At 41.9% G+C, this 144,179-nt stretch overlaps 5 protein-coding genes and 1 pseudogene across 5 annotated transcripts; 5 read left to right on the top strand and 1 right to left on the bottom strand.

Annotated features, from left to right (window-relative positions):
- The first annotated feature begins 17,891 nt into the window (after window positions 1-17,891).
- Window positions 17,892-18,821, top strand: LOC127197989 (olfactory receptor 151). The gene has a single exon (XM_051155794.1). The coding sequence runs from the start codon at window positions 17,892-17,894 to the stop codon at window positions 18,819-18,821; it is 930 nt and encodes a 309-aa protein (XP_051011751.1).
- Window positions 18,822-32,563: 13,742 nt separating this feature from the next.
- On the top strand, window positions 32,564-33,216 carry LOC127198779 (60S ribosomal protein L15-like; annotated as a pseudogene).
- Window positions 33,217-55,020: 21,804 nt separating this feature from the next.
- Window positions 55,021-62,149, top strand: Panx3 (pannexin 3). The gene is made up of 4 exons (XM_051155793.1): window positions 55,021-55,275; window positions 56,828-56,970; window positions 59,378-59,592; window positions 61,510-62,149. The coding sequence occupies exons 1-4, from the start codon at window positions 55,095-55,097 to the stop codon at window positions 62,147-62,149; spliced, it is 1,179 nt and encodes a 392-aa protein (XP_051011750.1). The 5' UTR covers window positions 55,021-55,094.
- A 4,780-nt stretch (window positions 62,150-66,929) lies between these two features.
- Window positions 66,930-74,728, top strand: Tbrg1 (transforming growth factor beta regulator 1). The gene is made up of 9 exons (XM_051156199.1): window positions 66,930-67,206; window positions 68,969-69,039; window positions 69,671-69,891; window positions 70,712-70,848; window positions 71,111-71,257; window positions 72,407-72,504; window positions 72,760-72,870; window positions 73,655-73,797; window positions 74,355-74,728. Exons 1-9 carry the CDS (start codon window positions 67,060-67,062, stop codon window positions 74,498-74,500), a joined length of 1,221 nt encoding a protein of 406 aa, XP_051012156.1. The 5' UTR covers window positions 66,930-67,059; the 3' UTR covers window positions 74,501-74,728.
- A 3,238-nt stretch (window positions 74,729-77,966) lies between these two features.
- Siae (sialic acid acetylesterase) lies at window positions 77,967-110,165 on the bottom strand. The gene is made up of 10 exons (XM_051156198.1): window positions 110,068-110,165; window positions 105,733-105,894; window positions 100,377-100,552; window positions 95,644-95,782; window positions 91,845-92,031; window positions 90,355-90,461; window positions 89,692-89,825; window positions 81,781-81,938; window positions 79,809-80,004; window positions 77,967-78,427 (listed from the first exon to the last, which is right to left on the bottom strand). Exons 1-10 carry the CDS (start codon window positions 110,129-110,131, stop codon window positions 78,131-78,133), a joined length of 1,620 nt encoding a protein of 539 aa, XP_051012155.1. The 5' UTR covers window positions 110,132-110,165; the 3' UTR covers window positions 77,967-78,130.
- An 89-nt stretch (window positions 110,166-110,254) lies between these two features.
- Spa17 (sperm autoantigenic protein 17) lies at window positions 110,255-125,150 on the top strand. The gene is made up of 5 exons (XM_051156197.1): window positions 110,255-110,409; window positions 111,898-112,078; window positions 116,735-116,805; window positions 119,626-119,703; window positions 124,691-125,150. Exons 2-5 carry the CDS (start codon window positions 111,925-111,927, stop codon window positions 124,835-124,837), a joined length of 450 nt encoding a protein of 149 aa, XP_051012154.1. The 5' UTR covers window positions 110,255-110,409; window positions 111,898-111,924; the 3' UTR covers window positions 124,838-125,150.
- Window positions 125,151-144,179: the final 19,029 nt, after the last annotated feature.

Here is a 144,179-nt window from a genome sequence, read left to right as displayed (position 1 = left end):
CTGTAGGTGAGAGGGTTCCACAAAGTGCAGAGCACAGGTGGGTCCGACCTCGGGCCACCCAGGGAGCCATTCCTGCAGGCTCTGGTGGAGCCTGATCAGCTGCGGTTGAAAGAACCAGCTTGCCCGGCCCCCCCCCCCCCCCCCCGCCTCCTTTCCTCGAGAACCTCCATGAAGGTCTCTGTAATTGTCCATTGCTGCAGGCTATTTCAACTCCCACTCCACACCAGTAACAAGAATGTTAAAAACAATTCCAAGAAAAACCACAGGCCCCCAGGGCCAAAAGCCCCAGGGCAAGTCCAGGGGCTTAGAGATTTAGAAACGCTCTGTTTAGACTAGCCAGTAGATTTAGAAGTCAGTTTAACCTATCCATAACAGCTTGTTGACTTATTGCTGCTTAACTTTACCTATTTGTAAAAGTATAAAAACTGTGCAACTTTGCTGTTTGCGGTCGCCTCACTCTGATGTGAAAGTGGTCCCCAGCCTGCTGGAACAATAAACCTCCTGCTTTTGCATGGATCCGGTCTCTGTCTCTCATTTGGCAGTTTCCTGGAATAGACTCTCCCGACTAGAGGCTTGCATTTGGTGCATTGGCCAGGAAGTGAAGCCCCTGTGAGCGGGGAAAGACCATGGTTGGAGGGAAGGCTGGAGCTCATCAGTCAGGTACCGCGATTGTCTGTTTGTGTTTCACTGTCTTTGTGTGTCTGTGTTGGCCAACGTCACCTGTCTGACTTTCGGTTTGTTTGCAAGCAATGGAGCAGCTCGGATTAGGGTCCAGAGCAATGGAGCTGCTCAGGTTGGAGTCCTGAGCATCGCCTGCGTTAGAGCCTCCGAGCGTACAGTTGTCTGTGGGACATGGCATCTGTCAGGGACCTGGAATATGCTCCAGAGGGTGCAGGAGAATGTGGAGCGATTTCTCTTCTCCCAGTTAAGTGGTGGACTGACTCACGTGATCCTTGCAGGCTGTCTGCCTGTTGATTGCAGACAGTCACCACTCTGGTGTTTTCACCACCAGCAGTGGTGATCTTTTTTCCTTTGGTCTCTTAATTGCGTGTAGACTCGGTTTGTGCCTTGTTTTCAGACAGAGCCAGGTTACGGGATAGGGTGCTTTGAGTTTGGCTTCTGGCAGATCGTGCCGTTCTGAATTTTGGTTCTTTTCTCTTGCCATACTGCTCTGATCTTTCCTCCACCAGCAGAGGAGGGCTATCTGTCAGTCTGGGATTGTTTCTGGAGAGAGTGCAGTGGACTCTACTCTTTCTGGTAAGGAAGCAGCAAGCACCTGGCAGTGTTGCCGTCCTTCTGGTTTTGAAATACATTGCCCATGGCAGCAGCAGGCTGTCTGATTGATTGATTGTTGTCTGTTGCCTGTGTCATGAGCAGCAGGAAGACTGGCCACTGATGCCTCAAATGCAGAAATCTGAAGGAAGCCTCAGATCTCTTGGACCGAGTCGGGACAACTCTACTCCTCTCCATAAGTGGGCACTGGGCAGCTGAATATAATCTGAGCCTCTGTCCACTGGTCTAGTTCTTCTCGCCATCCCTAACCCCACCAGCGACAGTAGCGGCTCTGTATCAGTCTGTTTGCTTTCCTGTTTGCCTGTGAACTGGGACTAACAATCCTTTTGTACATGGGACAGACAGAGTCTACCCCTTTAACTGTCATTATGGACCATTGGACTGATGTCAGAACTAGGACTCATAATATGTCACTCATTTTAAGAAAGGAAAAATGATCACATTTTGCTTCTCTGAATGACCTTCCTTCGGAGTCAGCTGGCCAGCCACAGGGACATTTGACCTAAGAACCACTGTGGCCATTGAGCAGGTTATTTTTGTCATTGGGTCCCCAGGACACCCAGACCAGGTGCCTTATATTGTCATCTGGAAGGAACTCATTACTGACCCACCCACATGGGTCAAACCCTTTCTCCCTAATCCCCACCCCCAGATCCTAACTTTACAGGAGCAGAAACCAGAAATGCAGAAATCAGATGAAGCTACTGCTACAGAGAAGGGACTGAACCAGCCTGAAGGGATCAAGCAGAGAAGCCCAGACACCTCCCACAGGCCAGTGGGCAGTATCTGCTCTCTTAAGCAGGACTGAACCTAGGCCCCACAGCCTGGACAAATTAGGCAGATTCCTAGCCAACCCCCACAAGCCAGCAGGGGTTCTGGCTCTCTAGGGTGGAATGAGCCTAGGCCCCCAAAACCTCAGTGTCTGATAGCAGGGTTTTCAATGACCAGCCAAAGAAAGAATAACCGGGTTTATATATACTACCTCAAACTGATCCTTGGGCTGTAGTACACCAGCACCGGCCTCTGCTGACCCAGTGGGGAGGCCAGGGTGTGGAGTAAAGTCCCCTGGAGCTGAAACCAGGTCACCTGCCCAATCCAGGGAAGGACACAAAAAACTACCTCCCAATGTCAGAGACCGCAAGATGACTAAAGACCAGTGTAATACCACAAACAACAAAAACCAAATCTCAAGCTGTTTCAAAGAAATCAACCCTGAGAACTCAAACACAATTGAAACACAAGAAAATGACCTCAAAGCCTTCATAATGAAGATGATAACTTCTGTAAGGCCAGGTTTGTGGATAGATACTCTTTGAATTTCTTTTTATCATGGAATATTTTGTTTTCTCTGTCAATTGTCATTGATAGTTTCACTGGGTGTAGTAGTCTGGCCTGGAATCTGTGGTCTCTTAGGGTTTGCAGGACCCCTGTCCAGTCCCTTTTGGCTTTTATGTTCTCTGCTGAGAAGTTGGGTTTGATTCTATTAGATTTGCCATTAAATGTCACTTGACCCTTTTCTCTTGGAGCTTTTAATATTTTTCTTTGTTCTGTATATTTTATGTTTTGATTATTATGTGGCGCGAAGTTTTTCTTTTCTGGTCTATTCTATTTGGTGTTCTGTAGGCCTCTCCTGTGTTTATAAGCATCTAGCTCTTTAAATTGGGGAATTTTTCTTCTATGATTTTGTTAACCATAGCAGGGCCTTGGAGTCTGGCATCTTCTTTCCTCGATGCCTCTTATTCTCAGGTTTCTTCTTTTCATGGTGTCCTTAATTTCTTGCATGTCTTGTGTCAGGAATTTTTCAGATTTAGCATTTTCGTTAATGGTTGCTTCAAGATCTATGATTGTATCTTCTAGACCTGAGATTTGTTCCTCCATCTATTGGATTCTGTTAGAAAAGCTCACCTCTGTGTTGCTCTCCTTTGTCTCTATGCTCTCTCATTCCCATTTTTCTTCTGACTGTGTCTTTATAATTGTATCCATTTTCATCTTCAGATCTTGAACTGTTCTATTGATTTCTTTCGTCTGATTGTTTGTATAGTCCTGAGTTTCCGCCATTGCCTCTTTATAGGCCTTCAGAGCTTAAACTGTTTTATTGATTTCCTTCATCTGGTTGTTTGTATTTTCCTGAATTTGTTCCAGTGCCTCTCTATAGGCCTCTTTTATGTCTTCCACCTGTCTGGCTATGTCTTCCTGCATTTGGTTATGTATTTTGTTTGTTTCCTCCATTATCATCCTCATTACTAAGGACTTAAGGTCATTTTCTTGTATTTCAGTTGTGTTTGAGTTCTCCTAGTTGCTTTCTTTGGGATAGCTGGCATCTGGAGATGCCATATTGTTTGAGGTTTCTTTGTTTGTTTGTTTGTTTGTTTATGATTTTAAGCTGGCCTTCAGTCATCTTGCCATCTCTGATTTTGGGAGATAGCTTCTGGTGTCCGGTAGAGGGAATCTGAGGACAGATTCACCCATTTTCTCAAGATTTCTCTAAGCCAGGAGCTCTGGTGCTACACTGATCTGTGGTTCCTGGTAGTGTCTCAGGTCTCAGACCATGTACTGAGTCTGGCCAAAGTTGCTACAGCCTTCTGGGCCCCCGTGTAGCACCGGGGCTTTCTGTGGACTGGTGTGGGGCTGATGGAGGGGGTCTGAGGACAGATCCACCCATTTTCCCTAGATTTCCCTAGGCCAGGAGCTCTGATGTTTCATTGCCAGCATGATTATAGTACCATTTACTGAATTTGAACTGCCGAGCACGGCCACACTTCCCAGCACAGGCCCCCGTCCAGGTTGTGGAGGCTGGTCTGCCCTCCGCAGTGTGGTGCTGGATGGCAGGAGGCCAGACCCGCAGTGCAGGTCTCTCCCAGCCAGTGATCCACAGCTCCCCTAGTCCATGGGTCACGCTTCTGGATCTCAGATTGTGCTGAGTCCAGCCAAAGTGTTCACAGCCTTCTGGGTCCCCGTGTGGCACCATGGCTCTCCGGGGACTGGTGCAGGGCAGGTGGAGAGGTCTGAGGCCAGCCCCACTCTCTGTCTCCCCGAGATTTCCCTAGGCCAGGAGCTCTGATGCTCCACTGGTCTGTGGTTCATGGTAGGGTCTCAGGACCCAGACCACATGCTGAGACTGGTCACAGCATTGACAGACCTCTGGGCCCCTGAGTTGCACCGGGGCTTTCTGCAGACTGGAGCGGGGCTGGTGGAGGGGGTCTGAAGACAGTTGCCCCCACTTCCCCGAGACCTCCCTAGGCCAGGAGCTCTGATGTTTGACCTGTCTGTGTTTCCCGACACTGTCTCAGGTCTCAGACCATGCTCTGAGTCCTGTCAAAGCATCTGCAGCCCTCTGGGTCCCTGTGTAACACTAGGGCCTTCCATGGACTGGCACAGGGTGTGGGGGGGGGCGGGCGCTGAGGACAGGTCCACCCATTTCCCAGCAATTTCCCCAGGCCAGGAGCTCTGACGGTTCACTGCCTGGACGATTCCAGTCTCAATCACTGAATTCACACTGCAGAGAATGGTCACAGTTCCCAGCTCGCAGGCCAGTCCATCCAGGCTATGGAGACTAGTCTGCCCTCCTCAGCTTGCCACGGGATGGAAGGAGGTCAGACCTGCCCATGGGCCCATCGTCCGCGCTGTGCAGGCCACTCTCGCCCAGTGATCTCCAGCTCCTGCAGTAAACCACAGCCTCCAATAGCCCTTGCTACCTCTTCCCTGCAGATCAGGCACAGCTCGTCCTTGTCGCTGCCATCTTGGAATACAGGAATCCTTGTTTTTTTTTTTTTTTTTTTTTTTTTTTTTTTGAGCCAGTTGTTTTCTTGACCCTAAACATTTTGACTGGAATAGAAATTCCAAAGCAGCTTTAATTTGCATTTCCATGGCTGCTAAAGAAGTTAACATCGTTTTTAAAGTTTTAATTACATTTCTGTTCTTGATGTCTAGCTTAATAGTGGGATGAAAATAGACATATGATTTCTAAGTTTGAAAATTTGTATTGCTGTTGTAATAATGCTCAACCTGACAGGATGTACAGACACCTGGAAAGAGACCTTTGGCCATGGCTATGAGGCATGGTCTTAGCTACATTAATTGAGATGAGAAGACCTAACCAACTGTGGGTGGCATCATCATCTGGCTAGGATTCTGGGCTACATCAGTGAAAAAGTTCCTGAAAAGCAGTAAGCATTTCTCAGTTTCTTCTTTCCAATTATGAATTCAGTGTGACCATTAGCTTCAAGCTCCTGCTGCCTTCCTTCCATGATACACCACACTGTTCAAATGTGAAACTGAATATACCCTTTCTCCATTAAGTGACACTTGATAGAATGTTTTAATCACAGGAATAAATAATTAATTGAGACCAAAATTGGTGCTTAAATGTGACACTGTTGCTGGGACAAAACTGATCATCTCAGGTCATAGAAACGATTCTGTGGTATAAACATAAAAGTATTTACAACATAGGGTTGGAAAGGCATTTGAGTGCTGGAAGCCAAGGTGAGTAGGCCATTCTGTTGGGAACTTGGAAGAATGCTGAGAGGGGAAAAAAGCAATAGGATCCTGGCTCATGGGGTTTCAGAATAAAACAAGAATTCTATCACGAAGTGGGTGGGGGGGTTGTTTGTGTAATGTTTTGGCCAAGAACATTGTTTCATTTTGTCTATATCACAAGAACCTGAGGAAATTTCAAAACAGGGGAGCATTCAGATTGTTATTGAGAAAGCAGTTGTAATTGTTATAGACACTGCTAAAGAGAAACCTTTTTCTTGCATTGCTCTGAGATGATTGTTTTTAAAAAGAAAAGTGTCCTGAGGCCAAAACTCCACTGTGCAGAGGCTCCATTTTGGAAATCAAAATTCATCTAAAGTAAGAAATCCTACACTGAATGGGTTCATTGTTCCTCAAAAACAGCTGCCTGTGAAAGTATTTCTCTTGGGTAAGCACACAGGATGAGAAAAGTGTATTCCAAATATGCCACTCCAAGTGGCACTTCATGTTTTCAGAAAAAGTAGCAATAGCATCCACATGAGAGTGGTTTTGAAGGCATGAAAGACACACGATTGGAGGCATCCTGGAAAGCAACTAAAGCGTGGCACAGTTGGAGTCCCTACAAGGATGGCCTGAGAGGCCACCACTTGAAACAGTCAAGGTAAAGCCAGATGTGAAGTAAAAAATAATCTAGGATATTACAGGTACAAGGGCCAAGGAACATTCTTCAAATGGTGACGGTTGGGGAGTGGAGTGCTGCTGCAAATGTGTCTAACAGCTGCCTAACTGAGAGGTTTTGCTGGCTGCAGGGGGAGGATTGGGGCCTTTTGCAGCTCATGATTTCACCACAAGGTCTAAATGCTAGAGATGGGCTGGTGTTTTCCCTGCAGGGTTTTGGTTTAGTTTTGATCAGATCATCTCTTTGCTGTACACTGATTCTTTCATTTTGGAATAGGAATGTTTAGTCTGTACAATTATATTTTGGCATGTAAATTACTTTTTGTTTTACTAGAGTTTGACCTCTAAATCATTGTAACTTTTAGTGGCTATAGGAACCTTTTATACTGGACTGAATATATTACATTATAAAGTTGTCGTGAACTTATGACACTAAGGGGTAGAAAGTTATGGTGTGTTTGGGTGTCAGGTTGATGGGGGAAGTTTTGAAGTTTAATATTAATTACTAACTTGCTGAAATCTAACATCACCTGTGAGAAGGCTGCTGAGCATACCTATAAGGAAATAGCTTGGTTAAGTTAATTGATACGGGAAGGTGTCACCATTGTGGATGACTCCACCATCTACATCACATCATGGACAATATAAATAGAGAAGGGTTAGAGCTGCATTCATCCAGCCTGGTTTTCAGTTGTGACCATCTGCTTCAAATTCTGTCTACCTTGGCTTCCCTGAGGTGATAGACTTTAATCATGAACTAGGATATACCTTTTTGCCCTCGATCACAGCAACAGGAAAAAAATATGTTATGTCATTGAGAATTTGGTCTCTCATTTGTTATGTTGAGAAAATCCAATAAATTGTTTACAGGAAAAAAAACACACACAGCACTTATAGAACAAAAATGGGTAGATACAAAAGAAGGCATAAACATAAGCTCAAAGACAAATATAATAGTATTACTTTAAATGAGCCAAATACATTACACAAAACAAAATAATGTATAAAACAGCAAGAAACTGAGATTTTGAAAAACTCAAAAATTACATAGAACTCATAAAACTATTACAAATACAGGAAAATTTTAAATCAGGTTAAAACAAGAAGCAATGGGAAAAAAATAAAGACACCATTGGGGTAAATACAAGCTGAAAAGAAGAAAATATTGAAATGAAGATATACGAATAAATAACTTAAATGTTAGGATTTAAAAAAGCTCTAATTGACATGGAGTAGAAATCTCAAAAAACAAATATAAATTAAGGCATACATCAAACAATAGTACTTTTCTTGGTATATAAATTGAAATGAAATATACAGAAGAAGCATCATACTCACACACAATGTCCCAGAATGAACAACGAAACATAGCCTGGTGATGCTAGTGAGCATTTTTTTATTTCAAAAGAGAAAATTAAATAAGGAAGCAAAAAGGGAATGAAAAAGGAGGGGAGAAAGTGAAGGACAGAGGGAAGGACAGAGGGAAGGAGAGAAGGAGGGAAGGAGAGAAGGAGGGAAAGAGAGAGGGAGGGCAGGACAGAGAAAAAGATGAAGAAAGTTAGGGAGGAAGGAAGACATCATTTTAGAACAATGTGATTCCTAGTTACTCCCTCTGCTGGAAGAGACTTAGGTCCATAATGAATCCAGAGACAATGGTCCTCAAGCGCCAAGCATCTGTTTCTGAAATATCGGTTCATCATTGAAAGAAAAGACGGCAAGTTTCTTAGAGAAATTGTTGATTTCAGGTGCAAAGAATAAAATATATAATAAAAATTGCTGTCTTGTCACATCTGACAACAAGGAAGGCTATTTCTGGGTCAGAAAGTATGTAGGAAAAAACTGAAGAGGGATCCAAATGCAAAGATTAAAAAACATATTAATAAAATAAAATAATATCAATAGATTAAACTATATAAAATATGTTTAAACTGATGAGTTTATAATGAGACTAGAGAGAAATAACAGATCTGATATAATGATAACAGAAAATCAAATTATTATTCTAAGACTTAATAAATGAAGATTATATAAGTGGGAGGGCTTTGTTTGTCTCTATGCCTAATTAACTTAAGTATTACTTGGTACTTTAGTTAGGGTTTCTATTGCTCCATTGAAATACCATGATCCAAAAGCAAGTTGGGGAGAAAAGAGTTTATTTGGCTCTCACCTCCCCAGCATTGTTCATCACCAAGAAGTCAGGACAGGTACTCAAACAGGGCGGGACCTGGTGGTAGAAGCTGAGGTAGAGGCCATGAAGGGATACTGTTTACTGGCTTGCTTCACATGGCTTGTTCAGCTCAGGGATGGCAACAGCCACAATAGGCTGGTCTTACCACCATCGATCACTAATTAAGAAAATACCTTACACGTGGATCTGATGGAGGCTTTTTCTCAGTTGAGGTTCCTTCATCTCTAATGACTCTAGCTATAGTTTAATATAAAACTAGCCAGAACACCAGATTCCTTTGGGCAGTTAAATAATTACTCAGTTTTGGTTGAGCCTGTGCGCCATCCCTCCTCACCCCCATCCCTCCTCGCCCCATGTCCATTCAAACCTTTTTCCCAGTATTACCCCTTCTCTTCATAACATAATGCTATTTGCCTTCTGCTAACTTGAAGCCTCTTTCCCCCTCTCATGTCTGTCTTTCTGGTTGACCTGGCCTTTATATACTCTCACTACCACCAAAATGCACATACATAAACCTTAGAAATGAGGATCAGTGTGTGGGAGAGAACATGCACTGTGTGTCTTCCTAAGCCTGGGTCACCTTACTTAATGCAATATTGTTCAATTTTTTTCTGTAACTATTCATTATTTTACTTTATTTGCAGATCAATAAAATTCAGCTTCTTTCCAATTTTATGATTTCATTTTTTAATACAAATAGCTAATAAAATTCATATATATATATGTATATATATATATAGGTATACACATACACACACACAGTACTGGTAGATCCAAACACTTGATCCAGTTAGTTAAATTACACAGAACAAAGCAAAAACACATAAAAAAAAATAAAGTTAAACCAGGAGACAATAATGAAGTCAATAAACTATTTTACTGTTCATATCATGGATTTGAGAATGTGATATCACTTTGCAAGATGGTAAATTCAGTAAAACAACCAATAAGATGCAGCCTGGATCTCCTTGTATTGCTTAGCGTAGCTAGGGATAATCTGCAGTTATCACCAAATAAAAATTTCAATTTAAAACTCTGCAATATAAATAATTTCACAGTTCTTATTACACTGAATATATTTTTATTTTTTCATTAGTGTGTGTTTTTGTGTGTGTGTGTGTCTATGTGTGTACATAAGTTCATGCATTCATGAAGTCCAATAGAAGAAACCAGGTACAGGTGCTTGGGAGCCACGCAACACAGGTTCTAGACCCAAAATCAGGCTCTCTGGAAGCTCTCCGAACACTTGAGCCATCTCTCCAGCCTCCAGTATATTCTGGAGGTACAAATTTTCTTAGGAACACATCTCCCACTTAATAAGCATCTACAAATGCACACTGTTACAGTCCACATTCAAATACTTTCCAGTCTCATCTCCTCTACAACCAATCTACAGGTAGAGCAGCAAGCAAGGATGGATTAACCATCTTTACAAGTTTAGCATTCCTATACTAAAAATAGTCAGTTTGTTTTAGTAAAATCTTTGAGATTGTTTCAAAACACTACAAAGTAACTATTTTAAAGCTAGTTGATGTTGCTCCCTGCATGATCACTTAGTAGTGATGTGCAACGAATCTCATGGCAGTAACCATGGGTACTGTTGCTGGTAGTGACTAAAGTAGTGATGCGTGCCTTAGTATTGCTGATGGTAATAATGGTGGCGATAATCACATAGTGAAATAACTCTTGGTACTAAATTATTCCAATACTCAAGTTACATTCTAAGTTTCCATCAACATAACTCTACCTCAGAGAGGGAAACTAACACAGATGGGAGTGGGGAGCACAGAGCAGGTACAAGCCAAGACTAATCACTCCTTTAGAGAGCACACAATCCCCATGTGACTCCTCCCAGGAGATGTTCTGTATATACCTATGTAAACAGGACTCGTGCGTCACAATCATGATGGTTTCTTTGTCCTAATGGTGCTAGGCCCCTTGAGGAAATTTAGCACTAGATATAACTACATATACACCCTGCTTTTAGCATTTGCTAATTGTTGAGACTGAAGGCACCCACTAAAGTGTCCAGGGGGCTGGTTGTCACTTCCCTTCCACAAAGGTATTTAATTTCACACTTGAATAACTTTTTAAGAAAAATCTTTCTTCAATTATCTCTTCTCTTTTGTACAGTACGTTTCCAATCATATGTGTGTTTTTCTTCTTCCCCAAGTGCCTTGGCGACTGTGTGCTGTGTTCTCATCGACAACAACACTGAACCTCCACAGGCTTGGTAAGTGTAGAGGTCATAGTACTGATAACATACAGGAAACACATGGCATGTGGCTGTATTTTTATATAACTAAAAGTCTACAGAAATGAGATTTTTAATCAAGGTTCTGTAGGCTCCCATACTCAAAGGTTCTCTCATTGTCACAGCACTCGGTGAATGGTGTCCACTGTGTCCTTCATCGATCAAAGCAACCTAACCCAGGAGAATGGTTGTTGATGGCAGAGTTACCATACTTCATGTTGCTTCCAGAAGCTGAGGTTAATTCAAAGGAGCTTAGTAGGATTTCCTTAATCGTTTGTATCTAGAAGATAATTGATCTTTAATAATAAAGGAAATATTTAAAAGATAGTATATGTGCCAAATACTTATTACTATAAACCTAAATTCACTACCAATAAGAATTTAACATATAAAACTTAATTAGCAATGTAATTTTCCTGTCTTCAGAACACAACCTAAGGAGTTAAAGACCTGTTCTTACACCTGAGAATGTCAGCTTAAAGGAATCAAATGATATAACAGTTTTTAAATCCTATACAAAGGTTTACATATTGTTTTGTTTCAGACATGGGTTACATAGATTTAATACGTTAACAATAAACTTGACATCACTAATAATACACAATATCCAAATAAGAAAAGAAAGAAATCAAAGCACTTCATTCCCCTTGGTGTCATTTAGCCAAAAGGGTGCCCAGACTCAAATTCTCTACCTTGCTCTCTGTGTCTTTTGCCATTTCTGTCTGTTGTGTGAGTCTGAATCAATGCCTGCCTGAAGGCTGTCTTATGAAACTGTCTTTGTGTGTCTAGATTTCCATCACTAACGGAGGGCTTTGTCTCTCTTTTATTGAGCAGCACAGAAAGCATCACATGGGGAAGGAATGAGGTGTACTTTACAGGAAACTTTAACAGGGTCTTAGAAGGGATTACATCACTGACTGCAACTTACCCCAGTGGACACAGGTAACAAACGTCATTGTGCATCAAGTAACATCCAAGTGTCATATCCAACGTTTGTGGTAGATACTCATCTTAAAAGACTACTTTCTGCCTATTTCCTGATTCCAGCAATAATACATCTACAAACACACACTCATTGCTCTTGAATCAGGGTGATGGAGCAGTGATAACTTAAGATCCTACCTGACACCAAATGGGCATCATGTGTTTGTGGGGTTGGTTGGGGGAAGAGAGGCTTTTTTGTTTCATTTTGTTTGAGCATTTTTTGTCTTATTTGAGTTTGTTTGTTTTGATTTTAAGGTTTTGGTAGTTTTAGTTTGTTTTTGAGAGCAAGAACATGAATTTGGGCAGGTACAATGGCAGTAAATATCTGTGAGGAGTTGGGGGAGGAGAAAAACATGGTCATAATATGTTGTATGAAATACAATTGGTAAAGAAAAGAAAAGAAAAGGCTACAAGTATATGTTAGCTTAAGGTGTAAACATTGACTATATGGAGGCAAGTAAGGTGGATTGCTACATTGTTCTCTTATGCAGGATAAACAAACAGGTGAAGTACACACCAAAGGGCAGTCTCAAGTGACCTTAAGGTGTGTTATTAACTCTGGCTGTGGGGTCATTCAAAAAACCAATATTTTGTAATGTAAGAAATGTCTTATCGTAATTTTAAATAAGAATCTTTTTATATTCACATATTTTGTGGATTTTTTATTTTTGATATTTTTCTTTGTTGGTTTGTTGTTACTCATCTGAATCTGTAATAAGTATAATACATATATGGGACCTTTGAATTTTTATTTTAACTTATTGTCTCATCTGGATAGCCTGCTTTCTCTTCCCCTTTGTGCTGCCAGGCCTCTCCACCAAAGAGAAGTAGTCAAATAGGGGGCACCAGAGTTCATGTCAGACCTCCCCACAACCTTGAAGAATGAGCTATCCATTGGCAATATCTGAACAGAGGGTCTAGGCTTTCTGCATGCCGTGGTCGTGGTTGGTGCAACAGTTTGTGCAAGTCCCCTTGAGTCCAGATCTACCAGCATTTATAGTCGCCTTGTGGACTCTCTGAACACTCTGGGTCCACCCATGCCCTTCAATTCTTTCATACCACTCTCAGTGTTCCATCAGTGTCCAGCAGCAAGTCCCAGTATCCGTCCTGATCTCCTGCTGGGTGGACCTTAGAGGACGTCTATGTTGGGCTAATATCCACTTAAAAGTGAGTATACACCATGCGGGTTTTTTTTTTTTTTTTCTGGGTCTGGATTACTTCACTCAGGATTACCTTTTCTAGTTCCATCCCTTTACCTGGGACTTTCTTGTTTGTAATAGCTAAGTAGTATTTCCATTGTGTAAATGTACCACAGTTTCTTGATCCATTCTTTGGTCAGAGACATCTAGATTGGTTCCATATTCTGGCTGTTATGAACATAGTTGAGCAAATGTCCTTGTTGTATGGTGGAGCATCATTAGGGTATATGCCCAGGAGTGCTATGACTGGGTCTGGAGGTAGCACTAGTCCCAACTTTCTGAGAAAGGGCCAGATTGATTTCCATGGTGGTTGAGGAAGTTTACACTCCCACCAGCAATGGAGGGGTCTTTCTCTTTCTCCACATCCTTTCCAGCATGTGCTATCATTTGTAGTTTTGCTCTTAGCCATTCTGGACTTTGTAAGATGGAATCTCAGACTCCTTTTGATTTGCATTCCCTTGATAACTAAGGACATTGAGCATTTCTTTGGGTGTTTCTCGGCCATTTAATGTTCCCCTGTTGAGAATTCTCCTTCTAGTTCTATATCCCATTTTTTAATTGGATTATTTGGTCTGGTGGCATTTACTTTCCTGAGTTCGTTATATGTTTTGGATATTAGCCCTTTGTCAGATATAGGGTTGGAGAGGATCTTCTCTCAGTCAGTAGGCTGTCCTTTTGTTCTGTTGACTGTTTCCTTCCCTTTATAGAAGCTTTTCAGTTTCATGAGGTCCCAATTGTTAATTGTTGATCTTAGAACCTGAGCTATTGGTGTTCTGTTCAGGAAGTTGTCTCCTGTGCCAATGAGGTCAAGGCTCTTCCTCACTCTTTCTTCTAACAGACTTAGTGTGTCTGGTTTTTTGTTGAGGTCTTTAATCCACTTTGACTTTAGTTTTGTGCAGGGGGATGAATATAGATCTATATGTATTTTTCTACTAGTAGACATTCAGTTAGACCAGCACCATTTCTTGAAGATGCTATCTTTTTTTTTTTTTTCCAATGTAAGGATTTGGCTTCATATAAAATCAAGTATCCCTAGGTGAACGGGTTTGTTTCTGGGTCATTGATTTTACTCCATTCATCAACCAGAGTATTTCTATGCCAGTACCATGACATTTTTATTACTGTTTCTCTATAGTACAGCTTGAGATCGTGGATAGAGATTGCTCTGGAAGATCTTTTATTGTACAGGATTGTTTTTAGCTATCCTGAGTTTTTTGTTTTTCTATATGAAGTTGAGACTTGATCTTTCAAGGTCTATAAAGAATTGGATAGATATTTATATAGGGATTGCATTGAATCTGTAGATTGCTTTTGGTAATATGGCCATTCTTACTATGTTGATCTCCCAAACCACGAGCATGGGAGATCTTTCTGTGTTCTAATATCTTCTCCAATTTCTTTCTTTGGAGACTTGGAGGTTTTTTTTTTTTTTCTTCCAAGTTTTTCACTTGCTTGGTTAGAGTTATATCAAGACACTTTATAACATTTATGGCTAGAGCGAAGGGTATAGTTTCCCTAATTTTTTTCTCTGCCCATTTGCATTTATATACAGGAGGGCTACTGACTTTCTGAGTTGATTTTGTATCCAACCACTTTGCTGAAGGTGTTTGTTAGCAGTAAGAGCTCTCTGGTGGAATTTTGAGGTCACTTATGCACAGTATCATACCATCTGCAAATAAGGATGCTTTGACTTCCTCCTTTCCTATGTAGATCCCCTTTGATCTCCTTTTGTCATCTTATTGCTCTAACTAGAAATTTAAGTACTATATTGAAGAGATATGGAAAGAGTGGGAAGCCTTGTCTACTCCCTGATTTTAGTGGAATTTCTTTGAGTTTCTCTCCTTTTAATTTGAGGTTGGCTATCAGCTTGCTGTATATAGCCTTTGTTATATTTAGGTGTGTGCCTTGAATCCCTGATCTCTCCAAGACTTTAAACAAGAATGGGTGCTGGATTTTGTGAAATGCTTTTTCGACATCTAAGGAGATGATCACCTGGTTTTTTCTTTTAGTTTGTTTATATGGTGGATTACATTGATGGATTTCCATATATTGAACCATCCCTGATTGACTGGGATGAAGCCTACTTTGTCATGGTGAACCGTATCTTTGATGTGTTCTTGAATTTGGTTTGTGTGTATTTTACTGAGTATTTTTGCAACAATGTTCATAAGAGAAATGGGTCTGAAATGCAACTTTCAATTTTTAAACCACAGTGAATTTGTAAATATACTTCATATATAGATCCAAATTTTAATAAATTAATTGTAGTAAGTTAAATATGATTAGCAAAGAGGAGCTAAAGCAACACAATAGAGTTTAATAAATGCAGAACAGAACAGGAGTCAGTCGTCCTTTAACTGACTCCTAATTGTGTCTATTAAGATATGAGTAATATTGGTAGTGTACAACTTTGGGTGTTTCAATTTTCTAAGAAATGACAAACTGTTACGCAGCATTCCTCTTTTTCTATGCACCTAAGTTGTGGAGGACATACCTGCCCAAATCACACATTTCTTAGAAGGCAGGTGTGTACTCCAGGACTTCACATGAGTGTCAAAGAAAGAAATCAGAAAAAGAAAAGTGAATTTGATCAAGTCTCCCTGGCACATCAGTTTCCTCAGAAATACTTCTTCATACATATTTAACACAGAGCTTTTTAGATGTATGACACTGCTCTCTAGTAGAAATGTTCAACCTATCTAACATATTTAAGAAAGAAGTACATCCTCCAACACAAGAGGTTATTCATGGAATAATGTATCCAGCAACAATAACAGGTGCCTACTGTTTGCCATTAGAAGCATGACGGTGTCGGGTTTTGATATTAACATCTGAAACTACTAATAACCATTTGCCAAATGGTGGAACATTTGCCAAAGATAATATTATGTTTTCTGAACATATCCAATATGTTCCAATCATCAATGCCTTCTAAATGCTCCCAGGTGGTCACAGAATGCAGGTGACACTGGCAACCAAAATGCCTGGGACCATACAGCCTTAGGGCCTCAAGGCTTTGAATCACTGAGACTGCAAGACACCAATTCCTATTACCATAGAAAGATAGCATTTAAGGGAGATTTTAATGTTTATTTGTCTTATGAAATAGAATCTTACTCTACAATCCAGGATGTACAAAATCTTGACAATCCTCCTGCCTCCATTTCTTGGATGCACCACCATGACTAGACTTACTCAGCTTTCTTTTTCTTTTTTTTTTTTTTTTCTATTGCTTTTAAACATTCTGTACTCTTTAAGTACAGAATATCACAGCAATATGAGGAATTTTAAGTGTCGATAAGCAGTGCTCTGTGTTTGGAGTTGTCACAATGTTTCAACAGCTTAATTGTATTAAATAATAGTCATTGTACATTGTTGACCAAGGGGATTGTCTTCATTTCTTTTCTTGTTTATGATAAAATACTGTGACAGAAGCAACTTAAGGACATGTTTATTTAATTCGCAATTCCATGGTAGAGTCATCCTGACTTAAAATCAAGGAAGGAAGGACTTGAAGTAGATGGATATATCATTCGGCACTTAGGAAATGAAGAACGGTGAATGTCTGATCCCTTTCTCTACTTACATAATCCTAGACCCCAAGCAGAAATGGCAATATAAGGTAAATCTGTAGGCATACTAAGTTGGCCATCTCCTAGGTGACTATAGATGCTCTCAAGTTGACATTAACCATCACAGGAATAAAATAATCCAGTTCAGAAAGTTGATGTGAATTAAATCAGCATTAAAATATGTATATTTTAAATTTAGCCAGTGGAAAACTGAGAAGCCTACAGTATTTTGTTTTTTAACTAATCAATATCTAAGTACTGTGTACTGACAAACAAACACCTTAGCCAGGAGTGGTGGTGCACTCATTTAAGCCCATTACTTTTTTAATTTCTTTTTTTTTTCACATATACATTTATATTACTACACTTACATATAAACTGTATAAACTACATACAGGAAGAAGAACCACAGAACAATCAAGAATTATATTCATGTTACATTTATAGTGATTTCGCTGTTTGTATTTGAAAGCCTTGAAGAAAACATTTTTCTATCTCTGTGAGTCCAAAATGCTGAACGTAACTCAATATCTGTCATATCTCATCTCTATCAAGTTAAAACGTCTATCTTGACCCTAATACATCTTAACCTCTAAACAACCAAGCTTAATTGTGAAACTAAACTAATTAGTCTTCAACCTCATCAGAGGTGTGAGAAGGAATAAAATTAATTACCTGAGTAAACAGGAGGTGCAGGTTAGCAGCTTCCAAAATAAAATTTAAAAAGACAGAGACAGTTTGCTGCCTGGAGAGTCACCCATAACTCTCTAAAACATTAGAACATCATCTTCAGCCTTCTGGTCCAGTATATCTGACCAACATATATGTGAGGCTTTCTACAACACTGTTCTGGAAGATGAGATAACAGTTATGAACTACGAAAATACTAAATAGTTACCGAGTGGAAAAACACTAGCATCTGTAGAGAGACTTTTGAAAGAGATTCCTGACCTCAAACATAAGCTTTCTGATTTAGTGGCTATGAAATAAAACCTGATAGTTTATGTAAGAAAGAAACTGCTGGTCCAGAAAAACAGCTCTATGACCAAAGCTTTCAGCATCAAGATCGCTGAACATCTGGGTCTGGTTCTGACAGCAAAGTGCAGCAGTGTGGAGAATACGCACCTGCCATTACCAGGCTAGCTCTGCAAGTGTCAAATGCAGAAATCCAGCTGCTCCAAGCAGGACAAGGTCAGCCATTCTCAAGCTCTTTCTCTCCCTCCCCACAGGATTCCCACCCACACACAATGGCTGCAGAAAACCACTCCACAGTGACAGACTTCATCCTCGGGGGGCTAACTAACAGGCCAGACCTCCAGATGCCCCTCTTCCTCCTCTTCCTGGGCATCTATCTGGTCACCATGGTGGGGAACCTGGGCATGATCACCTTGATTGGACTCAGCACACAGCTTCACACCCCCATGTACTTCTTCCTCAGCAACCTGTCACTTGTGGACCTCTGCTACTCCTCTGTCATTACCCCCAAAATGCTTGTCAACTTTGTGTCACAAAGAAACCTCATCTCCTATGTGGGGTGCATGTTCCAGCTCTACTTCTTCCTCGTTTTCGTCATTGCCGAGTGCTACATGCTCACTGTGATGGCCTATGACCGCTATGTGGCCATCTGCCACCCCTTGCTTTACAACATTATCATGTCTCCTGCCCTCTGCTCCCTGCTCGTGGCTTTTGTCTATGCCATGGGACTCATTGGCTCAACCATAGAGACTGGCCTCATGCTGAAATTACACTATTGTGAGGACCTCATCAGGCACTATTTCTGTGAGATCCTCCCCCTCATGAAGCTCTCCTGCTCTAGTCCCTATGATGTGGAGATGGTTGTCTTCTTTTTAGCTGGCTTCAACATTGTAGTCACCAGCTTAACAGTACTCGTTTCCTATGCGTTCATCCTCTCCAGCATCCTCCGCATCAGCTCCACTGAGGGCAGGTCCAAAGCCTTCAGCACCTGCAGCTCCCACTTGGCAGCTGTGGGCATGTTCTATGGATCCACCGCATTCATGTACTTAAAGCCTTCCACAGCTAGCTCCCTGGCCCAGGAGAATGTAGCTTCTGTGTTCTACACCACAGTGATCCCCATGCTCAACCCCCTGATCTACAGCCTGAGAAACAAGGAGGTGAAGGCTGCACTGGACAGAACACTGAAGAGAAAATTCTTTTGATGTAAGTTGACATTTCTCTATGTAAGGGTAAGTGCTTATACACAGCTGTATAATAGCCTCGGTACACCTACCCAACTATGAACAGGAAACAGTCACTTCCTTCTGTGGTCGAATTTGTTTCTTCTACTTATTTCTTCCTTTTCTCTGCATCTACCTCTCATTTCCATTTGTTGATTTTAAGGTCATTTTTCTTTCATTCAAGATTCACTACTTCCTTTCTGAATCCTTTGTTTTAACAGTTACTGTTTTCCTGTAACTTAAACTAAACATCACATTACACATTGAGAGTCATTCGTGGTCTTATTACTATCAATGTGAAAATATTAATTCAGTTCTGACATTTTTTCAGATAAGATTACATACATCTGAGTGATCAGTTTTAAAAATAATGAAGAAGCTATGCATAGTCCCTTTCTCATCAGAATGCTTCCTCTTTCATCTTCTCTTAAATTATTTTTCCCCATGAATATCAGCATGACATTTTGTGTTATGTCCTTAGCAACTGTTATGGTTGCTATGTGCTGAGAACAGTTGTTGGGGCTTTGAAGACATGATCAGGGCTCTGCCTTCATGAACAAACTAATCGTGATAGATGCTCATGACAGAAAGATGCATCAGGATGCCTACTAAATCTGAAAAACCCAAATTTCCTAACAAGTATCCCATGCCAAAATCAGCAGGCTGAGTGTAGGCGAGCAGCTACCGCTGAAAGAAGGGCCACATGCTCTAATAGTGAAAGAACAGGAAGAATTTAGACTTTCCTAATAGAAAAGTGCAGGAGTTGTGGTAAGAACTGCAAGGACCACAGCAGTGCTAGCATTGTGAAGTCTCCATAAATAAAACCCAATCAGCACAACAGCAACAGTGGGGGAAATGGGCAGAAGGACACAAAGCCAGGAGAGCCCAGGTGCTGAGATGTCATGAACATTTCACAGACATTAGACAAGCACTTCTATAGGTAGGGTTTAAAATAGTAGTTTCATATAGAACTTAACAACGACAAAAAAAATCATCAAGATGAAATTCCATTTAAAACACTTATAGGAAAGCAGAATGTTCTTCGTACAAGACACATAAAGAAGACACAAGAATGCATACAAATGACTCTCATAACATTATTTTTAAATGATCTATAATATATTATGAAACCAATACAACTCAGGAAGGGGCCAGGAAACCTTGAATTAGAAAATTACAAGGCAAACAATAGAATTCAGGAAATGCTTAAAGACTACAAGAAAATTTATTTTAGCCACAAAGATTAAACAAGAAGTTAACAGAAAATAAACAAAGCATGTGTGTTAGGAGAAGTAGAAAGTGGGAAGTAGAAAAACAAAAAACTAAAAATGAAATGAATAGATTTTTGTGGTAAGACAGTATATTCAGAAACTGTGCAAAGGAGAATGAATTAAAGTAAGAGCCTCGGTAAAGATATCCAAACAAACAAAACAGAACACACGATGAAAGATAAAACCAGCAAGCATGTATATGTATGTATGTATGTATATATATATATATATATATGTATATATATACACACACACACAAATATACTTATATCTATACATATATGTATACCTCCTGTATGTATTTATATAGATATTTGCATGCATACTGTAGGAACATGGTCAAAAGAATGAATGACCCATGGAAAACAACGCTTGGGGCATTGTGAGAGAGATGTCAGGAAAAAAGGCAGAGGGCCTGGTATCTCTAATGTGTTTTGTTCTTGAATTGTTCTTGGACATGATTCTGTGCCTCCTGTGTGAAGCATTTACATTAAATTTATAAGACCTTTTTACTTTTGTTGAATGTCAGGCCACAGCTCTAGAACTCAATCTGGTCAGTGCACCCTGAATTTGGAGGCCTTCTCTCTGGCGTTTGTGCCTTCCCAGATATAGTCTATAGTACATGACAGGCATTTGTGTTAAAAATTGATCTGTCCTGAGAAAGTTCTGGGAAAGGGCAGTGCTGTTAATATTTAGTATGTGCTTCCTGGTGTTTATTTACATGTTTTTCTGGCCATGTTTTTCTGAACTCAAACAACCTCCCTTATATCATTGCTTTCTTTGTTACATCCATGTATAAAAGTACACTGAAACTAAAGTAAGATTGTGTACAGTGTTAGACTGTAGCCTGCCTCATTCTTTCAGGTCTGCACAGGTTGGCTGAAAAGCATACATATACATACATGCTCTAATAGTAGTGACAGAAGGAAAAAGAAGATAACAAACAAAAACAAAAACAAGAAAAAAATCATACATCACATCTAAGAAAATTACCCCTAAAAATTAATAACAAAATATATTGGGCATTTTAGGGGAGGAAAACAGTGATGATTTGAGAACTCTGTAGTCCTAAATTTCCCAATTCTGTCTGAAAAGAATGATGACTCCAGAGGCACTCATACAGTCTAGAAACTACTTTGTGGTTTTGAACAATAATTTTCTTGCTAAAGAAAGCAAATTTCTAAAGAAGACTGTAGATCTGTAGTGAAAAGCATAAGATATGAATCAGAACATCCTTCATATCAGACAATGAAAAAGTATTAGAAACTGATAGCACTGGGTCAAAGAGAGCCCCAAGGGGCTGCAGAGAAGGTCCAACGGTTATGAGTGTATACTGTTCTTGCAAAGGACCTGAATTCCTTACTCAGCCCCCATTTTGGGTGGCTCAAAACAGCCTACCCCTCCAGTTCCATGGCATCTAACGCCCTCTGCTCTACTCTACAGACGCTGCACTCATATATGCACATTCCCACACAATCAACATCTGCAGTTAAGAAGCCAAAGATGAATGCTGAGCTGGCTGCCTTGTTTTCCTCTTTTTATTTAGCCTCAAACTCCAGTTCAATCTCAGGGATCACAATGGGATCAAAAATAGGTTTTTACGCTTCACAATCTCATGGATCACATTGAGATCAAATATCCTGCAACAATTCCCCCTTTTTGTCTAAATAAAAGATATTTTCTCTAACATCAATAAAAGATATACCAACTGGTAAAATAATGCATTCATACATTCTAGTTTATAGGATTTGCCAACCTTGAAGAAAGTATTCCTTGAAGAAAGAGATATCCCTAAGTCCAACCTTGTTTTCTCTCTAAATAAGACAAATAACTTATAACTAATTCCCATTGAAAATAACCCTCCATAGCCCAAGAAAGCAACCAAAACCCTACCCACTCCCTTAAATGAAATGGAGTGTCGTTCTCTTAAGGTTTCTTTCCATTGACTTGGGACAAATAATACCTTTGTAGGGGCCCAAATAAAATTGGGGAAATGATTAAACAAGCAGGGAATTGCATTTGTAGTCCAGTTTCTAAATGAAGAAAAATTTGAGGCTGAATTAGAGTCCTTTGTGGGACAGTCAGAAATGCTGGACCAACTGGGATTGGAAGCTTTCTTCGAAGGTGTCCTGGGAGCTGTCTTTTTCTGCTGAGAAACAACAACTGAAGCACTTGGTGCTGGAACATGAAGGATGCAGCATGTCATTGTCCAGCATGCTGAGAGGAGTGAATCCTGTCAGATCTGATCCAGTGTCACTGTCCAGTTCTTTTGTTCTGAAAACGTATTTCTCACAAGCATTATACAGTCCTAAAATTATAAATGTATGAGGTGTGCAGGATGCACCGAACAATTAAGGCTGGTTCTCTGCTCTTTGTATGATCAGAAAAAAAAGACATCTGTAAATCTTCACTCATGCCATACTAAGAATGGCATCTAATAATAATTCATAGGGGTTCTGTAGCCAACAAGAAGCATTGTCTATGCCCAGACATTAATGTCTCAGCCAGTCTCAGAGATATTCCCATATAGTGGGATTAGCAATATTAAGTTACCTACTTGTTCTGCAGTTTAAATTCTTCACATCCCAATTGTATCCCCTTCCTCATCCCCTCCAAATCCCCCTTCCTCCTGTATCCCCTCTCCTTCCCTCCCTTAGTCCTCAGAAAGGGGAGCCCTTCTCCCCTAACATCTGACCACAGGCTATAAAGTAACATCTGTACTACCTGTAACCTCTTCCTCTGTAGCCTGGCAAGGCCACACTGCCAGAGGGAAGTGATCAAAATTTGGTGGCCCGAGTGCATGTCCGAAGTAGTCCCTACTCTCCACATTGTGGGACCCACAAGGAGACTGTGCTACTGTATCTGAACAGAGGGTCTAGCTCCACATTAAAATGGTCCTTGGTTGATATTTCAGTCTCTGTGTTGTAGTGTAGTTATCCTGTATGGTGTGGCTAATATCCACTTATGAGTGAGTATATACCATGTGTGTCTTTCTGGGTCTGGGTCTCCTCACTCAGCATGATCTTTTCTAGTTCCATCCATTTGCCTGCAGTTTCAAGATTTACTTGTTTTTAATAGTTGAATAGTATTCTGTTATGTAAATGTACCACAGTTTTGTTATTCGTTCTCCTGTTGTTCCATTCCAGGTTGTTTCCAGATTCTGGCTATTACGAATAAAGCTGCTTTGAACATAGTTGAGCAAATGTCCTTATTGTATGGTGCAGCATGTTTCAAGTATTTTATCAGGACTGGTGGTATGCCTGGGTCTTGAGGGAGAATTATTCCCAATTTCCTGAGAAAGCTCCGGATTGGTTTCCAAAGTGGTTATACAAATTTGCACTCTCACCAGCAAAGGAAGGGTGTTCCCATTTCTCCACATCCTTGCCAGCTGTCACCTGAGTTTTTTATCTTAGCCATTTGAATAGGTGTAAGATTGAATCTCAGAGGTGTTTTGAGTTGCATTTCCCTAGTAACTAGGGATGTTGAGCGTTTCTTTAAGTGTTTCTGAGGCAGTCGATATTCCTCTGTTGAGAACTCTCTGTTTAGATCTGCACCCCATTTTTAATTGGATTATTTGGTTTTGTGGTGTTTAATTTCTTGAATTTTTTATATATTTTGGATATTAGCCCTTTGTCTGATGTAGGATTAATGAAGATCTCTTCCTAATCTGTGTGCTGTCGTTTTCTTCTGTCGGCAATGTCCTCTAAATCATTTTTATATAAAAGCTTGCAATACCAATCAAAAAACATCTTCAGACCTAAAATATCTTCTTAAATTCTAAACATCAAATATCCTTCAAGAAAGCCCTCAGATAATTTACCAATGGCTATAATCCTAAAATTGGGAAGCTCTTGATGTTTCTAGGAAGACTTCTCCTCATGCTTCTGAGACCAAAATAAGTAATAGAATCATAGGATATGTGTCACCTGGAAACTTGTTACATATGAAATTTTCAGAATAATTCCAAATCTACTGAATGACTAAGCAAGGCCCAGTAACCTTTTTCAAGCACTGGGTAGCAGTGATTACCTTTGTACTCTCCTTCTACATGTCACACCGATGTCTTTAATTAAGGGAAAACAAGTATTTCTGCAATTAAGTGCAAGATAATCTGTGAAGTGTAGTTTCTAGTTTTCTAATATGCCTATAAAGATGTAACAGATGTTAAGACAGTCATTTTGTCTTGGCATTTCTACTTGTTTCTTCTTCTTCTTCTTCTTCTTCTTCTTCTTCTTCTTCTTCTTCTTCTTCTTCTTCTTCTTCTTCTTCTTCTTCTTCTTCTCTTCTCCTTCTTCTTCTTCTTCCTCTTCTTCTTCTTCTTCTCTTTCCTCCAAGAAATGAAACTTCTACCACTGTAATTTGACTGTAATTAGAATAAACTTTAAAGGAAAATGTTCATCTTGAGGTGAGAAACCATGAAAAGAAAATAATAAATAATTTTAATTATTAAAAAAATTTACAGCATTCATTCAGCAAAAGACACCAACAGAAGATTTGATAGTATTGTAATCCAATCTGAGGAAAACAAACAATAATGGGATAACATTTTAATATCTAAACCCACCTGTGCAATAAACAACAGAAATAACAATCATAATCAGAATAAATAAGCAATGCCCAGAACATGCAGTTTACAGAGAGAGCCTGAAGTGCCACCCAGCACATGAAGATGTTCTCAGATCACTAAACACAGAAATGCAAACTGAAACAGTGCTATATCTTCTTACACTGTGGCACTCTGCCGGATAAGGTCGAAGTCTGACTTCTCCAAATAGCCATTTCCTGCTTGGTCCATGAAGGCAGACTCTCATTTCTTAGCTGGGGTTCTCACTCCACCTTACTTGGTAACCTCAGATTTCTTTTTTTTTTTTTTTTTTTTTTTTTAATTTTATTAATTTATTCTTATAACATCTCAATGGTTATCTCATCCCTTGTATCCTCCCATTCCTCCCTCCCTCTCATTTTCCCCTTACTCCCCTCCGGGGTGTCACATAAAAGAAAAACACCGGCCCAACCCTTTCCTGATAAAGAACTTTAACAGGCATAGGGAATTCCTGGAAGTACCCTACCCCATGTTGAGATCTCAGCCTCCAGCAAATGACCCTTAACCTAGGAGACATCCCTTCACACATACGATAATTAAGTACTGTTTTCTCCTTCTTGGAATAGGGCCCCATGTTACTAATTGCAAATAAGGCTCTGTACCGCTGTATGTAGATTAAATATCCTGGCACCTTTAGCCCTAGCGAATCAGACACATTCACCCTCAAAACCCCGCCCTACTGCCCAAGGTTTATAAATAAAAGCTGGTTGGCTTACATGAGTGCTCATGTATGCTCCTGTCGGACTCATGCTCTCTTGCTGGTCATTACTCCACCATGACCATCCGAGACTCCATTTATTCCAGGGAAAACCACCACTAAGTGCCGGGCTTTGCAGCCATGAGGACCTGCTCAACCACTGCTGATAGCTCGGCGATGACCCCCCAGTGAAGCACTGACATGCCTGTTTCTCACCCTGTCTGTCAATGGATTTCGGACATTTGCCTACTTCAGCTACTGTGCTTGGTACAGTGCCTCAAACAAGGAGCTGTAACACTTGTGGAGCTCCTGGGTCTCCCTTGCCTTTTGAGACTTGTAGTCTCATTCAAAAAAGAGCTAACTGTAACAGCCCATGTGGAAATTCATTTTTCACCTCCCCTGGAGAGACTGGGAACGTTGCTTAGTGCCCAGGCCATGAGCCTCACCTCTGAGCACTCTAATCTGCCCCTGAGCAAGAGACGGGACCTTGAGACCTTTGATCTTGAGGTCTGTCCATTTTTGTCTGGGGGCAAGCAGCATCTGAATTGACCACCCGACATGGCGCCCAGGCCTGCCACTGGACAAGAAAAGGCGTTACACCTGTGAGACTGGCAAAAGCTTAGAAGCTAGAGAGCGGTGCATGTAAGTGAGGAAGAATACTCATTCACTGTGGCTGGTCTGGAAAACAGGAAGACTTTACTTAGGAAACATGTGACTAAGTAAGACTTATCTAGGAAACACAAGGCTAAGTATCCACAGGACCCATCAATTCTGGCTTAGGTGTATATGACTCAGATGTATTGTCTCCCATGTGCACAGACAGTACAAAAACACTCTATGCTATTATTTTTGGTGTTATGTAGATGAATATTAATAACTAATATTTATTGATATACTAGTAAAGCCTTAGTTACTCTTCAACCAGAAATTTTCCCAAATAACTGCACATTGAAACTATGATTTACTCAAAACTAAACACCGAGCTGAACATATCTAGTTCACTATCCCACTATCTATTTATCTTCCTCCCAGCCAAAGTCCCCAATACTTGCATTATTGTCATATGTTGTAGAAAATAATTATTAATATCTACTATTAATTCATGTGATTATTACAGTGGTATTATTTGACCCGCTATCAATCAGTAAAAGACAATATGCCTTTAACTGTGGGCTTGGGCAGAAAGTTCGCCCGTGAGCTATCTTTGACCTCCCAGCCTCAAATCTCATGCCAATTACTCTAATAATTTCTATCTGGGCTACTCCCCACCCATCATTCCATAAATACTTGCTCATTCTTTCATCTGGGCCACTTCTCTCCAACACCAATCCTCAGAGTTAACTCCTCCTAGCCCACTTGGATCTTCTTCAAGCTAACCTTTCTCCTCCTCCTGGCCTGTCCCCCTTGTGGTCTCTCTCTCTCTCCCCCCTTTTACCTTGATCATCTGTCCTCCAAGCCCTCAGACCTCAGCTCCACCTACTTCTCTTCTGCCCAACACAGGTGTAGGCCTTTATTTAGCCAATCAGTGATAATTTGGAGGGCAAGGTTACACTAACATCATTTTGGTTGGAGGGGAGCAATTAACATCTGAATACACAGTGGCTCTAGATCAACCTCGTAGTGATGGGAAGTGGCCAAATAGTCCACCTTTGAGGAAGTTAGCAGATCATTTGTTGTGAAGACTTTGCAATAGTTAGGAATAGTCACAGACAATATAGCTTAGAGTTATGCTACACAGTGAGAAAATAAAAATGATGAAAAATAAAACACAGGTTGTTTATGCATATTAAAATTATATGGAGAAAAAAAGGCATGCAATGTGGAAGTATGTAAAATACACATAATCAGTTACACAGGAGATAGAGGGATGGATCACTTGAGCCCAGGAGTTTAATACCAGCCTCAGTTACCTGATGATATCTCTCTAAACTAATAAAAATGATGCCTTGATTAATGGAGACAAGAAACAGAAGCCAGGGAGAATATTTGTGAATAATGTATCTGATTTTTAAAAAAGATATGCAAACAGCTCTTCCAAATCAGCAACCAAATCACAGTTAAATAAATGGGTGTCCAATGAGATATTCAGCATTAGGGAAAATGAGCTGCCAACCATGAAAATCACACAAAGGGCTCACATGTACATTACTAACTGAAAGAAGCCAACTTGAAAAGACTACAGAGCACAACTCCAATGATGCAACATTCTGAAAAGGGCACATCTATGGACACAGGAAAACGATCAATGGTGTACATGTATGCATGTGAACCAACTACGCTCTGAAATACAAAAGAATGTTTTTAAGACACTATATGAGTTGATATTACAACACAGATGGGGGAAATCACTCAAGACTCCATCCCTATATAAAGAGCTGTAGACAATTTTTTACTTCTGAGATAATCAGTCTTCCCCACAGACAAGCCCCCTAACTTATTTTGCAATACTGTCTTAGTTAAGGTTTCTATTGATGAAAAAAAAAAAAAAGACCAATAAGCAACTTGGAGGAGAAAGGGTTTACTTAGTTTATACTTCTGTATTGCTGGTCATCATTGAAGGAAGTGGGGACAGGAACTCAAGTAGGGCAGGAACCTAGAGGCAGGCGCAGATGCAGAAGCCATGGCAAAGTGCTGCTTATTGGTTTGTTCATCCTGCTTTCTTATAGAACCCAGAACTACCAGCCCAGGGCATCACCACCCACAGTAGCCTGGACCCTCCAATTCCTTATACTTGGATCTTATGGGAGCGTCTTCTCAACTGAGGGTCCCTCCTTTCAGATAACTCTAGTTTGTATGTCAAGTTGACTTAAGACTAACCAACATGTCAATCTACTGTGGTCAGTGACCATGTTGATATCTGTGGCCTGTGTTACCTCTGAAGACCATGCAGGTGTGCCTGAAGCCATTGAAGTCCATGAGCCATGCTGCCTGGGACCATGCTAATGTCTGTGGTCTGTGCTGCTGCAGATATCCATGTCTGGATCTGTGGTCCTACTGCACCTGAGGTCCATGTTGATGTCCATGGCCCATGTTACCACTAAAGGTCATGCGAATGTCCACAGTCTGTTGAATCCATGTTGATGTTCTTGGCATGTGCTGCTTCCAAGAACTATGATGGTGTCTGTGGTCCATGCAGTAGAGGATGGCCATGCTGATGTCCATGGTCCATACTGCCAGTGGAGACCATGCCAAGGTCCTTGGAATGTGCTGACACTGGAGACCATGTGGTTGTCTGTGGTTCTTGCTGTCATAAGAAACCATGTGGAAGTTCATGATCTGTGCTCCTGCTGACAGTAAAAGACAAGGAAGCTATATTGGGAATGGTATCAATGACTTCAAACTCAGAGTTGAGAAAGACAGACATAGAAGGTGTCTGTGACAGCCCCTACACACACACACACACACACACACACACACACACACACACACACACACACACACGTAACAGCTCCAGTGAGTATACGGACAACACAAATTGGTCTTCTTCTTCTTCTTCTTCTTCTTCTTCTTCTTCTTCTTCTTCTTCTTCTTCTTCTTTTTCTTTTTCTTCTTCTTCTTCTTGAGATTCCTCTTCCTCCTTCTCCTCCTCCTCCTTCTTCTTTTGTGACGAGCTGACAAAGGTGTTAGGAGGCAGACCTGGAAGGTCTGGGAAGTGATGTGATTGGGAGCATCATATGCAGTTCACAAGTAATCAATAAAAGATATTATGTTGGGGGAAAAAAGACTAACCAGCACAAATGTAAGTAAGTGGTCAGCCCTAAAAAAGCACATGTACACTAAATGGATTCATCAGGTTTCATTTATATATGTAAGTATATGTATAACCATAATAATTAAAAAGAAAACAAGAGAGACAATACATGAGGGTAGAAGGAAGGCTTGGAGACAGGAAGACAAATAGTGGGAGAGGGTCAGGATATGATTACAGGACCCTGAAAGTGACACATGTATGAAATGCCATAATGAGACTCACTATTGAACAATTAATAAATGCTAATATAATATGTTAAGAAAAACATAAATAAAGCTTCCTCCTCCTAGACTAATACATCAGTACATGTATGTCTCATGTCCTTGCTCTGTCTATTCCCATTCCTGAAATCAGCTCTTGTTATGACAAACATTCATTTGGTCTAGGCATGTGGTTTGCTTTCAAAACCTAACTTCTTTATAAATGTGTGAGCATTTAGGCACAGAACTCTAGTGTCCCTCGTAGTATAAAAAAAGGAGGCATAGTTTCTGATTGAGCACCTCAATTTGGGTTCTGAGAGAGGTGCACAGGCAGAGGAGGACTGAGGACATGGGTACCTCTCAACAATTTTAAGGTTCTATAGAGAAAGATGAGCTCTATCTGATTGTCCTGCTTAAAACTGCTTCTCCTGTTCCCAGCAGACAGGCAGATTCCACACATGAAATAGCATCCATAGCTTTGCCTCTCACATCAGTTTACAAACCCAGGGTCAGCTAATGCTCACCTTCCTGAGAGATCATCTTCATTCATTTTACAAAGAGAAAAAGAAAGGGCTGAGTAACAAAGACCACCAAATGAGAGCAAGCAGAGGCTTATTTAGAGCATGCAAGGAAGGCGACTGCCATCTTTTGTTTTGGTAAAGACTTAAGCAGAAGAGTGTGAAACATTAAGGTGAATAAAAGACAGGCTTTGGAGCTGTCTTGATTGGAGGTTGTTAGTGTGAACTAGCTAGAAGCAGGACATATGATATGACTGATTCAAGGTGCGCATTTGGCTTTTGCTGGTTGGCCCAAATTGAAAACAAAAGTAAAATTAATGGATGATGACAGTCATTGACCAAACCTTGACCATTGTGGCCTATTTCCTATGTAGTTGTTTGGCCTTCTGGGATCGTTCCTATAAAAATTGGAGGTGAGAGATCTGATATATATATATATATAATTTTTCCATTAACTCATTTAGTGGGCATTGACTTTATGGCAGGCACCGTTCAGGAGCTAGGGGTACAAGAGATGAAGCTCTCCTTCTTTGTGGAGATCCTGGTTTGAGGGTTAACAAAATGCAACACCAGGTGATGGCAATGATTTTCCCACGTCTGTCGGATTTGCTTGATTCATGGTGCTAGCAGATGACCAGCGGTCTCATCTCTATCTTTATGCTTGAAAGGCAGATCTGCCAGAGTCCCAGCAGTGCACATAGCCCTGCACAGCTGCATAGGAACATGGATGGTAGGGAACAGCCTTAAGACTCTTGGAAACTGGTTCTTAAATACTTCAGTCTGCATTGTTTGCTGATTTAATACCGTGTGTGTGTGTGTGTGTGTGTGTGTGTGTGTGTGTGTGTGTGTGTGTTTGTGTGTGTGTGTGTGTGTGTGCGCGCGCGCGCGCGCGTGCGCGCCCTCCTTGAAATAAGCTTCAGCCACCATTATATGCCAAACACTATTGGTGGTTTTTTTGTTTTTTTGTTTTTTTGTTTTTCTCCAATAAACTGCTTACACTCTTATCCTTGCAGTAGTAGGCTTGACATTTGGGAGACACAGATGAAATTGGCTACTCTTAGAATATGGTCTGCGCTGTCTTAAGTCACAGAGTGGGATACCACTGCTACTACTCACCGGTTTTAGATTGCTTTCTCTAACATATATACCTTCTACTTCGGCAGCCTGCCATTAATTTCACCAATCTTAAGTTGTCAAAAAAAAAAAAAAAGTCAGAAAGGTCCAAAGCAGAGCTACAAGAAGGATGGCCATGACCATCAAAGGCGGAGGTTTTAGAATGGGAACCAGAGTTCAGAACTAAAGCTTTCCCTATAAGAAAGAAGGAAACTGGGTATAACAAGCCCAGGCACAGGCACGGGGTCTCCATCCTCATTCTAAGCAAGAAAACAAGAGGCCAGGTACATTTAAATAAATGCCATGAAAATTCCGTGTTAATTACATGTGCTCTCCTCCCTTTCCTTATGTGCCATTTGTGAGAGCTGAGCACAGTGTTTCTCCAGGACATTCAGGAGAAGCAGCTCGGAGCCAGTCACACTGGAAATTGTGCCCTCCTCCAGAAGATCCTACAAGGACAAATCTTCCTCTAATCATCAACAGCCTGGCTAATTATTAAGAAAGCTTTCTGGTGGGCCCTCTACCATGCAGCCTGTCCACTTCTCTGAGGTAGGACTCAGAAAAGCTTGTCTTTTTTTTTTTTTTTTTTTTTTTTTTTTTTTAACTTTAGCCCATTTTGGAGTACTGGCCAGAGGTTAAGTAAGCATGCTTTCCATGGAACTCTGGACTTTCTCGCTATTACTCTGAAGCTCTTCTATCCTTTCACCGTGTTGCTGCTTCTCAGCCTTCGCAAACAGCATAGCTCTCTCTCTCTCTCTCTCTCTCTCTCTCTCTCTCTCTCTCTCTCTCTCTCTCTCACACACACACACACACACACACACACACACACACACACACACTCACTCACATCTCCCTCCTCTAGACAGCTGCCAAGGTTTATAGCTCACCTGCCCTGCTTCTCAAGGAAGCAGGGGAGTCTGCAGGACCCTTTACTTCTCTTCCTCTGGGATCTATAGTAAGACAGCTGCAGTATGAATCAGACATTGGCCAAGCTTTACTGCTTAGGGCCAATGATGCAACAGACAAAGCTCTTCAATTTCCCACCAAAAAGAGCTAGACATAAAGTGCTGTAGCTTCAACAGATGTGTAATTATTATGTCATTCTAAATATTAATTTTTTATTTTTATTTAATTTAACATGGCTGAAGAATATTGAGCACTATATTCCGGACCCACAACTGCAACATAATCAAGACAAGTGCTCAACTGGTAGGGAGATCAGCAGTTTCTTTATTTATTACATTTTACTTATGCGGGGAGGGCGCACATAGATGTGCTAAGGTCAGAGGGAATCTTCTAAGAATTGGTTCTCTCCTTCCACCGTGTGGGTTCCAGGAATCAAACTCTGAGTGTCAACCTTGATGCCAAGCACCTTTAGCCAAGGAGCCAACTCCATAACAGAGATAAATGACTTTCAAACTTTAGCCAGAATCAGAATAAAGCTCACGAAGACAAAGAACTGGGATATTCCACAGCTGTTCATTTACTAAACCAAAAGGTTGAAGATTAAGAGCTTGTATTATGCCTCCCCCAGCCCCACCCCTCTGGCGGCAGCCATTAGGTGAGCCAAGATGGGTCCACACAAATACGTCCAGGAGCTATGGAGGAAGAAGCAGTCCGACGTGATGCTCTTTCTTCTGAGGATCCGCTGCTGGCAATACCAACGCTCTCCAAGCTCACAGGGCTCCCCGCCCCACTGGCCTGATAAGGCACAAAGGCTGGGATACAAGGCCAAGCAAGGTTATGTCATTTACAGGATTCGTGCCAGCAGCGGTGGCCGCAAACGCCCAGTTCCCAAGGGTGCAACTTACAGCAAGCCTGTCCACCATGGTGTTAACCAGTTAAAATTTGCTCTAAGCTTCAGTCTGTTGCTGAAGAGACAGCCGGATGCCATTGTGGGGTTATAAGAGTCCTGAATTCTTACTGGACTGGTGAAGATTCCACATGATGTTATCCTCATTGATCCACTCCATAAAGCTATCAGAAGAAATCCTGACACCCAGTGGATCACCAAACCAGTCCCCAAACACAGAGAGATGCGTGGGCTGACATCCGCTGGCCGCAAGAGCTGTGGCCTTGGAAAGGGCCACAAGTTCCACCACACTACTGGTGGCTCTCACTGTGCAGCCTGGAGAAGGCGCAATACTCTCCATTACCGCTAATACATGTAATGTTTGTAAAATTCATGCCCATTAAACAATTTAGGACAATCACGCCTGCTTAAAGGTGTTATTTGTTGAAACTAGTCTGCAGATTGCTATGAGTGCTTTGTGGAAGTTTACAGGTTAAAGTGCAATAATTGTTTGGAGACTACAAGTGGTGGTGTGTCTTGTTTCTGATAAACTTTCTGTCTTTACACTGTCTGCTTAGGGAATTAAGTATGTACTATTTACATTCCGTGGTGTCCTGTGTGTAAAGTCCTATAAAAGGACTATTTTCATTGTTGCAACAGAATACTGAACTCTGGATATGTTTAAAGAAAAGAACTATACATTGCATGCAGTTTTGGAAGCTGGAAGTTTAAGATGAGGTGACTCCATTTATTTTGACTCCAGTAAGGGATTATGGCAGACATTCACAATAGGAGAAATACATGTGGAAGAATTCACATAGCAATACATGAAGTCAGAGAGATTCAGGGACAACTCACTCACAAGAACCAACCACTCCCCCAAGGCAGCCACTAACCTTTCTAAGAGTGATGCCCTAGGACATGATTACTCTTCAAGTTTAAATACTCCACCACCATCTCAATAGCTCCAGACTGAAGGGAACAGCAGGTCTCTATCATATGAACCTCCAGGGAACACCCTCAAATAATAGGCAAATAGTAGGCAGCATTGCCCAACTGTAGGATAATTTAAGTGTTCTGGACAAGCTTCAGGTGGGCTGAGCTAAGCTACTGTGTTTAGTAGGTTAGATGTATTAACGTGTTTAACTAGTTATGTTTTCAGTTTATAGTGTTTATTGTGGTACAGACACATCATAAGTTAAAGTGGCATTTGTACTATGATTCCTAAATTGTAAGGAGAATCCTCAATGACCAAGAGAAGAAGAATAGGAGCTTTCCACGCAGAGAAAATAGCATAGTTTTCAATGGAGCCACAGAAAACAGCATTACATTTAGAAAAGGATGAGTAACGTAATGGCTAAAGCACTGCACATCTAAAAGAGTAAGATGGTATAATCCTCCAAAGGCCCACGTATGGCAGACATCAGAAAAGAGTGGGTAAAATAATGGCTAAACCATTGCACATCTGAAAGAGTGATATGGTAGAAGTCCTCCAAAGGCCCACGTATGGCAGGCAGGCTTGGTCAGTGGGAAGGTGCCTTCGTGAAACGGACAAAGCTCTATGTGGTTGGCACTAGCTGAAGGCCTTGGAGTCACTGAGGAATTGTGAGACTTTGAACTCTTTCTTGTTCTGCCTTCTCCCCCTGGCTGTGAGCTGAGCACTTTTGCTCCACTATTCCCTCACCACATATTCAAACCAGCAAAGCCAAAGGCTGTGACCTGAAAACTGTGGCCAGGACAAACCTTTCTCTTCATAAATATGTTGTTTATGTATTCACTCACTTTATATCTGACTGTAGCCTCTCCCTCCTCTCCTCCCTGTCCATCCCTCCTTCCCTCTTCTCCCATCCCTCCTCCACTACTCCTCTGAAAAGGGGAGCCCACCCTTCCCCTATCAAACCCACTCCAGCACATCAAGTAGCCTCAGGACAGAACACGTCCTCTTCCCCTGTGGTCTGGAGAAGCAACCCCCGCCAGATCTCATTTGGGAAGCTGCTAAGCTGCGCTCCCGGCATACTCAGGTAATTATTTTTATCCCTTCTCAAGTCTCTGATGGGGCTGAAGACCAGGCAGCTTAGTTTTACAATTACGCTTATTTGTTTAGGGATTAAGATGTTTTTAGGTCTAGATAGATGTTTTAAGTTGATAATAACAAGATATGAAAGATATTGATCTACATTCAGAATTTTAGACGCACCAAAATAGGAAAGATGTTTCCTTTAAGGCTGCCAAATACAAATAGGCAAAACACTAAGAATGTAACATTTATATAGTTCCTGATTGTGTCATGGTTCTTCTTGTCGTGGGTAGTTTATTGTATATATGTGTAATAACATAAATATATATGTAAAAATTTAAGTATATTTAATTTTTAAAAAGAAGAAAGAAAAACGGGCAATAAAGTCCATGTCAGAGACAGCACCTACTCCCCTAACTAGGGAGACCACATGAAGACTCTCTTTATAAATATTTAACACAGCTATTTGTTCCAGTGATAGAAAGCAAATAGTCACCCTCGCTGTCTCTCTACCTCAGTAGTCAGAATCATGGCTCTCTCTAGGAGATTCCACGATTCATTAGCGGAGCAGTCAACTGCCTGTTTGCTTCTTGCCCCGCCCGATACTTGTTCAGTAAATAGAATTCAGAACTGTGTTTCACCTGTCGTACATAATTTCTGTAATTACCCCAGGAAGTAATTATGAAGCTTAACACATCTTTTTAAAAACTAATTTCGCCTTTAACTCCGACATTCCTACTGATCTGTCGCTGGGCTGTCACGGGCAGTTTGCGTGTAAACACACAGAGTCCTATTTCGAGAATAGCCAGAGAACTAACAGCTGAAGTTGGTTTTATTGATAAATATGCAAGGGACTATGCAGAAATCCAGAGCTTTTTGACTCTCCCGGAGTTCCTACAGAAGGTAGGAAGCAGGAAACAGCCCTATCGTACTCTACTCCGTGCTCAGTTTTACTTCCACACAGAAACCAATGGGTGAAAAGACCCCCTAGTTCCTTTCCCGTTGCGAACTGGGGCCCGCAGATTGATGGCAGCTGATAATCCTCATGGGGACCGTGGGTAACTCCCTTGTGCACGAGGAGATTGGGAAAGGCTTCCTCATTCTCCACAAGGCAAAGCCATTGTTCCAAGCACCATATTCAGCTCAGTTCTGTAGAACGATTCACACCTACTGAGGGGTATTCACCCTGCCTCTGAGAGCCCTGCTCTGCCTGTTGCAGCTGGGAGGAAAGACACCAACCATAACCATGGTGATAATCTTTCTCCACAGAGACACACTCTGGAGAGCGTGCTCCACTATTTTCAGGGAGACACATGAACCATTCTTGCTCACTTAGTGAACCCTCTCACACTCAGCAATTCTATGCAGAATGAGAAATAAAGACCAAATAACATTGTCATTTTCATTTTTCTCTGTGTTTTTTTTTTAAGTTTTCCCTCTAAAATGTATTTTTCATTAAATTGTATTTTAGTGCTTGCAATGATTTACTTTTTAAAATAAATATGTATTTATGTATGAATATATGTACACTCTATGCGTTAAAAACAAGGGATTAAGACAGCACAGGCCGGAACACCGTTGTCTGTCCTGTAGGATGACCCCTTCTGCTACTGCCACCTGGTGGCGACATACCTAACCCTCAAGGACAAGAATGAAATTCACTCAGAAGCTCCTTTTAGTCCAAGAAAAACTAAAAATAGCAACTTCTAAAATGCATAGAAAAGCCAGAGTTTTAATATAAGCTTATATTCAAGAGATTCATACTGGGACATGGACTAGGAAGGTAAATAAGCAAGAAATGGGATGGATTATTTAAAAGTTAGCATCATCCCCTGAGTATAGACAAGAGAAGCTTAACAAAAACAAAGGACGTTTGCAAAAGCCACATAGAAACCTACTACTTTATAATATATATATATATATATATATATATATATATATATATATATATATATATATATATATATATATATATATATATATATATAAAGATCTTGCAATAAAGGTAGCCTATGTGGGTGCTGAGAAGTTATAGGCTTTTAGTAAAAATCCCAGTGCCAGGTTCAGGATGATTCCCTATGTGTTGTTGGCCAGATAGGTTCCATAAGCTCCCAAGAAATGCCATTGCTCTTTGTTGCCACATATTTAAATGAAAATAAGGTCCTAAAGCTGAAGACGCTGTACACATTGGCTTCAGGACACACAGAAATCAAGCTAGAGCTGATCTCAAAGGGGAGAAGATTCTCAACATCATGCAGAGCAAAAGATCCCTACATACTTTAAAAAACACACATAAGCTCCCAATTTTGTTTTCCAGACATCGGCCAGCAAATTCTATCAATTCCTTCCAATTGTTTTACATACATAATAAACTGTTAATCACCTACTAAACAGTACAAAATCATGAAGCTGGAGAGATGGCTCAGTGGTCAAGAGCATTGTCTGATCTTCCAGAGGCCCTGGGTTCAATTCCCAGCATCTACATGACAGCTCACAACCATCTGTAACTCCAGTTTCATATTTTAACACACTCTCCTGAACTACTAGGGCACCAGACAAGCATGTGGTTCACATACATACATGCAGGCAAAACACTAATACACATAAAATAAAAATAGATTATTTTTTAAAAAGAAAGACAAAATGTATGTTGCTTGCAGGAAAATGGACAGAATGGAAGATCATCATATTGAGCAAAATAAGGCAGACTCATTATTTTCTCACACATGCAAAATCTAGGAGAAGGATTGCCAGAAATGGTGGATGAAGATGATCAAAGCACATCATGCATGTGTGTGAAAATGTCACATGATACAGGCTAATAAAAAAGTAAATATAGCAAATTCCATTCATTACACAGTTAGGTTCCAGGAGCAATAACATCCATCCCTTCAAGACACATCACTTCTCCTTTTGTACTAGGAATATATTTTAGTAATATATTTATGATAAAAAATAACAAAACTCTTATATAGTGTCATGCAATTTTGGGAGGCTGAGGCAGGAGAATTTCTATTAGTTCAAAGTCAGCCTGAGACTACTAAGCAAGGACCACGCAGGTCTACTGAATCATCTGTCTCAATAAACCAGTGAGAAACTGACATTTCAGTCAAATCGATTACTCTCTCCTTGAAGAAATTCAAAATCCAGTCAGCTAATGTTCAAGAACAGTCAACAGCTGTCTCCTCTTGGAGAAGATATGGGAGTCACGACACAAAAGCCGAGGTCCACATTCCTTCCTAAGAGGCGTGTTTCTATTCGAGAGTGCATGGACTCATTTGATCAGCCATGTTTCTTTAGCTGTGCTTCATATTCCGGCAAAGACTCTGTGGTAACTGTCTTGTTTTCATGGTTTGTTTGTTTGCTTGTTTGGTGTGTGTGTGTGTGTGTGTGTGTGTGTGTGTGTGTGTGTGTGTGTGTGTGTCAGTGGAAACCAGAAGAGGGTGTTGAATCCTCTAGAACCACAGTGATAGCCTGCTATGAGCCACCGTGTGGGTGCTGGGAAACCAACCTTGATCCTCTGCAAGAATAGCTAGGGCTCTTAACCTCTGAGCCATCTCTCCAGTCCCATCACTTGAAGGTTGTTTTACTTAGGATGCAGCTGAGGGGTTTTTTTTCAGTCATTAATAAATCCTAATGCCTGTTCTCCACCCTGCTCATTGCACAAAAGTTACACATAGAGAAAAACAATTCATTATAGCAAAGTTCAAATAAGCCCCAAAAGGCTGGCTCTCCTCAGGACTCAAGAGAATATCCTCTGGGATTCATTAAAAGTTGACTTTTCTCTAACAACCTTGGAGGATTCTTGGCTGAATGATGCAACGCCACAGAAAGCTGAGTTGATGTCACCACAGAGACTGTTGCCATGGAGACTTCATTTCAAATGTGTTTCAAAGCTATTAAAATATAGGTTCATCTTGTTTTTCAGTTGTTTTATTCTTATTGAGATTAAAGTCTCACCTAAGATTCTGATTGAGGTAAAAGTATAACCTAAAATTCACCATTTTAAGCATTTTAGAGTTTCCATCCTTAGGCTTTTAGTATATCCATAATGCAGTACAATGGTAAACATTGTTTACTTCCAAAACATTCTACCATGTCCACCCCCAATATAACTGTGCCTATAACACAGCCATCTCTTGCTCCACCCCATGGAAACCAGTGGCCTGAACCTATTATGGATGTTTCATCTAAATAAACATAAAGCCTCTATGGCCTTCATGCTGGCTTCTCTCAATTAGCATAATGCTTTCAAGGTTATCCATATCAGAGCATGAATCATATCTTCATTTTTTTTTAAAGCAGTGTGTCATGTAGACCAGGCTGATCTAGAGCTCATCCTGTAACAAAGTTGGCCTTGAACTCCTGATCCTCTTAACTCCACTTGCCAAGTGCTGAGAGCACAGGCAAAAATCACCAGGCTTTCTTTTGTTGCTTTTTATGGCTGAATAACATCTCCCTGTGTGGAGATACTACATTTTATTTGTCCATTTATTAATTTATGATCACATGAGTTGTTTCCATTTTTAAACAGTTATATAAATAATGCTATCTGAAGGTAAGGCAAAGATGAGGGCTAAGGACCTACTCAGGCCTCTTGTGAGAAGTCTTGAATCTAAGTGTGCCTGAGACCTTCTAGGCAGGCAACATAACTAAGATGGTAAAAGTATCTTCCAGGCAAGCCTGAAGACCAGGGTTCAATTCCCCAGGCCCACTTAAAAGGTGGAAGAAGACTCCACAGAAGTATCCTCTAACTGCCATATTCTCATATACATGTGCACATGTGCAGGCACGCGCGCACACACACACACACACACACCATACAATAATGACAAATAAAATAACAATGGTATGTAGCCATCTAGTTTCTCATGATCACATGAAGCTTTGTGAAGATACTTACCTGAGTATCTCATTCTCCACTCTCTCCTCCCATGCTTTCTAATCAATGTATCATTTATCCCAATTTCTGTACCTTAATTCAAGCTGTAACTAATATAATCACCTTTAATGACTGTCAAGTCCCACCCACACCCCGACTCCCTTTCTACAAGGTCATCTCAGCTCTGGGATAATTTCAGGCAAGCTCTTTGAGTTCCTCCCACACATACACAATGGAATACTACTCACCTTTGAACATGAACCCAGAACACACTATGCTAAGTAAACTAAGCCATGGACAAAAACACAAAGATTCTCATGACCTCTCTTATATGTGAAATCTAAGTAGAAAATAATTGTGTAGAAATAGATCAGAATGGAACAGAGTAATGGTCACTGCAGATAGGAGAAGTGGGCAACAGGGACACATGGGTGAAAGGGTACAAACTTGCAGTGTTATAAAATGAACAAATACAAATAAATAATGTGCAGCATAAAGAGCACAGTTTAAATTTTTAAAAAAGGCTGGGAGATGTTGGTGCATGCCTTTGATCTCACACTCAGGAGGCAGATGAATCTCTGAGTTCCAGGCCAGCCTGATCTACGGAGTGAGTTCCAGGACACTGAGCAGAGAAACCCTGCCTCAACAAACTGAGAGGGGGAGGAGAGAAAGAGAGAGAGAGAGAGAGAGAGAGAGAGAGAGAGAGAGAGAGAGAGAGAGAGAGAGAGAGAGAGAGCGCACAATGAAGCAGAGTCTACATCATTTGATGATTCATATGTCAGGCTGTCAGGCTAGCTGTCCAGGGAATCTTCTGGAGATTCTCCAGTCTCTACTTGCCGTCTCATAGTGGAAGTACTGAGATTATAGACAGGAACAACCATGACAGCATAGAAAGGAACAAAAGTTATGTGCGTGGCAGTCAGTTGGATAAGGAAACGTAAACATTCCAAAATAAAGCCATCTCCTTGAATGGAAGAAAACATGCTGTTCACCTTGAATGTCTATAATTAAAAGACTTGAACCTTCTTTAAGAGGTCTGTTGTGCCCTATGCTAGATACTCGTGTCAGGAATGTAGGCTGCTGTCTCCGAAGCTGCTGCCAATGAGGTGGAACTGAAGAGACATCCAGGAGAAGCTAAAAGCCATGACACTGTCCTGCTGAGACCCTGGTTGCTGCAGGGTCTGTTAATACTCAAGGGTCTACAAAGTTGGTTCTGAAAGAGTTTGTCAGTTTCTTTGTTGCTGTGTTGGTAGAGGGAGGCCTTTAGAGCCCACGCCCCATCCTCCTGCTGCCCTGTTTGCCAACGTTTCTTAGAACCACCCATTTTTCCTCCTTGTTCTCAGGTGTATGCCATCAGGATGCCAAGTAGAATGGTCTGACCCAGTGCTCGGCATAGACTTGGGAGTGAGAACGATGTCAGTGCCAACCTTGGCTCTGCCACTGCCAAGGCAACTGGTAGTGATTACTCTGTATAACCTTCTCTGGATGTCAAGTCTTTCATCTAACATGAAGATAAGTTACATCCCAAAGGCCATACATAACACCCTCTCCGATGCCCTGATTTAAGGTATAAAAGCTCATGTTGCAATGTAGACTTCCCATCTTCACCACTGTAAATAGAAGCCTACAGAGGCTTTCCTAGGATGTAAAGGCTATAAGTGACATGAAACAAAATAATGTCTTCTATTTCATGTGCATGTGTGTGTGCATGTGTGTGTGCGTGTGTGTGTGTGTGTGTGTTTGTGTTTGTGTGTGTGTGTGCACGTGCATGTGTAAGCTCATGCCCTTGTGTCTTGAGGCCAGAAGTTGACATCTGGTATCTTCCTCAATTACTCTCCATCTTCTGATTTGAGACAGGAAATCTCAATGAACCTGTAGCTCTCCACTTAGCCAACCAGTGAACCCTGGGAATCCTATTTTACCTCCCCAATTCTGGGATTACAGGTGTGCATTTCCACACCAGGCTTTCTACATAGAGTTAGGAGATCGACACTTGAATGCTCACACTTCCACAGCAAGCACTTTACTGACTGAACTATCTCTCTAGCCCAAAATTATGTTCTGTAAAATGTGATACTGAACATGTAAATTATAAACAGGAGATATAATATCACTTTCAGAAAATAGGTGTGTAAACACAGAGGGCGATCTTCAGAATGGTAGTATAAAGTAGTTAAGGATGTTAATCGTGGGCTGGAGAGATGGCTCAGAGGTTAAGAGCACTGTCTGTTCTTCCAAAGGTGGGAGTTCAACTCCCAGCAACCACATAGTGGCTCTCAACATAATGAAATCTGGCGCCTTTTTGTGGCGGGCAGGCGCACAAGGAGGCAGAATACTGTATAAAAAAAAATAAACCTTTATAAAAAAAAAGAACATTAAACATTTGGTTAGAAGGAATGTGATGGTTTTGATTTCTAATGGTTTTGGGGGTGTTTGCTTGTTTGTTTGTTTGTTTTAGTTTTTCAAGACAGGGTTTCTTTGTGTGCAGCCCTGGCTATCCTGGAATCACTCTATAGACCAGGCTAGCCTCGAACTCAGAGATCCTACTGCCTCTCTGCTTTCTGAGTGCTGGGATTAAAGGTGTGCACCACCCAGCTTGATTTTAAATGTTTTATAGGTACCAATCATTTACATGCAAAACAAATGCTTTTGTTATTTTAAATTCTTTTTAAAATACAGTAAAACCTTCATTGTTGTGTTGCATCTTAGGTTAGACGATACAGTGTCATTGTTTTCAACTCGCCAAGTAACTACCATGTCTGAGTATAACTTATTTGATTTTAAATTTGTTGATTATGCTTTTAATGTCAGATCTGAAGACGCCACTACCACACACAAGGTCATCCCAAACTTTTCCACAGTGGCTGCAGCATTTTACATGCCCATTAGCAACCTATGACAGTTCTCCCTTCGCACAATGTTGACAGCAGCATATATTATCATAGTCATTGCAAAAACAGTACAGACGTTGCTCACAATTAAATTCAGTGAGCAACTTAAAATGGTGCTACACTGTTAGGTATATACATCCAAAGGAAAGTAAACCAGTATACTGAAGACACATCTGCACTTCCAGGACTATTCACAGCAGCTAAGGCATGCAGTCACCCTACATGTCCATCAGTGGACAGAGGGATGGATAAAAAAAAAATGCGATATTTCCACAGTGAAATGATATTAAGCATAAAGAGAACAAAATCTTGGCATTTTCAAAAGCATTGATGATTGGAAGACACTTTTAAAAGGTCAAGCATATAAACACAAACACGGCATGATCTCATTCATATATGTGGGACCTAGAAACTGATTTCACTAAAGGGGATAGTAGAATTTTAGTTACCGCAAGTTTGTATCGTTATGGCAGCGGGTGGTAAGATGTCAGTCAAGGAGTGTGTGGTTATACCTGTAAAGGAGTAAAATATGTAAAATGGGGTGTGGAAAGATAGATAGATAGACAGATAGATATATAGAGATAGATAGATATAGACATAAGCATAAGCACAGACATGTATGTATGAATAACTAAGAGGGAGGAGCACAGTGACAGACAGAGTAAATGAGAAATTTCCTGGGACCACAAAGTGGAAGAAAATGGCTCAGTACACAGTCAGAGAAACGATGGGGAACAAATGCTAACAGCTATGGATTTGCTGTCTTGGGTAATAAAATACTCTAAAATGAATTGTGAAGGCTGCACAACAGTGTGAACATACTAAAAGCCACAGGATTGTCCTCTTCAAACAAGTGAACTGTATGACAAATGAATTACATTCCAATACAACAACATTTAAAATACAAGAATGTGAGCTGATGAAATGCCTCAGTGGGTAAAGGTATTTGCCACCAAGCCTGATGACCTGAGTCTGATACTTGGGACCCATGTAGTAGAAACAGAGAAGCAACTTCTACAAGCTGTCCTCTGACATTTATGCAAATAGTGTGACACAAGTGTGCAATCACAAGCACACACTTGCAAGCACAAATGTAAGCTCAAATAAAATTAGGAAATGTAGTTTTCTCACTTCTGCATGAGAATTCCAGTTTCTTTTTTTTATTTTATTAATTTATTCAGATTACAACTCAATTGCCATCCCGTCACTTGTATTCTCCCATTCCTCCCTCCTTCCTGCTTTCACCCTATTCCCCTCCCCTAGGTCTATGACAGAGGGGGACCTCCTCCCCCACTATATGGTCATAGGCTATCAACTCTCATCTTGGTAGCCTGCTTATTCTTTCTTTGAGAGCCATCAGGCCTCCCCACCAAGGGGAGGTGGTCAAATATGGAGCACAAGGGTTCATGTCAAAGTCAGTCCCCACTCTCCACATAACTGTGGAGAATGTCCTGTCCATTGGCTAGATCAGAGTAGGGGTTGGATGTTTACTATTGTATTGTCCTTGGTTAGTGCAATAGTTTGAGAAGACCCCCCCCCAGGCCCGAATCCATCCACCATGATGTTCTTCTTGTAGGTTTCTAGGATACTTTGGGTCCTTCTATTTCCCCATCTCCTATATTTCTCTTACCCAGAGTCTCAGTAGGATGTCCTCACATCTATCACAATCTCCTGGTATGTGAAAACTTTCATGGGACATGCTTTTTGGGCTAGTGCCCAATCCAGAAGATGCTCCACCACACGACAAGAACATATGCTCGACCATGTTCATAGCAGCCTTATTCATAATGGCCAGAAACTGGAAACAGCCTAAATGCCCCTCAGTTGAAGAAAATAGAGAAACTATGGTACACTTACACTATGGAATACTACTCAGCTATTAAAAACAAGGAAATGCCTAAATTTGTGGACAAACGGATGGGACTAGAGATGGTCATACTGAGTGAGCTAACCCAGAAACAGAAAGACTCACATGGTATATACTCACTTATAACTAGGCACTAACCCAAAAGGCATGCCCCATGAAAGTCTTCACATACCAGGAGAATTCCAGTTTCTTTATAGTCTCACTGACATTTGTTATTGCCCATCTTATTTTTTTTTCAGTTTTTTGAATACATGTGTGTCTATGGGTGGGAGTGGTTATGTGTGTACCATTGCCCATAAAGGATAGAAAAGGGCATCAGATTCCCTGGAGCTATAGCTACAGGCAGTTGTGAGCTGCCCCCACATGAGTGCTGGGAACCTAACCAAGGTCCTCATAAAGAGCAATATATGGAGACTATTAGCTGCTGCACCATTTCTCCAGCCCTGCCCCTCTTTTCTGTATACAATTCTTACTGGATGTGAAATGGTATTGAAATGTTAGTTTGCTTTATGATTTCCTAATAGCTAATGGTATTTAGCATCTTTTCTTATGCTTTTTTGAAATATAAATCCTTTCCACGGGGAAATGTCTAAATTTATCAGTTTTCAGATCTACTATTTTTAGTGTCAAGTTAAGAATTCACTGCCAAATCCTAGGTCATAAAAATATCTTCTGAGTGTCATAGTTTCAAAATGATTTCTTTTAAAGAAAACCTCAGCCTGTCATTTTGTTTTAAGTGGCTCAAGGTTTCTTGATAATCCTCTTGGCTTCAACATATAAATTACCATCAACAGTCAGCCGTGAGAGGTTGAAAAGAGTGGTAAACCAATATAGTACATTGAGGATCAAACCAATATAGTACATTGAAGATAGAAAAGCAACGGAGCAGTGAGAGTGTTTGACATTTTTCAGGAGAAAAAAAGAGATCTGATCAGGAAGTGAAGGACAGCCAGACTTCTTGAAACCACAATGCAAAAGACCCAGAAAGGAGGGGGACCCAGTTCCCTAAATGCCAGTTTTCTTTTGGTCTGAGAATGTCACATTCTGTATCTAGTTACACATTTCAATCCTGCCCTCATCTGAACTTTCCTGAGCTCCTCTGAACACAGAAATAATACTCTAGATCTCTCCTTTTCTTAGCTCCCTTATCTTATGAAGACAAACTACATTCCAAGAGGAATTTGCTCAATTTTTTTAAAGATGAAATTCATGATTAATAATATCTGGTTTTCTCCAGCAGAACACTGTGCCCAGCCTAGTCAGAGAAGCTGGCACTTCGACAATCCTGGGGTTTGAGCCCAACTCTCAATGTGTCGGATCCAATTTCATATGCAAAGTAAACTCAGCTATTGGCATAGGCATGCAAAGTGCTGAATCTCACTTCTCTTCATATTTTCTTCCATTTTCAATGTATATGTACCCACAAACATAAATGCAGTTTTCATAAATACACAATTGGGAAAACACACACATGTTGTGGGTGTGTACAATTGTGCTCCTTATTCTTTCCTTCTTCGGTAACATGTGGCCAGATGAGGGAGGTGCCTACAACAGTTTCTTTATGGCCTTTTACTGTTTACATCTGCGTGGCAGAAATTACACTAGCCAAGTTCCATTAATATTTCTATGCACAGCCTATCTGGGTGAACACTGTTCTTTCTCTCTCTCTCTCTCTCTCTCTCTCTCTCTCTCTCTCTCTCTCTCTCTCTCTCTCTCTGTGTGTGTGTGTGTGTGTGTGTGTGTGTGTGTGTGTGTGTGTGTGTTTATTCAAGTATAACAAGGATCAAGCCCAATTATCATCACATATTGGTCACTCAGGACATCGTCTCTGCCACTATCCCTAAAATATTGATAAGCTTTGTGTTGAAGAACAGAGTTTTTTGCTAAGAATAGCAGAATAGCATATTGCATTGTACACTTCTTTCCTGCACTTGCTGCACCGAAGGTTACATGCTGACTGATAACCAATGCTATCACGAATTGTAAAGTCAGCTTTCTCATTGTAATACTTGTTTCTCTTTCTTATTTTATTTGTTTACTTTTGTGTGTATGGTTGTTTTACCTGCATTTGTATCTGTGTACCATATGTGTGCCTGGTACCCTTCAAGTCCAGAAGAGAACACTGGATTGCCTGAAACTGGAGTTACAGGTGTTGGGAACTGCCACATGGCTCCTGGGAGTTGAACTTGGGTCCTCTGGAAAGGTAGCCAGTGTTCTTAACCACTGAGCCATTTCTCCAGCCCAAGTTATAGTATTTATAATGGGGATGATTGGATCAACAGTAGACATTTCACTTTGTACTAAGACTACCCTACTTTTGGTTAATCATCACTGGTTCCTCCTTTTACACACTAGCCTATATGATATTGCCATATTCTTTGGGGGTGAGTTTCAACACAGTAATCACTATCAATAGCCCGTATTTCGTCTTCATTACCTCTCCAACATCCTCATCAGACTCACAGAGAGCAAATCCAGAGTCCTCAGCAACAGCACTGGCCTTTTTCTATGAATCTGATACATCTGTGCTTCTCCGACTGCTCACTACAGAAAAGGTCAGGAACCATGTAGTCAGTCCTGTGGAAAGGGCTCAGCCACAGAGGCCTTCTGCCAAGAGGCAGGTGTGCAAAGACCTGTTATCAACCTAGCTGAGTGCTTCTACACTCCTGACCTATGGAAAGTGAAAATGCTGTGTTCATTATTTAAAGTTATTAAGTAATTTATTTCACATAAATGGTTACTACATATATAAAGAGATAGTTAAATTCATTAATTATGGAAAAAAATGCAAATTAAAATAATGAACTATTACTGTAAGGCAGTAACCTTATGAGACATAGAAATTATAGAGACTTAGTATCCTAACTAAATTCTTTTGTAAAACCATAAGGGGAAGTGTATGTATCACCAGAAATCTTTAGTCTGGGTGAAGTGTCTGTTTCTGGGCAGCAATTCACCATTGGCTTTGGTCCAAGTAGAAGGCCTCTGTCAGAGAGAAAATGAGCCATCAAAGCCACACATTGTTGTTACCTGGGTGGAGTGACACATGGAAACTTGAGGAGCTTCAAACACATGGCCGGTTTTCCCCCACAGGACATTTGCTGAGTGCTGACATCGCCACAGAATCCTATGCAGGATGAAAGCTCCTCTCACTCTGTGATGACTGGGACGCAAAACAGTCCTGAAGGGAAGGGCCAGCTCAAAGGCCACTCCTGAAAACTCGCCATCCTTCAAAGCCACAGAATTGCCCGGCGTGGTGGCACATTCCTTTAATCCTAGCTGTATTTTGAAGCTACCTTAACTGGAGGTTAAGGAGCAAAATGAAAATACTCTTAAGGTAGTTTTAAAAAAAAAAAAAGTTCTCAGTCTTTCAGAGTTGAAAGACTTTAGTCAAAAGCCTGGAGAGGTCATTCTTCAGAATGTGGAAGTAATGCAGCATGCATCTTAGTGCCTCTTCAACACAGGCCTGACTGTGCCTTTTCCTGATTGGCTAATGATCAGCTTTCTCCCCCTGTGTCCCTAACAGAAGAAACAAGGCCCATCTCTGGCGACAGACTAACCAGACTATCTGTAATTCTGTGGCGTTGGTTTGTTTGTGTGTTTGTTTTGTGGTTTTGTTTTGGTTTGGTTTTGGTTGTTTGTTTGATTGGTTGGTTGTTTTTTGGGGGTTTTTTTTTTGTTTGTTTGTTTGTTTTTGTTTTTTGGGGGGTTTTGTTTATTTTTTGGTTTGTTTTGTTTTGTTTTTTGGGTTTGTTTGGGTTTTTTTTGTTTGTTTGTTTTGTTTTGTTTTTTTGGTTTTTCAAGACAAGGTTTCTCTGTGATAGCTTTGGCTGTCCTAGACTCACTTTTTAGACCAGGCTAGCCTCAAATTCACAGCGATCCACCTGCCTCTGCCTCCCAAGTGCTGGAATTTAAGGTGTGTGCCACCACGCCCGGCCTTGTTTTTTGTTTTTGTTTGGGTTTTTTGTTTTGTTTTGTTTTGTTTTTTGGCTTTTTGAGACAGGGTCTGTGTACCCCTGGCTGTCCTGGACTCACTCTGTAGACCAGGCTGGCCTCAACCTCACAGAGATCCATGTGCCTCTGCCTCCCAAGTGCTAGGATTAAAGGAATGTGCCACCACACCCGGCAATTCTGGGGGTTTTAATACACGGCGTTCAGTATATATTACAAATTAAAATACAGAAAAAATACAGACATGCAAAGAGTTAAGGTCATCTGACAATCTTTCTCATCTATTTCTTTAACAGACACCAGATATGATCAACTTATACAGAAAAGAGGTTACTTTGGCTCACATATTATGGGCATTTCAGTGCATGATTGAATGACCTCATTACTTTCAGTTTTTGAGACACATTATGGCTGGAACCTGTGGAAGAGAAAAACTTTGTCTCGTGGTCATGAAGTGGTGTGGATGGAACAGAACAAGAAAACGAGACCAGAATCCTACAATCCCCTTCAAGGGAAAGACCTGATGACACAAAACATCCAGGCCCACTTCTTAAGTATCTACCTCCCCAATAATGCCATACCAAGCATCAAGCTTTGTACACATGGACCTATGGCAGACACTCCAGATGAAACTGTAGCATCAATCAATAATGAAGACAAAAAATAGGCAATAGAAGCAGGTCCTTAGATTGCCTGGATTCCAGAGTCACTGGTAAGAACTACACAATACTTCTAATTAGTAGGGTCAATAAAATAAAAATCAAATAAATTCCATGTAAGGAGAGTTTCACTCGAAAACCATGATCTCTAAAATAGAATTAAGATGTTTTTTTTTCTAGTCTTGATGATATGCTAACATTAATGGAAAGTAGATTGCAGAAGTATGTGACTGCATGAAATTCCATGCTTACATGTAAACGTTGTACATCCAACTGTATTTAAATTTTACATCTAAAAAATAAACTGTAAATAAACATCAAAGTAAGTTAATAATATATATGCTGAAGTAGTTTTTTTTTTAAAGAATGTTTACAGTTTGTTTTGAAATAAATATTTTTAAATGGCTTGCTGGGTACAGAATGGACAGATGGATAACAAAGCATGCAAGTAATAAAGTTAAAGATCGCAGGTGTTTACTATAAAAGTTTTTCAACTTCACTATGTATTTCAAATCATATAACAAAATGTTGGTATGGGGATGTTATTAGTAGTATGGCAATGTTTGAGATAAAAATGGATAATTTCCTCTATTTTTTACTTACCCAACATGGTTTTTTGTTTGTTTGTTTGTTTGTTTGGTTTGGTTTGGTTTTTCGAGACAAGGTCTCTCTGTGTAGCGTTAGCTGTCCTGGACTCCCTTTGTAGGCCAGCCTGGCCTTGAACTCACAGAGATCCACCTGCCTCTGCCTTTGCCTCCCAAGTTCTGGGATTACAGGCATGCGCCACCATGCCCGGCCTCCAACATGGTTTTAAATAGTACATAAATTCTTTGACACGCTTTAAAAATGTGAAGCCTAATTCCTCTTGGATACAGGCTGGGTGTAGGGGTCTCCTTCTAGTAAATAAAAGAGAAACAGAACCATGAGCTAGTGGCGGCAACTGCAGGGGTCTGCTGATGAAAGGCATTGCAACGGTCTGTCTGCTCCCTTACATTACCTGCTCCAGGAAAACAGCTGTCACGTCACCCTCTGAAGAGACACAGTCCAGGTCAGTAAGCACTAAGCACATTTGACACAAGAGGTCAACTAACCAGAAGCCAGAGCAGCCCAGCCAAACTGTTCTCCAACCTCTTACCTACAGAATCTTCATAATGATAAGTGCATTTCTTTGTTGTTTTAAGCCCTAAGTTTTTGTGAAACGTGTATGCAACAATAGAAAACTAGTAACATATAAGCCACACAAGGGAAACCACATAGTCTAGTCTCATATTCACTAAGGAAATTATATCCATCAATAAAGCTTCCACACAAAGAAACTCTAAGCCTTCATGTTTTCACCTGTAAAATTTCCCAATATTTACTGAAAAGAAAAGAAAACCATGGTACTAATATTGTATACTCTTACCCTATAAGCATACACAGGGGGAAGAGATCCCCCTCAGTCACAGTCATAGGGGAGGGGAGTAAGGGGAAAATGGGAGGGAGGGAGGAATGGGAGGATACAAGGGATGGGATAACCATTGAGACGTAATATGGTTGTATTGATAGAAAATGAATCTACCAACAAATTACATAATCAATAGGTAAACATAAGACTGCTGAATGAGAGGCCTGGTGACACTCAGAGGAAGGATAGCAGGCTACCAAGAAGAGACTTGATAATATAGGATTGGTACAAAAAAAATAGGCAAGTGGAGTTCAATCATCCACTTGACAATGACAATACATTACCATAGAAAATGGGTGGGCTTTTCATTAAACTGGGTGAATCAATTGGATATACATGTGAAAAATAATATACCTTGAGCTCCTTCATTCCTATATTTGAAATTTTTTTCTAGATGAACTCCAGGCACAAAGGGAAATATAAAACAAAAGTATATTTTTCTAAAAATCTATGAAATTTTTTATATTTTTGATATTGGAATAGCCAATGGTTTCCTATATAGAACTCATACAGCACTTCCGGTTAACAAAAAAAAAGGAGAGGGAGAAAATGTTTTTTAAAAAAAAAACAATATTGATTGTAGTTAAATGAGAATTTCAGAACATTAGAAAACACCATCAAGAAAATGAAATAGCAATCAATGGACAGGAAGAGGATATTAAATAAGATATATTTCTCAAAATAGCCTAAGAATATTAAGCAAAGTGGAAACAAACCAACAAGCAAGCAAAAGATCTTTTTTCTTTTTCTTTCTTTTTTGGGGTTTTTTTTTGTTGTTGTTGTTGTTGTTGTTTTGGTTTGGTTTGGTTTTTTGAGACAGGGTTTCTCTGTGTAGCCTTGGCTGCCCAGCATTCACTTTGTAGACCAGGCTGGCCTCGAACTTACAAAGATCTGCCTGTCTCTGCCTCCTGAGTGCTGGGATTAAAGGCATGTGCCGCCACCACCCAGCACAATCAAAAATCTTAAAGATGCACTTCATAAAAGACTGGCATCCAAGCACCCAAAACAACCAATTAGACATTAGAGACAGTTCAAGTTGAAACCATGATGAATTACCTTTCTACATGTTCCAATATTTCTTAAAACTTTTAATTGGAAAAATAACATTGGCAAAGATGTGTAGCTCTTAAGACTCTCAGAAGCTACTGGTAAAAGTATAAACAATATAAAGATGAGCTTATGTGTGACATTGTGATAGCAATCTTCTGAGTATATATCCAACATAAGTGCACACGTATGCCCACCAAAAGATGCATATTACAAGGCTCACAGAAACATTATTTTAGTGTCCAGAACCTAGAAATCCAAATGTCTATCAATATGTGAAAGCATAAATATGTATATGTTTCTACAATAAAATGGGATGGATATTTCATTCATATAACAGTGCAGATGAATCTTAAAGTTGCTTTGGACATGAATCCAAATCCCAGGAATAATAATATAATTTTGTGTGTATAGAATATAAAAACAAGCAACAAACTGGATAATTTTCATAAACATGAGAGTCAAGTTTGACAGCAAATGTCTTTTCCCACTAAGCCATCTCACTAGTCCAAAATAAAAACTGTTTTTTCTTTTTGTTAGAAAAGGGAATGGATGTTCCAAGGATTGGTTGAACCCAGAGCCTCACAAATGCTAGCAACTGCTTTACCACTGAGATATATCCCTGGCCCTCCATCTTTGTAAGGTGTTAAAACTGCAAAATTAAGCTATGCTACTAGAAGTTAGAATGGCAACCACCTTTAGGGAAGTCATTGCGATTAGAAGGAAGATGTTGCAGACTGAGGAGTCACATGATCAGATGAAGCGTTACTCAACTACACACATAGGCATGGTATACTATGTCTGTATTGTATACTTCAAAAATATAAATAGTTTTAAGAAACAGAAGACTATATGTGCATAGAAACTGACCGTAAACATTGACAAAAATACATGTAATTAAAAGATACAGAAATGAGAGTCCAGAAAGGGTAATGGAGGACAGAAAGAAAGCATTCCTTTTGTGGTCTGAATGCAGACAGCATACACGAGGCAGCTATAAATTAAGGTGGGCCTCTAGCCAGTAAGATGAGGGAAAGGCAGGCCCAGCCTAAACATTTGTGGCCACAGGACAAAAGTGTTCATAGAGACCTATATAATACCACATACATCTAAAAAGAAAATGGAAAACTATCAGCCAAGCTAACAAATGGTTGCATATGTTCCACCTGCCAAGCTTCACATAGCTCCTAAGTAGCTGTTCTTTAGGTCTTGAGTGTACACCTGCACAATCATGCCTTTAGGGGGTGTCCCTGAGCCTGCGTAAAGAGCCCAGGATGGCCCTGGGATCAGGCCAAGGCCCTTGGGTAAGGAGCTGCAGAGACAAAGGTACTGTTAGAGAGGACTGAATAGCACACAGGGTCTGCCCAGCACAGGACATCACAGCCAAGGAGAGCCAAGAGGAGGCTGGTTAAGAACCTTCATTTCGAGCTGGGCAGTGGTGGCGCACGCCTTTAATCCCAGCACTTAAGAGGCAGAAGCAGGCAGATTGCTGTGAGTTCAAGACCAGCCTGGTCTACAGAGCAAATCCAGGACAGCCAAAGCTACACAGAGAAACCTTGTCTTGAAAAAACAAAAAAAACCAAAAAGAAATCCTTCATTTCCCCTAACCAAGAAGCTTTTTGCAATGAATGTCTGCCTAGAAAGAGGAATCTTTTTGTTTGTTTGTTTTGGTTTGGTTTTGGTTTTTGGTTTTTAGTTTTTGACCCACCTACCTGCCTCTGCCTCCCGAGCGCTGGAATCAAAGGCGTGCGCCACCACGCCCAGCTACAAAGAGGAATCTTACAAAGAGTTTTCTCTCCGATTGTCACTGGGAACCCCAACTACACTCCAGGATGGGGCCCTGTTTTGTTTTTGTTTTGTTTTTTTTAAAGAACTTTTGTTCCATTTTGTTTGGCTTTTTTTGTCTTGCTTGTCTTTTGCTTGTTTGTTTTGATTTTGTTTTTATGGGACTGGGTTTTTGTTTTGTTTTTTGTTTGTTTGTTTTGTGAAAGGGACAGTAGGGGAGACATGGAGGGAGGAATAGAAAGAAGACATAAAGTTGGGTGGGCAGGAAGAAGGTGAGGAGGTTCTGCGAATAGTTGAGGGAGCATGGAAAACATCATAAAATATATGGTATAAAATTTTAAAATAAAAGGTTCTAATTTCTTTTTTTTTTTTTTTAAGCTTCATTTCCAAGTGTAAGGGAAATTTTACTAGAGACAAGACTGTCTTGCTCTCCAACCCAACCACGTGGAATCAGCTTGACCTGCCGTGCAAAGTCCACTTTCTGTTACTGTAACAAAATACCAGGCAAAACCATCTTAAAGGGAAGAAAGGTTGGGCTGGGGGTAGAGATCATCATACTTGAGGCCTCTGCATTACAAGAGGGAAAACACAAAAGAGGGAAATGTTTATTTAGCCCATGCTTCCAGAGTCTGTAGTCACTTGCTTTGTAGTATCGGGCCTGTGGTGGTACAGTGACTCACGGCAGAAACACAGGAAAAAAAGCTGCTCATTTCTTAGTGGCCAGGAAGCAAGAGTGAGTGAGACAAAGGGCATGAGGGTTCCATCAAGGGCATGCCCCAGTGACCAAGGCCCAATCTCTTAAATGCTTGACCTCCTCCCCAGAGTGTCACAGGCTGGCAGCCAAGCGTTTAACACCTGGGCCCTGTGGACACCTACTAATATGCAGGGCATGCTGCCCTGTGTTTTACAATCCAGCAAACATGTTCTCCTGTACACCCAACCCCCATGGTTTCTAACAGACTGAACCTTGAGAGAAGAGAAAACTGAGACAGAGCGACTTTCCTGAAACCTGCAGTGGAAATAGAAGCACTGCTGGGTAACCAACTTTTCCTCCCCAAGTTCAGAGACCAAACTCTTCCACCACTCCGCACTGTCGTGCCTCCCCTGGCTTCTTAGAGAAAGGGCAGGCTAAACAGAACTGAAAACTGTAAAGACACTGTTGAGAGACTAGAATCGGGGAAGTAAAATTAACATCAAATACTGGGCAGTTTCTGGGAAGAAGTCTTGGACCCTTAAGCAAAGCACATCACTGAAACAAAGCTTGCTTTTATAGGGGTAACCATCCTGGCTGAATCCTGGGGCCTCCATTCCCACCCCCAAACCACAAAATGAGAGCCTTCCACATATTTAAGCAATCTCCACCCAAATTCCACACCAATTACATGGGGTGTTGAGCCCACGGTTCTCCTTCTCTCGACCAGTCTGCTGAAAATACTGTATTTATCAGAGGGCAGCAAAAAGCCACAGTGCTTCTCTAGGGGACAATCCAGGCGAGCAGCCTGGCGCTCCAGCCACACGTGAAGCTGACCCTCCTCCAGTGAGGACCCACCGAGGCTACGCCTTCCTCTAATTGCCAGTGGGTCTGGCTCCGAGCCTGGGCAGTTATGTGGAGAACCGTTGCCTGGTCCTAACACAGATGTGTGAGGCTGGGACTACGGCACTGTCTGCTACAAACTAGCTGCCTGCCGCTGTCGACCGCTTCGCCCGACTGTCCCTGGATTGCTAAGGATTCCTCTGCGCCCCTCGGAGGAGCTCGGCAGCATCATGTCGCTGGCACACACAGCTGCAGAGTATATGCTCTCTGATGCCCTGCTGCCTGACCGCAGGGGCTCTCGCCTCAAAGGACTACGTCTGGAACTGCCTCTGGACAACATGGTCAAGTTCGTTACTGTGGGCTTCCCCTTGCTCCTGATGTCTCTGGCTTTCGCCCAGGAGTTCTCATCAGGTAAGTAGCTGAGAAACGGTAAGAGTCCTGACTTCATTTCACCCGACGCCAGCCATAAAGCGAGCCAGCTCCCGTCTCAAGAAGGTTTCATGGCTTTGGGCGGGACTCAATTCCCAAGGGCAGGTCATGCATGAGTCTAGAGCACCACCAAAGCAGAAGCCTCAAAAAAATTACAAAAAGCAACTTGGAAATCGTTTGATTAAAAAAAAATAATTAATTGCGGAAAGGGAGTTGATGGAGCAAGGGGAGGGTGGGGAAGGATGAAGGAGAGAATATGCTCAACATAAAATATAGACCAGAAACTAAAAAAATAATGAATGTTTAAAATAACACAATTAGTTGTCACGTTAGTAGACATACATTTTATGTCAAACCAGTGACTAAAAAAAAAAAACTATTGTTCTGGCTTCAATAGATAGAGGTTGGGATTTTGTAATCTCTTCAGAACTTGAAATCCCTTCCCTTAGCCCACTGTGAAAAGCATTTTTCCCTGAGCTCTCTTCCCAGCGCCCCCCCCCCACACACACACACACTTGCAGAGTTAATACAGCCTTGCTGAGAACAAACCCCTGCTTCTTCTCCATGACCCCAGACGTAAACAGACATAACACATGCGTTTTTGCGATGCTGTAAGCACTGGGTTAACTCAGAAAGCCTGCTCCCTCCACAGCAGGCTCTGGTCCTCTAGTTTTCTGTCAGTGCCCATCAGCTGACTGTTTTTCCTGATGAGGTATTCCGCCTCTCTCCGCTTCTTCAACTGCAAGGACAGGAACAGGACTGGTGCCCAGCTCAGCTTCTTTCTGATTAAAAAAAAAGAAGAAGAACAGGAAAGCTAGAGCCTCTCCTTCAATCCTGTTATCTTTCCCATGTAGAAATGCAGGCATCAACCCTCTGTGGTTTACAATATTGAAAAGCCGTCTTTCAATCTGGGTGTGGTGCTCACATCCGTAATTCCAGCATTCTGGAGTCTGATGCAGGATGACAAGTTTGAAGTCAGCCCAGGCCACACAGTGATACTCTGTCTCAAAACAAAACAAGGCTGACAAGATGCTTCATGGTAGAACTGTGAAACCATGGTGGAAGGACAGAAGCAATTTCATCTTCTGGCCTCCGTGAGTGTGCCATGACCCATGCACACACGATAAACAATATAACCATTTCAAAGATATTTTTAAAGGATGTCATCTCTCTTGAGAGGAAACATTGCCATCAAACTCCAAGCCTTTTTGGTGGCGAACTACCAAGTTCAAGGAGTCTCTGAGATCTCCCTGTGTAGCAGTCTGGGGGAACCTTGAGGGAAAAGACTCATCAGACCAAAAGACCAAGTCAGTGCATTGGTAGTGAAACTGTGTGCCCTATTCCATCATGGCCTGTCCTCCCACGACACAGCAATACAGGGCCCAGAAAGCTGAGGCTCAGGAAGAAGGCAAGGCCTGTCAGCCACAGGAAGTTACCAAGCCATAAAGATGTCTCCTCACCCAGAAAACTCCTGAATGATTTCCAGCCCCTATGCTGCAGCTAAGGCTGCCTCAAAGCTATGCTCCTTTTGCAGGGTCTCCGATCAGCTGTTTCTCGCCCAGCAACTTCAGTGGCAGGCAGGCTGCGTATGTGGACAGCTCCTGCTGGGACTCACTGGCTCACTATAAGCAGGACGAAGCTGGCCAGTACACGGTGAAATCTCTCTGGCCTCACAAGGTAAAGCAAACAGGGGCCCCATCAGGACAGCGTCCTGGCTTGGGAGTATGGGGTAGACTGAACCCTGCACTCACTCCCACTGCACCCCCACCCTTGCCCACTCCGCGCCCTTCCACCTCACTCGGCCCTTGCCCATTCATTTTGGCAGCTGACTTTCATAGTCCAGGGGCTCTTCAAATGCCTGATGGTCTCTGCTGTGCACATCGGTCTGCAATTGAAAGTTGCCCACCTTCCTCTGATTGGAAGTTTAGTGCCTGTGGGTGGGACTTGTTGACAAGCAGTTTTAGGTGAAGGGGATCCCTCTGGTATACCTCTTTGTAAAGAAACTCAAGTATCAGTATCTGGTCCGGCCCCAGGATTGTCTCTCGTCTCTGAGAAAAAGGCATTCAGTCCTTGATTAAAGGAAAGGGCTAGAATACAGCTGGTATGGAGCCTGACTGCTAGCCCTCTGGGAACTCAGCCATGGGTTCCACTCACTCATCTGGCTCCATTCCTCACCTCCTCCGGATAGTTCTGCCTGCAGTGGACTTGAGCATGGAGTTTAGTATGTTTAGTTTCTTCACAGACAAAACTTCAAGCCTTGCATCAGGAACAGGACAGGGTGGTTGATTGAACACTGTACTTTATAGAAAAGTCTGCAGGTCAGCTTCTCATTCAGGCTTCTCAGTGCTCTGTTTCAGATCGACTTAGACTCTTGCTTTTTGGTTTCACCCACAGCTCTAATCCCTGGGTCTCTCTGGTTCTGAGTTGCATACTTTGTTCTTGCCTGAGTGCCCCACCTTTCCCCACACCGGTGTTGGTTACCAGGCAGCTGAGCTCCAGCTTTCAACATTGCTGCTCTTGTGCCCTCCTCCCCTGCGTACTTTGTCCTTAAAGTCTTTGTTCTTTCTTATCCTCCTAGAAGGCAAAAGAAGACACTTGGTGGAGAAAGCCTCTGTCACTGGCAGGTCAGCAGGCCAAGACAGTGACAAAGTCCGCACTTTTTGCAGGAAACTCATGTTGGGAAAGGTCAAACACCTGACCAGCAGTGTCACCAGGAAGCGCTCAGGACCCAGATTCTTTGGCTCCTCCTCGCTCCCAGGAACACACTCTGTAGAAGGGAAGGGCTTGTTTTCAGGGATGTTATTTCTTGAACAGGAGTAAAATGGTAATAATTTCATAGAGGCCCCAGTTTACCTATTCCTGCTGCTGCTGCTGTTGTTGCTGCTGCTGCTGTTGTTGTTGTTGAGAAAACACAGAGACAGGCAGGTGCATGCATGTGTATACAAACACACACACACACACACACACACACACACACACACACACACACACACACGGCAGTTTGGGAAACGCTGTGGGTCGAGGAGTCAATCACACAAAAAGCTTCTAACCCTCCTGCCCTGGCTCCAGAACTTGACTCTTCCCTGAGTGTGTGATGCTGTGCAAGATGCTTGGCCTGGCCCTGCTGCCGCTTCCTTCACTGTGAAAAAGACACCGGAATGGTGTCCCACCAACAGCATCCTTGTGAAAACCAATAGGGTGAAATAATGCACCCTAAGTGCCTAGCAACAAATGTAGATTTGAAAATCCTTCACAAGTAGAGACTGCACTATGAATACAAAGATGGGCTCCCCTCTGTTGTATTCCTAAGTATAATAAAGAAACCTAGGGGAAAGCCCCATATACTCTGCCAGGGCCACTGTATCAAAAAGCACCCTAAACAGCAGAAATGTAAGGTGTCAGCATCTTGGTTCCTCTGAGGATCTTCTCTCTCTTCTGTTTGGCTCATGGGCACATCATCCTGTGTGTTCATTGTGTATGCATGCCTATCTTCACATAAGGGAGAGGCAGAGACACCAATGTAGCTGAAAAGACAGGATCTACGCATTCCTAAAGGCCCATCCCATTATCTGCACACCTGAAATCAGCCCCCAAAGAATTCTGAGAGTATCTGGTGGCATCATTCAACATTGCTGATGATCCAGAGACTACAAAGACCAGCATAGGATAGGTTACATAGAAGAAATTAAGTTTTCTCGGGCCTAGGATGTCAGGTCCACTATTGGTCATAATCTCAGGCTGGATACTCAGTCTGCACTACTGAAGCAGTGGAGGAAGAGATCTTCCCTACCAGACACTTTTCATCCTCTAGCCCTCTTTTGCTTCATTCTTTCTTTTTTCTCCTTGGAGACCCAGACAGATCATAGGTCAGAAAACCCATTGGCCATGTATCTGGGTAACATGGAGATATGATGTCCCTTTTCTACCAGCCTTACTATATTGTTCCATGTGGACAGAGAGCTTTGGGTAGTCAACTATATACACTCTCTTCCCTTCTAAAGTGGGAATAGGAGAGCAGTGAAGCCCCCACTTAGCTGTCAGGGCCCAGCACCCTGGGCTCTCCTCAGCCTTCTCTTCCTTGCAGGCCCTCCCCTATGCTCTATTGGCCCTGGCTGTGGCCATGTATCTGCCAGTGCTGCTGTGGCAATATGCAGCTGTGCCAGCACTCAGCTCAGACCTGCTGTTCATCATCAGTGAGCTGGACAAGTCCTACAACCGCTCCATCCGCCTGGTGCAACACATGCTGAAGATCCGGCAGAAGAGCTCTGACCCCCATGTCTTCTGGGATGAGCTAGAGAAGTGAGTTATCCCTCCTACCTCTTTCTAAAGGACTTGGTGGAGTGTTGTGTTGATACCTGTACATAATCATCTTTATATTTTCTCTATGCCATCCATCTCAAGAGAGCAAAGGACGCAGTTCACCCTGCATTCTTGGGCAGTGGTGGGGGATGGGGGGCATAAACCTTCCTATTCCTGTAGAAAGGATCTGCCTCTACTTTGCAGATAAGCACACTGAACCACAGGGATTCATAGCTCTACAACACTACTTTGTACACTATTGCCTTGCTCAGAAACCTCACTTAACTCCCCTCATGCTTAGCAAAAATGTTGAGATTCTCAAATGTCTACCTCAAGCACAATGTCAACTACTTTTCACATTTTTAGTCACAGTCTGAGTAGTCCTAATCTCCAAATCGCCCAGTGCTCCAAAATCCAATTTTTTAAAAATTATCTTTGGTAAATTCTTTCAAGTATTCCAAAAACAAACAAACAAACCACCAAAATCTGAAACGCTACAGACCCGCAAGGATTTGGGGTATTGACTTAGCCTAGTCTGGATGACAGGGAGCGTCAACTTGCCTAAGTAGTCTCCTCCTTATCCCTGAGCAAGTCATTGATGGCATTAGTCATCTATCTACTACCAGGCACTTCGATGAGTACATCAGACACACCCCTCTTGTGTGTGTGTGTGTGTGTGTGTGTGTGTGTGTGTGTGTGTGTGTGTGCGTGTGTGTGTGTGTGTGTGTGTGTGTGTGTGTGTGTGTGTGTGTGTTTTCAGGACGGAGGACAAAGGCCACAAGGCTATATCTACCAGCATGGGGCTATGATTCCATTGAAAGAAAGCAAAAAACAAGCAAGCAAAATACACACATAAAATGTTTCAGTACATGACAAACAGTATAAAGAAGTAAAAGGAACCAAGAGGAAAAGAGGTAGAAAGCTAAGAGACAAGAATGGTATGGTTTTTAAATGGGTCTAGCATGGGCAGCAGGTGCCAGTGAGAGGTGAGTTGATCTAATATTTGTGATCATCTTCTGTGATGCTATGTCCTCTCAAAAATTTCTTCTCTACCATTTTGGAGCCCAAGTTTTAGGCAATATTCTCTACCGTGATTTCTGAACCCTCTAACTAACATTGTTACTCCATCTCCTAAAATTCACAACTACTATAGTTTGTGTGCATTTAGCAACTAGTATTAATTTTATTGAATATGGCATATCTTATCTGCCCTTTCTCTCAAAGCAGAGTCAGGACACCTGTAACTCACCAACAGGTTACTTGTTAACATATTACTTGTTAACATATTAACCTGTATAAAATGAATGAATTGGCCTCAAAATCATACTCAGAAAATAGAATTCCATTATTCGTAGTATTAATCATAAGCTTATTACTTTGTGAGTCCTACCTCAGCTTTGAGCTTCATTTAACCTGGCTGAGCAGATACTCATTGGGATTGTGGCCATTCGTAATTTATTGATCATCCCTGGGTTAAGGCTACTGCATTCAGTGTTTGGAGAACATGCACATCTCCTCTGAGGGAAGAACTGTGGTTATGATTAGGGAAATAATACATATTTTCATAGACACTAAGAATGTTTGGGGCTGGAGATGCATCAGCAGGTTAGTCATTCAGTAATCAACTGGTTACTCTTGCAGAGCACTAGATGAGACTCTTAGCATGCACATGGCTGCCCACAACATCTGCAACTCCAGTCCCAGGGGCTCCAACACCCTCTTCTGGTTTCAGCAGGTACTGTATGCATGTAGTGCAGGAACATACATGCAGACTAACCACCCATACACACAAAATAAAAAGGTTTAAAAAAATTAATGTCATGTTAGATACAAAGACCTGGAGGCCTCCCACATGACTTTTGGTGTGTGGCTCTATATAATCCTACCTAACAGTGCCTCCTTTCTTCCCTTGCTCAGGGCCCGGAAAGAACGGTACTTTGAATTCCCCTTGCTGGAGCGGTACCTGGCATGCAAGCAGCGCTCGCATTCGCTAGTGGCCACCTACCTCCTGAGGAACTCGCTCTTACTCATCTTCACCTCAGCTACTTACCTGTACCTTGGCCACTTCCATTTAGGTGTCTTCTTCCAAGAAGAATTCAGCTGCTCCATCAAGACAGGGTTGTTACATAATGAGACCCATGTGCCAGAGCTGATCACATGCAGGCTGACCTCCCTGTCTGTTTTCCAGATTGTTAGTCTCTCCAGTGCAGCAATATACACCATACTTGTTCCAGTGATAATATACAACCTCACACGGCTATGTCGGTGGGACAAACGCCTCCTCTCCATCTATGAGATGCTCCCAGCTTTTGATCTCCTCAGCAGAAAGATGCTAGGGTGCCCTATCAATGACCTCAATGTGATCCTTCTTTTCCTCCGAGCTAACATCTCTGAGCTCATCTCTTTTAGCTGGCTGAGTGTCTTATGTGTGTTGAAGGATACAACCACCCAGAAACACAACATTGACACAGTGGTTGATTTTATGACCTTATTGGCTGGCTTAGAACCCTCAAAACCTAAACATCTCACCCAACATATGTGTGATGAACACCCATAGTTTTAAAATTAAAAAAAAAAAACCCATGGAGAGATACGTTTTGTAGAGAGGACTCTCCTTCTTCTCAAGCTACACAAAATAAAAGGCGATGACAATGATGATGACAGTGACGATGACGATGACGATGACGATGATGATGATACCCACTTAAAATTGTTAAGGCTGGATTCGGCTGAAATATTCTGTATATATAAGAAGATAAAAATCAATCAATGAAAATGTGTGAAGCCTGGAAGTGAGGAGTCAAAGAACTGAAAAATTAGGCCTAGAGCACTGAGGACAGTAACACTGAATGAACGTGTGGATGTGTAGACACTGAACACAGAACTCTAAAGGCCACAATATGCACTCACTCGACAAATCATGCTTGCCTCACCCCAATGACCAGGCAGAGCAATTTAGTAAGAGATTAATGAGGATAGGAACCCCTGAAACACTTTGATTTGGCCTGCCCATCTTGCTTTATGTATATCTTCATGGCCTGCAGAGTGAGACAATAAATAATGACGGCTTTCACTTGTATTCTGCTCTTGGCATGCAAGGACAGAGGCAAAGGGCCATGAGTGCAGTCTTTAAGAGTTAGATAAACTTACTATTATATAAACTGAAGGGTTTTTTCCACAAGGGCTCAGATTATGGAATATGAACACTTTCACGCATCTTAAAGAGTCTAGGTGTGTTCTTAATGATTCAAGGGATACACTTACCACACCTTCACTGACAGCCAACACTGAAGGCCAGTAGGTTAAGAAACTTGCTGTCCATCCTAATGACCTGAATTCAATGCCTGGGACCCAGATGGTGGAAGGAGAGAACCAACTCTCGAGATTAGTGCCTGATCTCCACATTAAAAAAAAAAAAAAAGGTAAATAAATAAAGGTTAAATAAGATGAGCATAGAATTTAAATTGATCCATTTTTGTTCGTTCTCCAGTTGTTACTCCATCCTTGCACCTGTCAAAGCTTCACTCTGATTCCAAAGACTGTGCTCTACCCACAGTGCCCTGGTGTCTCTTAATAAATATTTTTAAGCAGCAAATAATGTATTTCTTGAGAGAACTTTTACACGAGACATTTAGACTCCTCTTTATATAGGTAAGTAGAAAAGTCATGCTGTTTGTGACAAATTCATGTAAATTTCCATAAAGCCAAGAGTTTATAGATGCTCACTGGTGACATTAATTAAAAAAAAGAAAAAAAAAAAATCTCGCTGTTCACTAAGTACAGAAGCCCTGTCCTGGTCTATACACTGCCCAGTGCTTCAGTCTCTCCTCTTGCTTCTGCATCAGGGAAAAGATGGACATGAGTAGTGGAGCTGGGAGAAAGGAGTCCTAGAAGATAGCCCAGGCCCTGCTCTTACTTGTACAACTTAAGAAACTGCTTTAAAACTCTGTGCCCAGCTTTCGACTTTAAAGTTAACAGAATGGCTGTGTCATAGAATGACATCAGCTTCTTAACTGACAGTCATGGGATGAGTCATGGCACTTTGAAAAGCCTCAAAAAGAAATTAGATATGTAGGAACCAAAACAAACCAACAAACCACAGCTGTATCTTGGTAACTGTGTCTCCTGCCTACCGGGATGTGCCTTGGCCATTAGACATCCTTGAAGCTACAGATAAGTGGTTATTGTTTTTAAAATTACAAGTATTATCTGTAGGCCCAGCTAGTAATCAATAAGACACAGACACTTGTTATATTTTAAGATAGTCTTAGTTAACCTGGGGGAGGGCAGATATCAATCTTCTAAATTGTTTTTCATAGTGGGGCAGGCATGGGATCCCTGTTTCAATCCCATGCCATCTACTTTTAATAACTTTTATCAAGCTACCTCTCATCTATAATCTCAAATACTTGTTTATGTTTTTTATCTGGGCTGGATTCTCCATCCACGCCACAGGCACGTGCTTCTCCTCCAGCTAACCCATGGTGGCCATCCTCCCCCAACAAGTGGTTTCTGCCATATCCAAAACCAGACAGCAGGGCACTTGGCCCTACATGTACATGAGCAAAGGATCTCTGTCCTCAAAAGATCTCAGCTTCATTATAATAACATTTACATTGTGGTTCCGATAACACCACTTCCTCTTCCTCCTTCACTTATACCTTCTGTCACCAGTCCTCCAGCACTGTCATGGGAAGAATATCAAAAAATAAAAAATAAAAAAGGAAATCTGACCCACCATGACTCTGGAGAAAAACAAGTCACTTTCCTCCACGAAGATGCTCGTCACTTTTAATTTTTTTTAAATCCCCAACATAGAACCCTCTGGGTTACAGCTCACACACACACTCCTGGCAGCCCACATCAATCTCTCTTTATAGTGTTTGCTTTGCATTGCTAACTAAACTCCCGCTTAAACTCTGTCTGGTCTGCTGATGGAGAGCAAAAGTTTAACATGAGGCGAGGCAGAGTAGACTTTAATCCCGGCACACTAGGAGGCAGAGGCGGGCGGATCTCTGTGAGGTTGAGGTCAGCCTGGTCTACAGATAGAGTCCAGGACCGCCAGGGATCTGTTACACAGAGAAACCCTGTCTTGGAAATCCAAACAAACAAAAGTTTAACATGAACAGGCTCAACCTCAGAATAATGGGTTTGTTTTCTTTCAAAGATTTGTTATGTATTTATCTAGGTGAGAGATGTGCACATGTGAGTGCAAGTCCCCATGTCAGAGCCCGTAGAGCTGGAATTACAGATCGTTGTGAGCCACAGGATGTGGTTTCTGGGAACTGTTCGTGAGTTCTCTGATGATTGTTCGTTCATTCATTCATTCATTCATTTTAAAGTGCTAGAAATCAAACCCAAGGCCTTTCACCTACTAGACGAGTGTTCTACGACTGAGGTAGACCCTAGTCAATGGTTTAAAAAAAAAAAAATCTCCAAGCTGGGCATGGTTGCCTATGCCTGTAGTCCCAGTACTTGGGAGGTAGAAACAAAAGGATCCGGACTTCAGGGTCATCTTCCCCTAAATAGTTTGAAGTCAGTAAAGGCCCAGTCTTTCAAAGCCAAAAGAATAAACTAATGCCTTCTTAATTCAAAAAAATTGCAAGAAAAATGCCTTAATTGTGAAAGAGAAAGTCGCTAATGAAGAAGAAACAATAGACATGAATATTCCACTGATGTCTATTGGCCAAAACAGAGGCGGGGATTTTTCCTCCTCAGTAGACATGACACATGAGGAAGATACAATAATACAAATACAAATAAAATCAGATAGATCTCAAAGTCTATGAGAACAAAATACAGTTAGACAGCAAATCAGGCAATTAAAAAGCATTTTTTAAATTAAGAATATAGTCAAGCCAAGCACAGAGGCACACACTTCTAATCCCAGCATTCTGAGAGGCAGAGGCAGGTGGATCTTTGTGAGTTCAAGGCCAGCCTGTCAATAAAGTGAGTCCAGGACAGTCAGGGCTGTTGCACAGAAAGACCCTGTCTTGACAAAACACACACACACACACACACACACACACACACACACACACACACACACAAAAGACGAACAGCAACAAAAAAGAATAAAGTCAATTTTGATTACTACGAATGTTTTCAGGTTCCAAGGTAAGATTCTAGTACATATTTTCAAAGACAATGTATTTTATAAGCTGTCAAAACTAAATCTACAGGACTGCCTTAGGCACATTTGTGAAGGCAAATGGCACCTTGGAGGTGCATCGTTAAGACCCAAGCAAGTCAACAAAGGCAGCTTGTTACATGGAAAGTCATGGAAGAGTTATCTACAAGATTTTTCTCAGTGTTCCACTTTGTCAAGATTGCTACTGTTTTTAGTTTTCCAAGATGAAAGAGCTGGGTCGCTACTGAATTCTAAGTTATCTTTATTAGTATTAGATTTTCTTTTCTCTAGCAATTCGGTGAAAGTATTAATTATATGACATTCTTAACTTTCATGTACAACCTTAAACGCCTAGATTTTGAGAATTTAACAATAATTATCTTTTGTATCAGTACACTAGTTTGGAAATCCCACCCATCTCATTACATATATTGTTTTGAGAGAGAGAAAAAAAAAGAACTATGAACAAAGCCAGGTGTGGTAGCGCATGCCTTTAGTCCCAGCACTCGGGAGGCAGAGGCGGGCAGATCCCTCTGAGTTCCAGGCCCGCCTGGTCTAAAAAGTGAGTCCAGGACAACCAGGGCTACACAGAGAAACCCTGTCTCGGAAAACCAAAAATAAATAAATGAACAGATAAATAAATAAATAAATGGTGTGTCTCTCGAAAAACCAAAAAATAAATAAATGGTATGTTTCGGATAAATACATAAACAAATAAATAAATGGTAAGTGTGCTTGAAACACTCTTGGATTCATGCCAAAACCACTAACCGCCGGCCGGCCTTGTTCCTACATTTTATTTAAACTATTTGCTAATTAGATGCCAAGTTTTCGAACAATCGAGGTTTTGTTTTCCAATCGCCGAAGTTCACTGCCCACCCAAGATCTGCGGGAGCAGCAAAAACGGAAAGCTGAGTTCCCGCACTAGTATTCAAGTCTCCCAACGCCCAGGAAGGCCGGCTCAGGCAACTAGGGAAAACAGATACGGAACCGCAGCCGCCTCAGGGCAGAGAAACCCACGGCGCCTGTGTAAGGAATTTTTTTTTTCCCCTCCCGCTGTTTTGAACTCTTAAAACCAGCTAGGACCGGTCCTTTCCGGCCTCAGCACCTCCTCGCTGGCCTGAGCCACACCCCTCCTCCGAGTCCACCGCTCGCCCAAGGTTCGTCCAGCGCTCGCCCACCGCTCCTCCGCCCGGAAGTTACACGTGGCCGTGTTCTTGCGCAACTTCCGGTGGGGCTTCCTTTGGGAATCTACACGGAAGTGCGGGGGAACGCCAGGTGATTCGGCCTCCGCCCAGTGCCTTAGGCGACCCGAGCTCCGGAGCCGGGGCCGGATCATGAGCCTGTTGGCCGGCGTGACCTCCGAGCCGCGCACTCCTCTGTCGAACATGGCCAGGATTAAAAGGTTCATGAAGAAGAACCAGAACGAGAAGTACCGGCTGAAGTACCTGCGGCTGCGCAGAGCGGCCAAGGCCACGGTGTTTGTGAGTCTGGCTTCAGCCGCGCCCTCCCTCGGGACTGTTTGCTCTTTCGGTTCCTCTCCCAGGCAGACAGCCCAGCGCCAGTTCCCTCGCTTATTAGTTCTGTGCAGCCTTAGATAAGTCGTTGCTCTAGTTCTGTCTACTTCTCTGTAAGTGACGACTTCGGAGTGCCCCGTCAGTGTGCTACGGTGCACTTTCGAGATGAATCAAGTGTTAAGTGTCTTTCAAGGCAAGAACAGGAGGCTTCTAGGTGTTTCTGCCTTCCCCTCCACCCAGTGCTAGAAATGGAACGCACTGAGGAAGCAGGCCACCACCCGCCATTACCTACCTTAACTGTCGGAATTTAGGATTTAGTGAACGACCTGTTTTACCAACCAAGACTTATTAGGGTCTAAAAAGTCTGGTAGTAGTCTAATAACTAGGCTATTATTATTTAACCAGTCACCTCAGTGCTTAGAAATGGGTTTTCGGTTCAAATGCCCTCACACATCTGAATCAGTAGTTTGACTCCTTTTTCCCCCTTGCAAAATTTCAGTTAGGCCTTTGTAGATGCATCAAGGAAAGTTTTGACATTAAATTTGTCGTTCCTAAAACAGTCAACATTTGTGTGTTGGAGAAAATAAGACTAAATAACTCTACACCCTGTTTACTGTTCTTGCCTGTCACCTCATTTTAGAGTTGCCTAATGCATAAAATAATGTTATTTAAGGATGTTGGTTTAAGTACACAAAGATCTTACGAGGCCAATGGATGTTTTATGTTTTGAACATTGAATTTGAGGTTCCACCTATGAAACATCCAAATGAGCATTTCCTTCAGAATTGGTTTTAGGATAGACTCAATTGTCCGTAAAGAATGGTGATACTTGGGTATATACAAATGAATGATTAATTTTACACACAATATTGAACTTTTTTCATCAATTTTTTTTCCTCTCTAAGATAATCTAGGTTAGATTGGCTTTGTCAAGGTCAAGGCTGTTTATTTATTACATATACAGTGTTTTACCTGCATGTAGACCTGCACACCAGAAGAGGGCATCAGATCACATTGTAGATGGTTGTGAGCCACCGTGTGGTTGCTGGGAATTGAACTCAGGACCTCTGGCAGAGCAGTCAGTGCTCTTAACCTCAGATCCACCTCTCCAGCTCAGACCTTAGAATTAAGTAGTAGAAAACAGAAAAGACTTTTGTAGCGGTATTCATAAAGTCCAAGTAGTCTATCCTTTTCTCTGTCAAAGGTTACATTTACTGCACTGACCACATTCCTTGATTTGTTCCAAGTATGCAAATCCTCTTGTATCATAGTGTTCTGGCATAAACATTAAGAGGGCCTGCATTCATCCAAAGGTGTCTCTTCATTGCGTAGGAAATTACGTAATGACTCTGCCTGTAGTGGAACCCAAACATTTTCCCCTAATTACTATTAATGTCATGCATGCCACAGAGCACATGTTGGAGGTTAGCCGATGACTGCCAGGAGTCATGTTTCTCCTTCCACCGTGGGTTCTGGGGATGAAATTCAAGTTGTTATGCTTGCAGAGCAGGGGGGGGGGGCTTTCCCTGCTGCGCCCTCTCTATAGAGCCAGCCCTGTACAGCTCTATCAGTAGCTTGCCTGCAGTGTAGAACAGCGCTTCCTTTTTAGCCTTAAGCACAGACAGTTTTTTAGTTTGAGATACAGATCTTGCTCCCAGAAAATAGCTTTGATTTTTTTTTAATTCATTTTATGTGATTATTGGGGTTTTTTTTTTTTCCTCTCTTAAAGGAAAATGCTTCTATTTGTGACGAAATTGCTCGTCTTGAGGAAAAATTTCTTAAAGCAAGAGAAGAAAGAAGGTAAGCTAGCTTCATTTTTGCTGTTGCTATTATTATTATTTATTGGTGGATGTGAGTTGATATTATTATTATTATGGAGATTGATATCTCTTCTATGGATTCTTGCACATTGCATGGTCTCTTGACCACTTAAGGAACTCTGAACCTGTGTGGTGTTTCCCACCCAAATTTTGTTGGACTCTGAAAGCAAGATAGTTCTAATCACCTGTCTGACAAAGCCCTCTTCCTACATGTAATAAGTAATCTCACTATAACTTCCCAGTGATGAAAACCAAGAGATAGAAAAACAGTTTCTCATTGTACAGATACTCAGTCTCTTCTTCCCTATGCAACTGCAGTCAGTATGTGGGTACCTCTAATTCATGTGAATGTCTTTCAGAGGCCTCAGGCCTTCCACCCTCAGGGTAGAAGATCCCTGCAGGTGCGAGAGAAGCTCCAGCTGTTCCTTGATTCTTCAAGTATTAATTGGCCTCCGGGCCTTCATTGTCTCCAGGCTCCAATAAGAACCTTTTTGTTTTAGTGTGATCATCTTGGTATATAAGTCTGTACTCCCTGGTGCTTAAGTAAAATATTGAACTGAGGGGAAAAAACAGAACTTGATACCTCTCCTCCCGTTCCTCTCCCACTTCAGATATTTGCTGAAGAAGGTGCTCCAGCTTCATGCTCTAGCTGAAGGGGACCCGCAGCCCGCAGCTCCTTCCCATGCCTCCAGTTTGCCCCTGGCTTATGGTGCAGCCAGCTCTGTGGGAACTAGCCAGGGAGCTGGGCCCAGCACTGGGGCCGAGGAGCCATTTGGGAAGAAATCCAAAAAGGAGAAGAAAGAAAAGGGCAAAGAGAACAGCAAACTGGAAGGTATTTTCAGAAGCTAGTGGCTCTACTAATAACAAAGACCTGGTAGAACTAACTGGCCAGCACAGTGGCCTGTGTTTCAGAGCAGTCCCTAAAGTCCTGTGAGAAGCAAGTGTCTTACTGGAGCCACCTGGGGAAGATTCTGGTTAGACATGAGAAGCAGGCTGAGGCCGCCTCCCCTCGTCTTGTGCTCCTGCTGTCTGGACTTACTCACTGCAGTTTTTCCTAGAGGCAGAGAAATGGGCACGGTGGCCTTTTGAACACACTGCTAGCTCAGGAATTCCTGGTTATACAGTTGAAGAGAACTCAGAAGTACAAGATTTTTAGCATCACATTAAAGCTAGTTACTACTGGTAGGCAAGTTAGATACTTGGGCTTTGGGGGAAAGGCCTATATGGCTATTTCATGAATACAGATGGTCCCTCACCCACAGTGAGTGTGGTTCAGCTCAGTGGTTTTCTCAGCTTTACAGTGTTACAAAAGCAGGGTGCATTCAGTATAAATTGGATCTTCAATTGTGATCTTTTTGTAGGATAGTGATATGTAGTGTGATACTCTGAGTTAACGGCATCAAGCCACAGCTCTTGGGCAGACTCGTGACGATGGGAGACTCCACGGTGCACTGCCTTGCCACGATGTTTGTAAAGTTAGGTGTGTTATGTGCATTAGTGTGCAGTGTTTTCAACTTACAATGCGCTGTGATGATAAAGAGCATCTGTATAAACCAGAATTGCCTTTCTGCCTTTACCATATGTGTGTAAATTTCCCCTCCGCTTGGCACTGCAAGGGACCTAAAGTAAGTAACTCCCAATTTGTGTTTCAGTACTGAAGAAAACATCCAAGAAAAAGAAAATGGAGGGAGGTGCTCGCAAGCTGGTTCAGCCCATTGCCCTGGATCCTTCAGGACAGCCCGTGTTCCCCATCGGACTAGGGGGTCTAACAGTGTATAGCCTGGGGGAGGTGAGTGAGACCAGCATATAGATACGATGGTCAGAACCATGGGAGTGGGGGTGAGCCCTCCCTGTTCCCACTGGCAGCACCCCCTTGCTGATCCATACCAAGCGCAGGAAATCTCTAGTCCCTACGAAACCAGGTCAGTTTTGTCTGCTCACAGCTCACTTTCTCTGTTTGTCACTCTCTGCTGCCCCAAAGGCCACCATAGTAAACTGGGTTTCTAAAGCCTTAAGTGACTTCAACTCAAGATTGGGGGATTTTTTTATAGATCATCACCAACCGGCCTGGCTTCCATGATGAGAGTGCCATCTACCCTGTGGGCTACTGCAGTACCCGAGTGTATGCCAGCATGAAGTGCCCAGACCAGAAGTGTCTGTACACCTGTCAGATCAAGGATGGTGGTGTACAGCCTCAGGTACTCACTCCATTGTGATTAATATTTTCCTTTATTTGTTTTTTTTCCCCCTTTCTGTTTTGAGAACCTCCTTTATCCTTGGCTTTTTACTTATTCTGACACAGTATAAGATACTCTGTAGTCACCATTTGTACAACACCTGTCACCCCTGGACTTGTAGGTGTTTGATCTGGGATACAAATCAGTGTTTAATTCCCCAGGTGATACCTTTTCCTTAAGCCATAGTACTTCTACCACATATAATGTTACCGAGTGAGGCTTATGTTAAGTGCAAGTTCACACAGCAAAGATTAGTTGGTATATTGTTGCTTCACCTTAAGATACAAGGATCCTCAGGCAAAAACAGCAATTTCAGAGTTCCTGGTCCACTTTCTGATAAAGCTACCAACCAAGAAACCTGAGCCGGAAGCAAGGTAAGGCCCCTTGAGTAGAAGGAAGACATGAGCCTGCCCAACTGAAAATCGTATCACTGTTGGAGCTCTGACAGCGGAGCTAGTGTTTGACATCATCTCAGCAATAGAGCAGTGCTTCACAGAAAGTATGTTAATAGGAAACTTACATTGTGCAGTGTACCATATTTTCAACATCTATAAGTACAGTGCATATCCAATCAGGGTCTCAGTAAAAAAAATTTTAATATTCTTCGGTCACTAATCAAACAAGGTTTTATTTTTAAATGTTAATGTGATTTATGATAAAAATTCAGCTTGATTCCCCCTCCTCCCCGACATCAATTAACTTTAGTTTCGTAATTCCCAGTGAAGAAAAACCAATACACAATCCTTTGGCCCAGAATATTTCTAGGTATTCTAGTGTTTTCCAGAGAAATAGAGGGTGACATGGAACAATATATTTCATTTCTTTAAAGTATCATTTGTATTTGTACTTAGGGCTGTAGGCAGATAGAAAAGTGTGGGGCGAGTTCAGTGCTGACCAGTGGCCAAAAGTCAACCAAGACATATAAAGTCAAGTCACAGGGTTTTCAGTTTACTTGGACTTAGATCAATATGATTGTAAGGAATGTTTGTGCCCGTCTCCTAGCATGTTGTACAGTAACCTCAGCTTTAGAGACTGGGATCATTATGGTAATCATATAACTCTATTTCTCCCCCTTGCAAATTGACCCGATTGTTCCTCCATTGTTCTCAGTTTGAAATTGTTCCTGAAGATGACCCGCAGAACACCATCGTCGGCTCTTCTGCAGATGCTTGTTACGAAGAACTGCTCAGGGCCATCAGTGCTACAACGTAAGTTGGCCACAGCTTGAGGACCCACTAAAAGGATCCCCATTGGTACAACTGAGACCGTTTCTCTGTGCTTGGAGATCTCCTGCTTTATAGACACCTAAGCTATATCCTTCATACTCCGCAGCATCTAGCCACCGGGTCCATTAGGAAAGCTTGAGTGTGGTGTCTGTTCGCGCCACCATTCCGCTCCTAAGCCCCTCTCCACCTCCTCCTGAGCTCTCAAGTTAAAGCTCTCTCTCCCTCTTTCCTGTGTAGGGGGAAACTGCTGCCTAACCCACTTCCATGTGGTGCTGACTTCTTTGGGTTTTCTCATCCAACCATCCATAACCTGATTCAGAGTTGTCCAGAAGCCCAAAACTGTGTCAAGTAAGTGTGAGAAAACCTGTTCCATTGGTAGGCACTCACTTGCCAGCTAACCAGCATCCTAAAATGGCAGTTACTGATTTGTTGGCATATACATTTCAGTGTCAAAGGTGTGCTTGCTTCTTCACCAGTATGCCACAGCATTGACCCACTTAGCTATTGGACAGATGTGCTGCATACCAGGTTGATTGTTCCTTACCCAGAATACTTGACATGAGAAGTGATTCAGATGTCGTTTATTGGTTATAGGTTTTTAAATCCCTTTATATGGTGGCCAGGCATAGTGGTGCACAACTTTAATTCCCACACTCAGGAGGCAGAGGCAGGTGGATTTCTGAATTCAAGGCCAGCCTGTTCTTCAGATATAGTTCTAGGAAATCCAGTTGTTTCTTGTACACATTACACATAAACTCTGGACATTGTTTTTATGCAGTATTTTTAGTGTACTTCATTTTAACTGTGACCATCCCATGAGGTGTGGAATTTCCCATCTATGGCATTTTACAGTTACTCAGAATATTTTGGAATATTTTGAATTTTCAAGTTCAGGCTGCCCAGTTGGTGCCATTCTCTGTGTACTGTGGAATACTGTTTCCTGTCACCAGTGTTGCCTGCTCAAGTTTGCTTGGGCTATCTTTCGTTGCCAATGTTTTTTAGGTATATAGCAAGGAAGACCTAATGAAAAAAGTAACTTGATCCGTTTGGTAGAAGGATTCTTATGTCTCAAAAAAGCAAAAAAGAAAAAGGGTTATTATGGACTAACAGAATAATGCCCTTTGCTTCATAGTTACCAGTGGGTGAAATTCGATGCATGCAGACCCAGGAAGGGGCAGCTCTCCCAGGAATTACCAGAGGACGATGCAGCTATGAGCCTTGAAGCCTTTCAGACGCAGACATTTGATGATGACCATGACGACTCCATTCTGCCAGGTACCTTCTTAACTTTGCCTTTCTGGTGTGAAAACTGACCGTCTTTACACTACTGTATCCTCATCGCACATGGCTGGCAGGAAGTAGCACGCTTCCCTGAGCTAGCCATAGAGAGTGTGAAGGAAGGGCGAGCTGAGGCCACCTGGGGCTCCCACGTGACTCACAGCATGTCGGGAAACTTCAGTGTCTCTTCTGTAACTCTAACTTAAGTGAGACTGACTGGCAACTGAGAGGGTTTGTCATGCCGGGAATGGTGGTGGCTTTGGCTGTACCTGTGTTGCCTAGGTTATTTCCCATAAATGGAAAGTGATCAATGACTCAGGAAAACTAAGGTCATACAGGATTTGTGTTTATGACAAATGACCTTTTTTTTTTTTTTTTTTTTTTTTTTTTTTTTTTTTTTCTCATTTGTTACACTAAATACCTGTTTATTTTATTAACCAAGGGCAAATTGGGTTGACTTTTACAAGCGTAAGGAATTAAGAGGCCATGTATTTGTCCTAGCAAAACAGTCTTGAGATTCCCAGGCAACGGTGCAATTGAATTGTTTTTTCCAGGATCCCTGGACCTACCTGAACTTCAGCATGAAGCCTTTGTGTCGTCTTACCAGCCTGAGTTCCTGACACACGAGCCCTTGGTAGACACTGACCTGCAGCACCTGAAGTCTCCATCCCAGTGTAGCCCAATTCAGGCTTCAGACTGAACAGGAATTTAAAACTTACTCTGTGGAAGAAGGCAGCTGCTGAGAAGCAGGGGGCACTGACATGTTTCATTGTGATGTTCCTGTGCTCACAGTGCGCCCTGGGGTAAACTTCAGTTGCCTTTACTTTTAATAATAAATATCTCTTAACATTTCTGCTTATTTTATCTTTGTAGTCAGGATATGATCATTTTTGCTTAGCTTTCCCTGAAGTGAACTTAAATCTTGATAAAAGCACTGAGTCTGTTTGGACTGCCGTTATAAAATACCATAAACTAGGTGATTTATAAACAACAGACTTATTTCTCATCATTTGGAAGCCTGGAAGTCAAAGTTTAAGGTATCTGGTGATACCTTGCCCCTGGCTCTTAGATAGCTGTCTTGCTATCACTGCATGGTGGAAAGGAGTTCTCAGGTTTTTAAATAAGGGGTCTAATTCTTTGTGGAGCCATTCTGACCTACTCTCTTCCCTAAGGCTATAACTCTAACCACATGGAGGGATTAGGATTAACAAATTGCTTATTTGTGAAGTAAACAGATCCTGAAAACTCGATACATTTGCCTCTGCTCCTAATTAGAATATGGGTCACCAGTCCCTGCAACACAGGCCCCGGCTTACTTTCTCCTCAGTATCCATAGAAAAAGTTCTGATTATTCCCAAGGTGGGACTTCATACATTTATTAATTTTATCTTTTTTTGTGTGTCAAAATTTGCATCTTTTCTGAGGGTTTACAGTCTTCTGTACTCAGTTCCTTATTAAAGAATGCGCTTTAACCCAGTGTTAACACAAGTTCAGGTATGACATAGTTGAGGAGGATTGGTTCCCTTACCCCAATATAAAGTCATTGTCATTTCACTTTGACCAAATTCTACACAACTGGACTTTTTGGGTCCTACATAGAGCATTAAGGGGCAGGGGTGCTTTCTGTACCACCCACTTTTGCATCTATACCACACTGAACTGTTCACAGCTCCATTCTACCAGCCTGGAAGAGGAACAGGTAGAATGGTACTCCAAAACAGTCATGTTTTTGTGTTGAGTTATTACAGCATGCTCCTTTTACCATATAAAAACTACCAGCCTGTTGGATCAGAACCTGAATAAAAGACAAACTAAAAGTTTCGTTTTAAGTCAGCCATGATGTACACCTTTAATCCAAGCAATGGAAAGGCAGGCAGATCTGTGAGTTCAAAGCCAGCCATAACTAGAAGTGAGACCCTATCACAAAAGACATTTTTTTGCAATCAGTAGATTATCACAAGCCCACAACTTTTGAACTACAAACCTTAATCCACTAACTGCATAAATTTAAAGAGTTGCTCTGTGTATATAGTGGCATTCATATTTAATTCTAGTACTTTAGAGGTAGAGGAAGGTAGATCTCTGTGAGTTCGAGACCAGACTGGTCTACATAGTGAATTCTAGGACAGCCACACACAAAATTAATTAAACAAAAACTAGTCCACTAAAATTATGTCAGAAAGGTTGGTTTTAACTATAGTATGTATGTATATGCTATAAGGAATACAGTACAAGCCAGGGCAAAGTACAACACAGCAGTGTTTCTCCTTCAGTGATGATTTGAAGCTGGTTTTTACTTACACTTTCTAGTCAGTGATTAATTTTAAAACAGCTAAAAATTTTCTCCATTTGGAGAAATAACACAATTCCCACAACTGTTCATCCACTAAAAATTCGATTCAAAGATGACTTCATTACTGCATGTGTTACTTCAAAGTTGTGTACTGTAAGTTCTAATTATTAGGTGTTAGAGGGCCTTGGGCTTTTGTGGCTCTTGGCTGCATTTAGCAGCCTCCACATCAGAACAATGCAGGCATGTCCCAGTGCCAGCCTGACTCCAGCTTAAGGATGGAAGCCATCTTGTTACAAGGTCAGAATAAGTTCACTTCTGTTTGCTGCAAAATTCAAGCTTAACCATGCTTTGACCTATTTCTAGAATTTGACATCTCCCCCCTATGGAATTTGCCTCACCTCAAATGTACCCAGATAAAACATTCTGCCCAATAATTTTGAAATGTTCAACTAAGTTCTTACACAACCAGAATTCCTCTGGAAATCCACCTTGAAAACTCCCTATTAGAGGATTTTGGGGGTTTGTTGTTGTTTAGGGGGGAGGACTTTTTTTGGGCTACATAAATCCCACCTTATCCTGTGTCCCATGCTATTTTCTCAAACCCCACTTTAGGGAGCTAGCCCTTTCTGACAGAAAATAAAGCTTGTGTAATTTGACCAGAGTTTGGTAATGGCCCTTACTCACCTTCAGGGAGATTAGCACCGGGTGTGGCACAGGGACAGAAAGGAGGATTTTACTTTTTCCTGGGAACTGGCTTGTGTTCTCATGGGGCCAGATGCAGAGAGGGCAAAGGAGTTAAATGCAGGCTAGAAATCCTCAGAAGTCAAAGGCATATGCAGAATGTATAGCTTGTTTGTTTTGTCTTTGTTTTTAACAAAATAAACTACTGACACATCTTTCTTGCTTCTTCTAATGGCACCAGAGCTGGGAAGAGGGATGAGAAATGCTCAGTGCCTCAGTTCCCACCTCTCACATCAAAGAACAAAACAGCTACGCACCGGTGACACTGCACTCCTTTCCCATGCTCCAATGGGACTGGATATATAGACACATCACTAATTATAATACTCTTAATTTTTATTTCTTTTGCTGGGGGGGGGGGGGGGGCGAGGGGCCCTGGAACTCACTAGGTAGACCAGCTCATCTCTGCCTCCCAAGTGCTGGGAATAAAGATGTGCCACCATGCAGGGCTAATTTCCAATTTCTAATAGATGTACTTTTCAGAGCTGCCAGCTTTCTTTAATCAAATGGTAAATTACGTCATTACCTTTGCTTCACTTGCAAAGTTGTTCTATAAGCTTATCTTGTAACTTTCCTTTCAGCCTAACTGCTTTCTTCAGTGAGAATTAGCCGCCTTTAACCTTTTCCCTCTCAGGGACCCAAGACGTATTTAAGGGCCTATTTGCCCCCAAGTACATCTACTTCCATGTGTCCCTAGGCCTGAGATTTCCCCCACCCTTTGCCTGAATACCTGCCTCTCTCTATTCATAAGGCTAGTCCTTAGCATCTGCCAATACACTAAAACAGAACTGATATGTCTCAAAGATTCGCTTTAGAATAAGGATTGGGCTGAAAACAGTTATTTGGGGGGAACTTGATGAGGATAGAGATATGGGGTTCGTCTAAGGAGACCTGAAAGATTTGTCATAGGGTACTGAGATTTGATGAAGGAAAGATTTCAGCTCCACGGAAGGAAACACAGGCAAACTGCCATAACCACTTTCAGGGGGCTGTAAAGAACAAGCAAAGCACCAGCCTCCAAGGCCTTTAAAGTCTCTTGCAGGCCTGAAAGCCCACAGTTGCAGGTGAAGGGGCAGCAATACCAAGGAACTGAATGCTAGTAAGGCCCAATGTTAGACTAGCACAGAGACTTGGACTAACTTGGGGACAAATACGAGCATTTCAAAGTGTCTGCTAGGCAGTGCTCGTCTCAGAATACAGTTAGCATATGCTAGTTAGAAGCTATTCAATGAGGTGTCTATTAGTTGCCCTTAAAAGCAACAGCTGTCATCATTTTAAGTTCCTAAATACCCAAATCTAAAGGACTCGCCCTTGTATAAGAGAGCTGGTATTACTCCAGATGTCCTCAGATACTCCTGCCCTAAGTCTAGGGACTTGATGTGTAACAGCAATAAAGGGAGGAGCTGGCAAGATACTGCTGGGGTGGTAAACAGAGCATTGCTTATATTCACAGGGCCATGTGGTCCAGGCATAGCGAACAGCAGCAACCACAGTGCCAAGACAGACCCTGATATCCAAGATCAGGGTCTGGGTGGAGAAAGTGTTCATGGGAGCCGGAAGCCATTTGCACTGATGGTCATTGCAACAGAAGATCTAATAAAAGAAAAACAGAAAATTAGAAGAATGACCCAAAAACTGAGAACTGTTCTTTCAGACATATTAGAAAGAAGGGAAAATAAGGCCACTCTGAGCCAAAGACCAGTTTCCTACTGTAAGTAGAACCTATACCAGATTGAGTGTGGTTGACAGTGCCACAAGTTAATAATAAATGCTCATATATCTTGGTAGAAGAGCACATCCCTAGCATGTACAAGGCCCTAGGTTTGATCCCAGGACCAAAAGGAATTTTAATGTTTAAGTGATTAAAGAATTCAAATCAACTAAATAAAGTATTAACACTGAGGGAGACAAGGAAGAATAGTCAAGCATTCAGAGACAGTGGTCTCCAGTGGTCCCTCCCTCCAGATGGCAAAGCCAGCAGGAATGTGAGTGACCTAAGTACTTGGCTGTGGCTCTCTAGAACTCCCAGAGGAGGGATGCAGTAAGGACAGGCACAGAGCAACCATGGCTACTCAAGCTTTCAGGTTAGAAAGCAATCCAGAGAAGACAAGTCATCTGGGACCCAAAGGTTAAATTGTGTCGTAACCTCAACCGTGGTCCAGGGCCAAGTAAAAGGCAGGCCACCAGCTAACCATGGGCAGAGTGCAGTACACAGAGCCTGCTTAACAGTCCTAAATTCACCTGAAGACAGTGTGGAAAGAAGCCAAGGACAGACACTGCCCAGGTGTCTGAGGTGTGTGGGCTCCTCCACTCTAAGCGTGAGGTTTGCCTGGTGCTATTATCTGATCTCCTACGGTGTCCTCTTTTCACACATTGTCTCCCAGCCTGCTGGCCTCAGGTTTTCCAAAGACACACAGAATGATGTCTCTACTGTCAACTATAAAAGATTCTAATTAATCTCTTTAATAAGTGGCCCCAATGCCACAGTAGTGATCCTTGCTGGACAGTAGCAGAAAGCAGACTTTGCTACATTAATTCATACAAAGCTGGGAATCACCAAACTTAAGCTTTCCAAAGGAGACGCTAAACTCACTAAGAATTTCTGGGTTTAGTACAGTGCAACAAAAAAGACAACCAAGATTTAGGGGGTTATTTTAGAGCAATGAGAGTTTAACGGGTAATGTACAAATAAGGCCATTGCTGGAGCAAAAGTGGCTGCCCTGAAAAAGGAAATAGAAAAGGACAATGGTTTCTTAGGGGATGATTTTCCTTTCCTTGGTTGCACTATCAAACTTGTGTACAAACTACTGATCAGTAATTGTGCATTTGTCCCCGTGAGATAGGCTCACCCCCACCCCAGCCAACCAGCAGCTGTTTCATCAGCACATTGCAGTGATGAGAAAGGGCCCCAGTGAGGAAAATTCACTAGTACCACAGAGATTAACCCCTCTTCTCCTCTGCCTGCTATTCTCACCTCAAATGTCTTGTTATCTTGTCTTTGCACCTGGATTTCCTGGTCATACTTGAGGCTGAGCAGCCTCTTTTGAGCCAAGAGCTTTATCTTCTTAGGTAGTGGTCCTTGAAAGGTCAAATTTTTCTCACCATAAGCTACAGCTCGAGCCCCCAAGTGCAGTCGATAGGCCACGGTCTGTTTATCTCGGGGATGGATGCTACAGGGTAAAGAACAAGTAGAGGGTGGTGGGTTGTAACCATGGGTTACAACAGAGCATTCAGAGCACTCAAGTGAGGATAAAATAATCTTCAAAGATTTATTTATTTTTATTTTATGTGTATGAATGTTTTGCCTGAGCATATGTCTGTGCACCCACATGCACACGTGGTGCCCATGGAGGCCGGAAGAGGGTATCAGATCTTCTGGAAATAGAGTAACAGGTAGTTGTGAGCCACCATGCAGGTTCTGGGATTAAAATGGGGTCCTCTGGAAGTGTTGCTAGGCAGTGAGGCATCCCTCCAGCCCCTAAAAATCTATCTATCTATCTATCTTTCGTTCTTCCTTTCTTTTTTTAAGGAGGAAGGAGAGGAAAGAATTTTGGGGTATGGTGACATACATGCCTGTAACCACAGCACTTATAAAGCAGAGGCAGAAAGATCACAGCAAGTTCAAGACCAGTCTGGTCAACAGAGAGATCCTGTCTCAAAATGTTAAAGAAAGAAAAAAAAAAAAAAAAAAAAAGAAAAGAAACAAAGAAAGGAAAGAGAAACAGAAGAAGAAAGGATAAAGTTGGCTGAAACTGACGATCAATGTAGTGCCCTTAAGAACAATGAGTGATAACCAGAGATGTAGCTCTGGCCTTCACTGGGTTTAGAACCTTATATACAGTAACAGAGGGCTAGAAGGAAAAAGAGAGAGAAGGGCGAGTATGAGGGGATGGGTTGGAGTGCTGGTTGCAGCTTAGGCATACTGTGTGTCAGTCATCTATGTTGGGATGTGCTGCAATAACCTAAGCCGAGGACAGCTAACATCTACTTCCTGCCACTAAAAGCCATCCTTCTTCTGAACAGATGGTCACCATTTTGGTCTGTCTGTCTTCTATGTGTTCATTCAGTAAGTGTTATCAAGTTCTTTCTAGAATGTAAAGGTAATGTATAAGGCTACATTTCATATTTGAAATCTTGTATGCTACAGCAATATTCATTGGAGCTGACCAAAAAAAAAAAAAAAAAAAAATGCTCAGCCTTCCCTGAATCCATCTTAGAATTCCATGGCCTTCTCTCACTAAAGGTGATTATATTCATGATTTAGTTTAGTGGTGTGATGTGAGCAATCAGAGATGCAGTAGTTAACTGATTGTGTGGTGTGCTGGCTAGTTTTATGTTGTCATGACACGAGCTTAAGTCATTTTAGGAGAGAGAACCTCAACTGAGAAAATGTTCCCAACAGACTGGCCTGTGAGAAAGCCAGTGGTGAATTTTCTTGGTTGGTGATTGATGAGGGAGGGTGCAACCCATTGTGGGAGGTGCCACCCCTGGGCTAGGTGTCCTGGATTCTATAAGAAAATAGGCTGAGAAAGCCACAGGGAGTGATGGTACTAGGGCTTGAACTCAGAGCTTAAGGCTAGTGAGATAAGCACTCTGCCACTGAGCTACATCCCAGCTCTTAGGAGGCTTTCGCGCTGGATCTGTGAGCAAAGTCTCTATTGACCTGATTTGCTAGAGTGTGAGTGTGACTAAGTTTTCACTGCATCAAAGTGCTAAAAAAAAAAAAAGGTAGTTCCCAAGAGGGTCTTGTTTGGTTGGTTGGTTAGTCAGGGTTTCCCATGGGGGAGGGGGTGGCTTGATTTGCACATCCAAGCATAATGATTGATACAAAGTACATCTAAGCTCCAGCCCATAGTCTAATCCACCCTGTTACAAGTGAACATCACAGTGAAAGGCTATAGGTAAGACCATTCACCGGTAGAGCAAAGCTTAAGAGGCAACCATACCTGCCAAAAGGTGAGTCCCTATCACAGAGATCCATAGTGACAGCCATGAAAGTATTGGGCATCTTCAGGTTGGGGACATAGCCAAAATCTGCTGTTTGATGCCAGCGTATCTCAGGAAATCCATAATCTGATGAGTTCATCAACACGTATGAAGACAGCTAAAAAAAAGATGCCATCATTTTCCCTGCTTTGGCCCCCGGATGCTTCTTCTCACTGACACTTTGCTTCTGTTCCACTGTTTTGTCCAAACATTTATTCAAGTATTTTCTGAGCATTTCACATTGCTCAGGGTCTTTCCAAAGATGGATGACATAGTCTCTAACAGCCACATGGCCTTCTACAATGTATTGTGAGACTTATGCGTCCTCCCACTCAATCCAGGTTGGCCCTATGCTTTGCTGATCAACAGAAGGCGGCAGAATTGTTATGCAGCCTCTGAATCTTTTCCCAAAGGCCTTTGCTTGTGACTTCACGATCCTAAAATCATGCAGTGTCCATGAGAAAAAGCAATGTCCAGGTACTCTGCTGGAGAAACTAAAGAGAGAAGACCTTGGACAGCGTATAGAGACCGCAGAAGTACCAGCTTAGGGGCCAGGCATGGGAATGCTAGAACCTGTAATCAGATGATGGCCACAAGTCTCACTACATACACACAGGACAGAGGTGAACTACCCCATCTTAGCTCAGCCTAGCCAGCGCATGGAATCTAAGTAGATACAATAATGATTTAAGCTACTTGTGTAGAATAATTTGCTTCACTGGGCCTTGTCTTGTTCTACTTGTGTTTCTGTCATCGCCAACAGAGGAAGGCAGCTGGACTAGCCTACTGCTCCCTACACGAGGACGAGAGCTGTTGTACCAGCTGGTTTTGTCTTAAGAAAAGCTAGCATCATCAGAGACAAAGGAGCCTCAGTTGAGGAAATGCCTCCATGAGACTGAGCCGTGAGGCATTTTTTCAATTAGTGATCTTTAGTTAGGGCCCAGCTTATGGTGACTGGTGGCCCTGGGTTCCCATGGCTGGCAAAGCAGTGAGCAGTAAGCAGCAGCAGCAGCAGCAGCAGCAGCAGCAGCAGCAGCAGCACCACACCACACCACACCACCACCACCCACAGCCTGATTGAGTTCCTTTCCTGACTTCCTCCAATGATGGACTATAATCTGAAAGTGTAAGCCAAATAAACCCTTTCCTCCCCAACTTACTTTTTTTGGGGGGGAAAGGGATGGTGTATGTGTTTCATTGCAGCAACCGAAGCCCTAACTAGGACAGCTGTGGAACAGATGTGTGCATCTAACAAGTCCAGCTCTGCTTCATCTGGAGCTGAGCCCTGATCAAGCCCCAGAGCTCTGACAGAGCCCGAAGGGGCCTAGACAAGATCACCTAAACCCCAGTGAAACTGAACTGTAGCATAAAGGTTATTCTGAGCCACAAAATCTGGAAGTGGTCTGTAACAAAGTGGTGGCTAACTGGGACAAGTACTTACAAAGCTATAGACCTTTGCTGGGGGGGGGGGGGGAATCTGAACATAACAAAATCAAGTTAATATGCAACCACATAACATAGCATGAGTTGAAAGCTGAATTGGCGGTACAGCAATTTGAGTATACATTTTAAATAGACAGTGATTACTACTGGATAAAGATATGGCCTCGTAATATATTTAAGAGTTAAAAAAAAGAGATAGGCAAAGACCATATGAGAGGTTGTTCGTTCAAGGAGCCCTGCTTGGATAAAGAAGAATTGCTTCTTGAAGAAGTGATTCTTGAAGAACTGCTGTTTTATGAGAGTCCAATGGGTGAGGCTGTGATGGAAAGGCAAGGTTGGAGAGACAGCTGGCCAAGTGTGTGAACACAGTTGCTACTGGACTCTGTGACGGATGGGAGGCACTGAGGGTGTGATGGCCACACAGTGCTGTGGCTGGACTGAGAACAAGAAGCTGATCAGCCTTACAGTTCAATGCGTGCTGCTGAAATCGCTGACGTAGTAAAAGCAAGTTGAAAAGACAGCATGGTGACCAGACAGAGAAACTGACTGGTCATGAAGCATTATAATGTTTGTTGCCTAGCTTAGAACTTGATTATCCACAAAAGTGCACATATTCAAGAACTGGTCCCCAGGCCATGGTGCTGGAAGGAAGTGGAAGAATCTTTAAGAGATGGGGCCTAGGAGAAAGAATTTAGGTCTCTGAAAGTTGATTTCAAATGAATATGAAGAAGCCAGCCTCTTTCCCCCACTCTTCCTCCAGGTACATTAAGTGAACAGGCTTCTCTGACACATGATCTCACAATGATGACAACAGGGCCAACCAGCCACAGGCTGGAATCTCTGACCAAATTAAGCCTTTCTTCCTTTTAAGTTGACTTATCTCAAGTACTCATTATGGTGATGCAAAGCTTAATATTTCTAAATACAGACAGACAAACAGACTCATGCACACAAGACAGGCCTTTCCAAAGGGGTCATAATGGAAATGGGATGCTCAGAAATGAAACAAAGCAGCAGGACCAGGCAGCCCTGTTTATAGAGCCCAAGAGAAAGCATTAGTGCAGAGTTTGGAATCAGTAACATTTGGAATATCTGCTTGGGATCTACGACAGCTCACCAAAGACAACTAGAATGTGTGGGAAATAGTACTGTTCCAGAAAGAGCCTGTGAAGGGTCAAGAGCTGGTGTAGTATCAGTCAGTGTGCTCATTCTCTCATAACAAAGGCTTACTTGACTCAGGCTCCAATCTCACCAAGAAGATAGAGAAAGGAACAAAACAAAAAAATTGCAATTTTTTTTACAAGATCACATTCCAGAGGAGAGACATGACTAATGAACAAAATAAGATAAATGTGATAACTCACTTTACCACCAAGAAAATTTTATATATATAAAAAGAGAGAGTTCCGAAGCTGAATAAAGACAGCAACATAAGAGAACAAGCTATGTGGATATCAAAGTATGTTAGGAAGAATTCTAAGATGACACACATTGACTATATCCTTTGTGGTGGGGACCTGAAGCTTGCTTCTAACCAATAGTCTATGGTAACAGGATGTCATTCCTATGAGTACATCCTGTCTCGTGGCAGAGAATGCAGTTTTAGATGTAATGTTGCTTCAAGATCACCAAAAGGGAGGGAATCTTGGTGAGCCTGACCAAACTGGGGGTGCCTTTCAGTGAAGATCTGGAGCTGCCCTTCAGGAATCTGATTGCCATAAATCCCACAACAGCTTCAAGGAAACCAATTTTGCCAACAATCATGGGAGTGTAGATGAGAACTCCAAGTCTCAGAAGAGACTCCAGCTCTGCCAGACACCATCACTGTAATCCCAAGCAGAGGATACAACTAAGCCATCTGTGCCCAGGCTTGCATCACACTCACAGGAATTGTGAGATAATAAATAAATATATGTTGGATAGTTTTAAGCTGCTATAGTATTATATAGAAATAGAAAATTAATAGAGAAAATATTTTGCATGCAGGAGAAAGAATTAAAATCAAAGTATGCTTGGTGTACTTAGGGAAAACATCAGGTAGTCAGTATGGCTCCATCGGAATAGGCAGAGAGCATTGGGAAGTAAGGTCAGGGAGAAATAGGAGCAAGGCATAGTTGGCCTTGTTGGCATTGGTTGTGTGTCAATGGAGGGCACACTAAAACCTTGACTTACACATTGAGAATATCCTAAAGAGGAAGAGTCAAGGTAGAAGCAAGAAGGAGGCTTTCATAGGAGACAGTTAGTCAAGGGAGAGCCTCTGGCTAGTGAAGGAGCAGTCAGGATAACTGTGAAGTGCTTCAGACTCTACACAGCGAACAACAGGACTAACTACACTTCCTGCTCAAAGTTGATATGCCCCTCACCCTACGAAGAACTGAGGCTCCTGAAAGACTGAGGACAAATGACTGTTGAATGCCTAGCCATAAATTTGATGCCTAGAATCCCTCCAAAGGTCAGGGAGCATTGAGGAAGAAAGCGAGAAAAGAATGTAAGACTCGAAGGAAGGGTATACCTTTAGAGGACTGGACCACAACGTGGCTATTACACTGGAACTCACAACAGCTGCGATGACCTGCACAAGAGCTGTACAAGATCAGGCTTGGCCACACTCCCCCAAGGATGCATATGCAGTTAACAGTTGATGAGACAGGGAGTCCATGCTCCTGGAAACAAACTTTTACCCATGATTCTGCATTGGAACACAAACACATAGACATGCGCATGCATGCACACATGCGTACACACACACATGCACATGCATGCACACACACACACACACACCATGAAAATAGAAGAGATACCTAGAAAGAAGAGGAAGATTAGCAGGAGTGAAAGACATCAACTACTCTCTCCCTGTCTCTCCCTTACAAACCATGATCTAACAATAAGTCAGACCAATCTGGCCAGCATCCAAGTTGTCATTTAACTCTGTTTCAGAATGTCTGAGCCCATCCAAGAAGCTGCATTCTACACAGACTGTTCTACCCGGTCTTACTTATCACAGTGCCCAGAAAATCTGACACCATCCCTATACATATGGGCAGACGAAACTTTAAGGATGTTTCTGCTTCGCGAGAGATGAGTGCAACATCAGGAAAACACAAAAATGTTGCAATAGTGACAAGCAAGAGCCTTGACTATGGCACAGACTTAAAGGAACATTTCAGCTCTCTTGTTAAGATTCTGCTATGCAAATATGTCTTAACATAGGAAATGACAAACTGTGCTTCACACCAGAATCTCATAAAAAAAAAAAAACTAAAAGAATAAGTCTGAGGAGACAGCTCAGCCAATAAAGGGCTTGTATGGAAAGCTTAATCAACAGAACACACAATCCTATCACCATGGAAGCTGAAACAGCGTTCCGGGCTGATGAGAGACTTGATCTCAAAAAATGACAGACAGTGTCTGAGGAACCATACCCAAGCTTGTCCTCTGGCCCTCCACATACAAGTGAATGCAAGCACACGCAAATGGAACCATATTCATCAGCCAGCAACAAAGCCACTGGAAACAGCCTAAAGTTCAACATGCAGACGTGCTACAACCAGCCCTCCAGTTAAAGGACTTTCCTCAAAATGGCAGTTGGCCGAGAAGTCCCTCAACTGTCCAGTTTCACTGACGGCACTACTGCTCATTGGCCACGTGGGGGCACCAGCATACTCCACACCCAAATGAAATGCTTGCGGTTCTTTTCTACCGCAAAGTGTGGTTTAATCTCCTGTGGTGCTTCTTACAAATACAGAGGCTAATGAAGACATGTAACTGCCGAACCAAAAAATCCCACAAAACTGGTCACATCCAAAAGATGTTAGAGATAACGGGGGAGTTTTCGATCTGTTCCTCTAAGGTCCCTTCTAAAACCCCAGCCTCCGGACCTTCCTTCTCCCGAGCTTCCAGCCACCTCTCTGCCAGTAACTCTTGAGCACTCCACCAGCCCTGGTCTCTTCCCAGGACTCCGGTCCTGAACTCTCACTGTTGCATTAGTTCAAACAGCACCCATCAGCTTTCCTTAACCAGACAGCCATCCCTTCAGGTATCCTGACTGCTTGCAACAGTAATAGATGCTAACATCCAGCACGTTCTCACACACAGTAAGTCATGTGATCCTTTAGATAAGAAAGATGTTTGTTCAAAACCACACAGCTCAAGGGATTGGAATCCCAGATGTCTAACCCCAGACCCAGGCCCTGAGTCACGATATTACCTGTCACATTGGGTACTTCCCTTTATATTCACAGGCTTACATAAGTACATAGGATAATACTACAAGCAACAAGCATATTTTTGTTGGTGATAAAGTTAAGGCTAAAGGGCCTCTACAGACTGTCACACTTAAGAGAAAAGACCAAATGCCATGTTTCTAAGTATCTGGAGCATATTTTTTATTTGAATTATATAGACACCTTCAAACAACCAGTACACAGGCTAAGAGAGGGTGGGAGGGAGGGAGAAAGGAAGAGAAGGACGGAGGGAGGGAGGGAGGGAAGGAGGGATGGAGGGAGGGAAGGAGAGGGAGAAAACACTAATTCAGAACTAAATATAAATATAAAAAAGAAAATAATCATTAAGTCAGATTAGGTGAAAGAACGTCAATAAAAACCCTTTCTCAAAAATAGGGCATGGTGCCTGGGGAGATGGCTCACTGGGCAAAGCTTTTGCTGCAAAAGCATGAAGGCCTGACTTCAGATCCACAGAACCCACACAGAACCATGCTGAGTGGCACACATCTATGATGCCAGCATTTCTGCAACAAGATGGGAAGCAGAGACAGAAAAGTCTCCCAGAAACGTGCAGGCCTGCTTGCCTAGGGTTCTCAGTGGTAAGCAATGAGACCCTGTCTTAAACAAGGTGACAGGCGAGGGTTGATGCTTGTCCTCTGACTGCTATATGCACACTGTGGTTTTCACATAAGCACACAGCACACATACACAAAAGGCTCTTTAAGGAGGATGATGGTTTAAAAAATGAGGCAAAACAGAAGGGTAATGAGAAGAAAGTATCTATGAGGGTCACAGGTTGACATGTAAACCATGAAGGTTGTGCCTTCTTTTCCTAATACCTTAATTGTGTGATTTCCTATTCCAAAAAAGCCAGAACTACCACTCCACTAAAAAGTCTAGGCTTTAGATAGATAGGTCATGAATATAATTTCGAACTTAGCCTTTGTGCTTATTCCTTTTATCTAAGGGTGAAAGTAGAATCCTTCTCACTAGCTCCCTCTAACAAAAAGCACAGCTTCCTCCCTTGACAGTGTTCTTTCATTTTGTGTTACAGGCCGTCATTTAATGAGTGCCAACCAACTACACACTAGAAATACAAGACTGACCCAAAAAACATAGCCACCAATACAACTTACATCTAGTCAAAATAAGAGCATTAAGAGATTTCTAAGAAATGCATTATCTGGGGAAAAAGCATCTAATCAAGATTCTGAATAGTCACAAATAATTTCCCAAGATCCACGCAGACCTACCTAGTAAAGTAAAAGAAAGAAAAACTATTTCAAACAAAGGGTTTGTATGATCCCTGAGAGGCAGAGAATATGGTAAATTCTAGAGGGTATGAGGAATAACAGCAAGTCAAGAGGGCAGTGGGGAAGTTAGTGTGACTGGTTGATTGATAAGTTTGTGAGTAGGTCTAGCGATGCAGCAAAGCAAGCCTCAGCCAGCCCGGGACAACCCTGCTCAGCATGGGACAGTCCACATTCTTACACACAGTTGTTAAGGGTACAAATTTATACAAATTCATTATTTTAACAAGAAACGATGATGTGGACAAAGCCTTTGGGGGTGTACCTTTTGACCCAGCAGTTTCATTCCTGGGAATTTACCTGATGGAATAATTAAGCTACAAGAAATCTGCTGTCAGGAAAATAATGTGCCACAGTTTGTAAAAGCAAAATAATGACAACCACTTAGTACCCATCCATTAAGAACTCATTTAAGTATGTTACAATGCATCCATACTTCAGAATACTCTGTAATCATGACAAATCATGTTGAAGAGTAATATTTATTGGCATGAAAAATGCTTACAATATAATATGAAGAGAAACAACAATTATGCATAAGCAACTCTGATCTTTTTTTTTTTTTTCTTCATGAATTTTCAATAGTCTTAGCTTTATGGTCGAGGTAGTGGGATTTCTTTTTTTGTTTAGTTTTTTGTTTGGGTGTTTGTTTTGATTTTTAAGTTTTTTCCAGTGAAACTAGAGTGCTTTAATAATAAGAAATATTCACTGTTTCTTAACATTTTTGAAGATTTAATCATCTCTTCAGTAAGTTCATATGAATTAAGGGTTATATACAGCTTGGAGCTAGCACGCACTGTGAGGACAAAAGTAGGAATGCAAATTCCTGTACAGAGACCCACACTTAACACACCCTCCACACATCCTCATGACCTCTCTTCCTCTGAACACATACCTGGACAAATCCAAATGGGAAGAAATGCTCTGTCTGGCCCTGGGAGCCGTAGTGGAAGGTCTGGCGCCAATCTGCAATGAGTGCAGGGAACATGCAGGCATACAGGTCCCTGTTATAATTTGCATTGGCCTCTCCTAAAAAATCACCAAAATTGGAAGAGGATTTTTAAAATGTCATACATTCTTTTTCTCCCCCACTCACACCGTGAAATAGTGGCCTTCCATGCCCAGAGACTGATGGTCAGAGGCATCAGCAAGGGTGATGCAAGTGGAAGCTTCAAAAGAGCCTCCGCTTTGGGCTTGGCTCTCTCTAGATATTCGTGGAACTCTGTGACCACAATGGAAATGAAATACAATATGCTAAACATCAGGCCACCTGAGAATCACAATGTCAGCACACTGCCCCCAGTCAATGGATATGAGAAACAGGACGTCCTTGGTCCTGCAGCCACTACATAACTTAGCAGGTAACCAAGGACAAGTAAGAGACCCTAGGTGAAACCAGCAGAAGCATCACAGATGGATGGGTGAACCACCCTGTTAACCCAGAGAGGAGAGGGCTAAATAAAATTACAAACTCACTGGGTTTTGAAGCTATTAACTCTTTGGTGCACTTTGTTACATTGCAAAGCTAACTGACACAATGGAGAAAGAGCAAGCTCACCCTGGTACCACACCACTCCTTTTAAAGTCATGTTTTGCAGTGGATGGATCATGGCATTCCAGAGGACAGAATGGGCTACTGGTCCGGCCATAGAGTCAACAGGAACAAACCTAAAATCAGCAAGATGAACAAGGTCACCAGATCACAAGACAGTCAGCCTACCCACGTTCACTCAGACAAACCTCAGATGAAAACAGCGCAGAGGCAATCCAGGCTATAGCATTTCACTTGAAAACATGGCAACAGGCTTGTCATTTTACCTCCAGGTTCTTCTGAGGGAAAGTGTGTGTAAGTCCACAGTGGGCCATGCCAGTTTCCAGATAAGGCCATTAAAGCCAGAGGGAGGGCTGATCTCCAGACGATAAATCAGCTAACTACTACACAGCAGACACTTGGACTAGCTTAAATGCGTTGCTTTGGGGAGTAATGCCGCAATTATTTTCCATATAGCTAAACCACTGGGTGTATGCTTAATCGTTTTTGCAAGATAAATTCCCAGCAATGACATTACTGAGTCAAAAAGAATTTATTTCAATTTTGGAGATGGTCCCAAAGTTCTCTGTGGAATACATATACGCACTTATCTTTGCAGTAGCTATAGATGAGAAGTCCCACTTTTCCACACCATTCGTGTTTTCACTCCCACTCCTGGGAGAGCTGAGGGACCTGGCTTTAAAACCCCCACTGCATGCTGGATAGGACTGTCCTTACAATTCCATTAAAGGCCATTCTTTTTGTCCAAACTTGATGTCTCCGCCCCATCCACACCCAGGCAAACCTTTAGCCAGATACCCAACTGTACTACGAGCAAAGCCATCCTCCTCCTCCTCCCAGAAGCCTTCCCAGAGCGAATGAGACAGTGCTCACAAAAGTGGGGGACATACCATTCCATTCACCTCCATTTGAATACAGCATTGGTTTTTTTGTTTGTGTTTCTAACTAGTTCTTTCTCTCCCTTAAATTATCTTCCCATCCAGCTTTTCCCAAGTGGGCTTTCATACTTAGCACACTAAGATATTTTTAGAGACATATTTATACATTCATTCTTCCTGGCTGGCAATTTCTTTATTCTTGAGGAAAGACAGTACAGTGGCTAGTAGGAGCCCAGGCATTGGAGCCAGACTGGCCTACTTACTAGGCCTGTCCATGAGCCACGTGCTGACCCTGTCTGGGACGCAGTGTCTAACTGTGGCACATTAGCACTACGCACACTTCAGGGAGGCCTTTTGAGAATGAGATGAACCAGTACACAAGTCCCCTGCCTAGGAAGCTGATAGCAAACTCAGCAACCACTGTTACTGACTTAAAGGACTGCAATCCCCTCTTAGCTTGTCCCTAGATGACTGCACCCCCATGACAACACTTGTCCTGTGCATGAATAAACTCCATACACTCAGGACAAATGTGGACACACTTACCTCCTAAGAGGACATTCAGATGCCTCACTCTTACATTCATTCCTCACAAGCTGTATCTCAGGCTGAAGAACTCTTCCGTTCCTTGTATTAGGAACTCCACAAGCTTTCAGTGATCTTTTAGATGCCCAGACCTCAATGGGTGTCCCACCCCAAGTGGAGGAGAGCAGCCCAATGGGATACTGCAGAGTATCGTACAGGTAACGGCCAAAGAGCCAGCACACTGCTGACATGTAAGTGAAATTTCCATGGCCCAAGTTTCCTGTGCAGAGAGATCATTACAGGGAAAGTCAGGAGAAAAGCGGAGAGATGCAAACAGGAGCTGCTAGATGGCATGGGCCAACCCTGAGCTCCTGCCTAGGACCCTCAGAAGTGGGGTAAGGACGCAATACAGCCCAGAAGAAACCATGCCTTCCAAAGGTCCCCCAAGGAGAATCATTTCCACAGGGGAAAAAATACAGTGTTGGTGACGGTTTCTCTTGATTGTTCTTCAGCTTGGTTGGTTGTTTCAGTTGCTCAAAGTTCTTTTTCCCACAAAGAGGAAAAAAGGCTCTGAGCCTGGCATGAAGGCAAATGGAAAACAACTGTGTCGTCGTCTGAACATAAATAATTTACTTACGTAATCAGGGAGCTAAAACTCTAGGCAGGTTTGGTGGCACCCTAGCCCCTGGATTCCTCGGAATCCAGGAATATTAGTCCTCCTCAGTAGGCAGGTGGTTCAAAACAAAACAAAACAAAACCGTAAGGTCCCTTTTCCATCCCCTCGTGTGCCTTTCCTCTTGTCGGCCTACTCATTTAAGGCAAGCAGCCAGTAGGTAGAGAGAAGATGTATGTTTTTCTGGATGACTTTATGACCAATTCCATAGCTAAAGAAATGGAAATATAGATGCATAAGGGCTGAGAAATCCAGCAAAAAGGGAGACATGGCCGTCATTGCCAGTTTTGCTTTCACCAGTCTAATTGATTTCAACTGTTCTTATTGCTGGTATCTGTGAGTTCCATACTAGAGGAAGCTGACAAGGGAAAAGAGGATGCAAATAGACACAGCTACGGGGCCAATTCAAACCAGTACTTAGTAAAAACCTACTATACATGAGGCACTTGGTGAGTACTGTAAAGGACCCAAACCCAAAACGTGAGAGTGCAACAGGAGAAAATCACATCAATTTCAGATGAATTAGAATTGACTGAGCACTTACTATGTGTCCAGAACTACACAATGGCTGAGGTACAGCAATGAGAGAGACATTAAGAATCCCTCCTCATAAATTCTAAAGCTTTCTGAATAAGTCAAGTGAGGGCCTAAATAACATAAATGGCAAAATACAGTGTCTTAAGATATACAGACAAGTTTTAGCTGGAGTTAACAACAAAGAGAAAATATTAAATGAAATGAAGTTCATAAAAAGCCTCACTTAGACTGACTCCCTCCTGTCTCTGCACAACCCCATCAGAGCACTTCCTGTAATAAAGAGCATTCAGTGTTTCCTCTGCGGTTCTCCGAATGAGGCGGGCAGCCCCAGAGGCTCACATATTTCAATGTTTAGCCATCAGAGAGTTGACCCGCTCAGCAAAGATTAGGAGTCGTGACCTTGTTGGAGAAGGTGTGTCACTGTGAGTGGACTTAGAGGCTGCAAAACTCAAACTGAGGCCCATTCTTTCTCTTCTCTTCTTCATTCATTCTCTCCTCTCTCTCCTCTCTCCTATCCTCTCCCCTCCCCCCCACCCCCCCAACCCCCGCCTCTCTCCCCTGCCTACAAATCAGGATGTAGCTCTCACCTATGTTTCCCGTACCATGCCTACCTGCCACCACATTCCCTGCCATGACGCTAATCAACTCATTCTCTGGAGCTGTAAGCTAACCCCCCCTCCCTTCCCCCTACCCCCACCCCCGACTAAATGTCTTCTTCTATAAGTTGCCTTGGTCATGGTGTCTCACAGTAATAGAACAGTACTTCTTTTTCCACATAGTTTTAGTTCCCTGAAGGCAGGGACTTCCTCTGCTTCATCTCTAATGTCCAGGATATAATCAAAGCAAATGCGTTTGCTAGTGTTAAGAGGCCATGAGCAGCCGGTTAGAGGTGGACCTACTGACTAGCAATTAGAAGAGAAAGGGAGCTAAGAAGGAAAGAGGTTAGGAGGCCAGAGGAGAGACAAGGGTTTGCTTATTTGGAAATGAGGTGTGTGTGTGCGTGTGCATGTGTATGTCGAGATGTGCAAGTATGTGTGTGCACATATATGGAAGCCAGAGGTCAATATCGGGTGTCTTCCTCAATCATCATGGACCTCATTCATCCATTCATCCATTCATTCCTTTGAGATGGCCTCTCACTACGTCTAAAACTTATTAATTCAGCTAGGCTGGCTGGTCAGTGAGCACCAGAGATCACTTTGTCTCACCAGGGATGAAATTATAGACACAGCTGCCTTTGAAATGAGTGCTCAGGTTCCGAACTCAGGTCCTCATGCTTAGAGGGCGAGCACTTCCCTAAAGAGTGACCCGTGTTTGCCAGGTGGTGGTGGTGGTGGTGGTGCACGCCTTTAATCCCTTTACTCGCAGCACTCAGGAGGCAGAGGCAGGTGGATCCTGGACTTCGAGGGCAGCCCAGTCTACAGCGCAAGTTCCAGGACAGCCAGAGCTGCACAGAAGAACCCTGTCTAGTAAAAAACAAAACAGCGTGAAACACAATGAGGCAGTGAGAAGAATGAAAACAAATGGCACTCCACAGAGTGTAAAGCGAAGGAAAGCAAGGAAGGCTGTTCACTGGATTTGGCTTTGTGTTCTTTTGTGAAAACAAAGAGCAAGGCTAAACTCTTAGAGCAGGAACTGTGAGTCTGCCGGACTTGTTGCTGTGTCCTTGGACTCGTGCAGAGCCTGCTGTAGAGGAGGCAGAGACATGAAATAAAGACTTTGTATTGAATGCAGAGAAAGGGGAGAGTAAAACTCAAGGGATGAAAAAAAGGCCCTGAAGGAAGCTGGAACAGATCTGAATTCACTCTGAAAGGACATCAGTGAGTTGTCCTCAGACACAGGCATAGGGTGGAGGAATACCAAGGGTTACCATGACAGAGGAAGACCCTGGCCTACCTCATGCTGAGCTGCATCAGTACTGTTCTAAAGTAAATGGAAGAGGCATTTCCTGAAGACAACTGGGGAAGATTCGGGGTGTATTCTTGAGAAGAAACATATAACTGTGATCTGTGGGGTCAGGGAGCCATATCTGGAGCAAGAGTGAGGTCGAGGTGTGTCCAAACCCTCAAAATCTCATCTTTAGGCCAACAGGAGTAGGATTGCTCCCTCCTTGCCCCTGGACCTGCATGTCCCAGTGCATGTGGCCTTACAGACCTCACCTCTGACACACCTGAAGTGGTCACATAGCCTGGGGGCCAGTTTATAGGTTAAACATCCTTTCTCCTTATAAGGTCATGTCCAACAAGCACCTGGAACAGGTCTTCCTCAAGCAAATAAGACACTCCCAACACCTTGGCCCTGGTTAATGATGTACACTTACCCCAATAGCCTCTACTCACTCCTCAAAGGTTTAAATAGCATTTGTCATGTCCCCCCCCAACCCCAATTAAACCAGCTGTCTCCTGAGAAGGCTGTTTCTCATGCAATCACTGCCAATCCAGATTCTGCATTGCACCTACCCACCCCAGCTAAGCTGCACTCCCAGTCCAGCCCAGATACACCATGAGCCTGGATACCCAGAGGGGAGAAGCAGACATGGGGAGGCAGTGATCATCCAGAATGCAATGGAAACCCAATAGGATAGCTCTGTAATAATAAGCAGAACCAAACTGGGAAGCCACAGGTTCTACTTAAGGCACTAACCCATTCCCTAGAGATGTGGATGCTGAGGCACTCAGGTACCTGCAGTGGGCTTGGACCATGACAGGTCAACCTTAGCGAGGTCCTCCAGCTCTTCTGTCGCCTGGGTGGGGGAGACAGAGAAGATGCGCACAGACTGGTAGGCAGCGGTGTCAGACAACTCCTTCGAGGCATTGAAGATCTAGAGGAGAAATCAGAGTCAGTCAACCTGATTGTTCATAAACCGGCTTGCACCTTCTCAGTAAACACATCTTCCAATCCACTGAGCTCCTTCTGACACTTGGACATATGATGCTGAGAATCAAAGAAATCAATACTGAGCTGGACTGAAATGCCTACAACCACGTGTTTCTGTCCAACAGAGGCAATAAGGTGAATCACGGTCCAAAAGACAGCTCGCAAACGATGAAACCTATGGTCTGCCACAGCAGGTCTGTAACTGGACAGGAAGCGCTGCATAGGGATGAGGCTACAGAGCACTGTGAGCTACCTCATTATCTTTTCTCCCCTTGGTTCTGGGGACTAGGGCCAGGTATACGCCCGGTATACCTTTAACCACTAAGCTGTACCTCCCAGCCCATAGATTGCTTTAAGGTAAAACTAAAAGACTTGTTCCTCTCCTAACTGATATCTGATAACAAAGTATTAAAAAATCAACTTCTTTTAACAATGGTGTTTAGGGAGTGTCTGAGGAGGCAACATAAAAAGACCGTCACTTAAGTAATCTATATACCATCCAGGAAATAGATTATAAACCAACACACCTGAGAAATGTGGCAGCTAGGCTATTCTCACCTCGGACCTGACGAGTAGTCATCAAGGAAAAGGTTGGTGACTGAGGTAATCTGAAAAGGGGTGTCCAGGGGAAGGCTCCCTACAATCCCACAAAACTAAAGAAAGAAATGTGTCTGTCCAAAGACAGCACATTTTCCCAAAGCTCCTCACAAACCCTCACAACACAGTGGTCTGGGGTTATTCTGGGCAAGACCGTGTGCGCCATGCTGTGCAACTTACTCATTAGGCCTGTTAAGCCCCATTCCACTACAGGCTTAAGGAGCACTACAATTTCCTCTCATCTTGGTTTCTTCCACTGCTATTGGGTTATTGTTTTGTTGTTGTTTTCTTTCTTTTAAAAAAGAATAGATTGGCAGTATCTTGATTTGCTTTTGTATCTGTGTACATGTTTTCTCGAGTCCCCTCTATCCTCCAGAGCTGTCTGGCTTCCGGCTTCCCTACACAAAGGACCAACAAGAGCATCAAGAGGCCTAGTTACCATTTGCCTCAGGGAACAGGCTCTGCAGCTGAGTCCGGCTGCTACAGTACGGCACAGGAGGCAGGGATACTTTGCTCTGGCCTCCAGCCACAGAGAGTGCAGCTGCTCTGCATTTCCTCCCACCCACCACAGAGAATACAGCTGGCCTTCCAGCCCACAGAACAAGAGACGAGAAAGGATAACGCAGCCAGTGTGCCCCACAGTATTTCATAGAAATGTGCTGCCCCTAGAATTGCCTTTGACTTGACCACTGTGCTGGCTGTAGACATCCATTGGTATAACCAGATGCAAATAAAAATGTTCTTGGGTCACTGTGGGAGCCACAACCTGATGTACCTCCTGGGTGGTAGCAACTCCAGCCAGTCAAGGTCTACATACTCAGGACAGAGATTACATGTAGTCAGGAAAATTCCACTGGAAATCCTGATCCATCTTCAGGACCTTTCCTGGCAGGTTTAACGGGAAATAGGTGCTGAAGAGAAGCAAGCTGACGTGCTCACAGTGTGCTCTGGCAGGGAAATTATTTTTCAGCATTAAGTACCTGTAAAGCCACCGCCTTTGAAATTCAGCTCTGCACTGAGCACGGAGCATCGTGTGTTGCTTCCATGGAAACCGTGGATGAAGCTGCTTTCATTCTCTCCACCCACACTAGCTTCCGCACTGCCTGGGAAAGCAAGCAGCTCATAGAAATGAGACACCAGCTTGGGAAAGCAGGATGGGGGAACATGCTACTTGCCTTTCAGCCCCATTCCTGTCTGCCCAAGTACTGGCAGGGCAGGAGAGTCAGGGTGACTGGCATTGTCCTGTATTGTTACCAGCACATGGAACTGGCTCCAAAACATTAGCTGGAAGGCTTCCATCTTTTCTCACATTGGCCAGAACTGAAAAGCTGGGTGTTAACAAAAAATTGGGGGGGGGGGATTCCTGCTGTACCTGATGACAATTATGTCTGGAATTGGTTCCCTTTCCCAATGCCACTGCCTTTTTGATGGAAGCATTTCCTCTGGGATATTGGCAGCAAATTTAGGAATAAAGAGATTTCAGGAAGATTTTCATTTAAATGACACTTGGTTTCCCTGCTGATGAAAGGGAAGCCTTGCTCCATCTGCTGAGATCAGATTTCATCTCATCAAACACCTCAGTGTAATTATTTCCCTACCAAGTATTTAAATGAGGATGTAAATGAATACCAAGGTATTTGAAGTCATTAGCGCTGCCTGGGCTGAGGGAGAGCACCGCTGTCTCCCAAGAGACCAGACCATTCCCCATCAAAGCAGCTGCTCACCAGTGTTCATTTTGTAACCTTTATACCACATTCTTGAATTAATGAAGACACGTCAAGAATCTATTTCCCTCAGAGGATCTTAGCATGGAGTCTGCAAGGGGGAACAAAACATGTGTGTGTGTGTGTGTGTGTGTGTGTGTGTGTGTGTATGGAAATGTATGTACATGCCCACACTTACACATGTGATCGTCAGACATCTACTAATTTAGTAATTGACAGAAGAATTTGGAGATTTTGTACCTTGTTTCACCTTCTACTGTATCAGTTCTGATGCTGAGGTAATGACTGTAAACACGCCATCCATCACACGTCTTAGAGCCTGCTACTGGAATGTGGTGCCCATCCCTCTCTTCTGTATATCCATGTGTAAAATAAGAAAGAGGGGAGTGCCAAGTGATTGGAAAATGTGGGCCTCTCCTCTGATATTGGCCATCATTTCCTACGCCTCACTAGAAATACCCAAGTCTTAAGACCTACCCTGAGGTGGCGGCAGATGAACATTTAGACATCTCTCCATTTATAAACATCTCACTTGGTGTTATAAATAACACTCAGCTTTAAAATTCCATTTTACCCTAACAACAAGATGGGCATACAATCTGCCATTTCCTTCTTTGAATGTGAAGAGGGGTAGGATATAGTGAGAATCTTACCTCCTCAAAAAGGCACAAGGAGGGAGGAAAGGGAAAAGAGACAGCTATTGCGTGTGCTTATGTGTGCTGGGCGTCTGTACAGGGAAAGGAGCAAACACATAAAGTGGGGGAGGGTGATGCATTCTTCCTATCAAAAAATAAGGTTCTGCAAACTGTTAAAAGACTGGAAAATATGGCTTTTGGTACTATCAGCACCTAAAATGCTGCCTTGCAAACTAAGTGCCTTGTCGAGAGAAAGGGGGAGAGAGAGCGAGAGCGAGAGAGAGAGAGAGAGAGAGAGAGAGAGAGAGAGAGAGAGAGAGAGAGAGAGAGAGAGAGAGAATTAACATATATTTCAGATGGAATCTCTTTTCTGTCCCCCTCCATCTCAGAGCTCTCAGCCCTGACTTAATTCAGAAGATGTTCAAGAGAAAATTCCAGGCAGAAAGAATGTGTTTACGCTTAGCAATCAAGATCTGATTTAGCCTGACAGAAAATGGGATGGGATCCCTTGGCATAGTCTGCTATTGAGAAAGTTACTATATAGATACAAACAGATCTGGTCCATGCTGTTCTGTGAAAACACAGGAGTCCAATTAAAACATGGAGGAAAGCACTGCTTTCTCTAATGAGTTAACAGCAACTCCACTTCTGTACTAAACCATGCTTTCTATCATAATAAAACCTCACAACTGTGTCCATTCAAACATGCAAACTAGGCCCAGGCCAAGTTCAGCTTAATAGGCATTTCAATCCAAAATACTTCCATATATTTAAAACAGGAAGTAAGAGTTCACAGATTAGAAAGATTTATATACAAAAAAATTATATTTTTGAATTAGAAAACATGATAAAATGAAATATACATGTCAATCTTTTTAATAGCACTATTTAATAACAGGTTTTCTTGAAGGGAATGATGAAACTACAAATAATAAAAGCTTTAAAAACAAAACAAAAACATTAAAGCATATAAAAGCACTCTAGTTTATGTGCATTGATGTTTTGCCTGTATGTGTGTCTTTGGATCCCCCAGAACTGGACTTATAGACAGGTGTGAGCTGACACACGGTTGCTGGGAATTGAACTGGGTTCTCTGGAAGAGCAGCCAGTGTTCTTAACCATTGAGCCATCTCCCCGGCCCATTTAGTTTACACTTTTATCAAAGAGGGAATTGAAAGGAAAGCATGGCTTGGTTGTACAGATTCCTAACCTCAAACTTAAATATTTCTCAAAAACAGAAAAACTGAGTCAAGAAAGGCAAGGAAAGATAAATCAGCTAAAACAAAAATCTCGTTTAGAGGACAGAGCTAGGGATAGCTTCAGGGAGAAAACTGAGTATATAAACACAATTAGTTCCAATCAGTAACTACCAATGTAATTAGTAGCTTACCTCTTTAGGTTGTAAATCAAATTACTTATAGAAAGCGCTCAGACTAGATCTTGCACATGACAAGTATTTAGTAAACAGAAACAGCCTTCCCTCTCCCCACCCCCGCCCCGTTCATTGTCCTCCTTTCCTGTCTCCCCCTCCGCATTCATTCATTATCATCAACATTAATTGTCGGCTGAGACTCTCCATTACCTGTAACGTGGTCATCTGCATGTTACTCTGTCCACTGCAAAGCCAGACATCTCCAAATAACACATCATGAACTCTCAGGGTAAAATTCATTGTCCCCAAAGTCTGCTGTGCCATCACTTCAAAAGGTCCCCCAGGCCTCATAGGGTCCAGCACCACCGTCCAGGTGTTGAAGGACGCTGCAACAACAACAGACCCCAAGGGATTAAGCAACAACCACCTAAAATGAAGTTAAACACCAACCGCACCTCATCTGTGGCTATGCTCAGGCTCTGTGACAAAGAGTACTCAACGCTATAAAGAATGGCCAAATTCCAAGCAAGATGGATAGAACTATTGAGAACAGCACCCTTTTTACCCTTAATCTGTACCAATCCTTTCTTATTTTTAACTAAGGCATTTACAAGAAAGGTTAGTTACCCAGCTATAATCCTAAATAAGGAGAGACAAAAATACACAGATTAAAATTCAAATGCAGTTAAAGTAAATAAATAAAGTAGAAATTCTCATTACACTATCCAACAGTCAGTTACCCTAATCTAATCTAACCTTTCTGATTTACACAGCACCCCAAACTAACTTGCCATTATCCAATCAAATGTGAGCACAGGCTAAGATCATTTCTAACCCGAATCTTCCCTTCACTGAGCAGGATCTCCCTTGCCATCCATCACTACCTCCTCCCATGTTAATACTTGCTAACAAACACTAACACTGCCAGTCACACTGGGTTCGCCCATCAGCAAACAGAAATTAACACATCAACAAATAGGGGGGAGCATATACATTAATCTCTGTGAAAAAGATATTTTAACTTGACCAACCTATTATTTCAGAGTGATATACAGGACTTGAGGTTTTAGGACTGCACTAAGCTAGGAAGGACCCTATTTTAGAAAGTCATAGCTTGCTTCCTGGACACCACAGCCCCCTCTGCTGTTCCTCTCAGTCACCAGATCACTGCTGTCAACCTCATACTCAGAGATTTAGGGAAAATGTCTTCCAAATGGCAAAAGGATGCAAAAAAGAACCATAAAATATGAAAAAGGTGGAGTAGTAGAGTAGTGAAATAGGAACACAGAAAAGGCAGAGAAAACAACATCTGAACATAAAAGCGTCTAACATGAACACACTTATCGGTTGCCATCAGATCAATCTAAATCCAAAGGGAAAGAGAGGGGAGGCCAGGAAGCAGAGCAGTGTGAAGTTACTGCCCTAACCTATGGGCAGAAATAACTAGAAATACCACCCAGTGCCTACTCCACACTGGACACTGGCCAAGGTTCTTTCTTGCCAAGGACAACTAAGCAGAAGCAGGAAATGTCCAGATGTACACTGGGAAATTAGCAAAAACCGAAGCCCTAAAGGGTGCTTGGAGTGCTGGAGGAAGGGTCTAAATGGTTGATCATCTGAAGAGCTGAGCCAGCTGAGCTTGCTCCTCTGCCTCCCGGAGGTCAGCTAAGCCTGAGACCATGGGCTCACTATGGTATTTCTCTGACCAATAGCCACGCATCAGCATATAAAAAGCATAATTCAACCTAAACCAGAAAAATCACTGTTTTGGAAACAGTGGGCAGCTAGTACAGATTGTGTGGCACAGGTGTGATGTGTTCCGTATGGCTCACACTTCTGAACAGGCAGACGTTCCAATCTGTCCTAATACAGGCTTGCCAAGGTCTTTCCAGGCTTCCTGCACTGACACACCTCTCTGAAGCTCTGTCCTGCCACCAACACTGCTCATGGGTGCTGATGAGATCAACTGCCAGAAAACTTTACACAGGACTATCTCTTAGCCTTCTGGTATCATCCAGTGTAGTGAGAGCTTATTAATTAGGTGTTTTCCCTTAGCTTTTTCAGCACACATGGCTGGTGACAAAAACTCCTCTCCCCAGCATTTCCAGCAAGTGGTAATGTCTATGGTGCTTTAAATAAGATTGGTCCCTACAGACTCATGGATTTGAATGCTTAGGGAGAGGCACTAGGATGTGGGGCCTTGTTGGAGGAATTGTGCCACTGGGGGGTGGGAATTTGGGAATTTCAATGGCTCAATGAGGCCCAGTGTGTGTGTGTGTGTGTGTGTGTGTGTGTGTCTGTCTCTCTCTCTCTCTCTCTCTCTCTCTCTCTCTCTCTCTCTCTCTCTCTCTCTCTCTGTCTTCCTCCTGCCTACCAATCCAGATGTAGAACTCTCAGCTCCTTCTGCAGCACCATGTCTGCCTGTGTACCATCCCATCATGATAATGGACTAAACCTCTGCTCCTGTAAGCCAGCCCCAATTATATGTTTTCTTTTATAAGAGTTGCCTCGTAAAACTGCTTATGAAAATTACATAAGCCATAGTATGTTGTGACAGGCACACCTTGGGGTAGGTTCTAAAGTTACAGCCTTGTATTGTCCTTTCCCCTCTGGAACCAATAGAATCTGTGACTTGCTTTCAACCAATAGTTCTACAACAGAGGAGAGGTGAGATGTCCCTCTTGAGATTTAGCTATATTATATGGGAAAAACAAGGAAAGTCCATGGCATCTCAGTCAGAATGGCTTTACCATGAAGAAAACAAAAGACAGGCTGGAGAGAGTTTAATTGCCAGCAACCACATTGTGGCTCATAAACCATTTATCATGAGGTCTGGTGCTCTCTTCTGGTGTGCAGGCATACAGGAAGGAAAAACACTCTATACTAGATAGATAGATAGATAGATAGATAGATAGATAGATAAATAGATAGATAGGTAGATAGATAGATAGATAGATAATAAAAAAGAAAAAAAACAAATGACAACAAAAGCTGATAAGGATGTGGTGAAGGGGAACCTTTATTTACTACCAATGGGAATATAAACTAAGCATCTCTGGTCACCCTGGTCTACAGAGCAAATTCCAAGACAGCCAGAGCTACACAGAGAAACCCTGTCTCCAAAAACAAAAACAAAAAACAAAAACAACAAAAAAGACAAATCAGTGTATCGCAGAGATACTTCTTCATCTGTGTTTATTAAAGCAGTCTTCATAATAGCCAAGATAAGAAATCAGCCTTGATACCCATCGATAGATGAAGAAGAAAATGTAAAAACTGTGTTATATAATACATACAATGGGTTTTCATTCAGATATAAAAAGAATAAAGTTATGTCGTTTATAAGAAAATGAACAAAATTGGGAAGCATCATATTAAGCAAAATAAGCCAGTCAGTCAGGAAGAGCAATATCACATTTCCTATTACAAATGATCTAGATTTAAATAAATATATGTAACATTATATATTAATTATATATATATTTATATGAGACATGAAATCAAAATGAACTATTTGTGAGGAGAAAGGGAACAGGCAGTAAGAGACAGAAGTAGAGGATGTGTAGGGCAGTGAATGTAAGCTAAATACAATGATTCATATGTATAAAATGTCAATATTAAACCCATTACTTCATATGCTTTCAAAAAGTAGTCTGGGCATATAGCTCAGTTGGTGGAGTACTTGCCTAGCATGCACAGAGTCCCAGGTTCAGCCCCCAGCACTGCATAAACTGGGTATGGCGTGGTTCATGCCTATTCTCCCACCCGTTAGGAAATGGAGGTCAAAGGAGCAGAATACCAATATAACTCCCAGCTACAAGAAACATTAGAGAGCAGACTAGGCAGGAGGTACAGGCAGCTCTGCAATTCTCCACCTTCAGTCTACCTCACAAATCACAATGAGGGGCTCAGCTGGCAGGAGTGGATGCCGCTCTTGTAGGCAATCTGAGTTGGTTCCCAGCACCCACTCTTAGACATCTCTATCCCTTCTACAGAGAGACCCTTTTATTCACTTTGAGCCTTCATCCTCACAGCCGTACTCTCAGGTCAAGCCCCCATCACGTGCATCTGCATATCATAAGCGCCTGTTTACAGTTCTACCGACCCCATCCGGTGATTGCCAAACCCTGCTCATGTGCTTTTATGGCTTATAATCTACAGACCAAGGATGTAAATGCTTTAGCGGAGACAAACACGTCTCCATACTGTCCCATCTCCTGTCATCCACCACCAGACACTTAGCCCAGTGTCCCAGACCAACCTACCTCCACAGCACTTCTCCAGCATTACAAATAGACTCAGACCCCTGTGCCTATAGCCAGGACTTTCCCTCTACTGAACTTGTGCCTCCTCTTTCAAGACAAGTCTTAAACTAAGTTCATTACCCTACTATCTTCCTAAGCTCACACACGGCCCTTCCTTATTGTGGCACATGATTCACATAACTATACGCAGTCTTTATTTTCCTGTTTCCTCCTTTACCTTTCAGGCTTCAGTAAAGGAGAGGCTACATCTGTTTTACCTAGCACAGTATCTGTCACACTATAGGTACTCAATAAATATTTGAATAACTGAATAAATAATAGTAGCAGCAGTAGTAACAATAATGGCCATTGAAGTTAATGTGCCAAGCACTGTTCCAACTACTTTATACGCATTTACATTTACTTTTCATAATACTCCATTAAGAATTAGTAAGTACTACCTCCACTTTATACATAGAAAACAAACTGTCACAGAGATGTTTAATAATATGTACAATTACATACCCAGAAATGACAGTCAGAGAATCAGAACCCAGACAGTAAACTGTCAAAGTTCTTTTCCAGATCTCCAAATGTATTCTTTTTTAAAATGTTAAGACTTTAATAAATATGTGAGTGTCTGTGTGTGTGTGTGTGTCTGTGTGTGTGTGTGTGTTTGTGCACCATGTACATGCAGGCGCCCAGAGTAACCAGAAGAGGGCATCAGATCCCCTGGAGCTGGAGTTGTAAGGGGTTATGAGTTACCCAATGTAAGTGCTGGAAACTGAGCCCAGGTCCTTGGCAAGAGGATCATACATGCAAGAGAGCCATCCCTCTCCTCCAGACTGTGTGCCTCTCTTGCATGTATGGTCCAGGCCAACTATTATCTTCTGTAGCAACTTTTCCATAGTAACCAGACTGAGGTAGACGCCTCTCTTCTGTATCTCTTGGAACTCCACAGATATTTTATGTGTTCATCCAACTACCACATAATTTGTTCGGTTCAATGAGCTCCTTGGCAAAAGGGACTTTGAGCCTTGTTATCACTTGTGGTATCTTCAGTGCCTATCCACATAGTAAATACTCAAATAACTCTTACAGATGGATGAATGGGTGGATGGATGGATGGTGGATGATGGATGAATGGATGGATGGATGGATGGTGGATGATGGATGAATGGGTGGATGGATGGATGGTGGATGATGGATGATGGATGGATGGATGGATGGATGGATGGAACTGGAGCCATAAACACTATTTTCAGATAATCCAGCAGGTGGCAGAAGAAGACAGTAACTGCACAGACAATGGGCTGCCTTACCTTTCACACTGGTCACTTTCTTCATGATGGTTTCCTGACCTTGGCACAAGGTCACTGTCACTGTGGCCCCAGGTGTACCAAAGCCCCAGATCACGGCCCCTGAAGGCTCCTTCTGCAGCACCATGTAATTGTCAATGTATGAAGCAAAGCGAAAATCAACACCTAAAAAGGTTAGCAAACACTCAGGAGATCATCATGAGGGAAATTCAGCATCAGGTGGATCTGGCAAAACAGGAAGTAACATGCAGTCCCTATACAAGAGAATACAAGTCTTCTCAAGCCTTTCAATCTTCCAAAACTAGGTCTTGTTGCTCCGAATTAAATAAGCCACATTACAGGAACAGTTTCCAACAATAGGCAGCGCAGCTGACCATGGCCATTAAGGAAAACTTAGAACCCAGGGCAACAACTAATTACCTACCCCCTCCCCTCCCCTTCACAGTTCCTGGTCAACCTCTGACCCTTGCTCTAAAACTTGGCTCTAGAACTCAACATTCCTGCCTCAAATCACTAAAATGAACGTTCCATGCATCTCACAGATGGTGTTTATAAGAAAAACAAACCATTTCCTTCCTTACCTCTCCATCGCTGTGCCCTCTCCTAGAAGCTAGGAGGAAATAGAAGAGCATCAACTGTCTCCAACACAGCTCCTCTACTGTTGTACCCATCTTTCTCTCCTTCCCATCCTATCAATGCCAAACGCCCTCAAATCTTTTTCTCTTGGGGTTTGCTGTTGTTATTTATATTGCTGCTGTTCTTGTTTGGGGTTTTTTTTTGGGGGGGGGAGGATTTTGATGACCAGTATACCACACTTATAACTGTGACAAGTCCTCCTTTCTGTTAAGCTCAGATAAATCAGGAGACAAAATTAAGATCATGGAGAGACAAAAGGTTAAAACCTCTGAGAGAAGGTCTTGTCACCATGTCACAAGCAAAGAAAAGAGGAGGCATGTTTGCATATAGGATCCTGTGCTAAGAGTCACTGACAAGACTGAATAAGAATTTAACGAGATCATGTCTATTTTTAACTCGTAGAGTATACGGAAGTACTTTTTAAATAACGAGCATTGATCCAAATAATCCCAGTGAGCTCACAGAAATTTAACTAGGAAAATCATAGGACTTACATCCCAATTTGTCTCAGCAGGGGAGATTTTTTTTTAATTATCCAAAGAAAATAATTTACAAATTTAAGGGGTTTTGGGTTGGGGTTGGGTTTGGGGGAGTTGTTTTGTTTCGTTTTGCTTTTTAATAAAATGATAGGCAGGAAAGAGAATTAGAATTAACAAAGCTGACATTTTCCTCCCCAGAAGCTCCAAAAAATGGCAGGCCCCTTAGGCTATACTTACAGGGCAGTAGAGCTAATGGGGTCCCCTCACAAGCTTGGTGGCCTATTAATACTGGTCTTTGAGTAACAGGCTAATCCTAAGGACCCTCAGCTCTCTTTCTCACTCAGCAGCTAGTCTGATCAGGAAGCCTACATGACAATCAGAGATCATCCAGGAGGCTTAACAAGCTCAAGATGCATGTACCATGAGCAAAATACTCTGGGACCACAACATCCCAGAATTGCATAAGCAGGTTGGCAGCCTACTGGGGAAACCAGGAGGCATGTGTGTGGGAAGGCCCTGTCTTGGGTAGATAGATACAGAACAAAAGCCGAAAAGCAAATGCATAAATAAGAGCTAAGTAGAGAAAGGACTGGAGTTAGAGGAACGGAGTGAAGAAAATGCTGCTTACGATTTGGAGTCCATAGGCTGGGGAATGCCTTTTCAAGCCAATCTCTGTTTGCCAACACACATTTATAGAACCTTTTTGTGAATAGATTTGTGATGAGCAAAATAAATTTAGAGATGGGAATACTTTTAAATAATTTTAGAGGTGGAAATATCTTTATAACAATAGTATAATCGTGTTACTTACTGATCATGAGATATAACCTAATTATATTACCCCTCAAGGGACTAGGACACAAATAGATTAAGCAATTTTTAAGACTGATTAGAACAGCCGTGAATTCAAGAAGTATCTCTTTATTGATACCTATTGTATGCCAGGCACTACTTTACACATTGAGACTATAACAGTGGAAGGAAAAATAATATCAATAATAGATAAAAATTCTTGCTGCCTCAGATCTTACAATCTACTAGGAGCTTATTCATGTGACAGAGTGCTTAAGATACTGGAGACAGTAATAATGTCCTTGGCTGGCCTCAGAAAGTAGTTTATGACAGAAATGGAATCCACGTCATCCACTTCCAAAAGTATCGTAATTTCTTTTTTGCTCTATTTACATTATGGTAGCAATGCAAAGAAAAATTATATGCCCTATCCTTATAAAGTTCATACTGTAAGCTGACTAGACAGTGAAACATACCGAAGAACTGAGCAGTGTAATGAGCAAAAAAGAAACACACACCTCAAACACCAGGCATATTCAAACATGGATTTTTTTTTTTTTAAGGTGTTGGATTTTTCCCTTCATTTGGGATTTGATGTGGAAAACGAGAATGAATGTTGTGGGGAAGAAGCCATCATTATAAGTAGACTAGCAAAAAAAAATTTTTTTTTAGCATAGTGGTTACTGCTGATGGGAACCCAGCAATGTACTAAGGAGGAGGAGTTCACTGGCAACCTCAATAAAAATCACATTGCTATAGTTCTCAAACTGCGTGCTGAGTTTATAGATCCTTCCACTGCTAAACGTAACTTTATATTTTCATTATAAGCCCGAGAAAAGGAGAGTATTAAAGGAAAGGGGTAAGGATAAGCAAGGGGGAACTCAGGGAGATAAATCTGGAGCCTGAATGAGTGGTCACTGGCACGTGCTGATCAAGCTCATGTAATGTGAGCCAAAAGAAATAAAAAACAAAACAAAACAAACAAACAAAGTGCAGTAGAGAGAAAAAGAGGTTTTAAAGGGGGTGGGCAGAAAGGAGGGCAAGTGACAAGGTGCAAGAAGGGTGGGAGGGGTTGAGGCTGTACCCAGATAGAGTTCTGACACCAAAGGGAAAAAAGTGTGTGTTCATAGGTGGAGCCACAGAGGAGAGCATGGGGCAGGGGTTGATGAGGCAGACATGGAAGACAAGTCTTTTTCAGGGCTTCATTTTGGAGACAAGACTAAGGAAGTGACTGTGTCATATACAGGAAGGAATCTGACATAAGTGGTGTTTGGGGAATCAAGTGCTTCTAAAGAGACTCCCCACCTGTGTGTGTGTGTGTGTGTGTGTGTGTGTGTGTGTGTGAGAGAGAGAGAGAGAGAGAGAGAGAGGGAGAGAGAGAGAGAGAAGAGAAGAGAAGAGGAGAGGAGAGGAGAGGAGAAGAGAAGAGAAGAGAAGAGAAGAGAAGAGAAGAGAAGAGAAGAGAAGAGAGAGAAGAGAAAGAGAGAGAGACTAAGAAAACAGTTGCTCTGCTGTGTTTACCTTCTCCCCACCTCACCTCCTATGATAGGTCCCAAAGATCACGAGAGAGTTGAGAGTCCTAGCTTTGAAACTCCCTTGAGTGAAATACAACCATGATGTTTCTTCTCCCTGCCACCTTCGTTTGTTTTATTTGCTGTAGTGTAGGAAGCCCAAATTCCTAGCATTCTAGCCAAGAGCTCTACCACTGGGCTATATTCTCAACGCCTCACATTTCATTCTTTGAGTCTTTGGAGTCCCCTCTTGCAGCGATCCAAGGAAGAAGGGAGGGGGTGGATCCAGCATTAACACTTTACTTTGAATGTCTACATTTCTATCTTTTGGTATCTCCATGCTGAATGTCAATGTCCAGCCCAGGTTAGTCAGAAGACCAGCTCAGCACTACAGCCAACGTGAGTCAACCTCATCCTCCCCAGTGTGATGAGTCTTATCCCTCGACTAATATCTCTGATATCTGCATCCAAAATCAGAGCTGAACCTTCAATTATTCTGAGCTAGTGAGGAGGTTGTATTCTTAGCCCTAATAACCACTTAAACTAGTAAAAATTTAATTCCCTCAAGACACCCATCCCGATAGAAGCCCTCCCTAAGGGCACCACTGAGGGGGCAGGTGCTGAAGTATTTTGGATGACTCAGTCACCTGTTTCCAAATATTATCTAACTAGCTTCGCCCCCTTCTCTCTGAGCTCTTCTAAAGGCTTCAGTCTGGGCACACTGGATCCTCCCTCAACTGATAAATCGAAGTCTCCATCTGCCACCTATGCTGCAAGTGAGGGACCTTGGGCGTCAAAGGCAGCAGCCAGGGCCCAGCAGTACCTTCATCCCAGGCCTAGATGGGAAAAGATCGGTTCTGACTCAAAGCAGACCTTTAGAGAGGACGCAGGCCAAGATCCCCAGGGCCGTGACACCTCACCTGCACTTCTGCTGGCTTGCACGATTATGAGCAGCACTAACTCAAAGAGTCCCAGGGAAACCATACTTGAAGAAGTCCTAGTCAACACCCAGCGTAGTCAGGAAGAGCCCCTTAGGTTAGGGGCGGGGACATGGGCGTGGTCTGTGCGTGATAGGCGGGGCCTTGGCTTTACTTTGATGGCCTCACCCTCGGGCCTTCAGTACGCGAAACCATCCGCGGCGCGGCGGAAGGCGCGCCCCTCTCCTTCCGGGCCGCCGTAGTTTAAAAAAAAAAAAAAACGGTTACCCAGCAACGAGATAAAACAACTGGAACCATCCGCACCAGCTTGAAGAGAAAGAAGAGGTGAGGCAGTTTACCCCACTCCCTCTCCAACGTGTAGGCTTCGTCTTTTTCCTTCGTGTGTCCTAGTAGCTCAGCATCTCCGACACTCCCGTAACTCCGGGAGCAGATAAGGGAGCCTGGGAAACCCTTTTTCGGAGAAGCTAGAATGTTAGGTCGTCGACGTCCTGCCCACGGTTAGACCTGCCTTCCCCCTCGACCGCCCGCGCTCCCCCGCCCTGCCCAGGGGGTTTTACAACCCTCAAGATTCGATATCTAATCTCCTGTTTCCGCCCCCAAAGAAAAAAAGGGAAGACTCCACAGGTCAGGCGTCGTTAAACCTTGAGTCCTTCAGCCTAAACTCCCTCCCGGAGCCGCCTTTGTGATTCTCGGGTAACAAGCCCAACCCTGAAGCAGTCTTTACTCAGTTACCCAATCCGCTGTTTGTCAAACACCGTTAAGCCAGCCCTTATATAACAAAGCAGACGACCGGACAAAAGCAGAAAACCAGACGCCTTATACTTCAAAAGTTGGCTTCCAAAACCACGGCCTTCCTTTCTCAATCCCATCCCAGAATACAGAGGTGCTTGAAGACATTATAGGCCATGCTTCAGAAGTGAGGGCTGGAGAGAAAAGTGAAACTTTATTCAACAAATTATAATAATGTCTAGAACCAAGATTAGTTTGTTGGTTTGCCTTTTGTTTGCTTTTTGGTTTTCTCAAGACAAAGTTTCTCCGAGTAGCCCCTGGCTGTCCTGGAACTCACCCTATAGACCAGGCTGATCTTGAACTCAGAGAGATCCACCTGCCTCTGCCTCCCCAGTGTTGGAATTAAAGGAATACACCACCATGGCCCTCTGACCAGTTTTATTTTTAATTTTGGACTTTAAACGGTTTCCTCTCAGCAATGTAAAGGAGATTATAGCTTCTCAGAAAATCATTGTCTCTTAAGTATTGTGAGCTAGCAAAAACTACCCTCACCATTTAAAAACAGAAAGACAACTACTTAATATCTAGTAAAAACCGTGGTCCTCTAACTTTAAAAATATGCCGGGTACAGTGTTGCACCCCTTTAATCCCAGCACTTGGGAGGCAGAGGCAGGTGGATCTCTGAGTTAGAGGCCAGCCTAGTCTACTTAGTTCCAGGAGAGCCAGAGCTATGTAAAGAGACCTGTCTGAAATAAAAAGAAAAAAATATGGCTTGTGATAGAATTCAAAACTCTAGAACAAATGAATAGATGTGGCAGTGTGAATTTTGCTTTCATTTAGTGCAGATATGTGAATGGGCACCACCTTGACGACACAGCCTGCCTATGGAAGTCAGAAGACGGTCTGTAGTTTGCAGGGATTTAATTCAGATCTGCTGCGATAGAGCACCAGGCCTGGAGTGTGTGAATCTTTCTTTTAAAAGTCCAAAATATGTGTGTCTGAGAAACAATTTGAGTTGTGATTATGAGTTGGCTTACAGTAGTTGTGATTATATAATTTAGACACTTTTTACTAAATCTTCAGGTACCGTAGGCAATTCTTTCCAAGGAGATGTCGATACCTTTCTCCAACACCCACTACCGAATTCCACAAGGATTTGGAAATCTTCTTGAAGGGCTGACCCGGGAGATTCTGAGGGAGCAACCGGACAATATACCAGCTTTTGCCGCAGCGTATTTTGAGAACCTACTAGAGAAACGAGAGAGTAAGCTCTTTAAAAAAAAAAAAAAATGTTTAAACTAAGCATTTTGTTATGGTGAAGCATAAGATAGAGGAATATACAATGTCTTCAGCCTGTGTCATGTCCACAGCCACCGAGACAGACAGACAGACAGACAGACAGATACACGGGGGGGGGGGGGGGGGGGAACATTCACATAAACAAAAAAGGGGGGGAACCTTAAGATCATGGTCATTGTACAGGAAGCCCTTATGAGGCAATTGGTTTCAAATACAGTTCTTACTATTTGAAACAGTCAGTGCCAGTTCACTCCCCCCCAGGCCGTTCTCACTGTACCTCTCCTGTCCACAGTGTGGAACGGGGTAGACGTGTTCTCATGCATCCCCGCCAGCTGACTGCCTGTTCTTCCTGAGAAGATAATTTGCAGCTTTCTTTAAATTTTGATTCTCCTCATTTGAAAGTATTATAAGTGTTATAAAAATAATTCAACACTCCTTAGATTAAATAAATTGTTTTTCACTGGGGTATATGAAACTTCTTCAACAAAGGCACAGAAACAAACTGCCTTGGCAAGTGCATCGCCAGCTGGGGAAGGTAGTTTATATTCTGCGTACTCTCCAGGTCCCATCCTGCACAGTCTGAGGTTCATACTAACAGTAATGCTTTGATTTCAAGCCAAAGCAAAGTTCCTAAGCTGCCTTTCCTAAGTATAGTTTCCAGCTCCCAGCCTTGAAGATTCATGACTAGAGGATCCGGCCCAGCAGTGAAAGGGGAATGATTACAATCATGTTTGTGCTGAAAACCTACTCTTTTGCCTGGAACAATCATCTTATATAAGGTTTGTTATCATTAGTTTGGGCAAAAGAGACTAGAAATATCCCCAAGCAAACAGACATTCCCCCATAAATCATTTTACAGAGAGAGGAAACCCAGAACAAAGCTGGGATCAAAACAACTCCCATGACACAGAACAACTCCTCCCCTGCCCCTTATGATCCTGCCTTTGAAAAACTCAAAATTTCCACCAGTTTCCTGATGACTGTTGCTCTGTCCCATATCCAGTCAGGGTGAATATTTGCTACACAGTCTGCAACATTGGGGAAGAAAAGCTATTAAATCATTTGATTAAAAGTAGTGGGTTTTGTGAACATAAATTTTATTATAACAGTTTTTATAAATCCATGCAGTAAAAATCTTTAGTTATTTGCTTAATTTTAGAACTTAGGAACATACCACTAAAAAATATTTGAGTCATTCTTACCAGGTCACAGTAATAAAAACAGTTGATGACTAACAGCCTCAAAGTACTAGTTCTCTGATAAACAAATGGCTAAAGCCATTTGAAAACAAAAATTAATCACCACACCCATGTCTACCTCTGTCAACTACAGGTGAATTACCAACTAATACAGTATAAAAACTTAGTGTTCCCAAGTAAAGGCAAAGTAAGCCACTGTGGACTTCTGAGTCCACAATATCTAGTCTCCCACACTGCAAGAATTCCCCTGTCACCTTTTTTCACAGATGATGATTAGTCTTGGTTTTTGTGACAGGAAACGTGTTAATATACAATGTAGATGATATCTCAGATCATTAGAAGAAAATGAACTTCTTAATGATGAGATAAAAATGAGAAAACAAAATTGCATCAGTTCTTTATATCATTTACCCAAATGAATTATAAATTGGTTCCAAATTTAAATACTAAAAAAGCATATAGATGCTAGGAGAAAATAGAGTCCCTCACTTAAGAAAACATCTTTCTTGCTAAGTTGCCTCCATTGCTTCAAACTCAAATGCAACAAGGATGATAGAAGAGATTGGTGGAATTGACAGCATAAAAAGTAACCTTGTATGTGAGAAAGCACCATGAAGAAAACAAACACAGAACTGAGAAAAAATGCTTTCAGTTTACATCCCAGTGAGTTAATAAAGCTAATAAAGAGCTCAGAAAATAGTGTTTAACACATCTAAACCAAGAGAGGTCAACAAACAGCTCACACAAAGGTAAACACAGACAGCCCTTAACACGAAGAGCTGCTCAAAACTGTCCCGTAATAACAATTCTAATCAAAATTACACTCAACTGGGGATATCAAGATGGCATAGGGCTAGAAGCACTTTTGCTCTTCCAGAGGACCCAAGTTCAGATAGCAGCACTCACCCCTGGCAGCTCTAGCAGCTTGTAACTGCAGTTCCAGGGGCTCTGACTTCTCTGTTTCCATAGACACACACACACAACTACATGTAAAGAAAAACAGAAGAAATTACACTAAAGTACCAACAACCACTGCTCCATTATATTGTCAGAAAGCCAAAACTTTGACAGTCTGGCTTGTAGATAAGGCTGAGAAAAATAATCCGTCATACCCATTACTACTAGAGGTGCAAAATGCAATTGAAAGAAAAGGAATTCTGCAGTATATGCCAAAATTACTGGCATGCCCAGAAGTTCCACCTCCTTCTTATTATACCATTATTTGTGAAAACAACACAAATACACATATTGGGGGAGGGGTTATTTGTTTGTTGGTTGTTTTTTTATTAATTCTTGCACTGGCTTAAACAACAAGGTAAATCAGTCTTTAACTAATGCCTCTAAAGTTGTGAGCCACAATATACATTTTCTCTTTTAATTTGATTTATTTTGGGTATTTGTGACAGTGATGAAAGCTAACCAATATGTAGCATTATTCTGGAAACTTTGTAACTGTATATTAAAGAATGGATCAAGTAAGTATGATAGTATTGAGAATAAAATTTGCAGTGTAAAAAAACTTCTTAAATAGTTTAATAAAATTCTGTAATCTTGAATTTTAAGATATCAGTGTGATCTTTTCTCTTTTAAAATGAAAGTAGCTCGGAGAGTGAAGGCAACTGCTGAAAAGATGGAAGACCAGAGTCCTACTTCCAAGACCCACATGGTGGAAGGACAGGACAGACTTCTGAAAGTTGTCCTCTGACTTCCAAACATGTGCCAAAGCATGCTTGTGTCCATACATATATAAATAGAGATATGCACACATGCATGCCGGTGCTATTTTAAATTTCACTTTTTTAAATGAAAGTAGTTTCTGGCTCCATACATTTTTGAGACCTCAAAATCATGACTAACCAAAAGTTAGCTGACATCTAGCCTTAAATTATAATCTCTGAATACCATTTCCCATGAGCCAGACTTGCAGTTAGTTCCATACACTTGAGATAAATCCGAAAGTCTAGGCTGACCATCTTCCCATCTCAGGGAACAAGCTCCTAATGGTTTCTAGGGCTGCTTGCCAAGGCCTGAGTAGCATCTGAGTGTCTGAATAAGCTACCACTGACCAGATTTTGGACAAATAGACAATCAAGAAAAATAATGAAAGCCAAGGGACCAGAATTCACCCAAGTTGCTAAATATTTATGAGCTCATAATGCTGAAACCAGGCACACAGAACTCCTTGTCAGGTCACCATAAGAAGCTGTTGGGAGCACCTGGTCATTTTGAAAGCTAGGACAGGAATCAACTCTGACCTTCCTTTCTTGAAGAGCCATATTTCAGGGTAACCAAGTGGTTGACTATTTTCTCTATTGAGTCCATCGCAAAATAAGTACTGATTAATTTGGACATTACCACTTTGTACCCCTACATAAGGTAAGAGCCATCATCAGGAGCCCGTAAAAAGTACTTAAAAATAGAACAGGATATGATTCTGAGATGACGAAGTAGCACTACCAGTCAAGTGTTCATGCCAAAAACAATCAAACCTACATCAGATGAAAACTGCAGCTCTAACTACCAATCTACAGGGAATTCAAGGGCAAATGACCCTGTTACAATCCCCTGGGGAGACAGAAATATCTGCCCCGGAAAATTCCAAAGGAAAACTGGCCCAATCGGCAAATAAATCACACAGAAAAATAAGGTAGTGGTGGATTTTCCACTAAATATTATTCAAAAGACAACAAAAGACATTGTGTGTCCATTTTGAGGCTTTGATGTGACCAAGTGTATTAGACAATGGGGAAATTTTGGATAGTTGCCTGGATACATGATGATTGTAAGGAATTGTTCGTATTTTAGATATAATAATGAGATACATATTTAAATATCTTTAGATAAATTAATCTCATACTTGGGGATAGCTTGAAAATGTATAGATAAAATGAGAATGATAAACCTTGATAATTGTAGTCTCTAGGTAATACGCACATGGGGTTTATTAGAGCACCCTACGCTAGGGGCTTATAATTCTTCATGATGGAAATTTAACTTGTCTATATTAACTGTCTACATTAATGTGTCTTTTTTGAAAACTCTCCCTTATTTTTCACTTTTCCAAACTTCCTAATACAATATGTATTTTATAGTCTTTTTGCATTTGCTAATGCATGTTTAAATGTCTACTTATTTAAAATGCTGACATTTGTTCTGTCTCTCCCATTTTCTTATGAGTTTTATGAAGGCAGAAGTTATGAAAGTATTTAGTGCTTTTGTTATTGAGCCTAAGGGTCATTCGGTGTTAAGCTGGTCGTCATATATGTAATAATTATGTCTACATCACTAGGCTATGCAGTTTCAATAGATTTTCAACTGTCAGTAAAGAACCTATGATTTGAAATAAAAACTTGTGTTCCTGCATTGTTCTAGGTTCATTTTAATGAACACAAAATAAATATGAAATTATTCTTGTTATTTAGAAACCAACTTTGATCCAGCAGAATGGGGGTCTAAGCTAGAGGACCGCTTCTACAACAACCACGCATTCAAGGTATAGTCTTGTGAAGCTACTAGATTTGCCTATAATTTTTTCAGTCTATAAAGTAAATTATTATGGTCTCCCCCAATTTTTGAGAAATGTGTCAAGCATTATAAATTATTAATGATGAGAAATTCTAAAATATCTGAATGGAGTACCAATACTTAGCATGAATTTAAAAATAGCCAAGGAGAAAGGGCTTAATCATCACACAATTACCTCCATCTCATAGTCTTTAAGCTTTATTGTGCATCCCAAGGCATGAATTATATCTTATAAAAGAAAACACTACTAGTCCAACTTTTTCACTTACATGTTACAAAAAGACTAATTTGAATTAAAGATAATGATAGAGTGTTTCTACAAAGTTAATCTCTTTAGTGACGGAACCCGTCATTCTCATTAGTAGTATTCTCAAAGATAGCCTTTCTTCACAAAAACTGTCCTGAGTTGAAGGCACCTGTTACATGTAAGAACTCAGCGTCTCTCTTTACATCTAATGGGATTCTGGTTCTGTGCCATCCTTAGCAGTCAGTACATTCTCTGTTCTGTGCTTGGGGTGAGGAGGCATTAATAGAGAAAGCATATGTGGAGTTGACATCATTGGCATCAACTGAAAACCTGATAAAATTGAGTTTCAATAGACCCCACATATCCAGATTAAAGGTTACATTTTAGCAGCATTCCTCAAAGTGATTTGCAGATACTTTAAAATATAAAAGAAAGGAAAACCAAACAAACAAACTAGCTGGTCTCAACTGCATGGCTCTGTAATTCCAGCTATTAAGAGGCTGAACCTGCTGTTTTAGCGGGCAGTGGTGGCACACGCCTTTAATCCCAGCACTTGGGAGGCAGAAGCAGGCGGATCACTAAGTTCAAGGCCAGCCTGGTCTACAAATCGAGTCCAAGATAGCCAAGGCTACAGAGAGACCTTGTCTCAAAAACAAAACAACAAAAAAAAGGCTGAGGCAGGAGGATCACCTGATCCAAAAGGCTCAGTGAGAGGCAGTAAAACTTACCTAAAAATAATAAATAATAGTCACTATAAAGACAAAGAATTTGCTTGGCCATGGTGGTGCAAACCTTTAATCCCAGCATTCAGGAGGCAGAGGCAAGCAGATCTGTAAGTTCTAGGCCAGCCTGGTTTACAGAGTGTGTTTCTGGAACAGCCAGGGCTGTTGAACAGAGAAACCTGTCTCTAAACAACAACAAGACAATAAATTAATATTTTTAGTGTACTACTCTAGCAGCTGTGGAAATGCCACTTTCTCACATGTTACACAAGAGACATTAACAAAGTTCAGAATTTAATGTTCTCTAGCAGCTTTGGAGAATGTTTTTGTAGAAGCTGTCACTTTGCTTTCAAAAGTGAGTTTCTATCCATTTACACCTGCATGTGTGTGGCTGTTCCATTTATTTCTAGTTTTACCAGATTGTGGGGTTTGGTTTTGGTTTTTATTGAAATTAAAGAGATAATGCTGAAACCCTTAGGTCACCAAGTGGTGGAGGCAGAGACAGGCAGGTCTCTGAGTTCCAGGCCAGCCTGGTCTACACAGAGAAACCCTGTCTTGAAAAACCAAGAGAGAGAGAGGGAGGAGGGAGGAGGGAGGAGGGGAGGAGGGGGAGAGAGAGAGAGAGAGAGAGAGAGAAGAGAGAGAGGAGAGAGAGAGAGAGAGAAGAGAAGAGAGGAGAGGAGAGAGGGAGAGAGACACAACACAGAGAGAGACAGAAAGACAGAGACAGAGAGACAAAACGAGAAAACACAGGAGAGAGGAGAGAGAGAGAGGAGGAGGAGGAAAAAGAAAGAGAATGTTAAGTCCCTGTGTCACATAGAAAATTCAAGATGTTTCCAGGGTCTTATGTTAAAGGCTGTCCCTCAGGACAGAGAGCTAGCAGTGCCCTCTGTTTGGTGGAAGACTGGACTAGCTGTGTCAGAATCAACTGAGCTGGCTCCTTCTTAAACATTTATCTTTCTCCAAAGTGAAACTTGCTTCCTTGATTTAATATATTTTTGTACATTAATTGTATAAAATACTGATTGAAATTTTTCTTATTTTAATTTTATTGTATTAATTTATTCTTATTACATCTCAATGGTTATCCCATCCCTTGTATCCTCCCATTCCTCCCTCCCTCCCATTTTTCCCTTACTCCCCTCCCCTATGACTGTGACTGAGGGGGATTACCTCCCCCTGTATATGCTCATAGGATATCAAGTCTCTTCTTCGTGAAATTTTTTCTTTTTGGTTCTTTTCAAGATATGTTTTCTCTGTAACTTTGGCTATCCTGGACTCACTTTGTAGACGAGACTGGCCTTGAACTCACAGAGACCCGCTTGCATCTGCCTACTTGAGTACTGGGATTATGGGCGTAGGCCACCAAGTCCAACATAATGTTTGACATTTTCATGCATACACATAAGGTGTTTTGTCCATATTCATCCTCTATCACCCTCTCAAAATTCCTTTCTCTTCTGTAATATTGATTTAGTTTTTAATCTATAGTTATCATTAAAAAGTCAGCCTGGCTTCATATTGTGGAATAGAATAACTTGTATTTTATTGCTGTTGTAGAAACACTTTTTTTCATACTGTCTTCAAGATTTATTGCCAAACCTTATCAACTTTTAGTGTGAGGTGGTCGTTTATCCCTTGAGTTTTTGTTCACTTCCTTTTTTCCAAGACAAATTCTTGTTAAAAGACAAATATATTTAATTCTTTAATTTTCCCCCTGATTGTCAATACCTTAACTTCCAGTTTCTCTTAAGCAGCATGATCTAAGAGTTTACTATCTTCAAAACAATGCCTGTGTGACCCTCTCCTCTTTCTCTAGAACCAAGAACAACCTGAGAAATGTGAACAAGAAATGGCCAGGTCATCTGGGAGAGAAGAAACACCAGTTACTCCCTTTGTACGTAGTTTTTTCATTTACTTCTGTATTCCTACACACAACAGCATCACTAAATTTAAAGTTGTGCACAAAATATATTTTAACACACTAGTTATATTATTGAAAATAGAACTTTGCTTTCTAGATAATTAACATCAGGACAAGATGGCAAATTATTTTCAGAAACTCATTCTTCCCTTTAAAAATCTATATCAGAAAAATCTTTCCATGAGAAAGAGGCAGACACATGAATTTGGAGCTTCCTTTCATCTCTCAGATCCATATTCCACTTTGGGAATTTCTCCACTACTTCCGTTACTTCCACACAAAGGCAAAGGTTAGAGATAACAAAGAAAAGCAATTACATACTACCAAATAAAATGGCCTTACACGGTATGACTTACTCACGTTCCATGAAAGGTCACCCATAGGAAATGTTTGCCTGCCTTGATAGTCTATATCCAAGCCACCCAGAAATAGGGATACTGTCTCTATTCAGTGGTGTGATAAAGCCATCACTTGGAGGTAATTGTACACAATGCAACATTGTTTTAGTAACTGAAAATTAGCCACCTTGAGAGTGTTGACACTAAGGTAAACACTGCAAACCAGAGTTCAGTAGTATTTAAGGTATTCTATTATTTATTTTTTAATTATTTTTTATTTTTTACATATACATTTATATTATTACACATATATACAATAAACTACCTATAGTAAGAAGAACAGTGACACAATCAGGAATTATATAAATGTTACATTCTTAGTGTTTTGGGTATTTGTATTTGGCATCCTTGAAGAAAACATCTTTCCTATCTTGGTGGGTCTAAAATTCTAAATGTAAATCAATCTCTATCACATATTGTCATTATCAACTTAAAACATCTATCTAGACCTAAAAATATCTTAACCCCTAAACAACTAAGCTTCACTGTGAAACTAAGCTATCTGGTCTTCAACTCCATCAGAGATTTGAGAATGAAAAACTTGATTACCTGAGTATGCTGGGAGTACAGTTAGTAGCTTTCCAAATGAGAAGATGACAGAGACAGTTTGCTACCTGAATAGTCACTCAAAACTCTCTACAAGGTTGGAGCATCTTCTTTAGCCTTTTGGCCCAATATATCTGACAGACATATTTGTGAGGCAGGAACTATCGAGGACTTGCTTACCCGGTCCTGGCAGAGTTTGGCCATCAACTCTGCCTGCATCCAAGCTTGCCCATTTTTAGGCAGAATTCTGTCTGTGGTAGATGAGGACATTTTTCCCCATGGCTTCTTTGCCACATTTGAAGCTGTCTCCATACGGAGGTTCTCTGATGCTCATCATCTCCTTTGAGGTAGTCTGGGTGTTGCCAGGAGTTAGCCTGTCTCATTGTCAGTAAATCTTTAAAATAATAAAAAACATTTTTAAATGCCATATTCTGCATGTCTCTGAGGTTTTTGAAGACCTTATCTAATTATCCTACCTTACCTTTCTATAGAATCATATCTGTCTGCCGCACCTAAGATGTATATTCTTGTGATAAAAGTAGATTAGTGATTGGCATGACCATGATTTGATCAGCTAACAATTAACCTGTATAACTTATTTATCCTAAACAGCCTGCAATAGCACTTTCAAAGTATTGGAAGTAAACCTTGTATTATAATTGAGTTATATGGATACAATACCTCATATTAGAGTAGAAATATATATATATTATATAGTGTGTGTGTGAAGAATAAACCTATATTTAAATTCTATGCCATTGTACCTAGAATTAGAGTTATTTTGCATCTGTATACAAAATTCTACACCAGTGAATTAAAAATAACCTGTGGAAGTGACAATTGAGGCATTAAGTTGAGGAGTAGATTCACTAATTTACTTTTTGTTCTATCTTCCCTATAAATTTCTATATTACCCCTTCTTTCTTTTCATCCTCTATATCCAAACCTAAGAATGTAAGATAGAGAAAAGAGAGACATCATTGAGTCTAACCTTGTTTTCTTTCTAAATAAGACCAATAATAATAGGTAACCAATTCCCATTGATAATAGCCCCTGTTGCCCAAGAAAGAAACCAAAAACTTACCTGACTCCCCTTAAAGGAAATGGGGCATCGTTCTCTTAAGGTTTCTTCTTGTTGATTTGGGATGAATAATACCTAGTAGGGGCCCAAATAAAAGTGGGGAAATGGTTAAACAAGCTAGGAATCCCATTTGTGGTCCAGTTTCTAAATGCTGAGAAACTCCAGCCTTAAATAGAGTCCTGGGTGGTATAATCTGAAATGCTGTACCAATTGGGATAGGAAACTTTCTTTGGAAGTGTCCTGGGAGCTCTCTTGTTCTGATGAACAGCAGCAATTGAAGAACTTGGTGCTTTAACACAAAGGATACAGGATGTCAGTGTCTAGCATGCTGAGAGGAATGCATCCTGTCAGGTCCGTTCTACTGTCACTGTCAGGTTATTTTGTTCTGAAAAACATAAAATTTCTCACAGGCATTATACAGTCCTAAAATTATAAATGTATGAGGTGTGCATGATGCACAAAACAATTAAGGTTGGTTTTCTGCTCTTCGTATGAGCAGAAAAAAAAAGACATCTGTAAATCTTCATTCATGCCATATGAAGAATGGCATCTAATAATAATTCATAGGGCTTCTGTAGCCAACAAGAAGCATTGTTTGTGCCCAGACATTAATGTCTCAGCCAGTCTCAGAGCTATTCCCATATAGTGGGATTAGCAATATAAGTTTCCTGCTTGTTCTGCAGTTTAAATTCTCACATGCTGTCACTTGAGTTTTTTTATCTTAGCCATTCAGATAGGTGTAAGGTGGAATCTCAGAGTCGTTTTGATTTGCATTTCCCTGATAACTAGGGATGTTGAGTATTTCTTTAAGTGTTTCTCAGCCATTCGATATTCCTCTGTTGAGAATTCTGTTTAGTTCTGTACCCCATTTTTTAATTGGATTATTCGGTTTGGTAGTATTTAATTTCTTGAGTTTTATCCTATTATTTCTATGTAGAGATAGTTAAACATTTGTAAATATAGCACATTATAGTAAAACATAAACAAATACATCATGGCCTGTAGTCTTTGTAGTACAAACTAAGAAAGACTGGGTTTTGTGTAAAAATATTCATTCTGTCACTCAGGGAGGCAGGGGCAGGCAGATCACTGTGAGTTTGAGGCCAACTTGGGCTACAAAGCAAGTCTAGGACAGTCAAGGCTACCCAGAGAAACCCTGTCTCAGAAAAACAAAAAGAAAGAAAAAGAAAAAAAATAAGAATTTATTCTGTTTAATGTCAGAGTTCAAACCTTTGGGTTCCTTTTCGTGTTCTTATATCTTAGTAATATCTGATGCCTAAAATGCGCATGCCCATCAAGGAGTACTTCACTTCCTGCCCACTGAGACACAACTTTTTCTTACACTATTTATTTATTCTAGGATAATATTGATAAAACCCAATTAGCCTAACACTGACATCAGATGTAGTAGGAATTCAGGAAATGGAGTCATTTCTTCTTTTATGGGTGGTCTTTATAGGCTATTATGATGTGTGGGTTAGGACCTCAGTGATTTTTAACTTTACTACAAGAGTAATTCACTTGCCAATATTTAAGGATTTATCTTGAAGAATTTTGTGTTGGTCTATTTGTATTTAAAAGTTTAAGAGCTAGACTTACGTCACTGTTTGTAATGGAGAGGACTGAGCAGCTCAAAGGTCCATCAATAGGTAACTGAGCGACTGAATCACTGATGAATGACATCAGCACAATGGATACAATGCACGTCCCTCCCAGTAAAAGTGAGAAAAATTAGGTACAAAATAATAGCATAAAAAGGTACCCAGGGGCTGGAGAGATGGCGCCAAGGTTAAGAGCACTGGCTATTCTTTCAGAGAACCCAGGTTCAATTTCCAGCAACCATATTCACATGGCATCTCACAGCTGTCTGTAACTCCAGCTCCAGAGCATCCGACACCCTCACACAGACAAACATGTAGGCCAAACACCAGATGTACCTAAAATTAAAACAAAAAAATTTAAGAACCTGTTGTTAATAAAAGAAAGAAAGAAAGGAAAAGAAAAAAGAATACCCAGATGTATTATTCCATGGAGTAAATCGCTGTAGAGCACTGCCATAAGCATCATCTTGTTTGAAAATGAAAAACAAATGTGTCTTCATGTAAATGTTCTCAAAGGTAAAGAAAATTGGAAAGGCTGTGTAAACATTCACAAATACACAACCTACAATTAATGGTTTACTTCTTAGAAGCAAGATTTGGAGAGATGAAAATGTTTCAGTTTTTACTACAAGTGATAAATAACTTGAGGATTTTTTAAATGTATGTTTAACATCTTTGTGGTTTAAAAAAGATGCATTAAGGGCCATATATATTTTAACTTCTACATTTAGTATCCATAAATTTTGCCATCTGTCAATTATACCAAATTTTAAAAGAAAAAAAAAAGTGAAGCTGTGTATCACTGTTCAGCCAGCCTAGTAAAGTGACTTCCTTTTTGATGCTCCACCTCTGCGTGTATGGCTTTCGTTGTCTAAACATCTAGAGATTAGAATTTAACATTTTAATCCATTTTATATAACCATGATTATTTCAAAACAGCTCATCTGCTGATGTTACACAAGAGCTTTACTTCAAGGATTCTTTCTTGCTCCCCACCCTAAACCAATGTGACTTCTCAGGAGACTTATAATAGGTACAGCCTGGGAACAACAACGACAAAAAGATTGCAGGGATCTTGCGTTAAGACATATTAACAAAAAATAAAAAATAAAAAAATTTTAAAAAAAGACATATTAACGAGAGGTAAGCTAATCTCTGCTCTTTTGGCATTCAGCCTTTGGTACACATACAACGTGACAATGTATAAAATCCCCCAGAAATCAACAGTCCTCGAATAGTTGCATGTGTAAATTGGTTAAATCTATACACTCATGTCAGTGGTACCTACATACAGCATTCTGGGAATGTCTCTCATTTCTCTCTTTTCAATGAAGGAGGAGTCTACTGAGGAAGAAAAAGAAAAGGAGGAGCAAGCTGCTCTCAAAATCCAGTCAGCCTTCCGGGGACACGTGGCCAGAGAAGAAGTAAAGAAAATGAAGTCAGATAAAATTGGACAAGAGAAAAGAAAGGGACAAGAGTGAGGTCACAGGTTTTAACCCCCAGAAAACATGAAAAAGTAATCCAAATCCATCAATGTTGTGGTTGTCTTTTTTTCCTCAGTAAAGGAGATCTGATGTGGAATGACATTCATTGCTGTTGTGAAAATCTGTCACGAGCATTTGTTTAATAAGCATGCCACTGAAACACACCCTTTGAAGAGTTCCCTGGGAACAGGAGAATTGGCTAGACTTGTCCCAAGCTGTGTATAAACACCTTTGGATTCAGCGTCTGAACAGTAGTGTCTAAGGATTCAGAGACCTCGGGTCATGTGGTCTAATACCTGGTGAGTAGTTTCTCTGACCGCCCTTAAACACTGAGCTTTAAGCTCATGTTTCTCTTCTGATGATAACCTCGTTGCCTTGCAAGTATACTCTGCTTTCTCTCTCTCTCTCTCTCTCTCTCTCTCTCTCTCTCTCTCTCTCTCTCTCTCTCTCTCTCTCCCCCTCTCTCTCTCTCCTCTCCTCTCCTCTCTTCTCTCCTCTCTCTCTCTCTCTCTCTCTCTCTCTCTCTCTCTCTCTCTCTCTCTCTCTCTCTCTCTCTCTCTCTTCGTGATGGTGATAGTGGTGAACCCCAGGGTCCTGAGTGAACTATATACTGAGCCCTAAGGTTTTTTTTAATAGTTTGGGTTATTGAAAAGATAAGTAAAGACCCTCCTTCCTGTAAATTGCACCTACTGGTATTCACTTGTCATAACAAGCAATCATTCATTGAAAATGTATTGTGAACAAACCAGGCACGGTGGCACAGTCCTTTAATCTCAGCACTCAGGGAGTCAGAGGCAGGCAGATCACTGTGAGTTCGAGTCCAGGACAGCCAAGGCTATAAAGAGAAGCCCTGTCTGGCTCTCTTTTTTAAGATTTATTTGTTTGTTTATACAGTGTTCTGCCTACATGTATGCCTGCATGCCAGAAGAGGACATCAGATCCCATTACAGATGGTTCTGAGCCACCATGTGGTTGCTGGGAATTGAACTCAGGACCCTGGAAGAGCAGTCAGTGCACTTAACTGCTGATCCATCTCTCCCCATCTCGAAAAGAAAAGGAAAAAAGAAAAGAAAAGAAAGAAAAGCAAGCAAGAAAGAAAATGTATTGACCACCATTCATGTGCTGGATTAGTAGTGAATATTGCTGCTTCAAATACGCAGCTTCCAGGTTTTGTTTTGTCTTGGGACAGGGCTTGAGTATATAGCCCTGCTTGAAAGTCTCTTGCTGATTACTAGTCAGCTGCAAGCACGGGCCACTGAGGGCCCTCTACACCCAATCACTGGACTCCTCGTTAATATTCACCTGCCCCTGTCATCCATTCTCATAACTTTATAACCCATTTCACATGATTGCTAGACCTTGCTTTCCTCCAGCTCTAGCCTTGTATAGCCAGATGCCTACTTAATATTTCTACTGGGGTATCTACTGGCTTCTCAAAATGAAATCACCCAAACAACTTCTGATACTGATCTCCACCTTCCCCCCCCCCCCACCCCCCCCAACTGCAGTTCTCTTGGTGTTTCTCACCTCAGAAAAGAGTGTTCTATGCGGCCTAGAGAATTAATGACCTATGATAGCCATACTTTCCCGTTTGAGTGAGTGAGTTCATTACATATATAGTATGCCTAAAATAAAGGAATGAGTGGGATAGGAGATAGATAGATAGATAGATAGATAGATAGATAGACAGATAGACAGATTCAGCAAAAATCAACTGGTAAAGCCCCACTGAGGTAGCCAGCTAAAGTCCTGGTTAAAAGCAGTATTCCTAAGGGTGGGGTGGGGGGAAGGTGCATGCCTTTAATCTCAACCCTCAGGGAGTCAGAGGAAGGCAGATCTCTGAGTTTGAGGCCAGCCTGGTCTATAAATCAAGTCTAGGTCAGCCAGGGCTATTATACAGAGAATCCCTGTCTTGGGGGGAAAAAAGCAGAGCCCCCTCTAGTGAGGCTTCCAAATAAAAGAACAAATAGCAGCATATGTAGATGACATCATTAACTGGGCATTCACACTACCGCAGAAACCAGCCAGAGAAGCTGAGGTTTGTTGGAGCTCCCTGTCTGTGGGTGTGATTCTCATTACATGGTGGGACAGACAATAAATAGTGGTGACATCTGGTGGAGGTGCCTTCTATCTAGCTGGCACCAAGAGAAAGTGTTGTTCCTGAGCTGTTTTGAGGTTCTCTTCTCTTTTTGTCACAGAGTTATGGGGCAGCCTATGCTCAGACAAGAGGCCAAGGATGTAAACATTTATGGGTTTTTTGGTGTGTGTATGTGTGTGTGTGTGTGTGTGTGTGTGTGTGTGTGTGTGTGTGTGTGTGTGTGTGTTTCAGAGGGGTGTCTCACTATGTAGTTTTAGATGGTGTATGTATGTGTGTGCATGTGAGCGTGTGTGCATGTGTGTGTGTGTGTGTATGTGTGTGTGTGTGTATGTGTGTGTGTGTGTGTTTCAGAGGGGTGTCTCACTATATAGTTTTAGATGGTGTGTGTGTGTGCATGTGAGCGTGTGTGCATGTGTGTGTGTGTGTGTGTGTTTGTGTGTGTGTGTGTTTGGGAGGGGTGTCTCACTATGTAGCTTTAGATGACCCTGAACTCACAGAGATCTGCCTGCCTCTGAACTGCTGGGATTAAAGACATGTACTAGCACATTCAGTTTGAAGGACACTTTTAACCGTTCATTGATACTTTGTGAATTTAACATCATGCATCCCAATCCCACTCATCTTCCCATCCCTTTCCATCTGCCCTCCGCCCTTGTATCCTCCCCAACAAAAGAACATTTTTTTAATTAAATTTCTTAAAACAAAAAAGAAAACAGTAAAAACACCTCTCTCTGTGGGAACTGCAGTACATCATGGTATGGCACACAGTATACACTTTGGTCCACACATCTCTACTTGCAAATGTTCACTGCAGTGAGTCACTAGTCTGGTTCAGGGCCTCTGGCTTCTGCTACGCCATCAATACAAGATCCTCACCAGGATGCCTCTCAATATCCTGCTGTTGCCCTGTGCCATGGAGATCCTGCAGCTGTGGATCTGCAGCACTGGCCCCTTCACGAGCTTCAGCAGTTTATAGATGGGGTAGATGTTGGGGTGGGCCTGGGTAGTAGCTGAATCTGTCAGCCCACCAGCTCTCCTGCACCCACACCACCAGGGACCAGGGCAAGCTCTCCAGCTCTGACCCCCACCCCCACCCACCCACCCCACCCTCCACTCTCCCCCCGCCCACCCGACAGCCCCTACCTCCCCACCTCCCCACCCTGTTAACTTAAACAAATACCAAAGCCAGCAAGGGACAGGGACAACTCTCCTGCTCTCCTGACCTCCGGGCCAGCCCACAGGCACTCCCACCACCAGGAACAGTTCTACTGTGCTTCCCTGGCAAGGCTCAACGGCCTGCTCTCCAAGTGCTGCAGCTGGTAAGGGGTAGGGACAGCTCTCCTACACAAATGACCCTTGGGGGACAGGGTAGCTCTCCAGCCTGCCAAAGGTGCAGGTGGTAAGGGGCAAAGAGGCAGCAGCTCTCCTGCAACCACCCCACCTCACAGCAGATGAGAGATGGGCCGGCTTTCCCAGTGCTACAACCAGTGAGGGGCAGGGCCAGCTCTACCCCGCCCTTGGACATCTTAACATGGTCCCAGGCAGCAGCCCTGACCAGGGAGGTCTGCATGGCCTTTGGTGGTAATATGAGCCATGGAAATGAAGACAGGCCCATGCTTCTGGATAATCATGAACCCAGACATGACCCTCAGCAGGCAGCACAGGCTGAGACTGCACCATGGCCTCAGGTGGCAGAGCAGGCTACTCGCATCAGGCTGTTTCTCCCTAACCTCTCATCCTGGCGGACACTTTTAAGACAGATATGTCCACAAATGAAGGGTGGGACAAACCAGCTTCCAGTACCAGCTTCTTTGAGAATTCAGACACATAATCACTTACTAATATAATGTACACAGCAAACGGACACTTCATTCTTCCATTTTTTTCCAAGCCTACACCTCCAGATTCAAATATATGCTCTACCTATAAAGTATACCCAGGAGCTGAACATATCTCACCACTTCCATGGGAGTACATTGATCCTAGTTCCCATCATCTCTCCTGGGAAGTACTGCAAGAGCTTTAACATTGAGGCACACTGTGTAATCTCAGAGTCACCAGCAGTGCCTCTGCTGAAAGACACGACCCCAAACACACCCTTCCCATGATGGCCACAGAAGCAAAAGCAGGAAGAACGACAGGCAAATATTTCAAGTTTTTGTACTTGTCGCCTGTGCTTCATCCTGTTGACAGAAGAAAATCATTTGGCCAAATCTAAAGTCCAAAGGATAACCCTCTGCCTATTTTGCAGTCATAGCAAAGGATTCTGTCCTTTAGGGTACTTCGTGCTATTTTAGGGTAGGGAGTGATGGGGACCAATTTAGCCTACTGTTAAATAATCTGCTCTCTTGGTTATACTTACATCCTCCACACGTGTAAAATATTCAGTCGCGATCCTAACCCCACAGAAGTTCCATCAAATCTTTGAAGTCTAGGAGCTAATGACCTCTACCACGTCCAGGTGTATCTTTTCCTGATGTAGAAACCTTTGAATTAAGGCAAATAACAATGACAATGATGAAATCCTGCTGAGTAATCAGGATTCTATGTAAGGTGAAAGATGGAATGATGTTTCATGAACAAACACCTGGCATGTCCTCTGTACCTGGTATTTGCAAAGGTCAGTGAGTTTCTCAACCCGCTTCCTGTTTTCAGAGCCCAGGAGGCTATTTACCACTAGGGTTTTCCTCTCTTTTGAAGGTAATAGTTATTTTAAATGACTTCTGAGATTCATTTTCATTTTGTATGTATGAGTAGTTTGCCTGCGTGTACGTATGTGGACCATATATGTGCCTGATGTCTTTGGATGTCAAAAAAGGACATCAGATATCCTGGAACTGGAATTATAGATAGTTGTAAGCTGCCATGTAAATGCTGGGAATGGAACCTGTGTCCTCTGTAAGAGCAGCAAGTGCTCTTAACTGCTGTGACATCTCTCCAGCACTGGTGCTAATTAAGCTATCTTTAAAATTAGTGACATTTCTATGTATTTGACTGCAGTCAACTCTATGTGCTAAAAGCTAGACCATCTTTTTTTCTAAGATTTTCAAGAATTGGAACCAAATTTCAATAGAACCCTTAGCTGTAATATTTATCTTATCTCTCTGTTCCTACTCCGACTTAGAATTTTACAAAGGAAAAGAAAAAGCTTCACACACACACACACACACACACACACACACACACACACACGATTAAATTATGGAGGCCCAGAATGATATGCCATCAGTAAGGAAATCCAGTCATGTAATTCAATCTGAATCTGAAAGGCTCAGGAGCAGCAGATGCCAAAAGTCTTATTCTCAGTCCAAGGGCAAGGGCTGGAAGGTACTTGTGGTGTGAGACTGGGAGGTCAAGAGGTCTGAGCCCAAGAGGTACGGTATCTAAGGCCAAAAGAAGATGAATTACCCCAGCTGCCAAAAAGAGAATACACTCTTCCTTTGCATTTCCATTCTGTTGAGTTCCCCTGGTGAGGGGAGACCTACCCTCATTAGTGTACTGATTTAAGTGCTGATCACTTCTAGAAACATCCATAAATATGTTTGGATAAGCTGGCTGGGCATTCCTTAACCCAATCAAATTTGCACACCAAATTACCCATAAACCCACCCCAACAACTCCCAATGATATTAAGTGTCCTTCTGGTTTAAATCTCAATGACTTTCTCATTTCACTAAGAATAGTAGCTGAGGGGTGGGCTTTGGTGGTGGCTGTGGCATACGCCATTAATCCCAGCACTCGGGAGGCAGGGCAGGTGGATCTCTGTGAGTTCAAGGCCATCCTGGTCTACAGAACAAGATCCAAGACAGCCAGGGTTACACAGAGAAACCTTATCATGAAAAACACAAAAACAAAGAAACCTCTGTGTCACTGGAGGTGAGCTTTGGGGTTTCAGAAGCCCGAGGCAGGCCCAGTGTTTCTTCCCGCTGCCTGCTGATCGGGATGTAGAACTCTCAGCTCCCTTTCCAGCACCAGGTCTGTCTGCACGCCAGCGTGCTTCCCACCATGGTGACAATAGACTAAACCTCTGAACTGGAAGCCAGCCTCAGTTAAATGTTTTTCCCTTACAAGAGTTGCCATGGCCATGGGGTCTCTTCACAGTAATAAAACCCTAGCTAAGATTCACACACAAAAGAGTGCTTTGTAGAAAGATAAGTTCAAGCTTTGTTAGCATTTATTTTTCATTAAATATTACTGTCAGTGTACCTAAACAAAAGGAGTTGTTATTATGGTCATTGATCCTTTCCTATAAATAAACCCTAGAGTACCCTGGAGGGCCCTATTCTTTTGTAATGTTTTATGGAGTGTAGTCAGTCAGTGTCTCTATGAGTCAGAGATGAACAGAAGGTCCTAAACTGTCATGGTCATTCTGCTGAGGACTGAGTTGCACCCAACCCCTATTGATCCACTGAAACCCTTATGGCCTGGATCCTAGTACCTGGACATTAAATCTTTGGGAACTTAGAACTGGCAAGTCCGTGAAGGTAGAGTCCTCCTTCTGTCCTTGTTTCACTTGATGACACCTGATGACAGCCCCCCAGAGCTGCAAGCTAAATTCACCCCTTTATTAGTCTACATCAGATGTTCTAAAAAGAGAAAATGAACTAAGATAGTCGGCCTCAAATGGGTAATTTTCTACCTCAGGAGACATCTGTCAATGTCTGGAGACATTTAGTGTTGTAACAGGGAGGCAGGGAGGGAGAGGGTTATAAATATCTGTAGGTAGATGTACCACCACACCAAAAAACTATCCAGGCCAAATGTCTCTGGAAGAAAGGTGGAAAACCCCTGTATTACTAAAAATGTCATGTAGTTCCAAGGGAGGACAAGATTTAGGATAAAACTGACTGAGCAGGAAGTGGGGACAAAAGAAACATACCATAGCTGTTTGTTTAATGATTATATCAAAAACATACTGAAATAAAGCTAAAAATCTTTGGACTTTGACTTCACTTTAATCATTTTCAGTAATTTATACCAGACTGAAGACTCCTGTGCTGTAAATCTGATGCAAAGAAATAGAATAGAAAGCTGAAGATAAGAAGGAAAAGGAAAAAGGAAAAAGATATGAGCTATTGGCTGAACAAAGCAGCTGGATCTGAATGTGCAGAGAAACATGGCCAGCCATGGCCCACCTGGATCTACCAACTGGGAGACACTGGATTGAAGGAGATACATTAAATCAGGACTTGTCCTCTAGGGAACATAGATATCCCCTAAAAGATGAAACATACATTCACAAAATGAGCACAGAGAAGAGAGGCAAGGGTGAAGCAGGAAAAACCACAAGCCATACAGAAATATTCAATGTGATCACGTTAAAATTTGACTTTCATATATTAAAAAAGAAAAACACCATAAGCAAGGTAAAAAAAAAAAAAGCCACACACACACACACACAACAACAACAACAACAGAATGAGAAGAGATATTTTCAATTCTAACTGCATAAAATTAACAAAGAACTAGGGTACAAAATCCTACCCAGTATAAAGGCTGCATGGGAAGAGTGAATACTAAGCCTGTGGTAGTGCTTATGGTAGCAGCAGAACAAGAGGAAGCAGCATCAGGGCAGGCCACAGAAGAACATATATGTAGTGCTTTGTTTCTCTTTTTAAAAGCTTTATTATTTTTACTTTTTTTGCATGCACAGGTGAGGGTTATGTGAGCACAAGCGCAGATGCCTCCAGGGGCTAGATGTACCGGAGTCTCCTGGGTCTAGAAACAGAGGAGGCTGTAAACAACCCAATGTGGGAGCTGGGAACCCAACTTTGACCTTCAGCAAGAGCAGTATTCACTCTTACAGGTTGAGCTTACCTCTCTAGCCCATTTTATTTATTTTTCTATTAATGAGATAAACCGGGAACAGTGACATAGCCCTACAACTCCAGCACTCACAATGGCGGAGGAAGGCAAGTTGTGAGTTGGAGAACAACCTGATTGGCTAAAATGGTGCTGAGAGTCAATGAGGTTGGGTAGTGAAAGCATGAATTGTTATAACTTCCATTCTTATCTATATACTTCAAATATGTTTTAGGAAGGAAAAAAAAAACCCTAAGAATTCTTACAAGTCAATACGAAGAAAAAATAGAAAACTGGGCAAAATGCAAGAACAGAAAAAGAAGACCTAAAACGGTGTTAAGGCTCCCTAACAAAGAAAGCACCAACTCAAACCAGGTATAGTGAGGTATGCCTGGAATCCAGAGCTGGGGAGGCCAAGGCAGGGCGTTAGGAGTTCAAAGTCATCTATGGCGATGTAGTAAGTTCAAGGCCAGCCTCAGCTAGATGAAACACACACAATCGAGGTGTTCGGTGGTCAAGAAAACTTCCTGCTCTTGCAAAGGACTGAGGTTTGGTTCTGCGCACCCATATGGCAGCTCACATCTGTAACTCCGCTTGGAAGGCTTCTGATAGCTTCTTCTGGCTTCTGTGAACACTAAGCATGAATATGGTGGACATACACACAGGCAAGAGAAAGATTCATAGACATAAAAGTAAACCTTTTCTTGGTTTGGTTTGGTTTGGTTTGGTTTTTCAAGACAGGGTTTCTCTATGTAGCCCTGCCTGTCCTAGAACTCTCTCCAGAAGCCAAGCTGGCCTCAAACTTGGAGATCCGACTGCCTCTACCTCCTGAGTGCTGGGATTAAAGGCATGCACCAGACTTTTTAAAAAGGAAAAAAAAAAAAACTCACTCAGAAAAGAAGGAGATTTGGGCCACAGCTCCTTTGTTGCATAGTTGATAAACTATGTCATACATTTCATGTACAGTCTGGCAATTTTTTTTAATTTTCCATAAATGAATGTCATGGACCAGAACCCACTTACTTTGCTCTTATGAATGAAGTTGCCACACTTGTAACAAAGAAAGCCAGCTGTAGCCAGGAGGAGTTGGAGGAAGTGTGCCACTGGGAACAGACTTTGAAATTTCGGAAGCCTACACTATTCCCAATTAGCTCTCTCTGCCTCACACTTGTGGATCAAGATGTGCGCTCTCAGCTACTGCTCCAGCACCATTGCCTGCCTGCCTGTTCCCATGCCCCCCACCATGATGGTCATGAACTCTAACTCTCTGCAACTGTGAGCCCCAAATTAAGTTGCCTTGGTCATAGCATTTTGTCACAGCAATAGAAAAGTGACTATGACAAGCATTTTTTAAAAAGCTTTGGTGTGTGTGTGTGTGTGTGTGTGTGTGTGTGTGTGTGTGTGTGTGCGTGTGTACATGCACGTGCCTCACACTGCTAAGTGGAGGTCAGAGGACAACTTGCGGGAGTCGGTTTTCTCCTCTCCCAATATGAGGTTTCTTGGTACCTTGCTGAGACATCCTCTGTTCCAAAAATAATGTTTAGAACCAAATGATTAGATGGGGCTACAACTAGATTTGACTTGTCATCAATATTGCCCAGAAATATATTGTGAGATTCCATTCTTCTATATGAGTGCAATTGACACTGGAGTTTGTGTCTCCTTTTTTATGGAGGCAGGAGTGGGAGAGATGGGGCCATGGAAGGGTGGGGGTGGCATAAGAATTAACTTTGCTTGTAGGAAGGTAAAACCACATGAAAATCCTGAGTATCCGAAGGGGTGGACCCAGTCAGTTAGTAAGCCATCCTCTCGCTCCAAGGCTCTGTGATGCAGGGGCTGCTTTCTGCACACAGCGTGTCCCTTTGCCAATTGGACATCTTTTAGGTTGTGTTGAAAAAGGCTCTAAGAAGAGACTTCAAGGCCACAGGAGGAAGGTGCACCTGCTGGCTGCTTCCTGGCTGCTCCCCATGCCTGATAGTATCACCAGCAGTTCTTCCTGTCCCCGGAGCAGCAGCTCAGTCCAGAAGCATGTGTACCCTGTTTTCAACACACAGCCACCCACCAGGATCCTCAGATGTCCAAATTTCAGCTCCAGGAGGCCCCTTTCCTAAGCAAGTTTTAGTAATTCCAACTTTTCTTTGTCCTTTTAGACTAAGAACTGGCAAGTAGCTGCTTCTAGCAGTGTCTGTCTCTGTAACAGCTACTGTCACTGCAGCAGTCTCGGTCATATGGTAACAATTCTGTGAACCTGATTAATAATTCTTAACATTAAACTCTATAAAGTATAATGGTTTCTGAGTTCCAGTAAGACAGTGATTAATTTAAATGAAAATCAAAATACCAGATTTTGTTTTATTTAGAAACTTGTGGATTAACATAGAAAATTAAGCATGTGCAACTAATTCTTTGTCCTTCAGTAACGTTATTATTTTAAAATGTTGTCCTGGTTAGGACAACAGGAAGTGAACAACAAACACGGAGAATGTGAAAGCTGGAAACCAGATTTATCTAGCAGAACAGGGACACCTGAATCACAAACTGCTGGTGAGGCAGTCTGAGAAACAGGTTATGCCACAAAAATTCACACACACACACAAAATAAAGGACTATTAGGTGTCTGATACCAGAGCTAGAAGTGAAGGCAGGGGAAGCAGATAAGCATGAAAAAAAAAAAAAAAAAGCAACTAACACTGTTGGAAAGTCGGTTCTGTCCCTCCATTCTTTTTCCTGTGTTCACGCCTTACCCTAACAGGTAGCTAAGGGTTTCTAGTCCCAAGAGTAGCATGGTCTCTACAGTTGAAGATGCAGAGCTTGTAAGGATGGAAATGCCATGCTGAGTATCTTAGAGTTTCTATTGCTGTGAAGATGACAACTGCCATCAAGGAAAATATTTCATTGGGGCTGGCTTGCAGTTCAGAGGTTTAGTCCATTGTCATCATGGTGGGAAGCATGGCAGCATGCAGACAGACCTGGTGCTGGGGAGGGAGCTGAGAGTTCTACATCTGGATCAGCAGGCAGCAGGAAGAGAAATGACACTGGGCCTGGCTTGGGCTTCTGAAACCCCAAAACCCACATCCTATAACACAGTTCCTCCAAAGAGGCCACACCTACTCCAGCAAGGGCACATGTGCTAGTCCTTTGAAATAATGCCGATTTCAGTAATTCTCTCTGAATCTATGGAGACCATTTTTTACATTTTTATTTTGATTTAATTTATTCAGATTACAACTCAATTGCTATCCCAGCACTGGTATCCTCCCACTGCTCCCTTTCTCCCACTTTCACCCTATTCCTCTCTTCTAGGTCTATGACAGAGGGGGACCTCCTCCCCCACTATATGGTCATAGGCTATCAACTCTCATCTTGGGGAGGTTGTCAAATATGTGGCACCAGAGTTCATGTCAGAGTCAGTCCCCACTCTCCACATAACTGTGGAGAATGTCCTGTCCATTGGCTAGATCAGAGTAGGAGTTCAATGTTTACTACTTGTATTGTCCTTGGTTAGTACAATAGTTTGAACAGACCCCCCTGGGCCCTGATCCACCTGTCACAATGTTCTTTTTGTAGGTTTCTAGGACCCTCTAGATCCTTCTATTTCTGTATGTCCTATATTTCTCGTACCTAGAGTCCCAGGGGGATGTCCTCACATCTATCCCAATCTCCTGGTAAGTGAAGACTTTCATGGGACATGCTTTTTGGGCTAGTGTCCAATTATAAGTGAGTATATACCATGTGAGTCTTTCTGTTTCTGGGTTAACTCACTCAGTATGATCATTTTTAGTCCCATCCATTTGTCCACAAATTTCTGGATTTCCTTGTTTTTAGTAGCTGAGTAGTATTCCATAGTGTAAATGTACCACAGTTTCTTTACCCATTCTTCTACTGAGGGGCATTTAGGCTGGCTAAATGAGGGACATTTAGGTTCTGGCTATTATGAATAAGGCTGCTATGAACATAGTTGAGCAGATGTCCTTGGTGTGTGTTGGAGCATTTTCTGGGTATATTCCAAGGAGTGGAATAGCTGGGTCTTGAAGAAGGCCTATTCCCAGTTTTCTGGGAAAGCACCAGTGGTTGTACAAATTTGCATTCCCACCAGCAATGAAGGAGTGTTCCTCTTTCTCCACATCCTCGCCAGCATGTGGTATCACTTGAGTTTTTGGTCTTAGCCATTCTGATGGGTATAAGATGGAATCTCAGAATCATTTTGATTTGCATTTCTCTGATGACTAAAAAGGTTGAGCATTTCTTTAAGTGTTTCTCAGCCATTCAATATTCCTCTGTTGAGAATTCTCTGCTTAGTTCTGTGCCCCATTTCTCAATTGGGTTATTTGGTTTGGTGGTGTTTAATTTCTTGAGTTCTTTATATATTTTGGATATTAGACATTTGTCAGATGTAGGGTTGGTGAAGATCTTTTCCCAGTCTGAAGGCTGTCGCTTTGTTCTGTTGACAGTGTCTCCTGCCTTACAGAAGCTTCTCAGCCTCATGAGGTCCCATTTATTAATGGTTGACCTTAAGGCCTGGGCCGTTGGTGTTCTGTTCAGGAAGTTGTCTCCTGTGCCAATGTGGTTCCTGGCTCTTCGCCACTTTTCCTTCTAACCGATTTAGTGTCTCTGGTTTTATGTTGAGGTCTTTAATCCACTTGGACTTGAGTTGTGTGCATGGTGACAAATATGAGTCTAATTGAATTTTTCTACATGCAGACATCCAGTTAGACCAGCACCATTTGTTAAAGATGCTATCCTTTTCCCATTGAATAGATTTGGCTTCTTTGTCAAAAATCAAGTGACCATATGTGTGTGGATTCATTTCTGGATTTTCAATTCAATTCCATTGATCAACCAGCCTATTGCTATGCCAGTAACACGCAGTTTTAATTACTGCTGCTCTATAGTACAGCTGGAGACTGGGTATGGAGAGTCCTCCGGAAGATCTTTTATTGTATAGGATTGTTTTAGCTATTCTGGGGTTTTTGTTTTTCCATATGAAGTTGAGAATTGATCTTTCAATGTCTTTTAATAATTGTATAGGTATTTTGATAGGGATTGCATTGAATTTGCAAATTGATTTTGGTAAGATGGCCATTTTTACTATGTTAATTCTCCCTATCCACGAACAAGGGAGATTCTTCCATCTTCTGATGTCATCTTCAATCTCTTTCTTCAGAGATTTGAAGTTTTTTTTTCAAACAAGTCCTTCACTTGCTTGGTTAGAGTTATTCGTAGATATTTTATATTGTTTGTGGCTATCGTGAAGGGCATAGTTTTCCTAATTTCTTCCTCTGCATGTTTGTCATTTGTATATAGGAAGGCTACTAACTTTTTTGAGTTAATTTTGTATCCAGCCAATTTGCTGAAGGTGTTTATCAGCTGTAGGAGGTCTCTGCTGGAATTTTAGGGGTCACTTATATACACTATCATACCATCTGCAAATAGGGATAATTTGACTTCCTCCTTTCCCATTTGGATCCCCATGATCTCCTTTTGTTGTCTTATTGCTCTGGCTGAAACTTCAAGAACTATATTGAAGAGATACAGAGAAAGTGGGCAGCCTTGTCTGGTCTCAGATTGTAGAGGAATTTCCTTGAGTATCTCTTCATTTAATTTGATGTTGGCTATTGGCTTGCTGTATATAGCCTTTATTATGTTTAGGTATGTGCCTTGTGTTCCCAATCTCTCCAAAACTTTAAACATGAATGGGTGTTGGATTTTGTCAAATGCTTTTTCAGCATCTAAGGAGATGATCATGTGGGTTTTTTTCTTTCATTTTGTTTATATGGTGGATTACATTGATGGATTTCCATATATTAAACCATCCCTGCATGCCTGGAATGAAACCTTCCTGGTCAAGGTGAATGATATCTTTAATACGTTCTTGTATCTGTTTTGCAAATATTTTATTGAGTATTTTTGCATCAATGTTCGTAAGAGAAATTGGTCTGAAATTCTCTTTCTTTGTTGGATCTTTGTGAGGTTTAGGTATCAACATGACTATAGGCTCATAGAATGAATTTGGTAATGTTCCATCTATCTTTTGGAGTAGCTTGAAGAGTAGCAGTATTAGCTCTTCTTTGAAAGTCTGGTAGAATTCTATGCTGAAACCATGTGGCCCTGGGCTTTTTGTTGTTGTTGTTGTTGTTGTTTGGGAGACTATCAATGATTGTTTCTATTTCTATAAAAGAAATAGGAATATTTAATTTGTTTATCTGATCTTGATTCAATTTTTGCAAGTGGAATCGATCAAGAAAATTGTCCATTTCCTTTAGATTTTCAAATTTTGTGGCATATATGCCTTTAAAATAGGATCTTATGATTCTTTGTATTACTTCAGTATCTGTTGTTATGTCTCCCTTTTCATTTCTGATTTTGTTGATTTGGATACTGTCTCTGTGCCTTTTAGTTAGTTTGGCTAGCGGTTTGTCTATCTTGTTCATTTTCTCAAAGAACCAGCTCCCAGTTTTGTTGATTTTTTGAATTGTTCTCTTTGTTTCTAATTTATTGATTTCAGCTCTGAGTTTGATTATTTCCAGATGTCTACTCCTCTTGGGTGTTTCTGCTTCTTTTTTTCCTAGGGCTTCCAGATGCATTGTTAAGTTGCTTATGTGGGATGTTTCCAATTTTTTTTAAAGGTACTTAGTGCTATGAATTTTCCTCTTACTGCTTTCAATGTGTCCCACAAATTTGTGTATGTTGTTCCTTCATTTTCATTTCATTTCATTGGATTTCATTGAATTCATTGAATTTCCTTCTTTATTTCTTCCCTGACCCAGGTGTCAATAAGTAGAGAGTTGTTTAGTTTCCATGGGTGTGTAGGCTTTTTGTTATTTCTGTTGTTGAAGTCCAGCCTTAGACTATGATGATCTGATAGGATACAAGGTATTTTTTCAATCTTCTCGTATCTGTTGAGGCTTGCTTTGTGACCTACTATGTGATCAATTTTGGAGAAGGTTTCATGGGATGCTGAGAAGAAGGTATAATCCTTTCTGTTTGGGTGAAAAGTTATTTAAATATCTGTTAGATCCATTTGATTCATGACATTAGTTAATGATGTTATTTCTCAGCTTAGTTTCTGTTTCAATGACCTATCCTTCAGTAAAAGTGGAGTACTGAAGTCTCCCACAATTAATGTATGCAGATCGATGTGTGGTTTAAGCTTTATTAATAGTTCTTTTACAAATGTGGGTGCCCTTGTATTTGGAGCATAGATGTTCAGAATTGTGATATCATCTTGGTTGATGTTTACCTTTGATGAGTATGAAGTGTCCTTCCTCATTGCTTTTGATTAATTTTGGTTGAAAGTCTATTTTATTAGATATTAAAATGGCTACACCAGCTTGCTTCTTGTGACTGTTTTCTTGGAATATTTTTCCCAGGCTTTTACCCTGAAGTAATGTCTGTTCTTGTGGGTGAGATGTGTTTCTTGAATGTAGAATAATGTTGGATCTTGCTTATGCATCCATTCAGTTAGTCTGTGTCTTTTTATTGAAGAATTAAAACCACTGATGTTGAGAGATATTAATGACACATGACTGTTAAGTCCCTTAATTTTTGATGTTGGTTACAGTAGAGAGTTTGTGTGGTTGTGTCCTATGGAGACCATTTTCATTCAATCTACCACACAGATAGTGTGAACCCATCCAATAGCATACTACACCATGAGTAAAAGGGCTTCCCAACTCATTTCTTCTCTAGAAGAGACAGTACAGTGTCCCTAGAGCTAGAGAGATGGAACAGGGGTAAAAGAACACTTACTTTTCTTTTTTTGTTTGTTTGGGGTTTTTTTGTTTTTGGTTTTGGTTTGGTTTGGTTTTGGTTTGGTTTGGTTTTGGTTTGGTTTGGGGGACAGGGTTTCTCCATGTAGCCCTGGCTGCCCTGGGCTCACTTTGTAAATCAGTCTGGCCTCTAACTCACAGTGATCCACCTGGCTCTGCATGCTAAGTGCTGGGATTAAAGGCATGTGCCACCATGCCCAGCTCCACTTACTTTTCTTGTAGAGGGCCAGAGTTTGTTTCCCTGCACCTATGTTAAGTATCTCACAATCACCTGTAATTCTAGTTCCAAGGGATCTGATGCCCTACTCTAGGCTCCATGGCACCTATAGGTATACACGGGTATACAGTTGGCCTTCTGGTTCTGCACTGTTGAATACAATCACTACTAAACATCCAAGGTCTATGAGGTATGTCAAGGTGGATAAGGAGGGGGAGTGGTTAGATTTACAACCCAAGGAATGGTGTGGGGTGTCCTTCTTCTCCTCCTCCTCCTCTTCCCCCTCCTCTTCTTCCTTCTTCTTCCTCCTCCTCCTCTTCTTCCTTTTTTACTTTTCTTCTTTCTTCTTTCTGTTTTTCACCTCTTATGCCATGAACCTGAGGGATACAACAGCTTAGGCTCCTTCTCTGTGGTTCTCACACAGTAAGCATCTATAGACCAAGCAGACTGGTACCTCTCTTGAACCAAGGTACCCTCCTCTCTCACTTATTTCCTTTGCTGACTCTTTTCCTGAACACATTTCCAGGTACTATGTCAGCTCCCAGTGCACAGGTCATTCATCTTCAAAGAAACTTCCCCAGAAGATAATCTGACCCCAGAAGTTTCATTTTAGACTGGGTAACACAGGAGCCTGTCTCCAACACAGAGAAAGGAAAAGATAAAGAAGTGAGGGAGTGGGGGAGAGGAAGAAAAGGGAATGAGGGGAGGAAAAGGAGAAAAAGAGAATAGAGGAGAAAATTTGTAATTTTTTTTTTAAAGAAAAGGGGTTAAGAGATGGTTTAGTGGCCAAGAGTAGCCCTCTACTCTTCCAGGAGACCTAGTTTAGTTCCCAACATCCACATTAAATGGCTCACTTGTAACTCCAGCTGCAGGGGGCAGATCCAACACATATGGCCTCGACTGGCACCTGCACTCATGAGCGTATGCACATAAGCAAACACACACACACTTAATAAAAACAAATAATTATGTTTTTAACAATAACAAAGAATTTTTTAAAAAAAGAACAGAGAAACAGAAGAGGATAAATTATGAAGGGCTGGTGAGATGGCTCAGTGGGTAAAAGCACTTGCCATCAAGCCTAACAATCTGAATTCAATCCCCGTGACTCATATAATGGAAGAAGAGAACTGACTCCCAAATGTCCTTTGGTTTCTACGCACACATCATGGTATACACATGCCATATATAGCACACATCCAAAAGAGAAGTATGATTGTTTTTTATTACAAGCCAATAGTCTAAGAATAGTTGCAGAATGGAAAGACTCATAAATGATCTAGAATAATGGATAAAAGCAGAGCTGTTTCAGGGAGCATGCTATAAATTAGTGAAATCTGATTGAGTCAAAAGGAAAAATCCTACTAGTTCCCAGGGATAGAGAGAAATTAATGGTTCAGTCACAAAGGTTAAGAGTGTTGAAGAAGAGGGGCTGGAGAGATGGCTCAGCAGTTAAGAGCACTGGCTGCTCTTCCAGAGGACTCAGGTTTAATTCCCAGCTCCCGAGTGGCAGCTTACAACTGTTTATAGCTCTCATTCCAAGGGATTTTGTACCTTTACAGACATACATGCAGGCAAAACTCCAATGCCCATAAAATAACAATAAATAAATCTTTTTTTAAAAGGAGTGCTGATGAATGTCAGCCTCTCAATAGGCTGCTGAGGACTCCTTCACATTTCTGTAGAGAAGTATCTCAAGCCAAGAATCCTGCTCCCCACCAAACCATCACACAATCATGAGAATGAAACAGAGACATTTTCAAAAATGCCAAGTGTATTGAATGTTTTTTTCCCCCTTCCAAACCTTCAATCTGCCTCAGTTGCTATGAAGAAGTGAGCTATTCTAATGGAGCCCTTGGACAGCAAGGTGCTGCTGTTTATTTCCCTTGGCTACCGCTCTGGTTTCCATGGATTCCTGCATCTACCGCCGAAGGCCACAACTCTAGCCAAGCATCTTGTCTTGTAGCTGCTCTCCCTAGGTCTTAGTAACTTCTTCCCCTCAACCCTTTAAGCTCACATCTGTCCCATCTGTCCCATCCCTTTGTTTGAGGTTCCTGTGACACTAACACCACTAAGCTATATGTGTTTCTATAGCTCCAGGTCCAGGTCCAGGCTCAGTCGAGCTTGCTTGAGTCAGGATGAGCTCAGCGGGACATCATTGCTTCGAGATTTTGCACCTAGAACAACAGTGCTACACACTGTACATAATTCATGGTCGCAACTACTCTTCCCAGGTTTCCCATCTGTCTTAGTGGCCATTTCTCTCCAGTGGCTGTGGCAGGGGCTCATGAGCACCAACAAGAGTGCAGATGCTTCCCAACTTACAGTGCGATACATCCAATATCATAAATGGAATGACCATGATATCCCTAGTCTACTGAACATTCTAGTTCAGCTCATCTACCTGAAATGTGCTCAGAAAATTCACATTAGCCGAAAGTTGAGCAAAATCATCAACATAAAGCCTGTAGTACAATAAAAAGTTAAATATCGCACACAACTTTGTGACTTGCTATTATACAAAAGAAAAGAAAATACAGCTGGGTGGTGGGATAATGCCAGAACTTAAGAGGATCTCCATGGGTCCCAGGCTAGCTTGATCCAGGACATCCAGAGCTACATAGAGGAATCCTGTCTCAAAATATAAATAAAATAAAATGCAGGCAACACAGTATGCTACCGAGATTCAGTTGCTGATCACCCTACCATTACGTAACCTGAAGCTGCAGCTGACTGCTGTATCATATCACAGATCGCTGTCCTGGGGAAACAGAAATTTCTGCTGAGTCTGTGTCACTGTCATACACCGTACACTTAAAGATTTGTAAGCCAAACCATCATAAAACAGGGACTATATTCGTTTGCTTTCTCACCACTGGGACCAACTTACTTGATATAAACTCATGAGATGAAAGGTTCCTTTTGGCTCCCCATTTCAGATTTCAGTGTGTGAGAGCAGAGGCAGTGTGGTAGAGCTCATGGCAGTAGGTCATAGGTCAAAGGCCCCTCACTTTATGGCAGACTAGGCTGCAGAGCAGCTGGAATCAAGCATTTGTCTATAATCTTCAGAGGTCTGCCCCTATTGACCGATCTCACCAGCTTGGCCCCACTTCCCAAGGGTTCCACTACTTCCCAAAATAGAACCACCAGCTGAGGAGCAAGTGTGCAAAATAGAAGCCTGTGTGGGGGCACTCCACATTCAAATTTGAACAGGAACATCCACCTATGGCATCTCTTAAGCTGAAAATTAGAAACGGAGTGATTTCCCATCTCATACCCTGCCATTGGCCTCAGCAAGCCCCAGGGCCAATCCCAAAGACACACACTGTGGAAATGCAGACAGAGAGCCCATTGCTCTGGGGCTGGAGAGAGATGGAGCAACAGCTAAGAGAGCTTGCTGTTCTTTTAGAGGACCAGATTGGCTCCCAGCACCAGGAGCTTACAACCATCTGT

Source organism: Acomys russatus, chromosome 14 (assembly GCF_903995435.1).
Source record: "Acomys russatus chromosome 14, mAcoRus1.1, whole genome shotgun sequence".
In the NCBI taxonomy this organism is placed as follows: domain Eukaryota; kingdom Metazoa; phylum Chordata; class Mammalia; order Rodentia; family Muridae; genus Acomys; species Acomys russatus.
Note: the sequence above shows the minus strand (reverse complement) of the source record. Positions and strands in the feature narration are given on the sequence as shown.

Excerpts from the sequence above, each read along its gene's own strand:
- LOC127197989 (XM_051155794.1), top strand. The coding sequence starts at position 17,892 with ATGGCTGCAGAAAACCACTCCACAGTGACAGACTTCATCCTCGGGGGG.
- Siae (XM_051156198.1), bottom strand. The coding sequence starts at position 110,131 with ATGGTTTCCCTGGGACTCTTTGAGTTAGTGCTGCTCATAATCGTGCAA. Across the intron at positions 105,895-110,067 it reads GCAAGCCAGCAGAAGTGCAG|GTGTTGATTTTCGCTTTGCT; the intron begins GTGAGGTGTCAC and ends TAACCTTTTTAG. Across the intron at positions 90,462-91,844 it reads CCTAATACAAGGAACGGAAG|TGTTCCTGTTGACTCTATGG; the intron begins AGTTCTTCAGCC and ends TGATTTTAGGTT.
- Tbrg1 (XM_051156199.1), top strand. The coding sequence starts at position 67,060 with ATGAGCCTGTTGGCCGGCGTGACCTCCGAGCCGCGCACTCCTCTGTCG. Across the intron at positions 71,258-72,406 it reads ATGGTGGTGTACAGCCTCAG|TTTGAAATTGTTCCTGAAGA; the intron begins GTACTCACTCCA and ends CATTGTTCTCAG. Across the intron at positions 72,505-72,759 it reads AGGGCCATCAGTGCTACAAC|GGGGAAACTGCTGCCTAACC; the intron begins GTAAGTTGGCCA and ends TTTCCTGTGTAG.
- Spa17 (XM_051156197.1), top strand. The coding sequence starts at position 111,925 with ATGTCGATACCTTTCTCCAACACCCACTACCGAATTCCACAAGGATTT. Across the intron at positions 112,079-116,734 it reads CCTACTAGAGAAACGAGAGA|AAACCAACTTTGATCCAGCA; the intron begins GTAAGCTCTTTA and ends CTTGTTATTTAG. Across the intron at positions 119,704-124,690 it reads AAACACCAGTTACTCCCTTT|GAGGAGTCTACTGAGGAAGA; the intron begins GTACGTAGTTTT and ends TTTTCAATGAAG.
- Panx3 (XM_051155793.1), top strand. The coding sequence starts at position 55,095 with ATGTCGCTGGCACACACAGCTGCAGAGTATATGCTCTCTGATGCCCTG. Across the intron at positions 56,971-59,377 it reads AATCTCTCTGGCCTCACAAG|GCCCTCCCCTATGCTCTATT; the intron begins GTAAAGCAAACA and ends TCTTCCTTGCAG. Across the intron at positions 59,593-61,509 it reads TTCTGGGATGAGCTAGAGAA|GGCCCGGAAAGAACGGTACT; the intron begins GTGAGTTATCCC and ends TCCCTTGCTCAG.